The 144179-nt window shown below is 46.0% G+C and overlaps 2 protein-coding genes across 2 annotated transcripts; one reads left to right on the top strand and one right to left on the bottom strand.

Moving 5' to 3' along the window:
- Positions 1 to 7676: 7676 nt before the first annotated feature.
- Positions 7677 to 31387, top strand: Adnp2 (ADNP homeobox 2). Its single transcript, XM_038330980.1, has 4 exons — positions 7677 to 7817; positions 15673 to 15793; positions 20669 to 20758; positions 27987 to 31387. The coding sequence occupies exons 2-4, from the start codon at positions 15686 to 15688 to the stop codon at positions 31257 to 31259; spliced, it is 3471 nt and encodes a 1156-aa protein (XP_038186908.1). The 5' UTR covers positions 7677 to 7817; positions 15673 to 15685; the 3' UTR covers positions 31260 to 31387.
- A 9026-nt stretch (positions 31388 to 40413) lies between these two features.
- Pard6g (par-6 family cell polarity regulator gamma) lies at positions 40414 to 104428 on the bottom strand. The gene is made up of 3 exons (XM_038330981.2): positions 104200 to 104428; positions 76100 to 76322; positions 40414 to 43153 (listed from the first exon to the last, which is right to left on the bottom strand). Exons 1-3 carry the CDS (start codon positions 104269 to 104271, stop codon positions 42297 to 42299), a joined length of 1152 nt encoding a protein of 383 aa, XP_038186909.1. The 5' UTR covers positions 104272 to 104428; the 3' UTR covers positions 40414 to 42296.
- Between the last annotated feature and the right edge of the window lie 39751 nt (positions 104429 to 144179).

The following is a 144179-nucleotide window of genomic DNA, read 5'->3' as shown; positions in this document are numbered from 1 at the left end:
AACAAGGGAAAACTTATATACCCTCCCAGCACTCAGGCATTCTGATCTGTTGACAGTTGACATGCTCGTCTCTCATTGGCTAGGCTCGATCAAGGCCTCTGACAGCGCCTGTTGCTAGGCACTCAGGAAACACTGCTTAATTGCTCCTTATTGGCTAAGCACAGACTGGACCTTTGACAGCTCCAGGCAGACTCCAGGTTGCCTCCTTTTGGCCTGGTAGGCCTTAACTTCCTACACAAGACTGGGGGGATTGCCACAGTTGTGTGGTTATGTGGTTATAAGCTGTTGGAATTGGTTTGCTAGAGGAATGTGGAAGAGTCTGGAAATAGGGGCTGAAGAGTCTTAGGCAGAACTTTATGGGCTATTCTGGTGAGACTGTGGAAGACCAGAATGCCAAAAGAAATTCAGACGATGGAGGTTTCGAGGGAAAATGAGGATTCTGTTGGGAACTGAATGAAAGAACGTTTGTGTTACATTATGGAAATAATCTGGCTGTGTTGTGTGAAAGTCTTGAAAATTTCATTGAGGCCCAATCAACAAATAATGTACTAAGATGTTTGGTGGAGGAAATTTCAATATAATGTAGCATTGAGGATGTGACATGGTTACTACTCACTTCTCTTGGCCAGGTTTATAATGAACAAAATCAGCAAGTAGAGCATGAATATAAGAAAATGTGCACTTAGAGAGGAAAAAGTAATGAATAAGCCCGAAGCTACAGACATAGTGTATGTAGACAGTGCATCTGTAATTGTTAAAGCAATTATCCTATTAAAACAAAATTATGTGCTTGGCACTGGAACTCTAGGAAAGGTACCTTGAGGGCATAGAACCTGGCTCTGCTTCTTGCTTCATCTCTGGTGATTGGCATGCTCAGTTGTGAGCAAGACCCTGCCACCATGCCTTCCACCATGCTGGAATGTATTCTTTACAGATGCCCATCAAACTAACCATTGTTCAACTTAGTAGCTTCTTTCAGATGTTTTCATCACAGTAGTGAGAAAAGTACCCTGATGTGTTTATCTAATTATTCTTTGTCAATAAGTAATTGGAGTCAGATATCACACAAAACTATATTAATTACAATTCTATTTGGCCAATGGCTCAGGCATATTCCTAGCTGACTCTTACAACTTAAATTAATCCATTTCTATTAAGCTGTGTATCAGAGGCTGTGGCCTACCAGTAAGGTTCCAGGGTCTTTCTCCTTTGGCAGCTACATGGCATCTCCCTGACTCTACCTTCTTTCTTCCTGTATTCAGTTTAGTTTCCCTGCCTACCTATATTCTGCCCTTCCATAGGTCAAAGCAGCTTCTTTTTTAACCAATGGTAATAACACATATTCATAGCATATAGAGGGAAATCCCACATCATCTTTCCTTTTCTGTCTAAATAAGAAGGAAGGTTTTAACTTTAACATAGTAAAATTACATATAACAAAGTAGGTATCAAGCAAGAATTACAGTTACAATATTTCTTTGTGAGTCTAAAGTTTCACATCTAATTTTATCATTTATCATAACTAAGGAAAACTATAACTATCTGTCTTCAATTCCATCAAAGACCCCAGAAGGATATAATATTACTTAAGTAAACAGAAAGTGCATTGTAAGCAACTTCCAAAACTCTAGAATTGACAGAGACATTTTGCTGCCTGGACAGTAACCCAAATTCTTCTGTGATATTGGGGCATCTGTCTTCAGCCTTCAATCACAGTATCTGGCAGACTTTTCCATGAAGCAGGAAATTTCAAAGACTGTTTCACCTATATTGGCAGTTTGTCAATCAGTTTCTTCTGTGTTCTTCAGAATGTCTGACAGACTCTTTCATGTAGCAGGAACCCGAAGGACTGTCTCACCTTCTTTAGGCAAGTTCAGCAGTCATTTTTCCTGTGGGATCTGTATGTCCATTTTATGCAGCACAATATCAAGCAGTCCAGGCAAGAGCACATTCTTGCCCAAATGGCCAGCCTCATCATGTTGAAGGCAAATTCCATGCCACTGAGTTTCTTCAATGCTTATCAACCTCTCTGAAATAATTGGTGCTGCCAGAGCAGACATGTCTCACTGTTAAGAAAAGTCTAAGTTCTTAAAATCTTTTAAATGTCATAATCTGTAGGTCTTTGAAATATTTCAAGATTACTTATTCATCTGAATTATATCTCTATACATCTAGAAAATCGAACTAACATGACTATAAGTTTGATTATTATAGATGACTATTAATTTGTATTTTAACTACAGTATATTTTTAAATGTGATGCATAAACATAATACCTTAAACAAGAGTAGAAATATATATATATCTATAGTATAACAAAATTGACTTTAAATTTGTATCAATAGACTAAAGTCCATACCAATGTAAAGTATTCATTTCTATATCATGTCCCCTTATTATTAATTTATTTTAGAAATTGACTGTGACCATTAACTATTTATAATCAACCCCCTTTAAATTAAAACAACCACTTATAAACAATCATTTTGGGAATTTGGGCAAAGTTTTCTCCAAACTGCTTCCTATTATTTGTTAGGCAAAGTATTTTTTGGGTTCAAAGAGACCTTGCCTGGGGAGTTTTGTTCTACCAAACCACATCATCCTGGAAGGAATTCATAGATTTTCATCTTCTGTGGAAACAAAAGCAGAACCTCTTTTCCAAAGCAACATATCCTTAGACACAATTTTTTTTAAAAGACAGGGTTTCTCTGTAGCTTTGGTGCCTGTCCCAGAACTAGCTCTTTTAGACCAGGCTGGCTTCAAACTCCCAGAGATCCACCTGCCTCTGCCTCCCAAATGTTGGGATTAAAGGCATGCGCCCTCACTGCCTGGCTTTAGACACAAATTTTGAAGTCAAGATACCTTTAAAATATATATGTTGGTTTACTTTAGCAACCCCCAAATCAAATGTTTTTCAGCAGTTAACACATTAACAGTTAAATATCCAAAGAAAACACAATAATATACATAATCCATACTCTCTATGTATATTCCAACTTTTCATGGCTTATTCTTTTACTTTATTACTCTTTAATTTATTTTATTATCCTTATTCCTTTAATCTATAACTGTCTGTACTCTTTTATATTACTTTTACTATCTCTTTAAGGATTTTGTTTTATTTTTTAAAACTATTTCCTTTTATAACTGCCTATACCCATTTTCTTTTTATTCTTAAGCCTACACACATTGTTTTTTTTAATATACACTGTGACCCATTCAGAGGTTTATTTCTGTCTGAATCTGTCTTTATTGTGTATCTGTCGTCCTTTTTTGATCACTGTTGTAAACTGTTAAGTAGGCATGGCTAGGACCAGAGCAGCCGCTTTAGCTGTTGGTTCCATCCTGCTCGGCTTTCCAACATGGCAGAGATCCATTTACCACCAGCCCTGGGAGCCATGTTTACCACCCCAACTCTCAGAAGTCATTGGCCCATGCTACCACCAAGTAACTTTTAGCACCAACCCCACTCAAGTGCTCTATAACATTTCTTCTGAAAGAGCCGGAGCTGTTTGTGCTGTGCCCAGTGCAAACCAGGGAGCTGTCTCTTAAAGAAGCTGTGTCTCTGCTTGTGACCATCAACAAAGCCCATCATAAAAAAAAATGTAGCTACTAAGAAGCTGCAATTGACTCCCATTTTTGTGGGTCTAGAAGCCCCCTTTTTAAAGCTTTCTTATGTTTTATGTGGATGTATGTTGCTGAACGGTGGGTGCCATTATGTAAACAGAGACTGCTTTTTCATTTCCTGGTTACCCAGACTCGAATAATCACACAAGAACTATGATAATTACAACATTGTTTGGCCAATGGCTCAGGCATATTCTTAGGTAGCTCTTATATGTTAAATGAACCCATTTCTATTAATTTATGTACTGCCATGAGACTGTGGCTTACTGGTAATGTTCCCACTTCTTTCTCCTTTGGCAGCTACATGGCATCTCCCTGACTCCACCTTCTTTCTCCCTGCACTGAGTTTAGTTTTCCTGCCTACCTATATTCTACCATGCCATAGGCCAAAGCAGCTTCTTTATTAACCAATGGTAATAAGCCATTGCATAGCATACAGAGGGGACTCCCACATCATCTTCCCATCCCACTTTATCCTCCCGCTTCATGGATCACATTGTCTACCTTCCCTTTGGGGGACTGCCCCGAGCTTCTTCTTTTCCTCATTTTCTTTTCTTCCTTTTTCTAAAATTTAAGTAATTTACCAGTATTGTATTTACATCACTTTCTCCTTTCTTTTCCTCCTTCTAACTCTTCCTATGTCCTCCCACTTATGGTCTCTTTTTCTTTAATTATTATTGCTACAGGCACATATATAATGTATATAAAATGTATAACTACAACCTGCTGAGGCCATCCACTGTTGCTTGTATGTACATATTTTTAAGGCTGACCATTTGGTATTAGCTGACCAGTTATGAGGCTCATCCCTGGCAAAGAGAAATGCTTCCTCTTGCAGCAGTCATTACGGAGGGCTGGTGCCCTGTGACATTCCCCAGTCCACACTGGCATGTCAGTTGGTGCTGTCACTGTGCTGTTGTTTAGATGTCCATATTGCTGAGATCTCATGAGTGCAGATTTCCTGCCATGTATAAAATACTATCTTGAAGCAGAAGTCCTTGTCCCCCTGTAAGCAAGCCTGTAGGGCATTTTCTTAATTAGAGATTGATGTCAGAAGGCCTGGCGCATTGTGGGTAGTGCCATACCTGGCAAAGTGATCCTAAGCAAGTTAGCAAGTGGCACTTCTCCATTGCCTCTGCCCTAATTTCTGCCTCCAAGTCTTGCCCTGAACTCCCCCTGTTATGAACTTATAAGTTGTAAGGTAAAATAAACCCTTTCTTCTTCAAGTTGCTTTTGGTCATGGTGTTTTATCATAGCAACAAAGCCTTCACTAAGACACACTCCTACATGAGCATACTCAGGAATGTGGCTGCCCCTTCTTTTCTATATGACTAAGTTCAGCCTCCCCAAATGAAACCCCCATGCTGCCTTTGTTTGGGGAGGACAATGCTTTCATCATAGCGCCTGACCTCTCATTACCTGCTGCAGGTAATATGTTTTCCTCTCCTCTCTTAGTTCTAGGCTGTGCTGGTTTCGGCTTTCTACTCAAAAGATGCAAGCCATCAGTCTGTTACAAGATTATCCTATCTTAAAGGAAACTACAAGTTTGTTCCCATGAAGGAAGTTCTCATCTTTCTGCTGTACTCTAAATACTCAAGGCAGGTTTACTGAATTAACATTACCCGAGTTGACCACCAATTCACCTCAAAACATATCTGGCAGAAGCAATCTCAAGTGATGGTTTATAAATACATGCCCCAACCTTTCAGGAAGCTGAGTCGGGAGAACCATAAGTCAAAACCAGCCTGGGCTGTAAAGTCAGCCCTGAAAGGAGAGCGGTGCCCTGCCGATGGTGCTGTGGTGCTGTGGTGAGGGATTTTAGGAGTGCAATAGCCCTCCTCACTGCTCCTGAGAAGGATTCTCTCTCTCTCTCTCTCTCTCTCTCTCTCTCTCTCTCTCTCTCTCTCTCTCTCTCTCTCTCTCTCTCTCTCTCTCCACCCCCTTTTTTCCTCTCTCCCTCCTTCCCATTTTTTTTTTGAGAAAAGATTGGTCTTTTTTTTTTCTTTTTTTGGTTTTTCGAGACAGGGTTTCTCTGCAGCTTTTTTAGAGCCTGTCCTGGAACTAGCTCTTGTAGACCAGGTTGGCCTCGAACTCACAGAGATCCGCCTGCCTCTGCCTCCCGAGTGCTGGGATTAAAGGCATGCGCCACCACTGCCCGGCTAAAGATTGGTCTTGATTTGTAATCTCCTACCTTCTCAGTCTCTCTGGTACTGGGGATTATTGGTCTGCCCAATTATTCCTGATAAGGATTTGAAGTTGAAATAGTGAGGTTTGTAGTTGAGCTTAACAGGGGGAGAATATGCCAAGAAATGAGAGGTATGGATTTCCAGTATCTCATACACCACCTGGCACAGGAGATGGGCAGCGAATGAATACATACTGAGCGATGTAGAAAAACAGGCAGAGGCAGTGAACACTGGCATTCACCACAGAGGAAAGCGATGTTAACACTGGCATTTACCAGGGAGGAAAGTGTGGGAACACTGGCATTCACCACGGAGGAAAGCATGGGAACAGAGGCTGGGGAAGACTGAATAGAAGATAATTCCCATTGTGGTTCCAGATCAAGACAGGTCCAAGAAGGTGAGGACTAAAGTCTGTCCTTGGATTCAACAACTGGGAAATCACCAGTGACCAGAAAGTTTCTGCGGTATGGTGGTCCTGAGGAGGAGATGCCCGAGGTTGAGGAATCAAGAGAAGGCGAAGAGAAGGGTCAGTAACTTATTTTGAGAAATGAGATGAGCATTTGTGAGCATCTCAGTTTGCAGGAGGGTAGGCTAGGAGGCTGTAGCTAACCTTTCATGTCACACAGTTTCCCAAGGGAAATGGATAGCGACATCCTGCTTACTTGCTCCTGGAATTTCACAAGTTAAGTTATAACTTATGAACAATCAGGAGGGGCCAGCTCTACTTCAATTATGACTTGTCTTCATGTAGGAAATAAAGCAGATTATGGTTCAGTTTCATTAGTCTAACATTGGACACACTTAAAATTGATGTGATCACTTACTGAGTGCTTATTATTTCTAGTAACTGGACCAAACTGAACAGAAGGCAGCAGTAGAAAATGGCGCAACTGAAGCAGGAGGATAAAGGTTTCAGATATGGCAGAGTAAACATGGTGCACACTACCAGCCTGGGTAGAACCTAGTCTTGTGGTGATGGCAGTTGATGGAAACCCAAGTCTTCGTTGGGGATGAGGACACGAGTTGCTGGACTGGGAAATGTCGGGGACCCATAATGGGAGGGGATAGGAGGCAGGCTTGTTAAAAAGACTGCCAAGGTTTTAGAAAGTGTTTCTATTAGTCTTCAACAAAACTTTCTGCTGAGTCTCCTGCTACATCTACAGTGGACCAGAGGCTTGATCTCTCCATGGATGGAGACTCAGAAAACTTTGAAAACTGTTTCTCCATTTACTACCCAATTTAAAAAGTATTTTATTATGCAAATACATTCAATTAACCCTCTTCTTACACAATGTGGTATAGATGTAACTTTAACATGAAAATTCTCCAAAGGTGTGACACAAATTTTTCTTAAGAAGAATGATGAGTCAGGAGATCCTATACCGTTGGCTCACCAAGATATGTCAATCATAGGCACACCAGTCCAAGTTCCTAGAGTTTAAGTCCTATCCCCCAATGGCAAGACAGTATTCTCAGAGCTGGCTTCTGATTGGTTTGTAGGTATGGGCGGGGCCACCCACTTGGCTGCTACTGGCTCCACCCCATCCTATGCAAAAGAAGGCAGAGCTCTGATGAGACCATGTGATTGGTCACGTGGCCAATGGCGGACCCCGCCCTTCAATGACATCACCACCAACCCAAAGTCTCACGAGAGCTTGCCTAGAGGTGGGGAGCGCTGACAGGCAGCCCCCCTGGACCCTCTGGGTCTAGGGGAGGGGGCTGCACAGGCCCCACCCCCTCCAGAGCCCCGAGGCCCGCGGGGTCCAGGGACCTGGTGGGGCCCGTGGAAAGTGCCCAGGGGGTCCCCAGACACACTCTACCCCCATTGGCTGGCCTCGCCGGCATGCAAATGAGGCAACGTCACTTCCTGAGGCAGCTGAGCGCCATCTTCTCTTTCTGGCGCGCGGGAGGAGGGACGGGCGCGGGGCGGGGGTCCCGCCGCGTAGGCGGAGGACGCGGCGGTGTTACGACGGCGGCGGGACGCGGCGCTCCTGGCGCCCCGCGGTAGGTACGGCCAGCCGGGCCCGCGCCGTCCCCGGCCCTCCCCGCTGCCCATCCACCGTCCGCTCCCGGGTCCGCCCCGACGTCCCCACTGCTGTCCGCGGCGCTGTCCCCACCGTGGCCCGCCGCGCCGTCGCTCCCTCAGTGTCTTCGGAATCCCGGACATTTTAGTGCGCGGCTCGGGTCCCCTGCGCGCCCCGCTCGTCGGTCACGTGGGAGCGGGGCCGTTCTGGAGAGGGGGAGGGGAGAGGCGGGGGCAGGGGACGGGGAGGAAGCCGGAGAGGACCGGGCGGGGAACGGGGACCTGCGGAGTCCCGGCACCGGGGACAGAGGCCGGGGATGGATGGGAGGGGGGCGGGGCAGGGACGGGACGCCGGGCGTGGCGTGAGTGCAGGGGAGGGAAGGGAGAGTGTCAGGCAGGGCGCCCCTCTGCGGCCCTCGGGGATCCAGCTGAAGCCCGAGGATTGGCCGGTCGGCGAGGATAGCGGGATGCAGGGCAAGACCGTGGTCACATCTGAAGCACCGTCTTTTCTCCCAAAGCAGAGGCGGGCTTAACGCACTGCCGAGGGCAAATCGCTGTCTCTTCATCCATGATACTACCGCATTCGTGACTTTGATACGTAGATGCTGAATGTAAAATTTAACTTTGCATCTGCCATTTTAGAGTGATAGAGGTAGATTTTATTCGCACGATTGCTACAAAGGTTTGGCCTAAGAACATTTTAAAGAAAAAGAAAGTGCAGTGTAAAGCAGCGCATACTTTTTGTAAGTATGCTTGAGTTTGAACCAAAACTCGATTGAGTGTGGGGCTTAAATACAGATAACCTACGGTGTAGACCGATGGAACACTTTTGCCTGAAGGGTTTTTATCAGTTAGTTGGTTGCTTGGACCGGGCTTGTCTGATGTGGGAATGGGAGACAGCGTGTGTAAAAAGTTATGGAAAGTGCGACGTTCAGCTCTGGTTGGAAGTCATGCGTATGCATATTGACTATGGTGGTGGTGGCCACATACCAATGTTTTGGGTAGTTGGAGGCCCTACTTAGAAAATAGCCTTGACGCAGTGGTCCTTAGGCATAGATCTGCGCTTAGAAAGGATAGGCAGGAAATGAAGTCATTTCAGGCTATTTTGGGCATCTAGTTGAGAAATGAAAGGAAAGAGAGGTCTGGATCATTGACTTTAGGGGAGAACAGTTAAGGCAGTTTTTAGCTTGAAGTTGGCTTGGAATTTTGACTATGCCGTTTTAATTTGAAACAAAGTTTGCAAATGTACTGTTGCTGTGTTGGTGATTCCCTGTACTCGGAAGGTAAAGCTTAGCTTTTCCACACTGTACCCAGAGCCTTTGGCTGTTGCTGGCCTGCTATTTAGAGAAAGTGAATTGATGAAGGTCAGGTGACTAGAAAGGAGTTTCCCTGTGAGTTGAGCCAGACTTTCTGAATGATAATGTTTGGAATTTGCTGGAAGGAAGCCCTGTGTCCTAATCGTGGGGCATTTCACTTAGTTGTTAGTGTATATTACAGTAAACCAAATGACGGACTTACCAGGGTCGTCATGCTGACAGCTGCTCATGAAATAAATTCCTTGCAGGGCTTCACAGGTGGAGACAGCTGAAGCCCAGAGAGATGAAGTGATTGGCTAAGTTTACCCACCTATAAAGTGCTCGGGCTGATTTCCCCCAGGAGAAATCTCCAGAACCTGTGCTGGTGACCACTGCTGTGTTCCCACTCAAGATACATCATTTTGAAAATTGGATTTTATAGGAACTGAGCTGTTTTATGTCTTAAAAGGATTATCATATGACCATTCAAAAATATATTTTTAAATTGTGTGTGTTCCTGTGTGTTGGCATGTGCACATGAGTGTAGGTGCTTGTAGAGAGTAGAGGAGTGTCGGGTTCCCTGTAGATAGTGGTTGTGAGCCAACCAGCATGGGTGCTGGGACCCAAACTTGGGGTCTCTGCAAGAGTAGTACATGCACTTAGGCATTTAGCCATCTCTCCAGCCCCCTGAATATTTCTTTCTCACTGCCTAAACATGAGCTGAACGAGGACAGCCAAAATATAACTAAAGTGGATGGGGAAAGTGAGGCCTCTGCAGAAAGAAAGAACTACAGACTACTAAGGAATGCAGAGAGTGGGGGAAAGTCTTCCTCAGAGACAGCGCACTGATTGTCAATACCAAATGGTCAGTCCTGAAAACATACATAAAGTAACATTATACAGACCGAGCAAGGTGTATTTAGTAATATATATGCATATACATACATGTATGTAACAACAGTAAAAAATGCAAGGAGTGGAATATGGGAGGGTTTAGAGAGGGGGAAGAAAAGAGGGAAATAATGTAATTATAATACTAAAAAAATAAAAACTATCAAGTGCACATTTTTTCAGAATTATCTTTAAATGGGCATGAAAAAGCAATAAGAGGAAATGTCATGCAGGAGTTGGATATTTTGAGGTATTGCAGTTTCTGAGTCCCTGTGTACAGGTGGGTCAGGAAGCTCAGTTGGCTGATGAGCTAGCTACTCTTTCCAGTGGTGAAGAAGATATGTAGATGTGAAAACAGCACCATTTCTCCCTAGATAATCCAGTGGGCATACTGTATGGGATCTTGTATTTTAGGATGGGTAAATGTGTGGCTAGAAGTCATCTTCCCCTCCCCAGAGTGATTGTTTACAGTAGCCCAGGATGTTGGAATGGCTGCTTGCACATTGCAAAGCTCCTGTAATTGCCTGTTTCATTTCTTGTTTTCCTAAAGCAGATAGTTCTGACACAGGGAAACTCTTTTCTTTTAAAATAAAGTATTAGTGTGCTTAGTTTTCGGAAACCACAATAACAGTGAAGGAATTGGGCCAGGGGTGCACTTTTAATGGAGAATGAAAAGTTCTGTTCAAAATGAAAGGAAAAAGCCCCAACTGTTGGCCCCATTCCCAAGCCAGTGAGCAAGTATCCACAGAACCTGCTTAAAACTTGCTGGGTCACCTACAGCCTCATTCTGTGATCCTGTGCTGAGAGTCTCCTAGTCTCCAAATGCTGTCACTTCTGAAAGAATCCAGGACCTGGATCCCTGCTTGCCAAATCTGGAAAGAAAGAAGAGCACGTCTGCTGTGGGACTTGACACTGTTCTTTGCAAACTGTGAACTTAGCTTTCTTGTTTGAGATGAGTGGATGGGGCAGAACCCAGCCTTTGGAGAATGAAAAGCCCTAGAAGATAATAGTGGAACTTGAAAGGAAGTGGAAGCTCATTTGAGAGAGCAAGTGAACAATTGACCAAGGTGGTTTTTGTTGTTGTTGTTCTGCCTACTCTGGTTGATGTGGTCATTTTGGCCTTCCTAGTGGTGTTTTGAATTGCATTATTGATGTTCCTGATGGTGCTTTTGATAGTGTACTTTTGAAAGTGCATTTTATTTAGAAATTTTGTTTTTATTTCATGTATTTTAAATGTCCCGTTTTGCACTGCTAATAGTCCCTAAAGCTCTAAGACGGCCTTTGCTAGGTAAAAGATCTGACAAGAACCTGACTTTGAATTGGCTCACTCCAAACGGTCTTCCTTGTTAATCTCTAACAATTTCCTTCCTGTTGATCCTCTGCCCCCTCCCCTAGTTTGATTCCTTTGCCTTCAGTTTTAACTTGGTTGTTAAAGATTGGGGCATTCTTTCTTCTATGTCACTGGTATTTTTGATGTAATCTGTGTTGGACCCCAATCTGTATCCAGGCACAGCCCTTTTTTCTTTAAGGTAGAAGCCTCTGTGGTAATTTGCATCTGTATGTGGCTCTGACCCTTCTTAAGAATTGTAATTTTTTAAAAAGCATTTGTGATGTATATGACCTTCCTTCCTTGATGAAGTTCAGTTCCTTAGGGAAACACCTAGTAGGTGGTTGCTGCACAGTGAGGGGAGCTAGTGAAGGCGTTGTTCCCTGTTGTCCTGCTGAGCACAGGAGAGACATCCTGTCCTTAGATAGGGTTACAAAGGCTGTGAGGATTTGACCCAGGAACTGCTGTTGAGTTTGGGAGATGGTACCAAATTGCTTTTAAACAAGTAATTTATCACCCCATTATGATTATTAATTTTAAAAATAAGTTAGTAAAAAGTTGACTGTATTATATGGCCTTTCTTTAGTTGTGAGGCTAATAATGGAAATGTTTACTAATTTGACTAATAACTTTTTAAAGCTTTTATAGTTTATACTATACTATTAAAAATAATCTAAAAATTGTTTATTTGTGTGTGTGTGTGTTTTGCTTGCACAGTAGAGGTCAGAGGGCAACTTAGAGAAGTTCATTTTCTCTTTAATGTGTGGTTCCTGGATCTGTCTGGCTCGGCAGCAAGCACCTTTACTCACTGAGCCATTTTGCTGGCCCTAAAAATACTTTCTGAAATGGTTATAGATTTACAGAAGAGTCAGAAATACAATATAAAGAAGCGCTTCCTAGTCATTTGAGATGGAGTGGTCAAACAAGATAGATAATCATCCCCAAACTGTCCTACAAGCAGGAGCATTCTGTGTACTTGTAACAAAGCCATCCAAATCAAGAAAGCACTGTATTATACTTTTTAATCTCAGACTCCTGAAAATTTGTGAGCCACTCCAGTAAAGCCATTCGTAGAACATGATTCAGGTTGGAGTTGTGTTGTTATCTTTAGCCCCCTTCATTCTGGAATAGTTCCTTCGTTCATTCCTTTCATGAAACTAAAATCTTTTTAGCTTCAATAATTTTGTGTTTGTGTGTGTGTGTAGATTTATACAAGTCTGTGAGTGTGTGTGTGTGTGTGTGTGTAAGTTAGAGGACATTTTGCAGGAGCTGGTTCTCTTCTACAGAGATTGAACTCAGGTTGCCTTGTTTGGTGGCACGTACCTTACTGACCCTCATGGTTTTATATATAAAGGTCAAATAATTAGCTGCTTTATGTTTGAACAGTACACATCATATTTCAACCAAAAGGTAGCAACTGCAGCTTTACTCAAAGGTGCAGCCATTAAATGCAGAATGTGATGACATTTCTCAGGACTCTCTTTCTAAGCAGAATAAAGGAGCATACAAATGGTTGCTTCGGCCATATTGTGTGTCCTGTGCTACCCTCCCACAAGCCCAGGTTTCAACCTCCTCCCCAGTGCAAGCCAGCCATAGGCTTCTCTCACGCTCTTGAGTTTCTGGTGGCAATGGTAGACTTACCTCATGATTGATCCATCTTTCTCCCTGCTTTCTTCCCTCCTTCCCTTTTCTCTCCCTCCCTGCCTCCCTCCCTCCCTTTCAACTTTTATTAATTCTTTGTGGATTTCTCATATATTCTGATCCTACTTACCTCCTTGTCTCTACATCCACCCTCTGTCCTTGCAACCCCCTTCCCCAATCAAAACCAAGTTTAACAGAAAGAAACAAACACAGAAACAGAACAAAAACAGAAACAAGTGAAGAAGAGCAGAAGTATCATCTTGTGGAAGCTATAGTGTGGTCCATCAAGGCATACAGTTTACCCTTTAGTCCATTCATTTTATCTTGCAAATGTTTATTGCCAAAAGTCATCAATGTCATTGGTCTGGCTTGAGGCCTCTGGGGTCCATCTCTGATATCCTGTTGTCCTGTGTTGTGGTTGATCTGTAAAGTTTCATGTGCAGCTATCACCACAGTCTAATACTAGAACACATCCAGCTCCCTACAAGTCTGTGTGTTTGCTTATTGACCTCGACCAGCATCTACTGATCTGCCGTCACCTCTGGAGAGTTGTCCTTCTGGACATTTCCTGGAACTGGAGTCAGATGACAGAAGAACTCTTCCGTCCTACATGTTTTCACAGAGGATGATGTTTTTGCATCAATTCCCTTTTATTGTCAAGCAGCATTATTTTCTCTAGACACAGCTCAGTTGCTCCACTTGATGGACACGGAATTGTGTCATGTTCCCCAGATTAGCTGCTACTCTTACTTTCTTCCTCCAACCTCCACCATCATGGTCTTTCTTCATTTGTTTTTGGAGACAGGACCTCACTATATAGTCCAAGTTGGCCTTGAACCATGATCTTCTGATTTAGCATCCAGAGTGGTAGGATTGTATCTGTGCTGTGATGCCATGCTTATTAACAGACTTACTGGGAAGAGGTGTATGTCCCAGTCTTTAACATGTCTTTAGTTTATGTCAGTATGGATTTGACTTTATATTCTGTAGGGCTGCATTCTGTTATTACAGACCACCTCAAGAGCACTTTGTAAAGCAGAAATTTTATTTTCTTTTTCTGAGACGGTTTCTTCGTGTAGTCCTAGCTGTCCTGGAACTAGCTCTTGTAGACCAGGCTGGCCTCGAACTCACAGAAATCTGCCTGCCTCTACATCCCTAGTGCTGGGATTAAAGGTGTGCGCCACCACCGCCTGGTGAGCAGAACGTTTGAGCAGGTTCACTGGTCTGTGAAGTAGAAATGTGTATGGAATGGGGAGATAGCCTTTGCTGTGTCAGGAGAGTGAGAACCAGTGGTGCCTTGGTAGCTGGGACCAAAACTTTGCAGGGGTGCCTTCACTCTGTTGAAGGGTGTAGACCCCATGTGGTCTCTTGGGTTTGCGTGTACAAATGTGACCGATTCCACAAGTATTCTTAAGAGTGAAATGTGCTATTTTTACCATCTAGTCTTGGATTTCATTTGTATGACATTGTTTTGCCATACTTGATTGGTTTGGCCAATTGCTGGGATTAAAGGCATGCACCATCACTGCCCAGCTTTTCTTCGTTTTTTGAGGCAGAATTTTGTTTAGTTTAAATTACCCTCCAACTTGTGATTCTCCTGCCTCAACTTCCCAAGTTTTGTGGTTACAGGCATGCACAGATGATGTTTGGAAGTTGTCATTGTCCCTTCCACCACCCAAACAAAAACAAGCGCTCCTTTAACTATCACCTACCAATTCTCTCTGGCTGAAGGCAACTATTGTTATCTCAAGATAGGTCTATTCTGTCCTATTATGTATAAATGGAATCATAATTATGTACATATTTGATCCTTTGTGTCTGGCTTCTCAGCAGTATGTTTCCAAGGTATTTATTAGTCCTTTATGGTCTAAAATATGAGTGTACACAGCTGTCTTATGTTTTTCAAGACTGGGTTTCTCTGTAGCTTTGAAGCCTGTCCTGGAACTAGCTCTTGTAGACCAGGCTGGCCTCGAACTCATAGAGATCTGCCTGCCTCTGCCTTCTGAGTGCTGGGCTTAAAGGCGTGCACCACCACTGTCTGGCTGGAGTGTTCTTGAGTAATTCTTTGAATATCCTTGCCTAACTTTATTTAGATCCTTTGCTCATCTAGATTGATTTTTTTTTTAATTTTATGTGTGTGAGTGTTTTGTCCTCATGTATGTCTGAGCCCCACATGTGCAGAATAGACAGGTACCATGTCAGTTCAGAGAACTGAACTTGGGTCTGGGTCCTGTGCAAGAGTAATAAATACTCTTAACCACTGAACCATCTCAGCTCTTCTGAGTTTTTCATTCTGGATATATCATAAATGTACTATGAAAAATTCCCTTCATTTTAATGTGATTTTTTCCTTTTTTGATGGTGCCCCTGGAGATATTAATTTTGTTGAAGTCTGCCAAACATTTTTTCTTTTGTTGTGGGTGCTTTTTGGTGCTGTATGTGAGACTGTGCCAGATCTGAAGCTATCAAAATATATGCCTAAGTTTCTATAAGAGTCTGTAGTTTAGTTCGTGTTTCCGTGCTAGGGTTTTGATGCTGTAAGGAAGAGAACATCTGCCATTCTTTTGCATGGTGGCTATGTAGATTCCGTAGCACCACTGGCTGCAATCGGTCTGCTAGTGTTTACTAGCCCTGTGAAAATTGTATTTGTGTAATTACAGTTTTTTCTTTTTCTTTTTTAAGGAAACTATCAAAAATGTTTCAAATTCCTGTGCAGAATCTTGACAGCATCAGGAAGGTGCGGAAGAGGGTAAAAGGCATCTTGGTGGATATTGGACTTGACAGCTGCAAGGAGCTGCTGAAGGTGAGCGTACACAGTAACAGTGAGGTCAGCAGTGTCGGAGATGACAGGGCTGACCTTTGGAGGTGAGATCGGAGGACGGAAAATGGATTTTCTGATGCTTCAGATGCCTGCATGAAAGTATCCTAAGAACTAACCTGTCTTCCTAAGTGAGCTCTGTAAGCTCTTCAAACTGTCTTCATGTTGTGCTGATCTCCAACCATAAAACTATTTTCGATGCTACTTCATTACTGTAATTTTGTTACTGTTATGAATTGTAAATATGTAGGTGGCTTTAGGTGACCACCGTGAAAGTGCCATTCAACCCCAAAGGGGGTGGGACCCATGGGCTGAGAACGAACCCCTGGCTTTTGTATTTCACTTCGTTTGGAGGGTGTTTATTCTCTCCTGTCTGTTCTAGAGACTCCAGTTTTCAGATCTCTTTGGGTTTCTGCATTTCTCTCTTATTAAATCAAGATTCCCAGGCCAAGTTGGGTATGATGGCTCATGCCTGTAACCCTAACACTTGGACTTGGGAGACTGAGGCATGGGGATTGTTTGAGGTCAGCCCAGGCTACCTAGTGAGAGCCAGTCTATAAATACATTTCCCAGGCTTTTAAACTTCTGCAGCTTCAAACCTGTTCTCGATCCCATATAGTTTATTTTCATGCAGTGCGGTCATCATTAAAATGCGTTTCATTTCTTTCCTCTGTTCACGTTCTTGGTGGTCCTGGTATTTGATATCAGGACCTCTTCACACATGTTAGACAAGCACACTGCCAAAGAGCTACAGCCTCAACCCCGGAAGTTCATGGTTTCTTTTTGAAATAAAGATGTTTTACGAATTCTCTGTAACTCCTTATTTTACTTTTTATTTATTAAAAATTAAAACGATTAGCTGGGCAGAGGTGGTACACACCTTTAATCCCAGCACTTAAGAGGCAGAGGCAGGTGAATCTCTGAGTTTGAGGCTAGCATGGTCTACAGAATTCCAGGAAGCCAGGACTATACAGAGAAGCCATGTCTTGATAAACGAAAAAAACAAAAAAACAAAACAAAACAAACAACAACAACAAAAAACAAATCCAAACCAAAACAATCCTAAAACAAAAATTAAAAAGATCATATATATAACTATTTTGTCTGAATCTATATCTGCATCACTTCATGTCTGTACCTGAGGAGGCCAGGAAGATGGATTTAGACTGCTGTGAGCCACTGTGGGTGCTGGGAACTAAACTGGGTCTTTGGAAGAGCATCAGTGCTGTAAATCAAGGAGTCATTTCTCCAGCCCTGCTTTCTCTTTTAAAATCTGTTTTAATGAGTGCTGGGAATCGAACTTTGGCCCTTTGTAAGAGCAACACCTGATCTTAAATGCTGAGCCACCTTTTCTGCCCCTCTTTTTTTTGAATATTTAATTTTATTATATGTGTGTATTTTGCCTCTATATCTGTGTACCATTTGTGTGCCTAGTGTCCAAGGAGGCCAGAAGAGTGTGTCGGGTTTGCTGTACTGGAGCTACAGGCAGTTGTAAGCTGCTTTGTGTTGAGAACTGAACCAGGTCCTCTGGAAGAGCAGCAAATATTCTTAACCACTGAACCATCTCTTGCAGGCCCTCTCCTTCCACCTTTACCTGCAGAGCCATCTCTCTGGCACATACATTTGTGTTACCGATTATTGCTTGCACTCCTGGTTTGGGGTAATATTTTGCTGCTGTTTGGATAGCTGAAAGTTTTTCTTTTTCTTTTTTTGGTTTTTCGAGACAGGGTTTCTCTGCAGCTTTTTTAGAGCCTGTCCTGGAACTAGCTCTTGTAGACCAGGCTGGCCTCGAACTCACAGAGATCCGCCTGCCTCTGCCTCCCGAGTGCTGGGATTAAAGGCGTGCGCCACCACCGCCCGGCTGAAAGGTTTTGACTAGATACTGAACATGATGAGTTTTATAGTTGCTGGCTGGATTTTGTGGTCTCCTTTTGTGCTGGTTTTATGCCTACTTGACACAAGCTAGAGTAATTTGTAAGGAGGAAGCCTCAATTGAGGAAATGCCTCCATAAGATCCAACTGTAGGGCATTTTCTTAATTAGTGGTTGATGGGGCAGGCCCAGCCCATTGTGGGTGTTGCCATCCCTGGGCTAGTGGTCCTGGGTTCTATAAAGCAGGCTGAGCAAACCATGAGGCAGGGTATTAGCATCGGTGTAGGTGAAGGCAGTTGTATTAATTACCATTGGTCCGATTCAGCTAATTTCCTTCTTGATTATTGAAGGTAATATTTGATAAGTATTATAAATTGTAAATGTTATAAAATACAGCTAATTGTATAGAAAGTCAAATTTAAATGCCACATTGAGAGAGGTTGGCTTACAGTAAGTACTCTGTTCAGATTCTTGTTTCTGTGTGTATGGGGATTGTATACAGGGTTTATTCCCCATGTTTGTGCTGGCTCTTTGGTTACATTTGTCTTGTAATGAAGTATGTACTTTACTAACTGGTGCACATTCTGGATTTGGGAGTGTTGCTGATGACAGGCTCCTGTCATTTTCCTACCTAATAGCAGGCGTTCCTTAGTGACCACAGAGGTCCTTTATCCTTCTCAAGTAGCCAGTAGCCTTACAAAGTTCCCCAGTAACCTTTCCAGATGGTGAGTCATGACACTCTTTTCTTCGGTTTTTCTGAGCCCGACTCTGACTTTCCCATTTGTAGTACATTTCTTTTCGCTGTTTTGATTCCAAAAGATTACAGGTGGTTCTGTTGCTGGGTCCAGGGGTTCTGTGATGATGGTCTGTCCTTGAACATGTTTCATTCATGCCCTTCATGGGCCCTTGTTCTGGGTTCCATGGTTGACTCTGAGGGCAGTACATACCTTGTAGTTCTACCTGCTTTTTTTTACACACTTTAAAGCTTTTATGTAAATGAGCTATGTTGCCAAGGTAGAGTGTCTCTGCACACACTTTAGTGCATGCCAGAGGCAAAGAAAAAATAGGTTTTTACCTTCAATTTAGAGATAAAATGTTGTAGAATATTATTTTAAGATGTGTTACATTTGTTTATGTTCTGAAACATTTGTGTAACGATGTAAAATGTGTTAATTTTATGTTGCATTTGTTTAACTCTTTGAAGCTGTGATTCTTTGCCAGTCTTAAACACCTGGTGGTCTAATAAAGATCTGAACAGCCAGCAGGAAGGCAGGAGAAAGGATTGGCAGGACTAGCAGGCAGATAGTATAAATAGAAGGAGAAAATGAAGAGGAGGCCTAGGGGCCAGCCAGCCTCAAAGAGTGAAAGTAAGATATGCAGAAGTAAGAAAAGGAAAAAGCCCACAGGCAAAAGGTAGATGGGATAATTTAAAGTTAAGAAAAGCTGGCAAGAAATAAGCCAAGCGAAGGCCGCGCATTTATAAGTATAGTAAGCATCCGTGCATGATGATTTATTTGGGAGCTGGGTGGCGGATCCCCCCACCCTCCAAAAAAAAACCCAAAAGAGTGAAATGATAACAATGAAAGTGTTATGGGGTGTGAGCCTTAGGAAGGTGTGAAATGCTCTGGCGCATTTCCCTCAGCACCTGCTGTTGATTCTGTGAAACAGTTTCATTCTGAGCCCGCAGCATCCTGCACAGTTGTGCACTCCACTCGGGCCCTGCTCCTCATCCCTTCCTGGCCATGTTGGCTGCATGTCTTCCTGGTGTGCTCAGGCCAGGCTAACGGGATCTGAGCTTTCCGATTTATGCTCCTTTGTCCTGAAAGAGCTCACCATAGCACTTGTCACCAGTGGAACACAGTGCTTGCTTGTGAAAAGTTTTCCTTTACATGTCTTTTTGAACTGTGAAACTGAGCGTGGAATCTCTCTTATCCTGATTGGTCCCCAGAGTCTATCAGTGACTATCTGAGTCTGTAATTAGTGTTGGTGGAAGTTCTGTCTGCTTCTCATTTTTACCTTGTCAGTTGCAAATGGATGCATCCTGCTGTTTCCTTGGTATGCTGGATCTGGAGCCGTTCTTTGCCTGCCCAGGACTGGCTCTTTGCTGTCCCTCTTGTCAGACAGCTTCCACTTAGCTCACTGGCTCCAGACAGTAAGAGTAATGCTTCCTTTACACCACTTTTGAACCTTCTCGGTGGAGCAAGTACTTTTTTGGGGGTGAAAAAGAACTTTCAGTTCAGAGCACCAGCTCTCTTCTAGAGGACCCAGGTTCGATCCCCAGCATCCATAATGGCTTATAATCCTCTAGTTCCAGGGAACGACGTTTTCTTCTGGCCTCTGGGCACCAGGTGTGCATGTGGCACACAGATATGCAGGCAAAGCACCTAAAACACACATAAAATAAAATTAAAATTAAGGAAAAAAGAAAAATGACTTGGATCTGGCTAAAGGGTGTGCCATGTTCTGCAAGCAGAGTGCATCTGGAAAGCGCTGCTGGAGAAGATCTGTGAGCGCAGACCGTTGTCTATGTGTTCACATAACCTCATGAGCTTTAGACCTTGCTTACGTGTACAAAATATAGGTAACATTTTCTTTTGGGAGATCTCTGTTTATGTAATTGTAATGTGGATAATTTAAACCTCTTTTTTGACACTCACTTTAAATGTAAAAATTTGTTAATGACCATACTTCCATTTTTCTTCGCCAATAAGGATTTTTTAGGTTCCAGATTACTTGATTTTGGATTTACTTTTGGTAGGAGGGGATTATACTTAGGGCCTCAGACACATGAGGCAAATGCTCTACCAGGGAACCTTGCGATCTAACCTTTTAACGTTTTTATTTTTGCAGCAAGTTGTTGGCTTTGAACTTTGGGATCCTTCTGCTTCAGCCTCCTGAGTGGCTGATCTGGATTATAGGCGTGCACAGATATTTCTGTAACTCACAAATTGTCACATAATGTTTTTTTTTTCTTTTTTCTTTCCTTAAGGATCTTAAAGGCTTTGATCCAGGAGAGAAGTACTTTTATAATACATCATGGAGCGATGTCTCCCTTTGGGAACCTTCTGGAAAGAAAGCGGTATGTATTTTTGTAACTCGTTTTCACTAGGGGCAAGTGAACTAAGGCTGAGGTGTGCATTGCAGGACTGTGGTTTTCCATGTGCACAGTGTGGTGACATAGCTGAGCTTTGTGAATAGAACTGCTGGATAAGAACCCTTGATTTAGTAATTCAGAATAAATGCTGTAACATCAAGTGCCTACACATATAACTAAGGACATTCCAGTTAGTGGGAGACTGCATGTACAAAGGTGATTATTTGATATTATAATAGAACTGAAAGTACCTGTTATCTAGGTCACAGAGATGTATTGCATTTTTGTGGTAATATTAATCTTACAAGCCTGTGTAGCTGAGTATAGAAAAGTGTACTGCAAAGCCGGGCTATGGTGATGCACATCTTTAATCCCAGACATGGGAGGAAGAGGCAGGCAGATCTCTGTGAGGGCAAGGCCAGCCTGTCTACAGAGTTCCAGGACAGCCAGGACTGTTAATAGAGAGAAACCCTGTCTTGATGGCACCTGTGTGAACTGCTGAAGCTCCATGCTGCTGCCCCATAGGGACACTGGTATACAGCATCCTGCATCCTGCTTCTGTAGGATTGGATGCAGCTGAAAGGCAATGATGGCTCACTTCAGTTTCCAGCCTGACCAGGAGCCCCAGCAGCCCCAGCAGCATAGGAATATTTAGAAAATGAACCTCTTTCAATCAGTAGCAACTGCCTTGCAGCCAAGGCATTGACCAGAGATCTCACTGCAGTTACATTTGATGAAGATGTTGGCTTTTGTTGGAGTCTTCTGGTACACTGTTGGCTTAGAAGAGAAACATGGAAACGAAATTGTGATTGATACCCCATTATCTGAACAAGGAATTGCTGGTTTGGATGTGGAACTGGAATTGTAGTCACTGGTGTTACTGCTGTTGCTGCAATCTAGTTTGCAGATTATATTTTCTCTGCTTCTAAAGTACTGTTATAGCTCTAGGGGTCTTTGAGCTGTGGGGTTCTTGTCATCCAGACTCTTCTGTGTTGGCCATGGGGCTCTTTACATTCTAAGTTCTGAGGCTTATTTTTTGTTGATTGCTAGTAATTAATGCAAAGTCTAGAATCTTTTTCCAGGCTTAGCAATTTCTTTTGTTACACATAGAACATAGAAGTCTGTTTTTGCTTTATAAGCTAAAATACTATAAATTTACAGGGCAGCAGCAGGCCCAGGTTCTCGTAGAACTGGCCAAGATCTCAGCAGTGGACTTAGGTTGCAGAAAGAGGGCAATATGGTATTCTGAGGGGCGTGTGGGTTAGGACAATCTGGGAGGTGGCTTCTATGAAGTAAAACTGGGAGGGTTGTGTAAAATCACTTATCTGAGGATTTAGTTTTAAAATCTGATCCAGATGGGACTTCTGCTGATCAAACATGAGGCTCTCTTTTCATGGGAGATCCACAGTTCAGAGAATTGTATAGTCAAGGGTATGTGAATGTCACACTCTGTCTCCATATATCCTGGACAAACAGAAGCACTGTGGTGTCCTCCAGAAATAATCAGCTGTTGGCCACAGAAAACCAGGAAGATTTTGACTAGGTCAGGAAGTAGTTTTCTGAATATTTAAAAATTACTCCTTCAGACTTAATCTCTTCTCGAGAGCTGTGTTCTTGTTTTTAACCTTCATGTGTTTGTATCTGTGTGTGTGGGTACACATGTAATGTGGAGAAGGGGACAGCTTGAAGGAATCATCTCTTTTTGCTTTGACCCTGTGGAATCCTAGGAATGAACTTGAGCTGTCAGGCTTGGCAGCAAGTCTCTATCCACTGAGTCATCTTGCAGGCCTGAGGGTAGTCTTCATGAAATGACCCTCTCCAATACTGGCTGCAGAGCTAGCTGCAAGTTAATTATTATTGTAGTAATAGAAAAGGATTGATTTCCATTAAGTATTTTAAAGTAACTGATAAGTAGTATCTGGTTTGGACATTCCCATTGTGAATTGTTTGAGATCTGTAAAGACTGGTTGTGGTCACATTCCCTTAAAGAAAGACTTCTCTTATGGAGACAGATATCTGAATGAACTTTCATTGATAGCTAACCAAGTTAGTGCCTGGTTCAAAATGTTTGAGGACACGGGCTGGGGAGATGGCTATGAAAGCAAAAAGACCCAAGTTTGGATCCTTAGTACTGAAATAAAATCAAGGTATGGCTGTGTACAGGTTTGTAACGCTAGTACTGTGGAGGAACAAGAGCATCATTGACAGAGAATAACAGGACCTCCGGCAGCCTCCTGAGGCCATGTACACACACACACACACACACACACACACACACACAGAGTTTGCAGACACAGCTGTCTCGAGAGCAACAGTGCAGAATACAACTGCACACTTTTGTTTGGCAATGAGAATTCCGGGGCTTTCTGGTGTATCTAACTACTGGTACAGTAAGAAAGAAGGTACCATTTAGTTCCTTTTCTAGGATGCCGCCTTGAATTGCTGGGCCAGCAAATGCAGTAGTACTGTTGGAGAATGAATATGTTTTTTCTGATTGCAGCTTATTGACAATGTTTGCTGACATCCTTAATTTAATAGTCTTTATTCCAATTTTTCTATCTCCCTGTCCCCCCTCATCATGGAAATAATTTTTTTCTTTTTTCTTTTTTTTTTTTTGAGGGGGGGGGGTTTCTCTGTGTAATAACTATGGCTGTCCTGGAATTCACTGTGTAGACCAGGCTGGCCTTGAGCCTATGGAGAGAGAGCCTTCTGCCTCCTGAGTGCTGGGAGTAAAGGCAGGCAGTGTCTCTTTTTTAAAGATTTATTTTTGCCAGGTGGTGGTTATGCACACCTTTAGTCCTAGAACTTGGAAGGCAGAGGTAGGCAGGTCAGTTTGAGGTCAAGAGAGCTAGTTCCAGGACAGTGAAAGCTACACAGAAATATCTTCTCTTGAAAAACCAAAAAAAAAAAAAAAAAAGAAAAGAAAAAAATTGTCATAGTTCAAAAAACTTGCTCTTTAGTTATATAGACGAGATCCCTTGAGACTATTGTGTTTTATCTTGCACAGTCTAGCTTATGGCTTCCAGTATGCCTTCCTTTTTGTGGGGGAGGGGCACGTGACATTTTGAATCTCAGGCCCCACTGAAATTTCTCACTTAAACGTTTTTATATCCTCTTGTGTAATGTGCACTGTAGATAATTACAGGCGTAAGGTTTTTTAGATTTTGTGTTACATGTATGATATTGTTTTGCACTTCTCTCTACCATATGAGTCCTGGGGAACACAGGTGATCAAGCTTGACCATAAATATTTACTGAGTTATCTTGTTTGATCTGAATTGGAAGTTTTGAATTAGGAAGCATTGTTTACATTTCTGGCGCTGAATGGTTAATAGAGCTGGCTATAGAGAAGATAAACACCAGAACACAGACTGAAGGGGGATAATAAAAGTTAAGGTTTCTTTTGTCATGGAGTTTGTCTTTGTTGGTATATTTAAGGCCATTGCATAAATATTAATGACAGAGCCAGAAAGATGGTTCAGCGGCTGAAAGCACTTGTTCTTGTGAAGGACCCAGGTTTGATTCTTAGCACCTGCATGGTGGCTCACAGCTGTCTTTAAAATCCAGTTCCAGGGGATTCAATGCACCCTTTTGACCTCTGGGCACCAGATGTATTATACACAGTACACATACATGTACACATGAAATAAATCTAAAAAGTTAAGAAATGAATTTTAGTAATAACTTGAGCTAGTAGAGATTTTATGCATTAGACAGATGCTGTGCTCTAGGGAAAAGGAGTATGCACCATGTGTAATGATGGCCTGATGTCCCCATGTTGTCTCCTCCTTTACTTTCTGGGGAAACAGGATTTAGGAACAGATGGCTTGACAACAGGATATCATACAATCATGCGGCCAATATAGCTTATGCCGCACAGGGTTGAGAGATCAGAGGACAAATGAGGCTTTCTTAGGCTGTGAGAGCCATGCCCATTTGAGAGGTTTCAAAGGACAGACCTCAGTCTGTGGAGACTTGAGGCATGTACACATTTGATGTGGAGATGGCTCTATGCTTGGAGCCTCTCTGGCAGGCCTGAGTTGTGAAGTGCTTCCCAAGTTCTGATGTTTTGTGTGCTTTTTATCAGCTGTTTTGTCCTGCACATGTAGGATTTGTGGATTTACACCTTTTTTATGGTGTCTGTACCTGGCATTGCCAGGATATGGAGCAAACCCCCTTTCCTTCCCTGGGCGCCGTCCATTCACGACGCTGTCCAGTGGCCTCCTCGTTTTGTTCCCCTCTAGGAGCATGAGTGCAGTGGAGCAGTGCTGGCCTTTGCTTGACTTTCCATCGTGCTGGCGATGGAAGATGTGAGCTTCCTCACTGCTGACCTTAGAGTCAGAGACATTTTTTTTTTTTTTCGAGACAGTGTTTCCCTGTAGTTTCTAGAGCCTGTCCTGGAACTAGCTCTTGTAGACCAGGCTGGCCTCGAACTCAGAGATCCGCCTGCCTCTGCCTCCCGAGTGCTGGGATTAAAGGCGTGCGCCACCAACGCCCGGCTCAGAGACATTTTTTTTATTATTATTATAAACTGGGTGGTGGGTTATATATTAGCTCAGGCTTCTTATTAACTCTTATTCTACATTAACCTCAGAGACATTCTTTAGTAAACTTTTAAAATCTGTTGTCCTTTTAAGAAGCCAGGTTTATTTTTGCATTGAGATTTGAATATGTTCCTGTGTCTTGGGCATCTGACCTTTTTTTATCGGGTGTTTATAGGGATCGCTTAGCTTTTGACATGTCTGCTTTAGAACCGGAAGCTTTAGCAGAGTCTTCAAGGATTTGAAGAGTCTTGCTCCCATGGAGTCTATTCTGTTGTCCTTTCCTTTTGTTGATCATGCTTATGGGCGTTTCAGAAGCTCTGCAGTCTTTAAAGATTTATTCAGCATTGGTTCCCTTTGCTCCTTGCTTGACTGCAGGAGGTACACCATTTTGTTGAAACTACAACTTTTATTCCCTTAGTATTGCCTTCAGTTCTCAAGTAAGCTGAATTTCAGATATGTTAAATATGAAAAGAATGTTTCTTAGAGACATTGTAAGTTTTCCTCCTGTTTCCTTAAGTCTATAATCTGAGGTTGTGACTGTTGCCTGAGGTTATTGTAAGTCTTCACAAATCCCAGAGCCTAGTCTTACTGACAATTGAAAGTCGTTAGTTTTCTCTGGAACAGCAGGAGATTATGTGGGACTCTAGTCTCATAAAAACCCAGAGACCTAGAGCATATAAACCACACAACTCCTCCCCTTGTTCCAGAATGGAAGCAAACTAGATCCAGTGCGGAGGCCCACAGTCAACTGTGGCACCAGTGTAAAAGTGACAGCTCTCCTTACTGCAAGTTGTTTTTAATATCTACTCCATGCTCCCCATTCCTACTCCTCCCAGACTCTTCCACTGTGTCTCCTGTGCTGGCTTGTTTTATGTCAGCTTGACATAAGCTAGAGTTACCTGAAAGGAGAAAATGCCTTCATAAATTCTGGCTGTAAAGCATTTTCTTAATTAGTGATTGATGGGGGGAGGGTCCAGCCCATTGTGGGTGGTACCTTTCATGGGCTGGTAGTCCTGGGTTCTATAAGACTGAGCAAGCCATGATGAGCCTAGCATTGCCCAGTGGTCTCTGCATCAGTTCCTGCTCTGACTTCCCTCAGTGACAGACTGTTACCTGGAAGTGTAAGCTGAAATATACCCTTTCCTCTCCATCTTGCTTTTGGTCGTGGTGTTTTCATTGCAGTAGTTAAGCCTAACCAGGTTAAACTAAGTAACCTAACTTTGTGTCCTCTCTTTTTTTTTTTTTTTTTTTTTTTTTTGCGGGGAGGGAGTTGGTGGGTTTTATCTGTTTGTTATGTCATACTGAAGATTAACTGAGGGCTTTGTGCATGTTTAGCAGCCCTCCACTACTGACCTTTACCTCTAGCCTGCCCCCCTCCCTCCCTCCCTCCTTCCCTCCCTCTCTCTCTCTCTCTCTCTCTCTCTCTGTCTCTGTCTGTCTGTCTGTCTGTCTCTCCTCTCCCCCCCCCTCCATGTGTGTGTCAGTGTGTCATAGGCAGGGTTTTACCAAGTTGCCCAGGCTGGCATTGCACATTCTATCCTTTTGCTTTTTGAGAAGTTAAGAGTAGCAGGCCTGCCTTCCTAGTGCATCCATATAGCCCAGCTTAACTGTCTCGGGAATGGGAAATAAAGACAATTGAGAAGGTCTAACAAGTTAGAAACGAGGTCAATTTTAGTTGAATTTCAAGTTTTATAATTTGGAATTATAATTTTAAATAAATAAACCTAAGAGGAATGTGACGGGAAGGAGAAGGAAAATAACTATAGAAAGTTAACTGAGTATGTTTCCGTTATGTACCTGTTAAAGGACAGTGTAGAGTATAGGATGAGGTGCTGACGCTTGTGGTTTTAGCTGGCAGCTTAGACATCAGCAAATCAGGAGTTTTTGACTAGATCCAATATTTTTTTTTTTTTTTTTTTTTTTTTTTTTTTTTTTGTTTTTCGAGACAGGGTTTCTCTGAAGCTTTTTTAGAGCCTGTCCTGGAGCTAGCTCTTGTAGACCAGGCTGGCCTCGAACTCACAGAGATCCGCCTGCCTCTGCCTCCCGAGTGCTGGGATTAAAGGCGTGCACCACCACCGCCCGGCTAACTAGATCCAATATTTGTATAGTCTGTAAGTTAATATTAGTTGATAGTTTTCCAAATGTTTAAGAAAAAAGTATCACTGGGAAGTAGTGGGACATGCCTTTAGTCCCAGCATTCGAAGGCAGAGACAGGAGGATCTCTGAGTTTGAGGCCAGCCTGGTCTACATAATGAATTTCAGGACAGCCAGAGTTGTTAAACAGAGAAATTCTGTGTTGATAAACCAGAAACACAAACACAAACAAATAACCCCCCAAAACAAAAAGCAAAATAAAGCAAAAAAAAAAAAAATGCCAAAAAGAATGCTGTTTAGGATATGGAAATTATGTAATTGGAGCAAGTACATGTAAATGTAGTTTTGTTGGGGGCACAGCTCTGAATAGAAACTGCTTTTTACTCATGAGCCTTCTGGTAGTGGCAAAACTGAGGCCAGGGAGAGTGCTGCACCCATGGCTTCCCAGGCGGAAGCTCTGCTGGGAGAGCGTGCTGCTCCTTGGATTTAGGGTGTTAGCAAAGTGCACAGACGGGAGAGCGGGAAAGGGAAACCTGCACCTTTCCTCTGCCTAAGCCTTTCTTCTCTCTTGACAGAGATACCGAACAAAGCCGTACTGCTGTACTCTCTGTAGGTACTCAACAAAGGTGCTCGCCTCCCTAAAAAATCACCTGCATCGTTACCACGAAGACGAGGCTGAGCAGGAGCTGATGATCCCCTGCCCCAACTGCCCGTTTTCTTCTCAGCCCAGGGTGGTGGGCAAGCACTTTAGGATGTTTCATGCGCCTGCTCGGAAAGTCCAGAACTACACGGTGAACATTCTGGGTGAAGCGAAGACATTAAGGAGTGATGTGATAAGCTTCACATGTTTAAAATGTAACTTTTCCAACACCTTGTACTACAGTATGAAGAAGCATGTGCTGGTGGCCCATTTTCATTACTTAATTAACTCCTACTTTGGTTTGCGAACCGAGGAAACAGAGCAACCAAAAGCAAGTGACTCTGCTTCTGTGGATAAAATCCTGTCATTTGACAAATACTACTGTAAAAAATGCAACGCTATTGCCAGCAGTCAGGATGCCCTGATGTATCACATTTTGACATCAGATGTACACAGGGACTTGGAGAACAAGCTGCGGTCTGTGATTTCAGAACACATCAAGAGGACTGGGTTTCTGAAGCAAATGCATATTGCTCCAAAACCAGTGCCCCGCTTGGCCTTACCGCCAAATAGCAGTGCTCCGAGCATTGCAGCCCCTCCGTCTTGCTTCCACCTTTCTTTGCCACCGAACAATCAAAGCCCTGGCACTGTGCAGCCAGTGACTGTGGCCTCAGGCACTTCTGGAAGCCTTACACACTCCCCACCCACCACTGCCCAGTCTCATGTAGCTCTGGTCTCTAGCCCTTTGCCTGTTTGCCAGAATAGCCTCACCCTGAAACCATCAGCTCCCCCTCCTGTCTTTCTCTCTCACGGTGTTCCACTTAATCAGCCTGGGAGTACTTCTGTGCTGCCTCTGACTCAGCCAGCTGGGCCTGTGAATAAGTCTGTGGGAACAAGCATCCTTCCCATGAATCAAGCTGTGCGCCCTGGAGTTTTACCCCTCCCTCAGCCCATGGGGTCTCTAACCAGACCTGTGGGACCCATAAACAGACCTGTTGGGCCTGGTGTCAACTCAGGGGCTCTGCAGTCTGCTTCTCCAGGGGTGATTTCTGTAGGTCGGGCGGTTCCATCAGGAGTCCTTCCGGCCGGCCAGGTGGCCCCTGCTGGAGTGGCCCCTGGGCAGACAGCCACTGCTGGTGTCCTTCCCACTGGCCAGGTGGTCCAGTCATCAGTTCTCCCTGTCGGCCAGACAGCTCCGTCTCGAGTTCTCCCTCCCGGCAAGACAGTGCCCTTGAGGGTTCTCCCTGCAGGCCCAGTGGTATCACCCGGGCTGCTGTCATCAAACCAGACTGTCCCCTCAGCTGTTGTCCCTGTCAATCAGGGTGTAAGCTCTGGTGTTCTTCAGCTCAGTCAGCCAGTAACCCCAGGAGCCCTTCCTGTGGGCCCACCCGTGAGGCCTGGCGTCCTGCAGCTCAGTCCGTCTGTCAGCACTAGCATCTTGCCTGTGAGCCAGCCAGTGAGAGCGGGAACCTCACAAAACACTGCTTTCCTCACTTCAGGCTCTATTCTTAGACAGCTCATTCCGACTGGGAAGCAGGTGAATGGAATTCCCACCTATACACTGGCCCCAGTGTCAGTCACTCTGCCTATGTCCTCCGGTGGAGGCCTTGCAACTGTCGCACCACCACCCCAGGTGCCAGTGCAGTTCTTGCCCTCAAGCTCGGGCACACAGATGGCTAGCTCCCTGCCCAGCCTGCCCTCCCCACAGGTGCTAGTGAGCCCTGCCCCTAGTGTGTTTGTTCAGGCTACCTCGCCTGTTGCAGATACAAATCAGGCACTCAGACAGGCCAAGCAGTGGAAAACATGCCCGGTTTGCAATGAGCTTTTCCCTTCCAATGTCTACCAGGTTCACATGGAAGTGGCTCACAAGCAGAGTGAGTCTCAGCTCTGCCAGGTTTGCAATGAGCTCTTTCCTGCTAATGTCTACCAGGTGCACATGGAAATGGCTCACAAGCAGAGTGAGTCCAAGTCTGGTGAGAAACTTGAACCTGAAAAGCTTGCTGCATGCGCCCCGTTTCTGAAGTGGATGAGAGAGAAGACGGTGCGCTGCCTGTCCTGTAAGTGCCTGGTCTCGCAGGAGGAGCTGATGCACCATTTGCTCATGCACGGCTTGGGATGCCTGTTTTGTCCGTGCACTTTTCATGATGTCCGGGGCCTTGTGGAGCACAGCAGGACTAAGCACCTGGGCAAGAAGAGACTGTCTTTGGATTATAGTAACAGAGGTTTCCAGCTGGACCTGGATGCCAATGGGAACCTGCTGTTCCCCCATCTTGATTTCATCACCATATTGCCACGAGAAAAGCTTGGAGAGCGAGAGGTTTACCTGGCTATCCTTGCTGGAATACACTCCAAGTCACTGGTACCTGTGTATGTTAAGGTGAGGCCTCAGCCCGAGGTTTCACCAAAGTTGCCTAGCAAACAGAAGCTGACCTGCCCCTTTTGTTTTGGCACATTTGTGACTGCTGATGCCTATGAGCTCCACCTGAAGGAGAGGCACCATGTCATGCCCACAGTCCATACCATGCTCAGGTCTCCAGCCTTTAAGTGCATCCACTGCTGTGGGGTCTACACTGGAAATATGACCTTAGGAGCCATTGCTGTCCATTTGCTCCGTTGCAGAAGTGCTCCCAAGGACAGCAGCTCAGACCTGCAAGTCCAGCCAGGTTTTATTGAGAGCAGTGAACTGCTGTTGGTTAATGGGGAAGTGATCCCTGACTCCACCTTTGCTGTAAAGAGAAAGCTTCCAGAAGGGCACCTGGGGGCGGAAGACCAGAGGGATGGGGACAAGCCCCAGCTCACTCTAGACACGGATGCAGTCCCAGGTCCAGAGAGAGGGCTGAGTGTTGTGCCTTTGAAGAGACAGAAGAATGAGAGCAGGACAGAGGGGTCAGGGGCCAGTGATGACTCTCTGCAGGTGTTAGCATTGGATCCTACTAAGTATGGAAGCCGCTCCTATGAGGACAAAAAACAGTTTCTTAGAGATTATTTCCACAAGAGGCCGTATCCTAGTAGAAAAGAAGTAGAACTGTTGTCTTCACTTTTATGGGTGTGGAAAATCGACGTGGCTTCGTTTTTTGGGAAAAGAAGGTATATTTGCATGAAAGCAATAAAAACTCATAAGCCCTCTGTACTTCTAGGTTTTGATATGTCTGAACTAAAAAATGTCAAACATAGCCTGAACTTCGAGTGTGAATCACAGGATCTGTAGAAGACTAGGTCTGAAGTTTGGCTGACTTTGGATGCCTCCCCCCGACCAGCTTTATTCTCGGTGTCTGAGGCTCTTGAAGGTGTTCCAGGTGCTCAGAAAGCCCAAGAAGGAAGCACACCCTTCCGCAGAAGGACTGCTCCTGCAGTTTCCGCAGAAGGACTGCTCCTGCAGTTTCCGCAGAAGGACTGCTCCTGCAGTTTCCGCAGAAGGACTGCTCCTGCAGTTTCCGCAGAAGGACTGCTCCTGCAGTTTGGTTCGCAGTTGTTTCAGTTTCTCCCGGTCATGCATATGTAAATTAAATCTTTGGTATTCCGTGCACGCCTTGTTTTCCCAGGAGTGTCAGTGTCAACAGTAACAGCCTGGAATCTACAAATACTTTTTTTTTCATTTTAGGAAATTTCTGCTTGTTTGAGAATACTTGATTAATAGAAATAAAAGCATTACCCAGCCTCAATCTACAGACAGCAGCTAACGTCCATGTTGAGAGGAGTGAGTGCACTGGTGTTTGTGGTCCCTAAGGACATACTTTAAAGCATTAACTTCTGCTGATTCTGTGAATGCTGTTTGCTTACGAGTACAAATTGAACTACAACTTTTTAGGTTTTCCCTGGCAGGTATTTTTTTTAAATACCATAATTCATAAAAAACCAAATGTTTCCATTTATTAAACATATCCTGAGCCTGAGGTCTGGTGTGTAGTGAATCATCAAGTGTTGCTTTATAAATAAAGTTTCTGTAGGAACAGAAATGCTAGACGGTGCGAATTGTCCTTTGCTATGGCAAGTCATTGCTCCATTCAAAGGTAAGACGAGTCTTAGTGCCTTAGGATAACTGAAAACGCCGAGAGCGCATCCTTCCTAGGGACTGCTGCTTAGCTGCTAGGAAGGAGGGGCCATGGCACATGGGATTCCTGCTCTTGCATTTAGACACAACTTGGGGCGGAGTACAGGTTTCAGGCAGACCAGGAGCTCTGTCTTCAGTTAGAATAGCTCGGGGTAGAAGTGGTAGAGATGGAGAAACAGGCTTTCCTCTGGTCCAGGTGTTCAGATGGATGGGATGGTGGACTGATGAACTTCTACAGTCCTGTGGATGCCAAATTTTGTTTCTCACATGATACGAAATAATGTAAAGCACGAGAAGTAATGAGGACCAGCCAGCTCTGGTCAGAATCATCCCTCTGATGCCCAGCAAACAGGGATGATGGCCTCTGGGAAGCACTGCAGTGTTGCTATGTAGAGTTGTAAAAATAGAATACTTGCATGTAATTGCTCTATTGTGCGTTTCGAGGCAGTTGTCTGTGATTATTTGTGTACTCTGTTGTAAATTCAGAGCTTGTTGAACTTTATTTTTTTTATTATTTCCAGAGTGTCTATTTTTAATTAAAATGTTAAACCACTGAAAATAGAACGGTTTAATTTTTGTAACATTAAACATTTACTCTAAGGCAGGCAGGGTGATGCGTTTTTGTGGTCCAGCTACTCCAGCAGTGGGCATTTTCTGTCTGACTGCTGTGTTGCTGCCCTGCATGTGTCACCCGGTAAGCTCTACCTTATCCTTTCATGTAGGTGTTACTCTGCTGCTTTGTCTGATAGAGGCATGTAAGGCTCGTGTAAGCTACAGGGGTCCAGTCTGCCCAGGATTTGAGGTACTTTCCTGGGTTTGTGCTAAAACTAGAACATCAAATGGGACAAGTTTGTCATTCTTTTAAACTTGAGTTTACTTGCCCATGCTTGGACGTGATGCCACGCTGTCTCTAGGTTCCTGTATAGCTCTTTAGACATTAAGATGTGTAGAACATCTTGATGTGGGACATCTTTCTGGGGCTGTAAACCATCCGGAGATGGTTCTAGAATACTTCCTGTGTGCCAGGCATTAAATCTGGGTACCCATAGTTAATGAAGAACGAAAGGAAGGCCTGGTTAAGTTAGGTTAGCACGACAGAAAAGGCTTTGCTGTACATATGCCGCCAGTCATAACTCACAGTCCCAGCTGAACATTAAAGCGAAAGGTCCCACCAGTGGAATGCTGCTAGAAGGTCCCACTGTTCCAGTTCAAGTCCATTTTATCCTTTATTACTGGTCTTTGTACTTGCTGTTTTCCTGAGGACATCACTCTTGGCCCATGCTACTGAAGGACCAGTTACATCATGACCCTCCTTCAAGCCTCAGCTCCTCAGGTATGCAGACAGAAGCTCTGGCTTCTGGTCTACCTAACTCTCCATACCTGTCCTGATGATTATTTTTTGAGATGTTTTCTCTGTATCTTTGGCAGTGTTGGAACTCATTCTGTAGACCAGACTGGCCTCGAACTCACAGAGATCTGCCAGCCTCTGTTTCCTGAGTGCTGGGAGTAAAGGAGTGTGCCACCATGCCCAGCTAACTGTCCTGATTATTATTCAGTCTTTAATATTACCTATTTTAACTACAAGCTTAAACATCCCCAATATTAAAGGATCTAGTTTGAAATCTAGTTTGAAAGTGAATTCTCTCTCTCTCTCTCTCTCTCTCTCTCTCTCTCTCTCTCTCTCTCTCTCTCTCTCTCTCTCTCTCTCTCTCTCTCTCTCTCTCCTTTCTTGGCCTTGCTGAGTAGCCCAGGTTAGCCTTAAACTCATGGAGATCCTGGCCCTGCAACTTGACTGTTGGAATGTGACTTGTGCCACCTCAACAGCTTATAAAAGATTTTTAAAAGAAGGCTTTTTACCCTGAAGATAATTTTTACTCATTTTTAAAAGCGAAGTTCGTTTAGTTGTTATATGTGCTTTCAAATGACTGGAGTAAATGCATTTGTCATATGACCACATACATGACCAGAACAGATGGCCAGGCCTTTGAAGTGCACTTAGGAAACATTAGGTCAGCCACTGCTGATGTAAGGACATCCTTACATCAGCAGTGAGTTGAATAAATGAGACTGTGAAAGTAGATAATGTTGCTACTAAAACTTTAGCACAATTTCAGTTTGGGTGTAAAAAATGGACAGTTGACTTTGGGGTTCTGTTGTGTTACAAAGCTGGACATCTAGGGAGGTTCCTGTCTGTAAAGTCTTCAGTGAGTTCTAGAACAAGATTCTTTATGTATTTTTTAGAGCTGACCAACAACTTAAATAGAGGTTTTTCATTTTGTTTTTGTTTTTCTTCAAGATAGTTTCTCTGTGTAACGGCACTAGCTATCCTGGAACTTGCTCTGTAGACCAGGCTGGCCTCGAACTCACAGAGATCTGCCTGCCTCTGCCTCCCTTGTGTTTGGATTTAAAGGTGTGCACCACAGCCACCCAACGTTACTGGAGTTTTTACTAGATAGTCTAAGGCTCTTGTGGAGCATGGTCAGGCCAACTTGCATATCCTCATTTAAGGTATTCATATCTGCATATACTTAGTACACATAGTGTGTGTGTGTGTGTGTGTGTGTGTGTGTATATATATATATATATATATATCATAATTTAAAATTTTAGGTAAATGTATTCAATGATTCCTTGAAGCTTTACCAAACAATCTTGATGCTATTTGCATCTCCTCCCACCTTCTGTATTGACCTCTTCCCAGTTAAAGCCCCCTCCCCATTTTTCCATTCATATCACTGGTATCTTGCTGTTCTCTCAAGCACCCCCTCCCCCACCACAGTCCCTTTATGTTTTCCTGGTTTCTTCAGCTACTTCATTAATAGCTTACATCTGGAGACTTGGAGGTCAGAATTGCAGATGAGAGAGGACACATGGTGTTTGTCTTTCTGGGCTTGGGTCACCTTACTCAATATAATCTCTAGATCTATCCATTTACTATATTTTTAGAGTTTCCCTTTTTTTTTTAGCTATTCTTTAATAAATAACCAACAATTTGACTTATGTTAATACAATGAAAGCCACATTTAACAAATAACTTCTAGCCATGATTAAAGGCCTTTTTTTTTGTTAAATATTTATTTATTTATTATATATACAATACTCTGTCTGTGTGTATGTCTGCAGGCCAGAAGAGGGCACCAGACCTCATTACAGATGGTTGTGAGCCACCATGTGGTTGCTGGGAATTGAACTCAGGACCTTTGGAAGAGCAGGCAATGCTCTTAACCACTGAGCCATCTCTCCAGCCCCGAGTTTCACTTTTCTTAATGAATGAATAGTATTCCATTTGTATATGTTCCACATTCTCATTATCTAGTAATCTGTTGAAGAACAATTTAGCTTGTTTCCATTTTCTGGCTAGTGCCATTCGGGCAGCAATGAACGTACCAGAGCAAGTATCTGTGGAGTATGTTGAGTGCTTTGTTCATATGCTGAGAAGAGGTAGAACTGGGTCAGATGGTTGGCTTATGTTTAGGTTTTTGAGGATTCTCCATCCTGATTTGCAGAGAGGCTTCCAGTTTGCTCTTCTACCAGCAGTAAATGTGGCTTTCCTTCTCTCTACATCCTTTCCAGCGTTTGTTGGTTGTTACCTCAGCCACTGACTGGAGTGAGTTGTCAGAGTTGTTGTAGTTTGCATTTCTGCAATGCTAAGGATGGTGTGTGATGAAAGAAAGTCACCAAAGGGCGTGGCACTGTTAGGCGGTATGGCCTTGTTGGAGGAAGGGTGTCACCGTGGAGGTACTGCCCAGTGTATCAGACCACTTCCCGTTGCCTGTGAGTCAAGGTGTGGAAACTCTCAGCTCTTGTCTAGTACCCTATCTGCCTGAATGCTGCCTTGCTTCCTGTCAGAATAATGGACTAAACTTCTGAACTGTAAGCCACCACAGTTAAATGTTTTCCTTTATAAGCGTTAGCATGGTCATGGTGTGTTTTCACAGCAATAGAGGCCCTAACACAAATGGTCAACACAATTTGAGGTATTTGGTAGCCATTTTAATTTCTTCGTAATAAAACTCTATTCAGATTCATAGCCCATTTTTAATTGGGTCATTTGTTTTATTGACTTTTTTGAGTTCTTTGTATATTCTGGATTTTAATCATCTAGCAGAGGTATAGCTGTCAAAGTTAATTATTTCCTTTTTTCTACAGAAACCAACTTGTCAGTTGGTGATCTTAATTCCTGGACACAATAGAGTCCTATTCAAAAATCCTTTTCTACACCTGTAGGGTACCGCCTGTGTTTTCTTCTAGCAGTTTTAGCATTTCAGGCTTAAAATTGAAGTCTTTGATCCACTTGGAGTTAATTTTTGTGCAGGATGATAGATAGGGATCAAATTACATTCCTTTGCATGTGAACATCCGGTTTCCTCAGTACTATTTGTTGAAGATGTTGTCTTTTCTCCAGTGTATATTTTTGTTATTGCCAAATATATAGATGGCTGTAGTCACATGTACTCATGTTTGGGCCTTCTGTTTTATCCCATTGGTGTATATGTTTGTTTTTGTGCCATTACTATACTGTTTTTATTACTAAATAATATTAATATAAATAATATGCCTTCAAGTCTGGAATGGTAGTCACTACAGTATTACTGTTTTTTTTTTTCTTTTTCTCTCAGGATTGCTTACACTATTTAGGGGCTTTTCTGGTTCCATAAGTATTTTAGGATTCTTTTCCTATTTCTGTGAAGAATATTGTGTGTATGTATTTTGACTGGAATTGCACTGAACCTGTAAATCTAACAGACCACAAAACAAAACCTTACCAAGTTCAGAAAAAGAGAAATAATTCCATGCATCCTATGACTGTTGTGAAATAAAACTTAAAATTACTTAAGAACATCTCTAGTAAGTACATAAACTCATGGAGATTAAACAATTCGCTACTGAATGATGAATGGGTCAAAGAAGAAATCAAGAAAGAAATAAGAGAATCTCTAGTACTAAATGAAAATGGAAACACAGAACAAAAACCTTTAGGGCATATTCAAAGTAGATCTAAGAGGGAAAGTAGTAGCTAGGAGTGCCTAGGTTGAAAGGCCAGAAAGAGCACAAATAGCTTAATGTTGCAACTAAAATGGGGTGTGATGCTACATGTCTCTGATCCCAGCACTGGAGAGGAGAAGCAGGTGAGTCTGTTAGAGACCAGCTGTTCTACATAGAGTTTCAGGAGAGCCAGCCAGCCAGAATAGGTAAAAAGAACAAACTAAACTCAACTACATGGCAAGAAATGTAAGTCAAAGCAGAAATTAATGAAATGGAAGCAAAGAAAAAAATCTGGAATGCAAGAGCTGGTTCTGTGAGAAGATTGGCAGACTCTTGGCCCAACTAACCAAATGAAGACATGATCCAAATGGACTGAATCAGAAATAACAAGGAAACATTACAGCACCATCAAAGAAATTCAGAATATTGTAAGATCATACTTTTTAAAAAAGCCTCTACTCCATTACATTGGAAAATCTAAAGGAAATGAAAGAATTTCTTGATTCAAACTAAGAAAGTTAAGCCAGGAAAAGATCAAAAACCTAAACAGCTATAATGAGGAGATTGAAAGAGTAATAAAAAGCTTCTCCCCCTGTCTCCCAAAAGCTTAGGACTAGATAATTTGCAGCAGGATTCTTCTAGACTTTCAGAGATCTCTATCCAATTCTTATATCATTAAAAAGAAAGGCAAACAACACTCACAAACTCACTCTATAAAGCCAGGAATACTTTAATATCAAAACCAGGTAAAACATAACAAAAGAATAAGAACAACAGACTGATGTCCTCGATGAATACAGATGCAAAAATGCTCAATAAAATACTAGTATATGAAAACAGGCATATATCAAGATCGTCCACTGTGATCAAGTTGGTTTTATCCCCAAAATGCAGGGATAGTCCAACATACTTAAGTCAATAAATATAATAAATTATATAAATGGACTTCAAGATCAGAATTACACGATTATTTCAATAGATGAAGAAAAACCTTCAACAAAATCCAATAGTTTTATGATAAAAGACCTAGAAAGAGTAGGACTGGAGGGAATGTACCTCAAAGTAATAAAAGCTATATAAGACAAACTCACAACCAACATTATCCTAAATAAAGAAAATCTTGGAGCAGTCCCATTCAGGTCAGAAATAAGATAGCTGTCCACTATTCCCAGTCCTTTTCAAAACAGTGCTCAAAAAACTATGTGAGCAATAAGGCAAATGGATACAAATAGGAAAAGAAGTCATTATTTTGATTTGAAGATGTTTTGTTATACATAAGAGATCTTAAAATTTCTACCAGAATATTAGAAACGATTTCAGCAAAGTGGTAGGATACAAAATCAACTCAGAAAAATTAGTAGCCTTTCTGTACACCAACAACAAACACAGATCTTGGGCACTCCCATTTAAATAACCTTTAAACACAATAAAACATCTTGGATTAAAACTAACAAAAGAGGGGGGAAAAGAACTCTACAATGAAAATTTTAAATTTCTGAAGAGATTGAGAACGACTAAAAATTGGAAGATATCCCATGTTCATAGAAGAGTAGAATTAATAGTGTGAAAATTATCCTACCAAATAATTTTTTTTCCTTCGAGACAGGGTTTCTCTGTGTAGCTTTGGAGCCTGTCCTGGAACTCGCTCTATAGATCAGGCTAGTGTGGAACTCACAGAGATACATACCACTGTCTCTGCCTCCCGAGTGCTGGGATTAAAGGTGTGTGCCAATATCATCCAGTCCACCAAATAAATCTTAAAAAAGACACACTACTAGTGATATCTCTGAATGGAGATAATTTGTAAGTGGTCAGGATTATAATAATAATCTTCACAAAACAGGTAGGTACCAGTGATATAATGTCTGCCTGTTTTGATAACAAGTTGGAAACTGCAGGCATCAGATGCACATTACCAGCAACCCTTCGTTCCTCATCTGTGTAGATGCTCTAGGATTGTTTCTTGTAAAACCAAAAATGCTAAATAACCTCCTTAACTCCATTGGCTGGGAGATCACTCCCAGGCAGCATCTGTCTGTGCCCTGGGGTTGTGACATGGGTTCTGTGGTGGTTTGAATGAAAATGGCCCGTTACCTTCTCTGTTTGGATGCTTGGTCCCCAGTTAGTGGGACTGTTTGGGAAGGGCTAGGAGGTGTGGCCTTGTTGAAGTAGTGTCACTGGGAGTGAGCCTGAGATTTCAAAAGCCCATGGCAGTCTCTCTCTCTGTTTGCCATCTGGAGATCAGGATATAGTGCTCTCAGCTACTGTTCCAGTGCCATGCCTGTCTGCTTCCTCAAGCTGTCGGCAAGCTCCCAATTAAATGCTTTCTTTGCCTAGATTATGGTGTCTCTTCCCAGCAATAGAACAGTACCTTCAGATGCTTAGATCAGTATGTGGCCTTGGTTCCCACCCAAGCACCTGTCCTTCATACTGCACCAGGTGAATGGTTGTGAAACCCAACAGTTTCAGAGTGTCAGATTGTAAGGTCAGCCGTGCAGGGACTCGGGGTTTCTCAGCTCTGAACCCAAGAGGTTGTAGTCTGGGATCACAATGAAGGCAATCACTGAAACCAATGGCGCCATTCCTGCCAGGGCATACGTGTGCTCCCTTGGGGTTACTGGTGTGTGGGGCCAGCATAGTGCTTGAGACTTGAATGAACCATTATAGTTTTAATGTCAGAATGATAATGTTGGTGAAAACTCTACAAATGACATAAGGGAAGCTGTGTAACAACTTAAGAAATTCTGAATTACCTATCAGTCTGAGTGTGGGTCCATTTTCCTCTTTAAAATAGTAATAGCAGCACTTAGAAAATGTGCAAGGATTAAGTAAAAAAACGCTGGCACACGATAGATAGACTCTGAAAAATGCCAGTCAGTCCTTTCTGTGTGTCAGGTCATCTTGCCACTGACACCCAAACTCTCTCCCCTTATTCCAAACACAAAGTATATTTGGAGGTTTGAATGAGCATGGCCTCCATAGGCTCATATATTCGAATGTGTGGTCTCAGTTGGTGGGAAGGTTTGGGAAGGATTAGGAGGTGTGGCCTCCTAATATCAGTAGAGGTGGGCTTTCCAAAGCCTGCACTATTCCCGGTTAGCTCTCTGTCTGTCTTGTGCTTGTGAATCAGGTGTGAGTTCTCAACTGTGCTCCAGTGCCACGCCTGCCCGCCTGCCTGCCCGCTCCTTGCCATGAAGGTCATGAACTCACCCTCTGAAACTGTAAACAAGTCCCCAGTTAAATGGTTTTATAGTTTACTTTGGTCATGTCGTCTCTTTACAGCAACAGACAGTAACGGAGAGGTATATCAGTAACACACGTTAACTCAAAAGCAAAAAAGTTTTTATTTTTTGATATATAAAACCAAAAAAATTTAATATATAATGACATAGATTTTTTTTCGAAAGAAGAAATAAAATGTGGGAGTAGAGTTCCATTTAGATAAACACTCAGGCATCCACTAAACATGTAGTTCCTCATATGCAACAGCTCGCAAAGGTCAGGTAGAACCTCTTCTGTTGTTGTTTTTAGTTCCCTTGAATAAACTGGTTGACAACTGCCAAACAACTTAAGCATGGTGAGAAACAACTTTCCGTCTTGGTAGCAAACCCAGTGTACTCAACACAAGATACCAAGCAATAGCTTAGCTGAGAACAACTCTTGTAGTAACTGACCGTCAGTGTTTTGGTTCTGTAATACTTGTAGTAACACACATTGCAAACTACTGCAGCAACACATGAGACACCTTTTGCACAGAGACTCAGGGGGCATCTTACCCTTGTGCTCAGCAACAAATGGTGGATGATCCTCAGCACACGACTGAGAAACAGACACGGACTGAGGAGACAATTCTTCAGCAAAAGCTACTTCTGCCCAAGAAACAGTTCTCCAAGGGAAAAGAATTAAGTTCTTCATTTAAATTCCAGACAAAGCACAACACTGGGATGCAGTTTCCTTCTGCCGTTCATGAAGTCAGGGCAGTTCTGCCTCTGACCAGCAGGTGGAGCTCCCAACCTGGAAGGCTGGGAAAACACTTTAAAACCAGTATTTACATGAAAGATTCACTTGGTCAGTTTGTTCTCAGTTAATAAACGCGCCATTCTCCCCCCGACACTGTATCCAAACAGAAAACACAATTCATATAAAATTTAATTGGGTCAGGCAATAATAAGCCTCTAAGAAGGTCTAAAAAAGAGTATCTGTCAAAACTATTAAGATTCATGTGATTCGTTCTCATTAAAGAAGAGCGTTCCTGCCCCTGACCACTATTCTAGGAGCGCGCACTTGCTCCAGTCTCCTCTTATAAAAACAGGCAGCTGTTTTCAAAGCAAAGCTAACACATACATCCACCCCACCGCTGTGGGGCATTGGGGGTGTGATATTTGTCCCTCAATTCTGCTGAAGACACCTTAAACCTGCGCTGGTCAGTCAACCCAAAGAAAACACTGCTGTAAACATTGGCTTTTACTCCCACGTGGCCTCGCTGGGCCTCACTGTCCAGCCAACAGAGTGGCCGGCTTCTTAAACTCCCTGTCAGAGGCGGACGGCAGTGGCAGCCGACCTGAGGCTGGGGCAGATCTGCAGATGCAGCCACTGTAACCCCAGGGGCTCCAGGGTATAGGTCAGTGGGCCTTCTGAGCTGGCTGTAAACAATGTGAAAACAGGTTCTTCCTGTAAGGAGAGCCATCCTTAGACAGTTCCCATTTTTCTGTCACAGCCACACTGGGTCAGCAGAGCACTCAAGCATCACAAGAGAATTTCACATGAACTAGTTAAAAACATGAATTTTGCTATTTTAAAAAAGTATCTATAGGGCTTCATTTTAAAAACCAGTATTTTAAAAAATACTCTCTGTACTTTAGTATTCTGTTTCACTCTGCAAAGGTTCTGGCCACGCACTGAGCTCAGAATATGTGCAGGTGTGTGTATTTTTAAGTTCCATGGAAAAATCCTATAAAAATAGACAGTTTTCTTGTCCAAAAGCTTAAATAATAAGAATAGGACTTAGGAATGATGATGAAAAAAAGAAAGAAAAAGTATGCAATTATTTTTCTTATTTTAAAATTGACATAAAAATGTAAAGTATTTCCCTTTGGAGTCACTATACATCTAAGAGTGCTACACGCTACTCGGCACTCGCCACCCATGGGTCTTGCTGCCACACAGTCTGTATGGGACTGAGCTCAGCCTGGCCAAGTGGCTCAAGTCTTAGAGAGTGATGGCTGGCCCGTGCTCCTCCACACCTCCTTGAGGGAGGACCAGGCTGTGTCGCGGGTCTGGTTTCAGGGAGCTGAGAAATCTGTGGATACTGCCGTTGCTCTCCCGCCCAGAGCTATGCAGGACCATGTCCCTGTGCAGCCTGTGGGCAAGGCTGGTACCATTGGCCCTCGAGAGGCTGCCCGGAGGGACGGCCTGTGTCTTGGGAATGTGCTGAGGTTCCAGAGCCCCCTCAATGACGATGTCGGCTTCCTCGTCGCTCTCCATTTCTTCAGGGTGGAAATTCTGCTGGACATGGGGGGCCGGCAGACTGTGCTGACTGGTGGTGCTGTCTGTGGACTGGGCAGAGCTACCGGATGTGCGGCTGCTGCGGACCACATTGTTCCTTTGGTTGGCAGGCTTGACAGTGACAATGAGGTTGTGGCTGTTGGCAATCATCATGTCTGTGACTTGATCCAATGTCTTTCCAGCTACCTCAATCCCATTCACCTCCAAGACTTCGTCATTCACAGCCAGTAGCCCAGTGCTCTCTGCAAGGCCCCCAGGCACCATCCGGGAAATGAAGATACCGGGGACTTTCTCTAGCCCGTGGGGGGTCACACGCACGCTGGTCCCATCCCGAATGTAGAAGCCCAGCGGCTTTTCGCAGCCATGCCTGTAGAGCCTCACTCGGCGATGCGTCTCAGGGAGGATGTCCACATCAATGATGGACGACACTGGGCGGAAGTCATGTGGCATGCTGATGTTGAGGTGTGTCCGCCGGCGCAGGCCCTCATCCCTCAGGGTCACCAGCACCTTTTTCTTCCTCGATAGAGTACCTGTTCCGAAGGTGTAGTGGTCTGCCTCTTCTGAAACAGTTCAGAGAAAGGAGAGTGAGCAGTGTCTCCCATGCGGGCAGAAAAGAGCATGAGTATTGCAGAATCGGGAGCCCGTGTCCACTGTCCTCATGCAGCCCAGGTCTTTCTGCTACCTGCCTTGCAACAGCCTCCCCGAGTCTGAATCCCGGAAGTACTCTCTCTGCGACTTGACGTGCAGAAACACTGGGTGACTGGGAATTACCCTCCCTTCCCAGTGTTTACCTCCCAACTGGTCCCAGCTCATAAAACCGAAGTACTTAGAGGGTAAGAGGTGGGAAGAAGAGCCCGCAATGAAGAGAATTAGCAGAAGAAAGAAGGGTTAAACATCTGGAAGGCTGGCAAAATCAAAAACGGGTCAACCCACAGCAGGGCCTTGGCTGCAAGAAACTTCTGCAAAGGAGGGTTAAACCACAGCAGGGCCTGGGTGCAGGAAACACCCGCAGATATACGGTTGGACTGGGGGGCTTAAAAATATCCACCAAGTCTACAGATGATCCCTGTTGTTTCACCTTCCAGCTGCTGGGGCAGAGAACACAGTCTGTCTTAGGTTAGTCCCTCTGTTCTCTGTGAGCGCCCTGGTGCCAGCAGCACGCAGGCCCTGGCAGAAGGCATTTCCTAGGGAATTGTTTTTGACTGTTTTGGATCAGTGGCTGATGAAGTGTGACAGCACCTTTCACCAGCAGGGTGACAGACCACTGTGAGTTAAAACACGTTTGCATGAATTAACTGGCCTGGGATATGCTGAGGGAGTAGACTGCTCTAAAGCACAGTTTTTAAAAGATGAAAGGCCCTAGCTCGGTGTTTGGGAATGCTGAAGAGAACATCTGCTCAGGTTAGAAAAACACAGCCCATTTATTTTTCTATTAAGACTTTTATATTTGACACGTGAGGCCATACAAGAAAGCACATTGGGACTCAGATCAAAGGCCTCTGCAGTCCCCATGGCTCGCCTTCCTGGATACACAAGTGTCCGTTTTATACACTGCTCCTGTGGAGTCTGTGCCTCATGGTGGCCCCCTCTGCATGGACTTGGGATGGTGTGGTGCCTGTCTTTGCCAATAAAAACCTGGCTAGGAAACTGTTTCTCTTCCCAACTCCCCCCGTCTTCAAAGCCTGACCATTTCTCAGACCCATGCCCTTACAGCAAGACACGGAGAGGTGGCGCGCTCATGCCCGTGCCCCAGCAGTCTTTCCAATACTGGCTTTCTCGCTGGCGTGTCTGTAAAAGACAGAAGATTGACGGAACAAAAGGAACCAGGCCACAGGCAGGGAAGACTGGATAAGAGGAAAGAAAAGGAGACCAGGGTAGGAACAGCCTGGAAGTTCGCAAAACGGACCCAACACCTAGGCAAACTTCTTGTCATTCATCCTGGAAGAAGACTAGTGGGGAAGTCTGGAAACGACGTGGAGAGGCAACCTGAATCCAGGAGGGCCAGTGCCAAAGAGGACAACATCTAGGTTACAAAGCCCCACTGCAGCCGAGACCCTTCTCGGGCAGAGATCCTCATCTGGTAGTGTCACCTGGTAGTGTGCGGAAGGCTGTGTGCAAGAGGAAGCACCGGCCTACTCAGGTCAGGGCTGGAAGAAAAGCTCCCGCTACGGTTACATAGCAGTTGGTAAGAATGGTGACACCTTCATGGCTAAGCGTCAAGAACTGCCATTACTACCTGTAGAAGGTACTGCCTGAAGCCAGAAGCAAGGCTAGCCCTGGAGTCAACATGTGGGCTCACTGTGAGCCTGCTGCTCCAGGGAGAGCCTCACAGAGTCACTGAGCCAGAGCTTGGAGCAGGTTTCTGGAAGCTGTCAAGCAATGGTTTGCGGTGTGTGACTCAACTCCTTCCCGCAGCTGAGCTCCTCCGCACAGGACACTCCAGAAGCTTATCACTGGCACCCCACAAGCACCAGCATCTGTGTTGTGAAGAGCCCCGGACACCACACAGAGGCAGCATCAAGCAGCAGAAGATATGGAAATCCAGGAAGGCGAGCGAGACCTGAGACCTGGAGAAAGAGGTGTGAACGTGCTGCACAGTGCGGGGTGAGCGGAGGGCTGTGGACTTGCAAATTTCTCCAGACCTGAAGCCGGTCCTCAGCCCCAGAGCTTCACGGCGCCAGGTATTGCTCTAACACATGGGACATGAACCTATGCTCCAAATTTCTCACCAAGAACCTAATTAAATGGATGCATTTTATCTGTCTCTTTAAAAGTTATCTGCTTGAAGGTGGGACTTTTGCCTCTCCTGTAAAGTGGGGCCTGGGGCACTAAGACATTGTGCCTCTTATGTTAGAGACCCTGAAATTAAAAGCAGTAAGACTCAACAAACCAGGTTCCCTGACTTTTGGCTTCTAAGGTGTTGGGTAGAACCTAGTGTCCAGCCCTTGCATCTCTGGCCCTGTTCCTGTCTGTATTTCTAGCTCCCACGTTCATTTAACTATGAACCAGACAGCTTCATTAGCTCTAAAGGTTCTGACAAGGCAGCTGTTTGTTCCCTTTAGAACCTACCACACTGACCAACAGAGCGTTCTCACTTTTCGGCATAAGATGCTGCTCCACAGACACAGAGGGAATTATGGGGCTGTGCTCTGCTGCAAGTACCCTGCCGCGGTTCCCAGGATGGTGATGTCATGTGTGAGATGCATGTGCTGGATGCATACGAAGGGCTGGGGATGGCACAGCTCTGAACGTAGCATGCAATGAGGTTAGGCACAGCCAGAGGGTTATCAGGGCAGCAAGCCTGGAGCTGGTGCTCCTGGCATCGGCAGAGTGGGCAGAACCTGGGTGGAGCCCCATGAAAGGGCAGAATGACGTACTACTGTATCTGATATTCAGGAGCCCGTGGAAGAGGCTCCCCCAAGTGCAGCAGGTGCCACTAGTGCTCCCTGGCTTTTCCACACCAGCTTCCTTCAGGCTGGTTCTGGAAACAAGTCCCACCGTGGATGGGGGCTTTTCTTCTCAGATGTTCTCATGCTGCCTGTGGGGGATGTGACGACAGAGGATGTGTGGCCCCTGCAGAATGGTCAGGGCTCACGGGGCAGGGCCTGCGCTCTCCCTCTGTAGTGTGCTGTCCTGGCTGACTATGCTCGTACATCAGCTAAGCAGCTCCAGAGTGCTAGCCCAGGTCTAGGACCAATGCAGTGAAGGGGGCTACGCTCTAGGTTATAGCTCCATGTTACAGTTATATCTGAGAACCATGAGCTGGAATGTTGGAGGCCATGCCTACCACTGGCAAAAGGCTGTGTGAGGAAAGGGCATGCTGGCTTCTGGACAAGAAGCAAGCGAGTGAAGTGTTCTGGGGACGCAGACAGACGCTTCAGGAGGTGAAGCAGTGTGTATGTGAGTCTGGCCTTTCTGAACTCCCGGGGAAATGGTCCACTCTCGACATACCCTGGACTGTCTTCCCAGCAGCCGTGTGCGGAACACACAATCCCTGTCTGCTCCAGGACATCAGTGAAGGAGGGAGGTGAGCTGCAGCCACAATCTGGCATGCAGGGTTTTCAGACAGCAATGGGTTTCTATCTCTTTTTAATATAAACCACCACACATGGACTTTATTTGTAAAAAATCCCAAACTCTCTAAAAATAAAAATGTTCTAAAGAATGCCCCATTCCTAAAATTCCAACCTTGGTTTCTGAAATAAATACCTTTTAAAAGAGCAAGACTGTCATAGCTTCTTCACCAAGCAATATGCTAAACCTTCTATTTTGTACAAACAAAAGAATTTCAACTTTTTGAGCTGAATATATCTTGTTTTCCCTCATATTTTCTTTCTTTCTTTTTTTTTTAAACTTGTCTCAAGATGTCCTCAATAAAAGGGCATGGATGGAAAAGGAAGTTTGACCCTGGAAAACCTGGTGGACCTACGTCCTCAAGAAGCTTTTAAAGACAGATTTTTCTTACAGACAACTCCTTATACATGTCTTTGGCATGGTTAAACTCCCTAATGTTGAGCCAAGCCTTTTCTTGGTGAGGAGGAACCTGCCTCTTTCAGGACTCTGGGGCCGTGCTCCTGGACAGCGCCCGTTTACTGGACTTCGCAAAGGGCAAGAGCAGGAAGATGGCCCTCCTCGTGTTGGTCTCCTCCAGGGAATGCAGTTGTTTGCTTCTGGGTATGGGCAAGCCTACAGCTGGGCGTCGAGCTGGTCCTGCTGAGCCCTCGTAAAGACCCCCTTTAATTATCCACTCGTCATGCTGGATGAGGATCAGAATGGGCGTCAAAGTCTACTTCAGACTACTGCTGTGTATCATGGCCCTAGACAGAAAACCCAAGAGAGGGTGACTCACTGATGCCACGTCTAACAATGGATGGTGGTGAGGTCCCAGCTCTGGCAATGAGCCACCCACAACCTGCACCGTGAAACCCAATTGGGCAGCCTGTGGCAGCTTGGCAGCCCCAGGCAGCGTTCTTCTCTGTATGCAGCTGCCGAGGATTACACTGCCTCTTGGCTCCTAAGGAGACTCACCTGACTGCTTCAGCGTCCACTGCCCTGGGACTCCTGGCTGCACCAGACAGATACGTCTGGAATCGCCAATCATCCTGGTCTAGGCCCTGGGGCACCTGCATGTTTGCACAGGCTGTTTCTAAGCAGCGGGGGAGCTTCAGGCCAGGGCGCAGGCTCTGGAGCCCCTGCACTGGTCTCGCCACGGGTGAAGCAGGACCATCTGCTCCATGACCTCTGCCCCCAGCATCATGAGGTGATGGACTTCTGGGATGTTTTCCAATGCTGCCTCGCTGTGAACAGTTGTATCCCTGGAATTTCCATTCCCAGAGAAAGCAGAGACATAAGAAAACAGTGGCTCACCATCCATGAGGAGCAACAGGCGGGTCAGGAAGGTACGCGGTGATCTCTCCACTCATCCTGGGGACCTTCCCCCTGAACAGTGGATGACATCAGTGCTGCCCTTTGTTTATTCTGCTAAGTCTCCCAGAGGGCGGCAGCCTGAACATGTGCCTGCATGTCCCCTAGACTGGGAATACAACAATCCACACTGAAGAACAAGCAAGGAAGGGGCTTTGTGTTCCCTGCTATGAACACCAAGCCCAGCTATTTATTTGTTCAAGACACTCCTGCAGGTGGAGCAGAGCCATAGCTACGGCACGGCCTGGCATGAGGAGCATCTGGGAGCAGCCTGGTGGCCACGCGCTGGCACAGCACACACCTGCCTCACTGTCACTTCAGCCACAAGGCACCAAGGAGCAGATGTGGGGACATCTTGGGGAAGGCCTCACCTGTCCTGCCGCATGCTCCCAGCCACGCTCCTGGGCCCAGCAGGTGTTCAGAACAGCCCTGGCTTAGAAGGGTTGGTATCTTTCCACAACTGCCTGTCCTAACGACAGTTGTTTTAGATGACATAACTAATTTTATCTATGTTAAAAACTTTTGAGACAGGGTCTCAACCGTGTAGCACTGGCTGGCCTTGAACTCACAGAGATTTACCCATCTCTGCCTCTAAGTGCTAAGGTTAGAGGTGTGTGCCACCAAGCATGCTCACCACACTTTTCTAAGCGATGCACCCACAGGGTCACATGGCCTACTCCCTCAAAATCTGGGATAAAGCACTGATCTAGGTTGGTGTTTCTGTGTGAGTGGCTCACACAGTATGATGCTTTTTCATTAATGCTTAGCTTGGGGATACTGTTCAGTGAATATCCCATGCTGAAATACTTTAATGGCTAGATAAGATCCCAGTGTATGGGATTTCCTGAATTCTTTAACTCAGCCCGCTGTCAGACATTTAGTTAAATTTCAGCGTCATCTGACAGTGACGATGACGCAGGTGGCTTGAACTGTGCATGTCACTGTATGTACCCTGAGGGTGAGTCTTGAAGGTAAGTCCCTGTCACAAGCCCCTCTGGGAACAGTAGACAATAAAATACCTTAGCTACTCGAAGTTATGCTGGGCCCTGTATGTCCTGATTCAACCACAGAAACAAATTCAAGAAAATGCCATCAATGCCAGCATTTCTCTGTAATAATGGCTCAACCTGGTGTGTGCTTGTAGCATGGCAAGTGGCCTCAATACGGCAGCGGCCGTGGCCATCCCTGCGCATGAGCAAGAGGCTGCTGGCTGGACAGGGGATGCTTCTGAAAAGTGGAAAGAAGGGAAGGAGACGTAAAGAACATGCTTTTTGCTCTCTTAAGATATTAGAATGATGGACCGTTCGCAAGACTTGAGTTGCTTGGCCAGCATGCCCACACAAGTGCATCCCCCAGCCTCAACTTGTCTGTGGGCAGCCCAAGACCAGACAGCGTCTTTCCCCACATAACTCAAATGTAGACATACGGGAAACATCTTGAAGAGCCACACCACTGCACACAAAACAAGCTGGAGCAAGATCCCATTTCTAACAACAAAAGACACATCGGTATCTTTAAAGCCTGTCAGAGAAGTTGAAAAGCCATGCATTAAAAAGGAACCCCAGATATTCTCTGGCAGGTCTGTCTCCCACAGCTTTGTCTTGAAGGCTTAAGACTTATTCCCTTCCTCTGCTTTCCCCTCAGCATCTAGCCTCTAGGGCACCCCGTGATACCAGTGCAGAAAAGCGCATCACGGAATTCCCTTGTGTGAGCAGCTCGAACACCAGCCGTGGGGAAGGGCTCGTGAGCATACGAGCACACAGACCCTGCGATCCCAGAGCCACATGCAGCGTCATGCTCAGGCCAAGGGATGTTTGCATCTGTGCTCTCCTGCATGAAGGAGAAACAGTGGCACTGTTGTGGGTTTCTACTACCTTTACTATGACAGACAGCCACCTCAGCACTGCCGGACTCTGCCGTCAAGCTCAGGGCTTCTGGGAAGAATGAGGGCCACAAGTCTAACATGTCGTATGAGCCCTCTACTGCTGTGGCCGCCTTTTCAGGGCTATTTCTAGTCAGACAGCAAGGTTCTGAAGGGGCAGCCTGTCGAGTACACTGCTGTCTACCCGTCGTCCGAGCCACTGATAGGCTGAGACAGAGGATGGAGAATTTGAGGCCAGCACGAGCTACACAGAGGAACCCTGTCTTTAAAATGAAAACAGAACAGCCCAGACGTAAAGGGGCTCACAGCCAGAGCAGAATAGGAGGTGATGGTGGCTCCCAGCACTTTCTGGCAGAATGCTGGTGACGGAGGGAGCTGAAAACGCTGGCCCAGCTGACCCTTAGCTGCCTGCTCATCCTGAGAACTGCTCATTTGAGGAGCCTGTTTCTCTAGGAGTCTGTCATGCTGATTAGGCCTTGAGCTGCTGGGCTTCCCTGAAGCTGGCTGGTACCCAGCACTTCTGGCACCTTCTATCTCCCACACACTTTGTGGGAAAGGCCGGCACGGTGAACATCTCTATTCTTTATAGAAAGTTTCTATGATCAAAATCGAGAAGGGTCAGAAGAGCATCCATGGGTTGGTGAGGCACTTGACCCTTGACCTGCTGCCTGGGTACTAGCTCCCATTTGCTGTCTGTCCATTTGGTTTAGCTTTATTGGCTGACTGACTGATTGATTTAGAACCACTTTTAGAGTATACAATTCAGTGATTGCTAGTAAGCGGAACCATAGCCACTACCCAATCACAGGATGTTTCTATTACCACACAAGCCTGTGCTACTAACGTCCTCGCCTTCCTGCCCTGATAACCTCTTGACCTCTCAGTGGTTCTTTTCGGGTTTCACCTGCTTGGGGCATTTTGTATGAACACAACCGGGCAACACAGTTCTTTGTGTCTGGCTTCTTTTGTGCCATGTAGTGTTCCCACTTCCCAGTGTTTCCTTAAGTTTCTACCATGTTGTACACGGTAATCTCCTTTCATGGCTGAATTCTGTTCCCTTTCTGCAGATGCCTGACATTCGTGTATTCATTCAGCCAACCCTATTGGTTATTTCTACTGTTGTCTAGTGTGACCAGTGCTGCTGCAACCACCTGTGCCTACAAGCTTTACAGTTATTGGCAATCGCGGTGTGTGTGTGTGTGTGTGTGTGTGTGTGTGTGTGGTGATGGGGACCAAACCCAGGGTCTACCTTGCACATTAAACATGTACTCTGCCTCTGAGCTGTAGGTTAATGTGTTAAGGACCTGGCCGACTGTTCCCCACAGTGCCTGTAACATTTTCATTCTGCAAATGGAGGGAGGGTTTGTGGTTGCCTCCCTATCTTCTTGATAGTATTGGGTTTTGTCCGCTTGCTGATGCCATGGTGGGTGTGGAGTGGTTCCGATTTGCATTTCCTTGTGGCCAGGGATGCTGAACACCTGTTAGGAGCTTGTGGCAGTTGTGTTTGTTCTCCGGTCAGATACCTATTCAGACCTTTTGTTCGCTTCCCATTGTTCTTTCTTTTTCATCACTGGCCTGGACATTCTTTATATATCTTAGATACAAGTCCCTTAGAAGGTAGAGAATTTGCATATATTTTCTTCCATTTTCTAAGATGTCTTTTCACTTTCTCAATAGTGTCCTTTGGGATAAACCAGAGGTAAAACCATAGTTTAACATTTTGATGTTCAATTTATATTTCTTTTGCTTGTATCGCATGTGTATGTTGTATGGTTTTGTGTGTGTGTGTGTGTGTGTGTGTGTGTGTGTGTTCTATTAAAGAAATAACCTCCAGTGAACTAGCATTCTTCTTTCTGCTCCCTGCCTGGGGATAAAACATGACTGACCACCTGCTGCCGCCATGCCTTTCCTCAAACCAAATGGGCCCAAATTAAATCCTCCCTAAAAAAACAAGAATCATCTCCAGATCCGAAGCTATGTCCTCATACGTCGCTAAGCACCAAACACAGTAAACGTGGCCCTGGTTTATGAAAGCGGATCTGCAAGCATCACTCCTTGCTTCTCCCCACCTTAGAGAACTGGCTCCGCCCTGCCAAAGGCCAAGAGAAGTAGCACGATGTAAAAATGAATGGATCAGTTTTAGAGACCAAGTGCTACCATGAAGAGCCACCAGTGCCTCCAGTGTCACACGGACATATGGCACATCAGGAATGGTGTGGCCTTGGGCCACTGAAGAACATCTACCAGGCAGGCAGAAAGACAGAAATCTGTGGAACTGCTGGGAAAGGGAGTAGGTTATGGCTTGCACCGAGACAACCTGTTTGGAACAGGCCACAGCCATAGGGAAGGGCAGTTATAACCCAAAGATGTCGACTTGCAGAAAGGGGAAGAAAGCAAAAACTTGTGACTCCCTCCACCCCCCAAATAAGTTTCATCAAACAGTTCTTTCTTGAAAGTTGCACAGTAAAAAGAAAACCAAATGCCAACAACGCTTTTGTGGCTGATGGGAAACGGAGGCTGGCGGCTGCAGTGTGCCTGCAGGACCAAGCCTCTCTGGCTCTCCCGTGGGCTGAGGCAATGGCAAACAGACTAGATAAAGTACCAAAACAGGAAAGGCCGAGCTATCCTACCCCTTATCGACAGTCTGGCACTAACCTTTTCCATGACAGGCTTCGGAGCTGGGCTCTACCCTTACAACTCATTTAGCCTTTAGTGCTTCTGCAGAGCCCATGGCTGGCTGGGCTTCAGCATATGGACTGGAGGCACACAGGGGAGCCAAGAGCACACGTGTACTTGTAACTGCTCTTCTACATTTTGCCTTCATGGCTCTCTTGAGTGCAGAGCTCACTCTGTACTGCTTCAGGGACGTACGACTGCCTTGCTCCTCAGTCTCTGGGTGGGAACTGGGTGCCCGACAAACATCCCTGTCACGGTGGCTGTAGAGAACATCCACCATCCCCCAGTCCATCTGTGCCTCTGGGTGACTTCATGAAAGCAGGATTGCTGCGTGCTAACTGATCTGGGCTGTGGGTCTCCCACAGCTGTTCGGTGTGGAGCATCTCTCAACCCACCAATCCCAATTGGGCATCAGCCATAGCATCGTGGGCATGAATACCCTGATGTCATCTGGTCAAAGGTCAGCAGGTCTAAGAGATCCTTTCGAAGGGGAGACGCTTACTCAGTGGCTCTACACTGAGGGTCTGCGGTTAGAAACCACAGACCCACAGTTTGGAAGAGGAAAGAGACCCAGAGTCAATGGGATGGACAGACGGCACTTCACAGACAGGGCATACCAATAAAAGAGAGGCAGGCCCAAGAGGATAGCATAGCCATTAAAGGACAGGGGTCAGGAACCGGAAGCCACCTCCTCTGTTCAGAGCACGTGAATACTGTTTGTCATTCAGGCTTTCCCTGAAGGAGATGCTTGGTGTTTTGTTTAAACTGAGAACACAGTTGTACTTGGCCATCGTAACTCTCAAGTGAGCAACGACCTATTATGTACCCTTCCTATTCTTTTTAAAACCAAAATTGAAAAGCTCTAGATATCCAGGCAAGCACCTGACCATGACTCTTGTCCCACCTGGTCTTGGCCTCCGTGGGGAGCACAGGGGCAGCTAACTTGGCCAAAAGTAAGTGCACAGGGATATCTGTAGGGTTGGAAAGAGTACATCCCAGGTGGGCTCCCCAAGGGGCTTCTCCCACTGCCTACTTAGGCTCTTGTTCTCAAATTGACAAGCCAAGAAGGATTACTGAAGGAGGTGGGGCCTCACCTGGGGACCTCACCCAGCTGTGCTGGGCCGACATGAGGACAGACTATGGGTCATAAGCAAAATGTTATTCACTTACATAACCCTTCACTAACCCTAGGGCACACCCATATCAACATGTGTAGGCACACACAGGATAAGCAGCTGTTCATAGGGAAAAGTGATTTTTGTTTGTTCAGTTTGACTGGACAGTTACGATTTGTCTAAAAAAAAACACACAAAAAAATCAACCAATGGCAAGTGAGTCCTGTCATTCTTGGAGACAGGGCCTCTCTGCTCCGTGGCAATTTGGTTTGGGTTTGCAAACCTGGTGCCTTTTGCCTAAATTTAATGGCCGCCTCACGTGACGCTGATCATGTGCTCATGTGTCATTGCTACTGAGGGGAGCCCCCCAACTCCTGGCTGCTCTTGCTCGGTGCTTGCTTCCTTTGCTGTACAGGAGTTGCTGGAGGACAACAACATGGGTTCCTCTGAAGAAAGGAAAAACTCCCCACCGCGTTCTGTCCTTCAGAATGCAAGGAAGGCGTGAGAGGTGTGTCTAGGGGAGCTGCAGCTGCAGTCCCAGACACACACACACACACACATACACACACACACACACACACACACACACACACACACACACACCACACTACCCTAGTCCATTCTGACTGTTGTCTTAGCGGGGCAGTTTGTCTCCTATAGCCCCGGGCCTCCCTAGAGATTGTCTGATGAGTCAGCACCTGGCCTGTGGTCCTCACAGGGTTGGGAGGGTGGAGCCTCCCAGAGAGAGGCAGCCCTGTCCCTCAGGCCAATGCAAACCTCTGAGTGTCTTCCCACGTGATTGACACATCAGGAGAACACTGCGGTTGGTCAGCAGGGCTGGGGGTGGAGACAGTGTCACCACCTGACAGGTGAGGAGAGGTTGGATGAAGGCATACTGGGAGTGGGAAGGAAGTAGCTTGGGGTCCACTTCAGTATCCTCAAATGTTTCTACTCCTTTGCTTGGCTGGAGGGCCACTGCTCACTATTCCCAGGTAGGAGAGAGGGTATTAGACAAAGCTACCCGAGAAGCAGCATTCTATGAAGTTAGTGCAAAGATGTATGTCAGGGGCCAGAGGATGAGGAGAAACCGCAAGGATGAGGGAGAGCTGGTCACAAAGCTCCATGGTAACTTGCTCTTTCTAAATCCTTTAGGAGGGCCAGGTGCAGAGCACAGCCAGGCTCGGGTGGCACCCTTAAAGGAAGGGCCTGAGGCAGCTATGACCAGTAGGGGCACTATTGGCACCCACCTGGAGAGGCCAGGAGTACAGATAGGCTACTTATAAGCACAAACAAAAAAGGTTTTTAAAAACCTTTGCTAGTTAATGCTTGATAGCAGAGAGCCATCTAACTAGAATACCACGGAGAGGGAGAGCCGTGGCTCACACCCACACCTCCAGCGAGGTTCTTCAAATGCCTGAGACCTTATAGGTTTAGTCTGTGTGACAGGAAATAGCTGAGCATTAGCTGAGCAGGTAGGAAGGGAAGGCAGACAGCCCAGAGGCTCAATCCTCAGCCAGGATTCTGCTGGGGACACTGTTCACACAGGGCTCCATCAGAGCGGACTCTTCCTACCCACGTGCTCCAGTGGCCAAACTCCTCCTGTTCCCTCCTGCCGGAAGGCCTGAAGGCCCTGGGAGTCACGCCTGAAGGCCCTGGGAGTCACGCAGGCTGGAAGAGCTGCCCACAGACCTGCATTTCTGCTGGGCCCACTCCATGCTGCCTCACAGCCCCCCTGCAGCTCCCTGTGAGGTGCAAAACCAACGTTGCAACAACCGGGCTCCAAGGCCTGAGAGGGCTGAGCACGTCTCCCTGGCCCCTCACCGCACAGAACCACCTGCCTTTGCCCCATGTCCCTGTCTGTGATAAGCACTTAACCTGCCTGCTAGTTCTCAGGGGCCCCTTCCTTGTTCACTGACAATAGTCTCAATCCATAGGTAAAGGGAGTGGCAGGTACCCGAATCCTGGAATCATATTTGGAAGTGGGTGACTCTTAAAAGCAAAAGTTTTTTTTTTTTTTTTTTTCTTTTTTTAAGTCTTTGCTAGTTAATGCCCGAGGAGCCAACCTTCCCATGTTCTGACATGGGCTGAACACCAAAGTCACTGCTGACAAGAGCTGAAGATGTACACTAAAAGTCTCTTCATGTCTTAGGGGAGGGTTACACGAAACAGCCTTCTCTGCTACATAGGACGCTAATTCAACACTTGATTTTCTAGAGGTCATAGGCGTTGAGAAGAGCCCCTCACTGCAGTTCCCAGGAAGCACATTCACAGGGCCTCCAGACTTCTGACTGACTGAAGACAGACAACCTAGTCTTTGAACCAATGTTTCTGCAGGCCTTTTTAGTGGATACTTCTGTTTTATTTTTCAGTTCTGGGCACAGGGCTCCCATCTGACCGAAGCTGCAGATGCTTTAAAAAGCTGTGAGCAACAGCCCAGCTGGTCAGAAACCATTCCCTCATTCCCTCAGCCTTCCTCCTCAACCCCACTGCCCACAGGGAAGGAGCTGGCTGGGGTCTCACACCGGGCCTGTTGGCAGGCCGTCTGTTCTCCACCACAGTATACCTGAGCCCCGAACCTGCTTTTGAAGGAGAATTAAAGGGGAAGGAGGGGCTCAGCAGAGTGAGAGATGGTGAAGCACAAGAGTCAGGGTTGCAAATGAATGAGCACGGGTCAGGGAACAGCACATGGGCTGGCGGAGCAGGAGCTGTGTCTGTCTTTCCAGCTGCTCTGAAAGGGAACATCAGTGCCTGGAGCCAGACAGTGCCCACTGGCAAGGGAGGGAGGGAATGGTGCACACAAGTCCCAGCTCAGTGGAACCCGCAGCCGCATCCTCCCTCAGGGCCAAGCAGGCTGGGAGTTGCTTTGTCTTTTGTCAGGGTCACTGCAGGGGAGAGGCTGTCATTGCTCCTGCAGAGGCTCCTTTGGTTGCAGCGTTCACTGCCTTCCAGACCACAATCCTCTAAATTCAGCAAAACCAGTCACAAGGATCCCTCTGTTTCAGTGGCTGTAACAGTTCTATAAAATTTTAATTAGTAAGGAAGGGAAAATAAAGTAAGTGACACCTGCAAGGTCAGCTGAAAAGTCTTCCAGTTAGCTAGTAAACGCGGACACCCAAAGAGCAGGCACATATGGCCAAGTGTGTGTGCCTGTGTGGATGCCGCTGAAGCCAGGACTTCAGTGTCCACGTGTGGATGCCTCTGAAGCCAGGACTTCAGTGTCCACGTGTGGATGCTGCTGAGGCCAGGACCTCAGTGTCCATGTGTGGATGCCGCTGAAGCCAGGACTTCAGTGTCCATGCGTGGTTGTGGGGCAGCACTTAAAAGTTTCTAACTTGTGTTTCATGTGACTTCCTTTATAAATATACTAGGGATCAAGTGACGTCATTTTCCTCGCCCTTTCCTGTTCTCTAAACAAAATGAAGTCAGTCTATCTGAGGGAATTCCTCCTGACATGGATGAGGGATGCCAGGCCTCTAGCAAGAGATGGGCATTCCCGGAACCCATGAGGTCAGGAACAGCATGAGAGCATCTCTCCTTACTCTTCTAGCCGTAGCAAGTGAGGCAAGAAAAGGAAAGAAAGCGGACCCAGGTGAGCAGTACAACTCTCTCTGGGGATGGGGTTGCTGGGTTACACTGGGACCAGTCATCACGAAGCTCTCCTGAGCGCACAAGGCCACGCGAACATTTGTCATGAATGCTCACAGTCACAACAGCTGAAAGGTGTGCACAGACCAACTGCCTGCCGACTGAAAAGGACGAGCAAAGCAGACAGTGCTGCACACACACAATGATGGCTGGCATTCCATCACAAGAAATAATGAGACACCATGGTGCTCTAACATGGACATGCTAAGTCAAAGACTTAGCATGGACTGTTGGGTTTTGTTTATGCAGATCGTCCACAACGGGAAACCTATGTCTGAAGGTAGATTGGTGGTTTTCAGGACATGCAAAGTATTAGGGTGACTGCTAATGGGACAGTCCTTTTGGGGGGAAGGTGATGAAACTGTTCTAAGTGTTACCATGGCAGTGGCTGTATGGCTTTGAGGAGGCACTGACAACCGACCACGGGGATGCTCTGGACAGGCCAATGGCATGGTGTATAGGAACTGTCCTCACAGCTCCTGCATGCTGTGTTCTGACCTGCTGCAATGTCAGGGAGTCCAAGCTTTGCTTTTAGTTCACACTCCTCCCTTTAAATACTAACAACATAAACCACTCTTCTACCTGGGGCATAGGTGCACACATGCCCCTTATCCTAGAATAACCTGCCTCTCAGCTTTAAGCAGGTCCTGCCTGTTATCTCCCAAGATAAGGGAGTTACGCCAATGGCTTGAGGGCTGGCCGCAGCTGCAGTGAGTCTGTGAGTTCTAGCCAAACTGACAATGGCTGAACCTTCCTGCCCAGGGTTCTTTATTCTGTCAACTCTCAATCGCTTCTATTTTGGTTACAATGCCTTTTAGCAATTTGAGACTGCTGGGCCCAGCTGTACACAGTGAGGCACAGTTACGAGGGTCAACCCCAGGCCCTTGCCTGCCTGTTCACTCAGAGCACACGATAAAGAGAAACAGAAGTGGCTGCTAACCATTCAAGGTGTGCACAGAGGGGTTTGCTTCTCTGCTGCTCTCAGGGATCTGCTAACACTGTTTCATTACCAGTGCTGATCACACCCCCGTCAGACAATGGTCAGACAACCACCTCCTTTTTGTACAAGATGAATTAGATACACTAAGGCAACATAGGAAGAGTTGGAATTCAAAAATATACTCATCATGGAAGAGATCATTTCTTCACTAACTCTGAACCAACATTTTAGTAAAGTCCTGCTACCTTGGGAATCTCTCAAGGGGGGGTTGAGTCATGGGGCCCCAAGGGTGGTGTCCACTCACCCCGCTGCCTACAAGACTCCCCACCTCAGGGTCCTGCACATGGCCCCCTCTCTCCCACGTCGGAGATGACTGTGACCACGACACTGCCACAGAGGCTCTTAGCCCCCAGTCAGCATTATGTTTAGAACTAACCAGGTGACGGACCACAGAGGGCCTCAGGCTAATGGGGTGAATTCTGACAGCTAGAAAGCTAAACCCAGATGTCTGCTAGGCACGATTCCTCAGACCATTTCTCAGGCTGTCTGTCTGGAAGTGGAAGCTAGACAGATGCCAAGAATACAGGTTGGATCAGCCCTGCACACAGGCATCTGTGTGCAAAGTTCACACCTGCCCTCAGCTTCCTGCTCCAAGTGTGAGGTTCACACGCGCATGCATTCTTTCTAGCACATTATTAGAAGGGTTGAGTTTGTAGCTCACCAGGGCACTGCACAGTGGGGCATTTTCCAGCTAAACGCTCAATGTTGCACGCTCACTAGTGAGAAATGGGGGAGGCTGTGCAAGGTGAACCCACGAGCTCCAGGTGGGGCCTTGCTCTTAAAAGATTCACTCTCAACAGGCAACTGGATCCTCAGAAAATAACAGATTTTAATATATTGTAAAGTGATCAAAATCATTTTAGTGAAAACACATAGGCCTCCTCTATTGGCTTCCTTTTCCAGACTTGGAGTCAAAATGACTTGAATGTCATAGCACCCTGAGGCACAGTTATTCTAGGTATATAACCAAACATCCCAGGGTACATACAGAGACAAGCACGTGTCTTGTCTCTGTATGTCCTCACAATTTGCATGTACACACAATTTGCATGTACACACAAACATTTACATACGTGTGTAAATAGGCGCATATATATTCTTTTTTTTTCCTTTTTTTCTTTTTTTGGTTTTTCGAGACAGGGTTTCTCTGCAGCTTTTTTTTTTTTTTTAGAGCCTGTCCTGGAACTAGCTCTTGTAGAACAGGCTGGCCTCGAACTCACAGAGATCCGCCTGCCTCTGCCTCCCGAGTGCTGGGATTAAAGGCGTGAGCCACCACCGCCCGGCGCGCATATATATTCTTGCAGTAGACATGTATGAACCCACATCCTTGCATACTTGGTGCATGCATGCAAACTAACTCTTGTTACTACTCTTAGCCCTGTCGCCAGGCAAGTGCTGAGAGGGTCCTGGCTATCTCTAGCTTCTATTCCTCCTACTATTTAAAAAGTAACACAGAGGGCTAGAGAGATGGCTCAGTGGTTAAGAGCAATGACTACTCTTCCAAAGGACCTGGGTTCAATTCCCAGCACCCACATGGTAGCTTACAACTATCTGAAGATCCAGTTGCAGGGGATCTGACACCTTCACACCAATGCACATTAAATAAACCATAAAATATATATTTTTTAAAAAAGTAACACACAACAGGGAGGAGTGATGGCTCATGACTCCACTCAGAAAGTGGAGGCAGGAGGATGGCTAAGTGGAGGCTAGCTTGCACTGCACAGTGAGAGCCTGTCTCAGAACAACAGAAACAACACATTAAAACGTACTCTTGATCCTGAGCCTCCTCAACCAGCATCTTTGCCTTTCCTGGTTGTGCTGTTGGTTTCGTGACAGTGTGACACAACCTATCGTCACCTGGGAAGCTCAGCTGAGAAAACGCCTCCACCAGTCTGGCTTACAGGCAAGTCCGGGGGATACCTTCTTGATGAATGGCTGATGTGGGAGGGCCCAGCCTACTGTGGGCAGTGCCACTCCTGGGCGAGTGGTCCTGGGTTGAATAAACAAGCAGCTAAGCGAGCCAGTAAACAGTGTTTCTCCACAGACTCTGCTTCAGTTCCTGCCTCCAGGCTCATGCTGAGGTCCTGCCCCGACTTCCCTTCATGATGGACTGTGACAGGGATGGGGAAGCACAAAACCCTTGACCTCCAAGTTGCTTTTGGTCATGGTCTTTATCACGGTAACAGAAAACAAAGGAAAACATTGGTGCAATTTAAGACATCAAAGAGACTTCTATACAGAATTTCTCTATTGTCTTTAAGGCCAGTGGGCTTCTCCCTGGATACATAAGATGGGCCACTCCAAGCTGTATGTGGCCCTCCAGGGCCTACATCCTGTTCCTGCTCTAGTAAGGTGATGGCAGTGCCATCAGGCTCTTTCTTCTGAGGTCCAGTGTGTGAGACAAAAGGCTTTAATGGCTTTTAGACATTTGCTTCAAAACGGGGGGGGGGGAACTTAGCTTTTCATAATAGACAGCGTGAGAGTACTACATGCTGAGGATTGAAATCCACAGGTAGCGAGTGTGAGCAAGACATACAAATTACTTCAAAGCAGCCTCGAGACAGCCCTCCACCCGGGCAGACTGACTGGTCAGTTACCCACCAATTCTGGTGTCATGGAGCGATGGAAGGCAGCAGAGGTTACCCCAGCCCCTTCCAGCGTGGTGCACAGGACCAGACATGCCTACACCCAGCTTCTTGGTGCCTGGAAAATGGTTCCTGTACCCATGCACCTACCGTGTGAATGCGGCCTTCTCCCTGTCCTCAGTTCAGTCCAGGGTGACAGTCGCTGACATTCAAGAGACTCCAGAGAGACTGGGTTGGTGTGGGAGGTCCTTCCGTCTATGTGTTGCTTTTATTGGCTAATGAATAAAGGAACAGCTTTGGACCTATAGCAGAGCTATAGGGAAACAGAGCTAGGTGGGGAAAACTAAATGGAATGCTGGGAGGAAGAAGGCAGAGTCAGAGAGAGGCCATGGTGCCAGACGCTGGGAATTTTACCCAGTAAGCCACAGCCACATGGTATATATACAGATTACTAAAAATGGGTTAAGTTAATATAAGAGTTAGCCAATAAGAAGCTGAAGCTAATGGGTCAAGCAGTGATTTAAATAATATGGTTTCTGTGTGGTTATTTCAGATCTAAGCTAGCAGGGCAGCTGGGAACCAACAAGCGCCAGCTCCCCCAACACCGAGTGAATCCTCCCAGACCTGAAGCTAACAACCGAGGAAACTGAGGCACAAGGCAGCTGAACTGACCTGTTCAGGGCTTCATGGCTATTGAGTCCTGAAGTGGGACTTGCAGTTCATCGCCAGGCTTCATGCCTGCTGGGGCCTTTGTGGTTCTGAGGGTGCGAGTCTCGGAAACTCACGCTTTAGTGCTGCTCCAGACGGTAAGCTTAACTAAAACCACACAGCCGCAAGGTTCCTCCCGGTCTCCAGTGCAGTCTCATACAGTGTCCTATCAGATGACAGGCCTCTTGTGCCCCGGCCCTGCTGCTTGACACCCAAGGGTCCTTACCAAGTACTCAGGTCTGCATAATGCACCCACGTGGGTGTCTGGGGAGCAGGGATTTGGAATCCAGACTTTGTGCTTCTTCCAACCAGAGCTCTCCCCCTTCATCTTCTTTTGTAACTGAGAAGTTGGCAGAAGCAGTTTTCGCAGAGATAGGTAACTCCTCATGCCAAATGCCCCATCCCAAACTCCTGTCCTGGGCTTTGAGCTACATCAGCCCATCTGCTAATCCGCCTTTTCCATGCACAGGCAGCAGAGGGACCCTCAGCCTCTTCTGACTCTACTTTGCCCAACTATGGTTACACCCCCACTGCTCCTTGAATGTTCCCCAATTAGGAAAAAATAACAAAACAAAACATGGGTCTCTCATTTCTTGTAGAGATCCAAGTCAGAGGCAGGCAGGGCCCTGTCTGCTGGGCACATCACAGCAGGTAATAGCCCCAGGAGGGTCAAAATAGAATATACCCTTGCTATCTGGATTGGTAGGTTCACCATGGCCCCTGCAACTTCAGGTGAGAACAGGAAATGCAGGAGAAATAGCGCCCTGGCTAGGACATGGCTGCTGGGGACCACCTGGCCCTGGCCTGCTCAGTGGGTTGCCTGACCTCACACTCCCAGGCTGTGGGCAGAAGACCGTCTCCAGGACATCCATTGTCTCCACCCCAGGGCTGGCCCCGCAGCTCGGCTGTGATTCAGTCTGTATTTATGAGATACTGCAGTGGTTACCACAGAGCACAACCATAATCGAAAAAACTCAAAATAACCATTGGCAGAAAAGCCCATATTTAAGGCAAACCTCTTTCGGTAATTCTCAGAGCTTTTGTGAAGTCACCAGTCCAGACAGATCACAGAAGTCCCACAAAGGAATGAGGAGTGCCACCAAGGTCTCAGAGGACAGACCACCAGGCCCTGCCCATCCTCAGCTGTGGGCTTGGATCTCCTCTGATAAGGTGACAGAAAGACAAACACACCAGCAGACCGTCCAGGCCCTGCTACAAGGGAACAGCAGCAGACTGTCCAGGCCCTGCTACACAGGGGACACCAGCAGATGTCCAGGCCCTGCTACACAGGGGACACCAGCAGACCGTCCAGGCCCTGCTACACAGGGGACACCAGCAGACTGTCCATGGTTCTTTATGAAGTCAGCAGGATGTGCTGGAGGAGAGAATGCCCCTTTTCTTTCTCTCCTTCAAGAGAGTTGCTCACTTTGAAGGCCTTCAAATTAGTCCCCCAATGCCACATCAGAAGCTCACTATGGGGGCATTCCAGCCACTCCTGACTCTTCAGCTTTCAAGGTGGAACTTGTAACCCCTCACTGCTGGCTCATAGATACCCCTATCCCGTGAGAGACAAGTATGTCTTCTCAAGGGCCCTTCACCCCCAGGCTCCTCTCTCATCTCTCATAGACCAGGCCTCTCCTAGGATAAAGACAGTAAAGGAAACCTCAGTGGCTGAAAACTCAGAAATCCTGCTGACAAAAGCATCTGGAACTTGCTAGATTGTGATATCATGTAGTTATAGTGCATGATTTGTCTACCAACTTCACTTGTTTAAGTCATACAATTCTGTGGCTTTCGGCAATTCAGAGTTGCACAGTTACCACCGCAGTATAATTCCAGAGTGTTTTCATCACCCCCAAAAGAAACCCAGAACTAAGGGTACCCCTCCCTGTCCAGGCTGGGAGTTTTTCTGGTTGATGGGCTGTCTCAGTGTTTACTCAAGTAAGAGCCAGTGTGGATGTGGACCCAGGCTCCTCCTCCTGTTATCAGGGTAGTGTACCCTTGGGTTTCCCACTTAATATCGTAAAGACTCCGGGTTTTCATGTTTGAGTAAGCTGTCTTCCTGCTCTTCAAGGACATCTTTGGTATAAGATGACAATTCAGATCCAAATGTACAAATCCATGGGGAGAAGGTTCCTAAGAGGCAGTCTCCAGGGATGGACGGAGCTCTATGTCTGTCTCTTGTGCAGACTGTCACTAAAGGGCGTTGTACAACCCATGGACAATCGTTCCAGTAAAATTCTAGCCACCAGGCCTCATTTGCACGGGTCTGGTGCCCTACAGTTTCTAAGTCCAGCACGGAGAGGATGTGGAGGGAATGGAGACCTCGGAGGCAGGCTCAGCACCATCCTGGCTCATCACCTGAGGCTGTGTGGCTCCGGGAAGCCTCATGCCTTCCCTGGGACTCAGTTCTGTCCTTTGTAAAAGGAACAATTCCACCTCTTAGGAAGACTGTAGTGGGGAAACTGTACTCAGCAGAATGAAGGTGGGCGCTGGCATTGTGAGGAGAGTGTTGGCAGCCCGCAGGGAAGGGCTCATGCCACCTCTGAGGCAAGGAGCCTTGGTACTCTCCTAGACCCTGGCTGTACAACAAAACTCATCCATGTATGAAAGGCAGAGCTCATTACCATCCCCTACTACCTTGTGCCTAAAACAAGGGTCAGTGAATGCATCCCATGTCCATGAGGTAGGACTTCCGAAACACCTAAGGGCCTCCCACGTGTCCTGAGGATTTTACCCCTCCTGTCTTATGCTGCAAAATACCTGCACAGTATGGGGGGTGAGAATGGGCGTGAAGCATTGCCTGTATAGACACCAACGAAGCAGAGTAAAGCACGTGTGGTTTTAATATGCGACATGCCTCGCTTCAGGAAAGGTCTGGGATAGTTTATTCCAAGGGTTTCTTCTGCAACCCAAAGGATCCACAGGAGTAACAACAGCTCTATGAACGCCTCCCTAAGAAGTGTATGGAAGCTGCTGGTCACATGACTCTGGCTGGGGCCTGTCAAAGGAAAGAGCGCCTCTTGGAGGATCCAGAAATCAGTGCAGGCAAAGCCTCCTTCTATGCCACTGGCCTGGATGACAGAAGAGCTCTCTTGCCCAGTGCCAGTGCTGCGCACACCCCTGCAGTACTGGACTAGGGACTAATGGTGTGGGAGGTCCTTTTGTCTATGTGTTGCTTTTATTGGTTAATGAATAAAGAAGCTGGTTGGCCTGATAGGGTGGAACAGAGTTAGGAGGGGAGAACTAAACTGAATGCTGGGAGGAAGAAGGCAGAGACAGAGAGACATCATGGAGCCACTGCTGGAGATAGATGTGCTGAAACTTTGCTGGTAGGCCATGACCTCATGGTGATACACAGATTAATACAAATGGGTTAAATTAAGATATAAGAGTTAGCCAATAAGAAGCTAGAACTAATGGGCCAAGCAGTGATTTAATTAATACAGTTTCTGTGTGATTATTTCGGTTCTGGGTGGCCTGGGTGAACAAGCAGCTTCCTCCTCCAACAAACTAAGACCCCTGTCCATGCCATGCCTCTTTCCTTGCATTGGCATAGCTATCTATGGTGGCCTGGCTGAGCACTGTAGACCTGAGCTTCCTTTCCAGGGTGGTGCTTCTGTCTGTTTTCCCTCCCTTCGAGCTTCACTGACAGGAAACCTTTGTCCAGTCGAGAGGAGATGAGAACAAACCTCTACTTCAAACACCCAGTTCCATTCTACGGTTCATGGACAGCAGCCTCCATGAGTTCCTGAGGTGATGAGAACGTGACTTCTGCCACAGCGTGAGAATGCTGGGAGCTCAGGCACAAGAGTCGTAGTGGTTCTTTGGTCTGGGCTCAAGTAATATGCTTAAAAAAGCATTTAGACTTTGGTCGAGGAGAAAGCCAAGTCTACAAATGCCAGTGTACAGCAGAACACATCTGCACAGCCTCACTAGGTCTCGGCTTCCTCCTGGAAACAAGAAAGCTGGCTTGGATAACCCTCAACCTCTTGGAAATCTCAGTTTCATGATTCTGACTAGCAGGAGGCTCAGTGCTATGCAAAGTCTTAAGCAAGCATAGGTGTGCATAGGAACAGACACTAGACATGAAGGGTTGAAGAGCCGCTTGCTGTGGAAGCTCACACCAGGAAGACTCGCTTCAAGTTTAGGTTTGTTTTCCAGCCTGTACGTCCCAGCCGTCTAAGCCTTGAGTCTGAACGCTGTCATCTGTGTCTAAATGCGCGCCAGTGGTTATCCTGAACACCAGAAACATGCGCCTTCACATCTTTTTATGCAAAGTAAGTGTAACCACACGAATGTTTCCATTTGATCCTGAAGGGATCATTAACAATCCCGACAGCTGCGGATTTGGCTCAGCGGTGGGTGGAGTGCTCCCTTGCATGCACAAGTGAAGTTCTATCCCTAGGCCTGGGGAAAAAATCCTGGCAGATGTAGAGGTCACAACACTTGATGTCTTTTACAGAGGGGCCACGTAACACCAGGGGATCCTCTATCCATTCCCACAGCTGAGGGTAGTCTCTGAGCCCGCCCTCCCCACCCAGATCACCTGGCAGGGCCCCAGCTCCAGCTACCTGAACCCACAAGCCTGTACACAGGAGCCATCCTGAGCACTTGACCTGTGATCTGGCTGCGGTCTTCCCACACTCCCATCTGGGAGGGAGGAGAATGATGTCGAGGGATAGGTTCTATAGATCATTCTGGAGCAGGAATGACAGGGCTGTCAGCTCCGGGCCCTGCTCCTAGCAAACTGAGTGTGGAAAACTGGAATCTCCAGCACTCATTTCCTAACAGAGAGGATGTTTTTCCGGTTCAGAAAGGCCCAGGGAGATGATGGGTACACTGTGTGTCCTGTGTACTCACTGACGCGAGCTGGGAAGCACCCTCCTGTACACTGTGTACACTGTGAACCCTGATCAAGTCACAGAGGCGTGGGCTCCGCAGTTCCTATGCTTTTCCCACAGTGTCTGGGCACAGGCGCTGGGGATGAGATACAGTGGGTAAGGTGGTCACAGTCAGTGGGCAAGGGCTCGGGGTCTTTGAGTGACATTTTGGCATGAGACAATTATTTCTCAAGTGATTTGCGTTTTGGAAAAATGTAACTCCTTGCCTTTGATCTAGACTATCAGACGAGGCCGCAGACAGGTAGCAATTATAAAAGGGCTCCACTGACTCTTTATAGGAATCCGCACCTTGAGGTAGCAAAGACTGAAACATTCTGAGGCGAGTGGTGGTATGCTTACTTAACAATGTGGACAAGCTGAATGCCACTGAAACACGTATTTGATAAATTTAAAATATGTATTTTATAAAAGGCAAATCAATATGTGCTAGTATTACTACTACCCTTCATAATTTCATAAAGCCTACCTTCAGCCCGTCCTCATGTAGATCCCCACAGCCAGCTCCACGTGGCTGAAATGAGTCTGCACACAGCCAGGGTAGGCACTCCCCGGATCACGGCTGCACAAAACAGCGCTGGAGTAAACAGTCCTGAGTTTAATGGGGGTCCTCGCCCCAACCCTCTGCATGTGTCTGTTAGCAGCAATAGCAGGCTGGAGTGTGAGCAGGGCGCACAGGTGGTGACCCCTGTGCTGAGCCACTTTCCCACAGAGGAGGTGCGACCTTCAGAGATAAGGGCAAAACAGGAAGAGAAAAGTGCCGTGCAAGAGGAAATCCAACTCTCCCTTACGTTTCTGGAAAAAAAGAGTTCATAGTGGAAATTTTTATATCTCTGGACTCTAAACCAGACTCTGGGCTGTGAACCAGATGCAAACCATGTCTACAGTGAACTTAATATAATGCATAGAAATAATGTCACCGTATGCTTTCAGGTGACAGTTTAGAGTCCCCGATGTGCTAAGTCAGGGAGAAGTTGGGCCACAGGCTATGTCCCATGGTTTCTGGAGCTGAGAGCTGGGGTGAACCCAGACTACATAAAGCCTCACATAGGGAACGAGGTCTGAGGGCTCCTGAAGTCAGAATTCATACACAGGAGGATGCGCTGGGAGTGACACGGATGGGGGAGAAACTCAGAGGAGGAACTGTGAGGTCCTGCGGAGATCCAGAATGGCACTGTAATTGGAATGTGCTCGGTGACTTCTCTTGGGGGAGGCCACCAAGGCCGTGGTAATACTATAGGGATTATAGTATAGTATACTATAGGGAATCAGCTGTGTGACAGCAGGACACAGAAGTGACAGTCAGACCAGTCCAGCTTAGCTGGGGTCCAGAACTATCCTGGGGACCTAGAGGAGCAAAGCCAGGCAGAGCGTGCGAGTTGTCCACACGCTGGAAAACAGGCTGGACTCCAGCAAGTGGCGCAAAGCAAGCCGATACCTGGGTGCTTCAAGCCCAGCATCAGAAGGGGGAAAGGTACTGCTCAGGTGGTTAAAGCAGGGATCTGGAAAACCTGGTCTGAGGCGGCGTTGCCCTGCTTCCCATGGCTTCCTATGATCTCCGTCTTCTCTACTGAGTCCTGAAAGGAGAGGCTGCAGGATAGGCTGTGCATGGGCCTGGCTGTGCCTCCCCAGACTTGGCTCCATGGCTATCACCTGACCGAGGTTATCTTTGACTTCATTAGCCCTTTGAGTAGAGTGGGATTCAATATGGGGACAGTGTCCATCTCTTCCCAAAGGCACAGACTGTGGCGCCAGTACTAACCCAATTCTCCCCAGTAGTTTTGGCACTGGATTCAGAATTACCATGTACTTGGTATGTACATGGCCCAACAGTCAGACACAGGAGCTTTTCCCCGGGGGGTCCTAACCCATGCACCAGCTCCTTAGTGAGCGCCTACTGTTTGGAGGCCTTAGTGAGCGCCTACTGTTTGGAGGCACTCATGGAGACTGCAGCTCCCAGCATTCCTACCATGTCTTCCCAGTGCACACTTCTGCTGCCACCTTGAAGCTGACCTTCACCGTATTCCCCTCCTTGACATTCTACATGACTTCGTGCCTGTCCCAGCTGCCTCTGTTCTCATTCCATAGTCCAGTCTCCAGTGAGTCTCCACTGCCTCCTCACACAGCCTCTGAGCTGGTCCGATGCTGTAGCCTTTTTTCCCATCGCTCCTACCCAGCATGCCCTGCTCATCCAGAGGACAAAGTGCACTCCTGGGGCAGCAGGACACTTAAGGGCAGAAGCCTCGACCTAGTATCCCTAGGAGGCAGTAGAGTTTCAAGCACACAGCAGGCACCTAATAAGAGAGGAAGCCCTGTAGCTGAGTATCTACCTGGTCCACTCCTCCAAGTTCTGGGTATTAGTTCTGCCCACTTGTCATGCACTCCCACATGGAGGTGGGGTAACCACGAGGGGAAAGAAGGGCCAGCTCTGTGTGGTGATAATGACGGCCTACACACTGGGATTCTTGTGGAGGGCTCTAGATTTTGTGGGATAAAGTTTGAGCTGGCTGACCTAGCAGCCATCCAGGCCAAAGGGGACAAAATAAGACTTTGACTTCTGAGCGATCATGTTTCCAAAACCTCTTTGCTGAAGCAAATGACCCCAGGCAACACCTGTGGTCAGTGACCCAGCTGGGACCGAGAAATTTCAGTTACCCTGCTGAGGGTGGAGGGAGGTATGCCGAATCTTCACTTGTTCCAGCTAACACAAGAAGTTTCTGCCAAACCTCACCAACTGGAGTTCATGCCCTGACCTTCTGGATGTGAGTAGGGTTCATGGCAGGTCTACCCTGTGGTTACCTCTGGAGATCCACCGCAAACCTCCGGACAGCACAGTCTGCATGCCACGTCGGGAGGTACCCCACCAGCATCCAGGCCTGCTCCCGCCTCTGCTGGCCTCTCATGAGGCCTCACTCAAGCATCCACTCTGCAAGTGGGCCCCGGATATGCATGACAATATGCCTCATTTTCTCCCCAACCCCCACAGTTACCGGAATCACACCGCTCAGTTTTCATCTAGTGCACAGCCCCCACCAGCAGAGTCGATGTCATACTTGATCCGCTCACCGCAGCACCCAGGAGAGGCCACCAAGCTTTGGGGGAAATGGACAAACATTCCAGTTTGCACATCTAGATAGTTCCACCATCAGACAAGACCCCTTTTGGGAGTGTTCCAGTCCCTGAGCGGTATCTGCGTGGTGCAGGCAGGGTACAGGTTTACCCAGCAGTCACTGTAGCTGGCTGAAGAATTCCTCACCTCTAAAACAGCTGGTAGCACACATGACAAGACCCTTACTTACTCTTAGATTATCTAGTACATTATTTTTAGTCAACGAATATTTATTTCAAAGACATTTTGTCTGAAAACCAATCACTCTGGTTCCAGGTTATCAAAGTCTAAATTTATATATAAACCTATGTACTATCACCCAGTGAGCGACTCTGATGTCACAGAGAAGAAACAAGATGACAGTTTTAAGCCTTCTAATACATTGGTCAAAGTGACAGTAACTTAATTACCCCATCATGTGAACTGCTCACATGAGATGTACCCACACTGCCAGATAACATGTGACAAAAAGTCAGCCTCTACACAAAGGTGAGGTCGACAGGAACATCAATAAACAGCAGCTGCCAGCGGAGGCGGGATCCGAGGGTTGGGAGAAGCCCAGGGATGGCCACCATGTGTGTTGTTCCAGTCGTTCTGGCAGGCGGGCTGGCCTTTGTCATTGTGTCCAAGAAGAGAAATTTAAAGGCCACAAGTGTCCACAGGACACGGCCATGTTCAAAGATGCTTCCTACTGAGGGTAGGAACACTGGCCTTGCACACCTTTGCTCAAAACCTACCTTCTAATCTGGCAAGAATATTTTTATTTATCTATCCCAAGGGAGAACTGACAGCTCAGTAAGACTGCTCAGCACAGCTTAAAACGAAGAGAAGCTGGGAAGTCAGCTACAGAAGGTACTGGTGGCGCTTATGTTCAGCATGACAGGGTGATGCTTATCCACACAGAGCTGCAGAAGGACAGAAGGACATTGCCAGGTCAAGACAGTCTCCATGGCGTGACCACACCGACCTGTGTATGTGACACCGTAACTAAGGTCTGGAAATGCTAAATAAGGTTTGCCAAATGCTAAATGTTGTCTTGGGGCAGGGGATTATTTCCTTGTCGCCTGAATTTCTTTACACAAATATGTCACAAACAGTGAAGTCTTAAAAAACATTTCATAAAGCATTTCTCAATCAGGTCTATTTATAACACATGACACTTAGAAAGCAAGAACCCAAATTACAAACACTAGGCTCACTGTGTAAAAGCAGCTATGACAAGAAGGGGAAAAGCATCAGCTCTTCGGGTGTGAAACCTCAGCACCTGCACATCAGGTCCCTGCTGGGGGCCCGCAAGAGAATATGCTAATCACAGACAAGCTGGATGAGAGGGACACAGGCAGACAGCAAGCCAAGGCTTAGGGGTGGCTCTGAGTGGGTTCCCAGAGAGCTACGTTCCTCTGGGTGGTAGGTACCTCTGGTGTGTGGCTTTCTACCAGCTGCCTCAGCACATTCTCCCCACGCCTACTCTGAGACAGGGCAGCGGGCCTGTTGTTTTCTCCACATTCCCACGCCGTTGTAGTCAGAGGCCCCTTTGGCCTTTTTAAAAAGCAAAAGAAAACAAAACAAAAACAAAGAAAAAGATAGAGAAAGGAAATTTCCCAAACGCAAGAACTTCTGGGAATCCGTGGCAGGACCGAAGCTCACATGCTGCGTGGAGGTGCGAGCCAGCTCCATGCCCGTCCCTGCAAACCAGGGACATAATGATAGAATGGGGTTGATGCAGCAAAATTAGTACCTAGTACTCGTATCTAGTCCCTTAGAACAGTACTAGGCAGCTTCAGAGGAAAGAGTAACTTGGGGAGTTCCGACCGCCCACTGATGTTTCCTTCTAAGTAACCCTCCTACCAAGAGCCAATACACAGGAATCCAAGAAAAACAGTGAGCCGAGTTCTTGAGCCTGACACTGTAAAACTCTGTCAGGGTCTGTAACCAAAGTCACAACTGTTCTACTTACTTTGAAGAACATTACTTACTATTTTTCCATGGCAACTCAATTAAATGAAATACAAGCAAATACAACCTCACACAATTTCTGAGAAGTCTAAGCATTTGCAAATGTGTTTTGCTTCTTCTAAAAACTCCAAATGTCCAGAATAGCTAAGAGCCACACTCGCAGGTACAACACGTATGTTATGTTTATTTTAGGAACCCTCACCCCACCACTGCCCTAGCCCACCTTGCCCTGGGCAGGGCCTGGAGGTAGACAAGATCATGGGAAAGGCAGGCAAGTAGAAAAATGAGTCACTGGGATTCACCGGGGCTGCAACTGGGGCACGCAAACTCAGGCATCCCGAGCCCTTTGTTCTGGGCCTGCTGTACTCCTTACTCACATCGAAGAGCAGACTGGAAGCTGCTGTTTAGCAAAGAGAAAGGCCCAGGATTTTTAAGAGTTGCCCTGGAAAGATGACTGGCAGATGCCAACAAATGTAAAGGAAAGAAGTCGAAGCTGGTAGGACTGAACCCTGCCTGCCACCCACTCTTCCCAAGCCTCCACGGACAGACAGGCTATACAGCAGCCTTCGTAAACATCCCCAGACCAGGACCCAGAAGGACAAGAGGCAGGTTGTCCCTGGCTGATTGTCTGGGCCCCAAATGCAGCCTTTTCTGTAAGTGGGGACCTCAGACCTGCATGTAGCATAAGCCCTGCCATAAGAGTGCTTGAGAACACTTTATCAGAAGAATATCAAACATTCCACCTGGACGAGGCTCACACTTGGGACCCAGACCACAGCATAGTACAGCTGATACTGGGGCATGACATATACCTGAAGCTTGGCTCATACCCAGGCACAGTTTGTATCTGGGCATGGGCCACAGCTGGGTTCAGCAGACATTGGGGTATGGCTCATACCTGGGCCTGGCTCATACCTGAGAGTTAGAAGAAACACCCAGGAAGTTTCTGAATATCAGGGAAAGAGATGATTTTTAAAAACTTTCAAACAGGGGGCTGGAGAGATGGCTCAGAGGTTAAGAGCACTGACTGCTCTTCCAGAGGTCCTGAGTTCAATTCCCAGCAACCACATGGTGGCTCACAACCATCTATAATGAGATCTGGTGCCCTTTTCTGGCAAGCAAGTATACAGGGAAGAAATGTTGTATACGTAATAAATAAATAAATCTTTAAAAAAAACTTGTGTATTAGTCAGGCGATGGTGGCACAAGCCTTTAATCCCAGCACTCGGGAGGCAGAGGCAGGCGGATCTCTGTGAGTTCGAGACCAGCCTGGTCTACAGAGCTAGTTCCAGGACAGGCTCCAAAGCCACAGAGAAACCCTGTCTCGAAAAACAAACAAAAAAATAATAAAAAATAAAATAAAAACTTTCAAACAAATGTGTTAATTAAAAACTCAAAATATTCTGGACAGAATGGCCCACGTTTATAATCTAGAGTTTCTGATGTCCCCATGACATTATCCCTTGAGTGGAGGAGAACTCAAAGTAGTCACACATAGTAAGGATGGCTGAATTCTGGAAGTAAAGGCTGGAGAAAAACCTGAGATCATGCTGTGTCTGGGACTGCGTGCAAGTCTCTGTGTGCACATGGACCCACACGCTTGGGTTCTGCTGGGAATTTTAGCTCAAAGGGATGCTCATCTGTCATTGTATGTCCTTGTGTGGCTTGAGGGAAGAAATTATTGTAAGAGGCAGATTAAATGGTTTAAGCATAGTTGAGGGTTTATATCAGCATGTATGAAGAATGCTTACTTTTCATTGGTAATTAGAGTTTCTTCTTGAAAAATCTGTGTCAGTCAGGGCTGGGAAGTTGGTTCCCATTTAGCAATATGTACTGCCCTTGTAGAGGATTTGATTCCCAGACCCATCAGGCTGCTCACAATCACCTGTAACTCCAACTCCAGGGGACCTGATACTTTCTTCAGGCCTCCATGGGCACTGCACTCCTATGAACCAACCACAAGTGCGCGCGCACGCGCGCGCGCGCGCGCACACACACACACACACACACACACACAAAAGTCAGTGTCAATATGGGAAGCTACCTGGGACTCACAGGATTCACTGGCCTTTCCAGACCATGGAAAGACAGCGGGCATGACTGTTGATCTCTGGTGGCCTCAGGACTCCAACCACAGGGACACTGGATCTTCATGGCTATGAACCAGCAAGTCTATCCTGCAGACAAAGGTGTCCAGCTGTCCACAGATGCACAGATGCCTAGACTCTTTCCCAAGCACAGTTACTCCAGTCAGAACCCCATGAGGGTGAAGAGAAGGTTCTGAGCTATCCAGAGGTATGAAGAGGGGCCAGGATGGTGCACACGGGCCCATCCAAGAGTTCGTAGATATGAGAAGTTAATACAAATCCAGGAACTTTCCCAGCTCAGAAAGGACGGTGGATCGTGAGAAGGAGCTGAGATTTATACTATGAAAAGGCCAGCTTTGAAATGCCTGCCACCAGCTACTCAGGGCAGAGGAAGAATAAGAAGGAAAAACACACAATACTGAAAGGGTGCCATGCCTCAGCCTACGCACTGAAGGAGGGAAAGCCGCCTGAAGTGTGGGGAGGCTGATGCAGTCCCCTGCAACATGCAGACCTGCGATGCCAGTCCTACGCCGGGTACAGCAGCTCCAGGCTGAGGGGCATACCTCACCCAAGCCAGCCTCTGCTGGGACTTCACAGGCCCCGTGCCACAGCCAGGAAGGATAAAAACATTATCTTCCTTTATGATGGGTAACAAGACCTGTGTGTGTGGATGCCAACTCCCCAGAGCCTTCACCCCTTTACCTGCCCCTTGGGAGTGAGGCCATGATCTGGGGTCACGGTGGCACAGCCAAGAACCAGCCCAGGGGCCTCGTGGTCTGGTGGAGACGAATCACGAGCCACTCTAAGAACCTGTAACAGGTAACAGCCAGAGAAAAGAAGAGGCCAGGCAGGCAGAGGAAAACGTGAGCTAATTAGAGCAGACTGGGCTGGCCTTCTGAGAAGGCAGAGTGCCCAAAGATGGATTTACCAGCGGGGTGATGGGCAGAGTTCCAGGACGGGGTAGTGGGATGCAGGTGTACTTCAGGACCAGCTGTGGCTACCACAGATGACAGAGAAGGGACAAGGGGGGATGCTGCAGGCTACAAGGAGCTACAGGGAGCATGAGAGTCCTGGATTCCCAATCATCAGCAACACGCAGGTTCTACAGTAACACAGATGCCAACGTGTTCTGACTTTGTGCCAGAGAACTGGACTAAAGTGAGGGCAGGGGTCTCCTGCTGTTCCCCATCAGCACAGGAAGAGTAAAAATCTCAATATTTATGGGCCACCCTCGGTTGGCACGCCACTTGTTCTCAGTAACTTGACCAGTAGTGTCACCGCCACTCCTGTTCTGCAGACAGTGACACAGAAGCCTGGCTAAGAATATGAGGCCCACAGCCAGCCAGCTTCACACCGTGGCTCTTCCCTTTCCTCACTCAGCAGCACACTACAGCTCTGGTTCTTTCCGCAAAGCTCAGAAACGGTGGTGGAGCCCACGAGAAGGATTTGACCTCATATGACAGACATGCTCACACGGGAAAAAAGCCGGCTTTGGAAATGCCAGGCTGCTACCCGGGGAAGAGGAAGAAGGAACCATAAATGATACCCAAAGGATGCTGGGAAAAGACACCTAAGGTGCCGCTCTTAGCAGCAGGCATGGTTTGCGGCTGCACTACATGGCTCCTCAGTCTGGGGCATGCTGGACACAGTGGTCCACTCCAGGAAAGAAAGGCGCCCTTCTCCCAGTCAGTGCTTGCAATGTTCAAAGTAGGTCTGCCCCAGGAAGAAGGGTAATAATTAATAAACTGATTACAAAAATGTCCTTTTTCTACTTCTAAGCTTCCCCTGCAGTGGGCTCTTTCCTTTAACGTCATATTCTTAAGTGACAAGGCCCAGATGTGAGAAAATGAACCCCGCAATGCACTCTGGGAGGCAAGCAGGGTGAGTGCACAGCTGCTCCGCCCATCACCACCCTGCCCATGTCAATAACTTATTTCAGCGCACAGTAGTGTCGGTTACAACAACACTAGGGTTTTAGAGGTTAGAGGTAACCGAAGTTACAATTTAAAGCTAATGTTTCCCCTAGTCTTACAGAGACATGAAAATACAAAGCATGGTCCTCAAGTTTAATTCCTAAGATGCTGACAAATGCCTTTGCTACTGAATTCACTTGCTCCTAGTTAAAATGCTAAAAATATCAGCATTATTTATTCTTCATAAAAGACCGAAAGCATTTGTATTATTTTTCTTACATCTATAAAAGGCAGAGGTCAATACTATTTAAGGTGGAAAAGGAAGTTTAGCTGCTTTTAAGACCTTTAAACAAATTAGTATCGATCTAAAAAGTAATCTTGAAGTCCGCTAACTAGAGGCCAGAAACGGAATCTTAGCGTCCGACACCAGCGGAGAGAGTTAAAGCTCTATTTCCTTCTTAAGCGGCTGCAGGGTGAGCAGAGCGCTGCAGCTTCCTCATACCTCGCTTCTGGATGAAGACCCTAAGCAAGGGGTTCGCACTTGAGACCGCCTTGCAGAAGTTGTCGTCATTGTTGATGGGCAGCAGGTCCCCGTGCACGTCAGCATAGCCGATGGTCACGTCCGTGTGAGGGATGTGGTGTGTGTGCACGACCAGCTGGTAGAAATCTTCAAACTTCCCGGGCTTATGGCGGTCCAAGGAGAACCTTCGGAATTCGGCCCCAAACTACAAGGCAAGAGAGGCAGTAAGTGAATCGCAGGAAGAGTCCCGAGAAGAAGGCTCCGTGTCATGGGACAATGTGGTCACTAGCTCCCCAGAAGGTCACAAGCAGCCCCATGCTACGGTCTTGTGACTGAGCAAGTCAAATTTTGTTTAAAATACATAAAGTATATTTTTAATTTTGATTTAAAGTAGCAGGTTTTCAGATAGCCTTCTTTTAAAGGCTTTGATTTCGATTAGTCCTCTCCAAGTTTCCTCCCCCTCCCTGCCTAACCCTTTCCACTCACAGAATCGACTTTCAAATTACCCATGCTCTACCACCGTCCTTCCTTCAAGCCTCCCCACCCACAATGGCCTCTTACTAGTTTCCCGGTTTCTACGGTAACTCCAAGTAAACACAACCCATTGGAGATCTGAAGGTAGGATCCACACACAAGGGACCACATGAAGATGCTATGTAAACTGCTGGGGAAAGGCCTCCACAGTGACTCTCAGGAACTACGACGCCTGCCCGGTAAAACATGACTGCTTGTGCAAAGATGGCACTACTGTTAGGGCTAACCAACTGCTTTCTGATTGGGTTGAATGCCCACACCACGGGAGGGAATCCATGCTGGGCACTGACACCTGGTTGAAAACCCATGACAGGAAACAAAGGGCCATACGGGGAACTGAGCACTGCTGCTTAGCCAAACTGACAATGCAAATGCACTGAACTGCCCGCTAAATGCTTATGTTTACACCCACAAATACTACCGCAAGCCTTAACCAGAGAAGGTTCCTCCTAGTGAACAGTGGTGGATGAAGAGGCTCATGACTGTAGAAGGCACTAAGGATAAGTGACCTGCGAGTGAGTTTACACCAACCACCCTCTAAAGCTCAGAGAGCATTGTGGAGGAGGGGACAGAAGGGGCGAAAGAGCTGGAAGGCAGATAGAGGGGCTGTGACACGCGGTTTCTGGGCAAGACACAGCCATGCAGTCATGAACTCATAGTGGCTGCAGATGCCTGCCCCGGATCTGGACAGGAATGGTCCCTCTAACAGTCAAAGATGAAGGAGGAGCTCAGGGGGCCTTACCCCTTGCTCCTGATAAATTCAGACAGAGGGGAGTCATAGCCTTCAGTTGTACACCCAATGGTGATACCACCAGGCTTCAGTGGACAGCTCTAATCCAATGTTCACACTGATGGCCCTGGTTTAAACTAAATGGGTCACAAGACAAACCTGAAAGTTATCAATCTCTGAATGGGGCTGTCAGGGAGGAGGAGGCTCAAAAGGCATGAGAGAGAGAAGAGAGGTGTGGGTGAAGGAATAATCAGAATGCATTATATACATGTATGAAATCGTAGAAACAACAAAAACTATTTTTTAAAAGTTAAAAAGGAAAAAAGAAAGAATGGGAAGAAGAAAGAACCGGCGTCCTTTCAAAAGAGCATCAACCCTCCACCTCTGGACAGTCGCTAGCAAAGCCACAAACACAAAGACCAGGGCCAACTTCTTTTCTGCAGACCCTGGCCCTGACCTAGGTGCCCACAGAGCTGCACACAGAACTTATGCTCACCTCCAGGGGAGCCCAGCCCACAGTATATGGGTCACCTCTTAAAGGCTACAAGGAAATCACCAGGGTCAGTCTGGCTTGAGGGTCTTGGCTCAGAATTGTCTTCAGTATAATCAAGAGGTAAATGAATGGGCTCTAATGTACACAAAGCTGAAATGTTCGGTGTTACACATGAATAGCCACTAAATCATCTGGGCATCATACTGGGCAAATCATCTCAAGACACTGAGGTTTGTGTCAAAAATCTACATTGCCCTCAGATTTGGGAATGTAGCCCAGAAAATCGTGTTTTTTTGATAAGTTCTCAGAAGTAACAAATGCTAGTGTCTGGGGCTTATATACAGAGGACCAGTAGCCTAAGGGAATCAACTTCCAGAGCTCTGTATGAAGACTGACCTGTCTGGGAAGCACTTGCTGTCCCCACATCTTGCAGGCCACCCAAAGCAAAGCCAGTCTCTTAAGTACCTACGCTGCCCAGGATACCCAACAAAGGAACAATTCAGAATGTTGACTTGGGAAAAGCTACATTCAGTGACTAGTCAGAAGTCTACTGTCTCCTCCCCCACACACAGTAAGGGGAGAAGTATGGCCTTCCCACACACTCAGAAGGGGAGGAGGATGGCCCCAGACTTACTGTTTGGCTAGTTACATTTATGAACGGCTGGTGTCCTGGAAAGAGCAGAGGAAAGGGCTCTCTACTGTCCCCACCAGTGTCAGAGGTACAGATTAAACATCTCCAGGCTCCCATTACTCAGACAAACATGTCATCTCTTCTTAGCACTTTACAAAGGGTACCCCAGCAACAGGAGGCCTGGGTACAGCATGCTGGTCTTCACCCATGGGGGTGGAAAAACTCTAAGATACAGTCTGAAAGAGATAAAGCCTACAACCCATGTTCTGTATGGTTTCTCCCTGATTTAGTTACCCAATCAAATCACAGCATATTTATTTGGGCAGTCGTCACGTTTCCCATCTGTGCGGCTGCCTTCTGGTAAGTCTATGAGCACGCCCCTTTCTTCCCAATGAAGACATCAGGGACTGTAACAATGAGTAATGCAGCCCAGGAGCGGCTCTCTCACGTCCAGTCCTTGTCTGGGTGTCCTCAGCAGGATGCATGACTGTACACTCACCTGAGGAACACCCTTCTCTGTGCTCAGCACTCCTCACCGCGGAGTCAGCACCCAGAGTATGTGTGGATAGAGCTCACACACTAAATTCTCAAGTTCTCCCACAGTGTTTCCAGCTCACTTCCACTTGGCAAGGAATCTACAGGCAGCTCACAGTGTTTTTCATGATTTTTAAACAATATTCCTAAAATGCGTAGCTTCCTATAGTAATTTGGAAAGACAAAAGAATACAGATTTCTCTTGAGGTGAAAAAAGCCTGGTTTGTATCTGACTGTGTGACTGGTTTGCCACTCAATCAGACAGCCTGCCTGAGTTGAATGCTGGTGAAAAAGGAGAACATTGATATGCTATAACTAACTTGCCTACTGACCAGCAAGGCTGCTTCGGGAGGAGTGTAAGTGTGTGCCTGCCTGTGTGCTTATCACCACGCCCAGCTGAACTTCTCAATCTAGTCAGTGAAATCTGAATGGGAGGGTTTGATATCTCCAGTAGACATTTTAAAATAGAATAAACAATCTTTTTTAATGATCAGAAAATTTACATACTTCCTTGTCTCTTTGATTTCTTTTATCTGTTACTATCTGATGAGATTCTTTTCTTCTATTATTCTCTCCTACTATTTTATGCTTGATTATCTGTCCTGTTTCTATGCAATAAGAAGTTAAGATAAGTCAAAGTTGAAATATTTTCATATGGCTATAATGTGTGAGAATTACTCCTAAATTGGTGTTCAATGGTATTCTTAGTTTTTAGTTTGCAAAGTGGGAAGAGCTCCAAGATAGGAACACTGGGACACACTTGTAATCCCAGCACTCAGGAGGCTGAGGTGGGAAAATTTTAAGTCCATGAGTTCAAGACCAGCTTAGGCAACACACACACGCGTGCACGCGCACACACACACACCCCTCACATAAACCATTGTGGGGGGGGGGATATAGGCATATTTTAGATGCACTGTAATTATCACCCCCGCTTGTATAAATGACTAAATGAAGCAGCCATGATGCCATACTCTGTCTCGCCAGGCTGAGGCAGGAAAATCAAGAATTGAGTCCCTAGTGGGCTACACAGCAAGACCCCCTCTGAAGAACAAACACACAACGTGGCAAATATCAGGAGAGTGGCTGCCAATAAGGTGCTGTGCTCAGGTGTGCAATCATACACATGTGCATGCGGCAACTGCTTCAAAAAGCAGAGAGCACGGAGGGGGAAGTGTGGGGAGTCTGGCTGGAGGAGTGGGAGTGAAGATAGCCTGTTATGTATGTTTAATGAGGGCCAGAGTTCTGATAGTCATGTGAAAAGGTGATGTAATAAATTCATCTTATCTAAAAATTAATAATTTTTATTTTCCACTTAACTTCAGGCAAGTTAGTTTACAGCGTATCAAAGCTCCCCCTTCCCACCAACACCCAACACAGGCAGTGGGTCACCCCCCTCCCCCAGAGGAATTAATCCTAGACATGGGAAGACATGCACTGGGGAAGGTCACCTGTCCAGAAGCAGACTTATCAAAGAAAGGACAACTAGTTGGAGTCGTCCCCCGGCAGCCACAGGTCATCTGTGTCTTGAGCCATCAACACCTGATGGCTGGGGCCTCTTCCCATTTGTGCAAACCCACACGCTCACTGTGGCCTTGAACTCACAGAGATCCTCCTGCCTCTGCCTCAAGTGCTGAGATCAAAGATGTGTGTCACCACCACCTAACCTTTTAAAGCTCAAAAAGAAATTAATCTCAATATAAAATTCTTAGACCAGTAAGCAAAAGTACATTATCCTCAGCTGGGCATGGTGGCTCATGCCTTTGATCCTAGTACACAGGAGACTGAGGCAGAAGGATCACCACAAGTTCCAGGACACTCTGTGCTATACAATAAGACCCTGTCTTAAAAAAAGGGGGGGTATTTACCTAAAAGTGAAATTCATTTTGATTCCCTTTAACATACAGTCTACAAAAACAACAATAGATTTATGATCACAGTTAGAAAAAAGATATATATTAGTTGAGATGATATATGTATATTACACATACATAATATATCATCTCAACCAATAGTCATCTGTCTTTTATGTCTCCCATCTTATCTGTCCTCCCTTCCCCCATTTCTTAAAATGGAGAGATTCCAGTTCCGTGAGAGATTGTCTCAAGTTGATAAGCCAGAGAGTGATAAAGAAAGACAGTCTCCAGCCCCAGTCTCCAGATGTGTGTGTGTTCCCCCTCAGCCATGAGTACAGACTAACATACCACACATATACAGAGAGAAAAAATTACAAGAGAGATTCAAACACACATAGAGATTAATGAAAATATATCATACCAAAACATATAAACTCTAGCTAAAGCCACACACAGGGAAATATATGGGTATAAAATCCTAAAAGGAAACTCATTAAACTAGAAACTAAAAAAAGTACAAACCTAATCCAAACAAGCAGAAAGGACTGGAGATTAGAAAAAAAAAAATAGGGAAAGAAACAAAGCAAAAGGCTGAGTCTTTGAAAAGACTAACAAAATCAGCACATCTTTAGGAAGGGAGAAAAAAGAAACAAATTCAAATCTTTCAAACCACAAACGAAAGGGAGGCTATGGTTAGGAAGGAGGGGCTGAGTATCCCCATAGCAATGGCCACTGTGATAAGGAGCCTGGATCCCTGAAAGTGATATCTGATTCTGGGGCATGGCTCAGGAAACATGGAGATGAGCCTGGCCATTTCATAAGAGCAGAAAGCCAGGAAGCAAAACAAACCCCACAAACATGGAGCATGCTGAAGGAGACAGGAACCAACCGGGAAATGTGCCAGTGGCCAAAGCTGGAACAATCTGAGCAACAAAATAAAATAGCACAAAATAAACATCCACGAGTCCACACAGATACAAACAAACGCCAGAATAAATAACCGGGCAGACACAGCTTCCATGCAGAAGAATACTAAACAATTTATCTGGATGCATCACCCTCCAGGAAGGGCAGCACGGTCTCCACCTTTTAGAGACAGGCTATGCATAAGACTGTGCTCCCAGAGTAGTGTGGAAGGGAGAAGAGGGACTCCACAGTGGGGGTGTCTCGACACACTTCTCTGCTAGGGGATCATTGACAAGGGCAAGTCACTGTGGCCAGCGTGGATGCTTGGCATGACAGATCGAAGTGGTACTTTGCCACTGTGGTTTTCTCTTTCAGAGTCACGATCCCAGTCTACTGATGAAAAGCACAACACACAACAAATGGCCACCAAGGGAGCAGTCCTCAAAAACAAAATGGTCACCACAGACAAGGGTAATCAAAAGGACCGCAAGGAGACACCACGACTAAGTGGGATGGGCTTTCCTGGATGAGGTCTTGGAACACTAGGCTAGAAAGAACACTCGGGAAAAGCTAAATCTGAATAAAACATAGGGCTCAGTTAACTATGATGTATCAGCACTGGCTCCTTCATTACAAAAATGTACCATGGTAACATTCGATGTCCCAAATTGAGAAAACAAGCAAGGTGCATATGAGAATCTTCTGTATTCTCACTGCAATTTTTCTGTAAAATTAAAAATGTCCTAAAATGATTTAAAACATTTTATATTAGTCTACAAGTTACAGGTCTCGTTGTGGCGTTTTCCTCTCAATGTTGTTTTGGTTAATCCTATCATGCTCTTCACACCCATGTCCCCTCCCCCTTACTAGCATCCTTCCATTCCGAGTGCCCCCTTCTCATTTTCATGCTATATGTGTTCTGTTACTCCCCCTACATCCCTTCTTACACCTCACCCCCATTTTGTTCCATGCTTCCTTTTCTAAGGCTGGAACTTACGGATGGAACTAAAATATTATATTAAGTAACTCTGGCTCCAAAGGAAAAATCCCACATCTTTTCTCTCATTTCCAGATCTTAGCTTCTCATTTTTATATGTGTATAATCATGTGGGTGTGAATGTAGGCACAGTTCATCAATCTAAAATAAAATTTTAAGAAAAGATTATATGCGAATCCCATGAGGGACCATATGCTGACTACTGGATACCCTATGGTATAGACAGATTCCAAGGATGATACAAACTATAAGGACTTATTTAAAAATAAAAACTCCAAGGAACTTATAACTAGGGTATTGAACTAATTCCAAAAATGCCCATTGAGATGATTCCATGCCTTCACTCATGAATTCTACCAAACATTCACAAAATTTATAGCAACCTCTCACAAACTCTACAAAACTGTTCGAGGGAACACATCTCACCTTACCCCATAAGGCCAATTTTGTCCTGATACCAACACCAAAAAAGGCATAGAATAAAGCTACAGATCAAAATCAAGCAAGACAGGGACAAAAATCCATTTAAAACGCCAGCAATCTATAATCATTAACATATAAAAGAAACTACAAAACCAGAGCCAGCAAAGTGAACTACAGGCATGCAAAGTAGCATTCACATCTGAAACTAAGTTGTTGTAATAAACAACATTAAAGGCCAAAAGCAACACAATCATCACAACATGAAGAATGAGTAAAATCAGACTCAAAACTAGGACAACCCAGCTAATACTGTGCTCAATGGCTTAAGGCAGATTAGTTTGCCCCAGATCAAGAAGAAATCAAGAATGTTCATTTTCACATCTGAGAACTGGCAAGTAAGCCGAGAAGAAGGATGCTCTAACACTTCCGTTCTACAAAACTGTTCGAGGGAACACATCTCACCTTACCCCATAAGGCCAATTTTGTCCTGATACCAACACCAAAAAAGGCATAGAATAAAGCTACAGATCAAAATCAAGCAAGACAGGGACAAAAATCCATTTAAAACGCCAGCAATCTATAATCATTAACATATAAAAGAAACTACAAAACCAGAGCCAGCAAAGTGAACTACAGGCATGCAAAGTAGCATTCACATCTGAAACTAAGTTGTTGTAATAAACAACATTAAAGGCCAAAAGCAACACAATCATCACAACATGAAGAATGAGTAAAATCAGACTCAAAACTAGGACAACCCAGCTAATACTGTGCTCAATGGCTTAAGGCAGATTAGTTTGCCCCAGATCAAGAAGAAATCAAGAATGTTCATTTTCACATCTGAGAACTGGCAAGTAAGCCGAGAAGAAGGATGCTCTAACACTTCCGTTCTAAAATTCCCTAGAGCTGATGAATGAGTTCGGTACAGGTTAAGGACACAGTATCACTATACAAAACAAAATTTATTTTTATACCATAGCAATACATAATCAGCCTGGAAATAAAGTTAAAAAATTTTACAAATAAAATATCGAAGGGATACAATATCTAGAAATAAAGTAAACAAAAGATGGGGGAACTACAGAATATTGTTGAAAAGTTAAAGAAGATACAAATGGGTGAAAGCATTCCACATTCACAGACTACAGAACTTGATGTCCGTAAATGCTCTGGTCTACAGATTCAAAGCAGCTCCTATCAAAATCACTGCCTGTGGGATGGTAACTGCCAAGTTGGAAAAGTATTTGGAAAGGTGAAAGACACAAAATATCCAAAAAGAATCAGTCTTGAAAAGAAGAGCAGGAGGACTCACACTCCCTAATTGCAAAATTCTTGCTGTTGTACTGATACACTGTGACAATGAATCGTGTGGACTGTACTGGATTGAGAAGTACCTAAAGCAGCTTCTGGGTGCTCTGGGTGTGTACAGAGACACATAACTGGGGGGAGGGGGGAGCCGCCTCGTGTGAGTGGTGCCATCCTATGAGCTGGGGCTCACACGTAGAACAGGCATGTCTCTGCTCTGGCCACCATGATGTGAACTGCTCTGCCCTGCCACGTCCTCTGTATCCATGATGAACTGAAGAGGTGAAGAAGTAAATTCTCCCTTCCATTAGCTGCTCATACATGTATTTTGTCACAACGGCCCAAAGTCTGACTAGTACATATATGATCTAGGCAAATCCATGATATAAATCACCTGACTTGTGACCAATGGATTTCTGTTAGGAACGTCGAGACAATCCTATGCAAGGAGAAATAATCTTTTCAACAGCTAGTGTTGGAACAACTGAATGTCCACGTGAGAACACTGGAGCTGCCCTCCTAGTTTACACTGCACACAAAAACCGATTCAGACTGCATTGTCGATTGGATCGCACGATAACTACGTATTTTAAAAACTCTTAGAATACACAGGATTAAATTTTTATTACTTGGGCTAGGCAATTATTACTTAGATATGACACCCATGACATAAACAACAAAAGAAAAAATAGACCAAGTGGATTTCATTAAAATTGAGAATGTCTGTGTGTCAACAGATACTATCAAGAAAGTGGAAAGGTTATCTACAGAACGGGAAAAATATGTGCAAATCAGACACCTGATTAGGAAGTTGTATCAAGATTATATAAAGAACTTTAGAATCTCAACAGCAGGCTGCCAGGCGAGGTGGCACATGCACTCGGTGGGGCAGAGCATGGCAGACAGACCTCTGTGACTTTGAAGCCAGCCTGGTCTACATAGAGAGCTCCAGGCAAGGGCTACATCAAGACCCCATCTCAAACAAAACAAGACAACATAACTCAACAACAGAAAGACGATTCACCCCAGCAAAAGATGGTCAACAGACTGGAATAGGAGCTTCTTCAAAGAAGATCTACAGATGGCCAATTAACACATGACCAGATGGTGTTCAGCATTGCTAGTCGCCGGGGAAATATGAATCAAAAGCACGGGGCATCTATCGCAAACCCAAGAGTCCTCTGGAGTGCACGCTACTGTCCTTTTGTCAACACCCTCTTAACGGCCGCACTTACTGTCACTTTATTAATGAGCTCCAACCTTGAAAAAGACTATACTGAGTCACACCTACGGGTTACATGGGTGTCCTCCAAAGGTCTACACAGACTTGCAAGGAGGTGGAGCCTGGTGAGAGATCCTTCACTGGGGGCATCCCCTTAGGAGAGACTGTAGGACCCCAGATGTTTATTTTTGCCTTTCTGGCTCACGAGGTAAGTGGTTTACTCCGCCATATGCCTCACTACAGGCTCAGAACACGATTTGGATCAGAACTTCCAGAATAAGAAGCCAAAATAACCCTTTCTCTTCATAAGTGGTTTGCCTTAGATGGTTTATGGTAGTAATGGAATCTAACAAGTTACCATTTCGATGACTACAGCACTAAAAGGGTAAAGCATACCAGTACGAACGTGGGGGAATATGAAGCCTCGCGCATTTTTGCTAGGATTTCAATGGTCGGCAAACAGCCTGGCAGTTCTGTAAAGGGGTAAACAGAGCTGCTCCTTGAATGACCATTTCCTCCTAGGTCTATACTCAAAGAGACGAGTACATACGCCCGTGCAAAAAACTGTAAATGAATTGTTTACAACAGCACTGTTTTGAATATGAAAACAACACAAGAGTTGCATCAAGTGACTGACAGGGCATACAGCGTAGAATATATGCTCTGGAGGATCCTAAATGTTATCCTAAGATGGGAAAAAAGACACGGGAGGTCACTTATTGCATATTCTGCTTGCACATTATAACCAGAATAGGCAAATCAGTAGAGACAGAAAGTGTAATAAGGAAATGATCCTACAGGCTGAAGGGAAGAAAGAACCAAGAGTGGTGTTAGTGGGTACAGTCACGGGGGTTCTGCCAGGGTGAAGTCAATGTTCTAAAATTGGATAGTGGTAATGACTGTACAACTTTAGGACTATTAAAAACCACTGAATTTTTACAATTTATAGGTGTGAACTTCATATTAATTACAGTGTCTACAGCTGTTATTTAAAAGAGCTCACCTTAAAGATTATGTTTGTAAGACAGCCTATTGGGGAAGGCTCATTGGAGGCTGTGATTAGAAACGTGGAACTCTGCAGGGAGGCACTGGGCAGGTGCTACACAAGGAGGCTCTGGTTCTGTTCAGGAAACGGGAAGCCCCATTAAGACTGGGGTCGAGCACTCGTCAGCGCACAATTAGGAGAACACATACAGTTAGGAGATCAGGGAAGGCCGGGCCCTGTGACTTCTGGGCCTTGGGAAGGAGGTATGGCTGTGAGGCCTGGGCCAGCAGAGCTGGCAAGGCCAGCTTTTCCAGTCTGAATGGGTCCTAGGGTGTTGAATAGAAAGGAGGTCGGAGGACAGGTGCTGGGAACAGGGTGGAACTTGCCTTTTCCCTCACACCGTCTCCACCCTGACCCCGAACTGCACAAGTTCCTCTGCTCTTCTCTACTTAGACTAATGTGCAGAATGGAGTCCTGGAGTCACAGGGCTCTGGTCTTTACATCTGTTTTCACTACCTAACATATATCCCGGGGGCAACTCAGCATCATCGACACCGCAATTCCGGACTTTCCCGGTTTAAGACATTATTGTGATTTTATTTGCTACTTCAAGAGATATGTAAACTTACATCCCATGTAGAGACACATTTAATTCAGAGCACGGGTAGTTCTAGAAAGAGTCATGTACATATAGGTGTCTTAGGGTCAGCAGGGCTGGATCCGAGTCTGCTCAGCTGTCTTTATGGCCTGAATTAAACTGTAAATTGCTCACTTCTCAGAAGGCTACCTTGCAAGCCCTTCCACCTACGGCTCAGAGAACATGAGAGACTGGGCCCAAGGCCACAAAGTGATTGATTCCAGGCTGACTGGAAAAGGGATCCTTAATTCTTGACTCTTATTTTTGCTCTTTCTCAAGCATAAACTGTGGTCACTGGTAGCCAACAGCCCATGCATTTCTCTTATTACAGAAAACATAGGTTTAGAAAACAATCTAAAAATAGCCCCTTAAGGAAGGTTCAGGAGTTGAAGGTTTGGCTGCCCAATTGGTGGGATTGGGATATAACCAATCACGGTGCCTGCTTAAGGGAAACAGACCGTCAGGAGCACCCTCTGTAGGGTTTATCTTGTCCTGCTGTTCCCTCTTTCTGTGGCTCTGTTTTCCAGCTGCCACAAAGTGAGCAAATCTGCCCTGTCCCATCCTTCTGCCGTGACACTCTGCCTTGCCACAGGTCCAGGGCTAGCCAAGCATGGACTGAATCCTCTCAAACCAGGAGCCAAAATAAATGGCTTCTTCTTGAAAAAAAAAAAAGTTGTTTTTCAAGTATTTTAACACCGTGATATAAAGCAGCTAAGACAGACTTCATATCAAATTCATGTGGATACTATTTTCACTGAAAAACATCTTGCTGAGGGGGCTGGAGAGATGGCTCACAGCCTAAGAGCATGTACTGTTCTTCCAGAGGACCTGAGTTCATCTGGCAGCCTGTAACCATCTGTAACTCCAGGGGGACCCAATGCCGCTGGCCTCTGCAGACACCTGTACGGACATGCACACGTTTAAAAAAAATAATAATAAACAAAAACAAAACCAAAGAGAAAAAAAAAAACCAGTTCTTGCTGAACCAAGTGCACCTTTGGCTGGATATGAGAACTGGCAACAGCGCTGTCCTCGCATACTGATGTCTCTCGATAGATGGAGGCGGCTTGGGTCTGAACCACTGGGTCCTGAAGAATCCCAGGAGGAAGATCTTCTACCAAGTCTGCCATTTGGTTGTCCTGTTCTGAATATCTGTTCAGGGATAGGACACATACACAGCCCCTCTGCTTTTTGGCTATCACAGGGAGATGTTTCCTCTCCTTTAGAGAGGCACACAACGAAAATTCAAGCAGTGGAAGGACTCTTGCTTGGTCCCCTGCTCTCTGCCGGAATCTGGATTGTCTAGGAGATCACCTCCCTTTTCAAGTTGGTTTTCACAAAAAGGCAGAATAAAAGTAAAAAAGGCACAAATTTCTGACTGGCTTTCTGTCACCTTTTGTCATTCATTTACTCAAAATGTTTGGCGTTTGAAAAATGTTCTTTCCCTTTCTGCGCTCGTTAAGTCCCTGCTTGTCTCTGAGCTGGCCAGAGAAGTGGACCACACATGTGACAAACACAGGAATTTTGGGCAAACCAGTTTTATTCAAGATACCTCCTGAAGGACATTCTAATGTCTGCTGCACCCAGGCATGTCCTGGAAGTCACGTGACTCATGTGCCTGGGCTGAGGCTGTCCCGCTGGCTCTCAAGGGTCCCACAGAGGTGTATAACCTGATGTATCACCAGCCATACAGAAATGCCCAGCGGGTACGGCCAAAATGTCTCTCCCAGGTGTGTCTAACAAGCATGCTTCTTTAAAATGAAGATCACAAAGTTTGTGGTTTGCATTTCTTTATGGTTTAAGTAGGGATACAACCATATAATTCTAAACTCAAAAGGGATTCAGGATTCCCTGCTTGTATGTCCTCTTCCCCCAAAAACCATGATTTCAGCTTCAATGTGGTTGTCAAAAGATTTTATGCAAGGAAGGATAAACACATGAACTTTACGTCCTCCCTTTCTTCTCCTTCCCTTCAACAGGGTCTTGCCATGCAGCCCTGGCTGATTTTGAATTTGTGATCTTCTTGCCCCCACCTCTGGAATCCTGGCCTTAAGGCAGGTGCGGTCTCACCAAGGCTTCTTTTCTAAACGCTAGTAGCAAACTACCAGCCCTCAAGGCTCTACTCCACACTCTTCTCACTCAATTGCTCTACTGTGAAAATGCTTCTTTGCCTGGTGTTCCCACAGGACAGGGCATCATCTCCGCCACACCGACTGGTGAAGGCTTGGTAAAGTCCAGGTATCAGTGAACAGTCTACACCAGCCAGAATTGGCTCAGGAACCAGTTCACCTCCCAAACCCAAACAGGCACAAATGTTAAAAATGTAATCTCCATTAGAAAGTAGCAGGAGCTCCCCCAACTCAACAGCGATGAGAAGCATAGAGCATATGCACATCAGTTTAATGAATCAAGTCTGCTAAGGAGCTTGAAGCCAAAGAGTCTAAGCCTGGAAGCTGCCACTGGCCCAGGACGTCACACAGCAAGACGGGAAGAGAAGGTCGTGAAACAGGCCCACGTTTCTCACACGCAGTGGGTTCCGCTAGCTCTGCCGGGTGCACATATATTCCCAAATCCTCTACCCTTCTGAAGCCACATGCCAGCCAAAATGCTGACAGAAAAAGGAGGCAACATTTCAAAGAGTAACTGTAAATTCAAGAATAATGGGAAACAGAGCCAACTGACTACAGCTGTGTCTCTGAGCCGCCTGGAGGTACCGGGTACTTACCTGAAAAAAAAAAAAAGCCTTTGTTTCCAAAAATTACCCAAGAAGGAAACGGAGTGAATCACTGTGGCATTCTCATGTGCTTTTGGCTAACCTGAGTGGTGGCCCCAGGATACCCTGAACTGTGGGCTGTATCATACGCATGCTGTAGGTAGGACTCTCCTGGGAACCCCGAGGCTTCCTTCCACCACAGCCCGTCCTCCTGACTAGACATGAGGAAGAGAGCACCTGAGGACACTTCATCAGAGGGCAGAGCGGGAACCACCGAGCCATCGGGGCTGAGGGAGGGCCAGGGCCCTGTCACAGGATGTCCTTTGGTGGACACACCTTTCTTTATTTGAACCCCTTCAAACTTTAAGCAGGAGCTTATTCACTGGACTTGTTTCTTTTCGTGTTATGCTTCAGGGTCCTAAAGGAAAAATATGGTCTCCATTTTAACCACTACGGGACTCAGTAGACAGTAGCAGTCAAAAACATTTACCGACTGAGCAATCAAGGAAGGATGCATGGCATAGCCCTACTTTGATTCACCCAGTGAATATTCTCAGGGTACCTTTGTGCCCAGATGCCATCCCACACACTTAGAACATGAAAGGACCCATAGAGGAAATGACAGCCCTCAGGAAACCCTACAGAAGGTGGGCAGCATGAAGAAGAAAATAGCCAATTCTGTGTGAGTCAGGAGCCAGTAAGGATCATGGGAAAAATAGAAGTGGGGGAACTCTACGATCCTGGAGGCCACAAATGGTGGCTACAGTGTCCTTCAGCCCCCTAAAGCTGCTTCTGCAGGGGATGGCTCGGGCTTCTAGTCCTTCAGAGCTGCTTCTCTAGGAAGGAACCCATACTCCCCAACCCGTGGCCTGCTCTTCAGCCCTGATTTTCCAGTAGCCTCGGCTTTGGCCTCGGCACACTGTACCTGTGAACCATGGCTCCACCTATGTCTCCACCTGGGACAGAGTGTTGCTCACAATGTCCACATTGCCCAAGATATCTGAAGTGCTACCTGCTTGTAGACGCCCTCTCTGGGTCCCTGTAGCCTGAAGTGCTGCTTTCTCTACAAACCCTCCCACCTCAGACCTCTGAGAGTCCTAGATAGGTCCTCTCTGACTGAAATTATTCTCCTTGTATCTGTTCCCAGCATGGAGCAGGAGGGACATCAACCTAGCTGGAATGGCTCTTGGTGACCTGTATCCCCAACAAAGCACCAGAGGAACTAGATGGCAGGTGTGGGGTAGTCGAGGAGGACGCTACAGCAGGCAAGTGTTGGGGTGCGTATCTGTGACACAGGCCTGGCAGGAAAGGGCCTCTTTCCTCTCCAGCATTCAGTACCCAGAACCTAAACTCTATCTAGATCCAACCTCCTAGATTCAAGGACTTCGAGCAGCCCAGAGAGGACCTCCCAGTTGACCAGGACCTCTCAGAGGCACAGAGAAATTGAGAGAGGGGAGAGGGCCTGGAGGGGCCACCTAGTTAAGATTCTTCCACCAACTCTGGACCCCGGGGGAAGCACCAGGCCTTGGGGAGACACTTGCCGTCAGACTCCATCCAACTCTAGAGGGACCATGTGGTTCTCACTCTGATCCCAGCCAAGGCCAGAGCAGAGGCCTGACTCACTATCGTGAACTATAAGGTTTACTGTGAATGAAAAGCTCCCCCATCTTTATAAACAAGAAAAACCCCATAAACTAAACAAAATCTGTCCTACAACACTGGAAGCTGTTCTTGCCCCAACCCTACAAGGCCTGGCCCTGCAAGGACCCACCCTGTAGGGCCGAGCTATGCAAGGCCCTCCCTGCTCTACAACCATCTTTCCTTCAGGCCAGTCTTGGCGAGACCCACCCTCGTAGGCCCCGCCTGGCACAGGTACTCTCCTATGGGCTCTGCAAACAAGGACAATCTCATGTAACCAGGAGCATCTCAAAATCCCCACAAATAACTCATCAAAACATTTATAGCAATAAAAAATGGAACCAGTAGATGAACCAACTTACAATAGACCAAAGCAGCCATATCCACAGACAGAAATGCCAGATGAAACCAAACGAAAGGGATATTTTAAAAGGGTTTAAGAATTCAGGGACATCGTTACAATATGTGAGAAAAAGAGAACTCTGTGCTGAATAGACCCTGTGACTCTGATTAGGTAAAAGGTAATTTTGACACAAAACAACAAAGGATTAAAGCCTGGCCTAAGTGGTCTAAGTATCTGAGAGAAATCCAGCAGACCAGGGAAGCTGGCCCGCTGGTCCCAGGCATGGTTTTAGGATGCACTGACTCCTGCTCCTGGGGGCCATGCTGAGCAAGCAGCATCAGCACCCAGGCCCATGGGAACAATGCGGCCTTAGAAGAGTCAAAACTAAGGCACGTTTTCCTTTTCCATCCTTTATTTTTGAGACAGGATGTCACATATCCCAGGCTGGTCTTGGATTTGCTATGTAGCCAACAATGACCTTGAGTATTTAATCCTCCTGCCTCCACTTCCCAATACTGGGACTGTAGGCCTGTACCACCATGCCTGGTTCCGGTGGTGCTGAGAGTCAAACCCAAACTGTGCATGCCCTGCAACCGCTGTGTCACCTCAGCTGATCTTTCAATCCTGACAATCAGGGCAGTCAACAGCCAGCCACAGTTAGAGTCCATGTCCCAGTGTTTGTTCATTCAAGGAAATTTCATATAATGCCTACTACGTCTGGCCCTGGGCTGGGGTGAGTCTGGTGCTGAGCATACCTGCCTTCATGTGGCTGAAGTTTGCTGACCAGCAGGATGTCAATCAGCAATCACACGTGCACCACATAATTACACACCGAGAAGCGCCAGGGAAGTGACTGGGAACCCAGGCCTTCATTTAAACTGGGTGTGTAAAGCAAGTAAACCATCAGGTAAGGAGACCGGGGAACGGGCAGTGCGGGCCAGACACAGGGGACCCTGCCCTGCACTAGATGCTGTAGGGAAAGGACAGGAAGACAGCCATCAGCACAGGCTGAGGCCCTCCGGAGGTCTCTGGTGTCCCTACTGTTTATGGAGATGGGTCCCAGTATCACAACAACCTCTCTCCAGAGGACGGAGTCAGGCGGGGCCAGTGATGGCTCAGAGACTTGCCTTGGACTGTTAGAGACATGGGTGGAACAGGATTTGTTAAGGAGAAAGAACCCAGATCATATATCCCAACTGAAGAGGGATGGGATGGGTGGATGGATAGACAGACAGACAGACAGACACTAGGGAGATAATAGATGATGTTCTGGAAGACATACTGGGACGTACCTTAAAATTGGGCCATATGTCTGTGAGTCAGGCAGGGTGGTGCTTGGTCCTTTCCTGTATCCTGCCCTCCCTCTGCCATCCAGGGCGATGATGGCACAACTGTCACACCTGCATTACTGCCTGGACCAGCACCACAGGGTGCACGAGACTGCCCAGGGTGACTTCGGGGCCAAGAACCCTCACTGGCTTGGGCTCCATCTGGGAGGTTATGCACCTCCGAGGGAAGGGCCTGCACCCTGGTCCACACAGGTACTCTCTGCTGGGGCTAATGCAGGCAGAATGGGACCAGAGGCCAGACACTAACAAGCCTGACAGAGACGACGAAGTCACTGCCAGGCAGCCTCTGCGTACTCCTCAATCCTCAGAGCAAGCCTACTCAGAGAGGTATTGCTGCCCCATTTTACAGGCCAGAAGAGCAAGAGCTACAGCAGCGGTCCCCAACCTGTGGGTCACAGGGGTCGCGTATCAGATATTTACATTATGATTCATAACAGTAGCAGAATCACAGTTATGAAATAGCAACAAATAATTCTATGGTTGGGGGTCATTACAACATGAAGACCTGTACTACAGGGTCTCAGCATTAGGAAGGCTGAGAACCACTCAGCTAGAGGGATTCGCGGACCTGCTCAGTCACAAGGCTAGTAATGAAGGAGCTGAGACCAAATTACAGGAGAGGTTGAGATAATTCTAATGGGACAGTCAGAGACAAGGAAGAGTAGAGGAGGGAGATCCGAAGCAATGGACAGGCATGGGCACGAGGGGCTTGCGAGAAAGTAGACTGCTTAGGACCTGGACAAACACAGCCTCTAGGTAGGTGGAGTGTGAATGTCTCCACCTCCAAGGGACTTTCCTGACCTGTAAACCCACAGTGAGAACCCTGGCTATTGGGGGAAACAGTCTGACCTGTGCTTGAGAAATGTGGAAGAGTCAGGCAGTTTGCAGGCTGGGAGCTGCACAAGCGATGCGGGCTGGCCCTGGTGACTCATGACACAGGTTCAGACAATAGAATCAAGTTGGAAAGCACCAGACTCAAGAGCACAGCAGCTCCTGGTTCTGTTCCCTGCACTGGCTTCCTAACCCTGGGCAGTCTCCTGCCTGACTCCTTGGTAAGCAGGAATGGAGCGCTGCTCTTGAGAGGCTCGGTGAGAATCTGAGGAGAAGGCTCGTTCTGTGCTCACAGTGTGGGAGGAGAGCAAGGCTCCTGGAGCGGCGTAAACTCTGCAGGCCTCAGAAGGCCTACAACATCTCAAGGCTCTCACGGGCTGTCACTCAGCCTGCCTCATGAACCAACCTGCAGACTTTGGCAGCATTTAGGACAAAGCATTTGGGGATGCTCTCCATCCGCTTAGCTGCATCTCCTAACTTCTGAGGGGGAGTCTGGCTTATTAGGCCCATCCCTTCCATGACTCTAAAATGGTTATTCTTCAGGGCTATCTTTCAAAAGCAAATAACTTTTTTTTTTGATAATACCATGAGAGACCAGATTTTGAAGCTTTGGGTAGGTGCTGGCCTTTCCACCCAGCTACGTCATTCAATGGGCCTCTGCTAAGTCAGGGTCTAGAGGGCCCTGTCATAGTCCCAGTAATACTGCTGCAGAGAGCCTGCTGTGGTACCGCTAAAGGAAATGGGTGAGCTCCAGGTCTGTGCTCCTTGCATCCGCCAGGCACACTGCACACAGGGCTGAAGCGCCCATGCTGTGCTAACAGACAGGATCAAAGGTTCAGGCTGCTGAGGAGAGGGGACCTCACAGGATACAGGAGGCCATTTAGGAAGCAGCCCAGCCCTGAACACATGTCCGGGAGGCAGCAGGGAGGGAGGTGGGTGGATACTGACCTCAGCAGGCAGGTGTTGTGTGTTTCCCAGGAAGTGGAATCATGGGCCATGGAACTGGATGGTTCAGGATGCTGTTGCAACTCAAATTCTGGGCTTGAACACACATGGCTTAATGGTTTTGTCATGAGTTCATGTCCTTGCTGAGCCTCGGGGTCCTCATTGCCACAGTGGAAAAAGAGTAGTCTGTAAGGTGTTTTAAGTATCACCAGAACCCTGTATGCCAAGTGCCCAGAATGAGGCCTGGCAAGATGGTACCCAAGGCTATAACCACCAGATTTATTCAAACTGGAGCAGCTGACACATACCTAGACTTTGCACATGTCTGTGTCTACGTGACAGCTTCTCCCACAGACTTGATCGTGTTCCTTGAGCAGACTGAGATATCCACTAAGCACTGGGTATTAATCTTGGACCAGGCTGTTACTTCTGCCTTGGCTGAGAAAGGCACCTCTAAGTCCTTTGCAGCTCCATCTCTCCCATGACCAACAGGGTCACAACCCTAGGGAACAGTGGTAGGTCAGGCAACTGCCTGCTCAGACTCAGTAGGGTTACCTTCCAGCAAATACTCCCATCTCCAACAAAAGAAGGACATGTGTATCATTTTTAGATCAAAGTGAGCATATGAGGTGATTCCATACAGGATCCAACACTCAGTATCAGAAACCATGTCGTCTCCCTCCTTTCTCGTCTCTGTCAGTCATGGTGCTGACCAGCCGATGGTGTCATGAGCAGGTGCACCTCCTCTTCCTTGCAAGGGACCGGCCATGCTGCAGGCAGATAGATTTATTTGTCCCATAGCAACACCCTGCTATTTCAGAACACGGAGTGAGGCCACACTGGCCATCTGGGGGTGGGGACAGCTAGCGGCTTAGGCCCTTGAGCCATGGAGAACAGGATATTAATATTACTTTCATTTCTGACTTCGTCTACAACAGCTGACCACCTAAAAACAATAGCACACGTGGCCCTCAAATTTCTCTTTCAGAATAGCCTTCCAGAGGGTCTTTCTATAGCATCACACGTTCCCCTCAAAAAGCCACCTGAGGGGAGGTTTCTGGGCTTGGGCACCTCTGTCTCATCTATTCTGTCTGAGAAGCAGAGGCAGAGAGGGAGAGCTGAGATTATGGAATGCCAAATCTAGTTTTGACAAGCATAGTAATAGGACAAATTGAAACAAAACAAATATGTATTTACTCAGCAGCCAGGCCTCTGAGAGGAGCAAAGGCATCCCATGGTGCGCTGATGTACTCACAAGACATGGGACCTCATCATTCTCAAGAGTGTATGGATGATGTGCAGGAGACCCAGGCTCACCCCTGTAGTTAGGGCGGAGCGCAAGCGCTAAGCTGCTACAGTCTTCGTCCCACATACGCTGCTTCCTTTTTCAAAGGGTGATGGTCCATTCAATCTTCCCTATACATGAGGAATCAATACCTCAGAGATGACCTATGACCTGCCCTATGTGGCCCAGGCTAATTCTCATTCATCCCATGCCACATTCAGCCACAGCACCCAGCCAGCCACAGGGGTCTCTGAATGACCCTACTGCTGCAAACTAATGGGAGGCCAAGACATCCAGGGGCAGAAGCGACCATTCGGCCACAGTGAGGCTCAACAGGAGCCTCTTGGCTCACACAGCAGCGCGCATCCAAAACTCTGTAGAAAATACGAACTTTTCTTGATTTATTTTGACTAGTCCACAAACACCTAGTTCAGTTCCCCGGAACTTCGGAACTGTGGTGTGTCAGACAAACACCCGAAAAGTGTAAAATCAGTGTAGCACTCACAGCACCACCATTTTATACGTCTGGGGCAGTGGGGGGTGGGGTGGCAGGGGGCTAGCCCTAACCCATGTCACACTGCGTGGCACTGGTGGCCACTGGTTTGTTGGAAGGTCAGGGTGGCAGATAAGCCACAAACTCGATGCAGGTGGTCCACACGGGAGGATCTGCACTCAGGGTGAGATGCTGTGCAGTGGGGGCTTTCACACGTTATAGATTACATAAAGCAAGCTTTCCCCCCTCAGCCTAGGACATCACTATAGCCCACCCTACCAGTAGCACAGATGCTGACTTTGGGGTGGGGGTGGGACCTAACCTAACTTTCAGAGCCAACGGCCTAGTAAAAAAAAAAAATCAGAAGGAAGTAGCCACAAGTGACTGCCAGCACACCACTGCAGGAAGAAGCAAGGCTCCTGTCATTCCCAAGGGGTGGACCTGGCATACTGGGTGGATCTGTTATGGGCAAGTATGTCAGGCTGAATTGGAGACCCAGTTCTACACAAATGGAAACCTGAAGGTATCAACAGCAAGAAAAGCAAAATGAATTTTTAATTTCCCAAGTTTCTCTGCTTTGCTTAGCGTCTCTTCTGTCCATCATACCAGCACCATCTTCCCAGGCACGGGAGGGCTGCTTCTGGCAGAAGGTTCGCTCTCTAGAAGGTAGATTTTCTAAAGTAGTCTCACTAGCCATTTCTGAAGCCATAGCTGTAAGGAAAACCCCTTTGCTTCACATCTGAATGGGCGAGCATCGACTGGATGTGTACAATATGCGGAACTTCACAGGCTATGCCTGAATTACAACGGAACTGGAATTTGCCAGTCACTTTCTGGGCTGGTCTTCTAAAATGCTCACACCTTGATGTGCATGTGACGTGAAGAGGAAAGAACTCCAGAGGAGAAGACTAGAGCCCAGCATCCCATGAGTGCCGAACTCAGGAGCTGGTGCAGAGAGCCCCCACTGATGTGAAGAACAGATGAGGCCATTCCCGGAGGCCAGGCATGGTGACAAGACAGCTGGGCTGCTGACCCTGGCTTCACATAAATGTGAGGTTGGGGACTGGTGACACTCTAAATAGGTGACATTCTAATAGGATGAAGGACGCCCCTTCCCCACATGCCACCTCACCCAAATCTGCCCTTAGCCGCTAATCATGGACATGGTGTCTGCTCTCTTGCCTTTGTACCCCAACATGGTCTCCATACCTGACACAAAGCAGCTGCCCGGTAAAGGAGCAAACCCCCTTCCAAACAAATGGATTGGGTGGCGGCAGGATCAGCATTTTATAGCTAGCTACTGCATAGAGGTTTCCCTTGAGGACGTGAACCTTCTTCCACAGTGCAAGGGAAAGAAAACATCTTAAGATCAAAAGGCTCCCATTCCCAGCTGCTTCCATGAACTCTAGACCTGGAGACCAGGGGCCTCTGGTCCCATGTGGGAAATTAGAACACTGTGCCAGTACCCAGAGAGCTGTGCTAAATGGGGACCCTGGAATGTGGTGTCTGCATCCTGGTCTGGATTTCATGACTTGACAATCCCTAAGAAGAGCCAGGAGCCTTCTCCACTAGTGGTCGTAAGCTGTAACGGCATTGATTGGGTTTCAGAGCCTCTGTTAGACCCTAGGCAGGGCAAAGAAGCTCTCGGGTTCAAGGTCCCCTTGGGCATAGTGAGACTGATAGGAGACCCCCCATTTTATGCATCATGATGGGGACTAATGAATTATTTCTTGCAACTTCAATGTATTTGGAACCATGTTTGGCACATATTTCACATGTGTTGGATATGTTAGATAAATGCCTTGGAATGGGTCCTTTGCACAGAGAGCAGTACCTCATGTGTACCATGGATTTTATCCCCAGTGTGTCCAGTACAGCCTTAGAGCAGGGCTTAGAAGTGTGCTGGGAAGAAGTTGAGGGGCTACAGAGGCATTTAACACTGTCACCCTGGGTCCCAGATATATGCCCCAAAGAAGTGGGGAGCCAGTAAGCATGCGGCTTTGTCATATAAGCATTCAGCTGGACAGATCTGTCTGTGTGTTCTGTTATCACTTCATGCTCCCTTAATGTTGCCCATAAAGTACCAGGAGACCCTTTTAAGTAAGGATGCACCTCCTCTATGCCAATCTAGACACACTTCATGGATGCTAGAGCTTCTAAGACCCTGGAAGGTTCCATCTCCCAATTTCTGACCCCCTTCCCTTCTCTAAACTCGGAAGAACCCCAGCTTGGTATCTGGACTGTCTCAGGTCCCGGGCAATGACATCACTCCTTAGGAAGATAAAGTAGCCCCCGGCCACACACCCAGAAGAGGTGGGAAACCTGGGCACAGTGACACCATCCATGCTCCCTAAACTAACATCCCACTTGGGTCCCTGTCAAGAGCTTCTTCTGAATGCAACTTCTCAATCCAAGTCCCAGGACCTGTTGAAACACATACGTGCAAATACAACAAACCAGAATCTCAAAAGGGTGTAGCTGACATACAGGTGAGTCAAACCGTGTCCAGGCAGTTCTCAACTGGCCCACAGGAGGCAAGTCCTCAGCCATCCAACACGGAGGCCTGGCCCAGGTTCCATCCCACCTGCTGTCTCACGCCAGATGGAAGGGTGGGTCCCTGCAGGGCCATGGCAGCCAACACGCTCAGCCAGAGATAAGATCTCGGGGCTCAGAGGAGACATGCTGACAGAAAACACTGTGCGCCCAGCTGTCCACAGCAGAACGTAGCCAGCCAGTACATGACCATCCAGCCCATCAAGGCGCTACTCACACACACGCCCTCCCAGGGGCCCAGGTTAAAATCTGAGCTAGGCTTATACTAGGGAAAGGACACCAGCTCCACTCAGAACCTCAGGATCAGTCTCACCGGCTCTGGTGGGACGCTCTACAGATAAGCAGCTCCCAAAAGTCAACACAAAGAAAATGGGAAGAAGAGACCGGGTAAAACCAGGTGGCTAAAACAGGACTGACATAGAGCGCACCAGCGGATGTGAGTTTCCAGCTCACTGATAGCTCAAGAAATATGCAAATTGAAACAATAGGGTACTACCTCACTTACACAATCAAGAAGGGAGGAGAGAGTGCTCAGAGCTTGAAGGAGGGAGAAAGAAAGGAATGGGGGAGGAGAATGAATTGATGTCAAACAGCATATATAAAACAGCTGAACATTTACTTTTAAAAAGTTATCGCCTGTGCATGGTGTGTGTGTGTGTGTGTGTGTGTGTGAGAGAGAGAGAGAGAGAGAGAGAGAGAGAGTGCGTGTAGTGTGTGTGCCATGGTGTGTGTGTGGCTCTCTGTTTCTGCCTTTACGTGGATCCTGAGGATTGAACTCGGGAGGTCAGTCTTGCTCAGCAAGTGCCTTCAGTACTGGGCTATCTCATCTACCTAAACATTTACTAATTATGTATTCAAAGCTGTAAAAATAAACTCATCTTTCTCTCAAGTAGTTCTGACTACGCAGAGTTTTGTTCTAATTTAGTACATCCAACAACTTTCATTTGCCTGATATTATATATTCTATATAAGCTTTATAGAAATATTTTAATATGGTTCATAGCACAGTTCAGTATGGGAAAAACAGGCAGATGCTCAGACAAGATATTGGTTAAATTAATTATAGTTTAGACATGAGATGTAATAATACCATGTAGTCATTTTTTTAAAAAAAGTCTTCTAAAAACAATAATGACACGAAGAAACATTTATAACACATTGGAAGTAGACTGCATAACATGTCTTTGTGATCCTGATACTAGAAGCCGTAATATGATGTGTGCATGCACGTGCCATCAGAAGGCCAGGAGGTAACGTTTAAGAGAAGTTCGTTAGCGGACAGAATCGCCAGCGGCATTCATTCCTCTCCCAGCTTCAACTCTCTTTAGGGAGGAACGCACAAGACAGAAACCTTCAGTCCCAAGCAGAATACAAAGCGGGCATCATGATCGAGGCCTTAAACGAGTAGAGAAGCGTCAGAGTGAGCCTAGTTTGGTGTGGGAAGGAACCTTTAGAATGGTTCTGCAGAAGGGGGACAGTCTAGCACAGGCTCTCGGGTGGGGAAACCACAGACTCTTACTTAGGGGCACAGGACGAACCGGGTGTGAACTGACACCGTACAGTGTAGAAAAGAACCTGGAAGAGTAGGCATTTAATCCTGGAGTTGAGACGCTACTGGGGTGAGAGGGCCTGTTAGTCCTTTCAGGCTTCTCAAGCGGATGATACCAAGGAGACAAAGGCTTCACTGAGGACATGGTGATGAAAACTGTATCCTCTGACCCCCCACTCCCACCCCGACGGCAGTGGCCTCCTTGCAAGTCTTCACAGCAGCCTAGGCGTTCACCCTTCTTCCTTCAGTCTGAAACACCCTTTCCTAGGCATCTTCAGCCTCTCCCTCTGGCTGCAGTCTCCTGAGAGGACCGGTAAAAGTCAAAGTGGAGAGAGAAGGGCAGGCAGAAGCAGGAAGTCGGAAGTGCACAGGCTCGGGAGAGGAAGAGATGAGGCGCTAGAATAAAAGTTTTAGAGACGCGTAAGGGGACAGAAAATAGGGGACAACAACCAGGCCCATAACCTGTGCCCTCTGCATACAGGGCTGGCCAGCCCAAGAACCGGCCAGCTGAGGCAGATGGCAGAGGGTCACAGTTTTGGGAGGATGTGTGGCAATTTTCAGGCCAGGCATCTGATAGCACTACAAGGCCTTGACCTGTGGTGCTGGATGCTTATGACTGTGGGTGGTGCTGTGGTTTCCAACATGCCCCTCACGGTCCCTGCTTTGTTTCATCTAGGCTGGTGAGCCGCGCGGATGTAACACCCATGCTCCAGAAGAAATGACTGAGACAGGGAAACCAAATGACTTGCCCCAAACCCCCAAAAGGTAGAGAGGTGGCAAAACTTGGGTGCACTCAGCTCCCCGGGGGCCTGCCATTTCACCAAGCAGAGCCATGGCACCGCAGATCTACATTCGAGTTGCGTGAAGTCCGTGCTGACATGAGGTCGTGCCTCCAGCATGGTGACAAAAGTCCTTCACTGCAGACAGATGCCACAATAACATATCAGCTACAAAGTGGGAGAAGCGTGGGGGAGTATGGAAGGAAGAGCCACATGGGACATTCTGGACAAGCAATGAGTATGCCGAATTGTGGGGTGGGGAGTGTGCAATGCCATCCCAGGGCTGTCTAGATCAGCGTGGGCCCTCCAAACTCTCCCAAGTTCAAACAGGGCGGCGTCTGAGCTTGAAGCCACAGGGGCATGGAGCAGCATTTCTACCACGCAGAGCTGGAGGAGGCGGCTGGGCTAACATTCCAGGAAATAAAGGCAGGTGGCCTCTCCTCCCCTAACAGCCTGCATGGACCACAGCCCAGAACTGCAGGATAAGGCCTGGTAGGGCATTTCCTCCAGATCTGTCCCACGGCCTCCTTTGGAGTTGGACAGTGTGCTGTGCCACGCACAGCTGCTGAGGGCAGTATCAGAACTGAGTGCTTAGCACTAATCAGTTCACACTCACTGGTCAGGAAGAATCCTGTCATGGGTGGCTCTGAACCTTCACTGTGCTGGCGGGTACACAAGTGCACATGCCTGTATGCACATACAAGTGAGCACACAAAACCCTGGCAAGATCCCTTCTACTTACACAAGAGGTCAACATCACAGTAGGCTAGGCAAAGTGACCTTAGGTTTCGGTATTCTCTCTCTGGCATCCGCTTGTGAATGTATGACCATTTCCAAAAAATTTAAGGAAATGAAGTGGCTGCCATATTGCAGTGCTGAAGAAATGGGCAATCGTTTCAACCTCCCACTGAACTGGGGGCCCTAACTTCCCAGCTCTATGAATTTGGGAGTTTGGGAACACTCCTGGGCAATAGAAGGGATGGGGTGTGGGGCAAGGGTCATGGAAGTAGCATTTGGAAACAGGGTAGGGTCTCATTATAAGTAAGAGTCCCCAAATGAGGAAAGCCTGCAATTCATTACAATGGGTCTGCGAGGATGCCCCATGCCCTGCTGGTGTTGTTGAGGGACTGCCCCTTCCCCGCGCCTCTACTGATACCCTGAAAACCTTACACTAAAGGACTCCTTGGGGTTGATCAGTAGTTTAATGAGGCACCACCTCCCTGGAGACCAGGCGAATGGATCACAGGCCATAGGCCCATAAGAAGCATTGGCTGAAAACTCACCCTTGGTGACCTGGACCATTTCAGCAGCTCCGCCTTCTTCACAGAGAACCACAGCAACTAGGCTACTATCTCCTAGTCAGCAAAAGGCTCAAGGGACTTCTCCCACCCGACCCGGAGCAACAGCAGCTCCTTCTCCATCCCGCAGGGTCCACGCTGCAGACCCTCTCAGACTCAAGCGTCTGCAGTGAAGGAGCCGCCCCCGCAGAGGGGAGAAGCGCCAGATCCTATCAGCCAATTATCCAGACACAGGGCAACCCGCAAGTTCGGGCACGCTCTGCCTAGGCACTAGCAGCGGGAGGGGCCGGGGCGCGCCCAGGGGGTCTGAGTCTGTGCTGAGGTCGCGCCTCAGAGGATTGCAGTCTGGTCTGGGGGTTCGTCCTGATGGGAATTTCTGAGTCCCGGTACCCTAGGGAACTGGGGGAATCTAAGCCGGGGGAGCGTCTGGTAAAGGTATCTGGGTAGGAAGAGTGCTCAGGGCTTGGTCGAGGAAGATTGGACCTGGGCCAGGTGTATGATCAAGGGGTCTCGGCCTGGGGGTAGAGGGCGCCTGGGGCTCCGGGTCTGGTACCCAGCGCCAAACTGGGGGCTGGGCCAGGGCCCTGATTTGGGAGCCGATCGCCAGTCTGCTCCTCACAGTCAAACAGGCGGTGCAGCCAGGGCCCCCCTCCTGATTCTGGCCCCCAAAGACCCCTCCACGACCCGAAACCCAGCAGCCCCAGCTCCTAGATCGCCCCGGAAACACAGCCCTCCCCTCCAACGTGTGGCGCGCCCGGGTCATCTCTAGTTCGTGGAACAAAAGAGCAGCTCTCGTGGAGCGGGTTCAGAGCCTGCACTGACTGTCCCATGGCCCTCGGCCGCCGGGCTTTGTGTTCGCACAGGGAGCAGGGAGGACCGCCGGGGTCCCGGAGCACATCCCACGGACCCTGCGCAGAGGCATGCAGCGCCCAAGCTCCAAAGTTGTCGACGCCGGTCGCCTCCCACACCTCTCCAGTTTCCCTCTGCGGGGTGCCCCATTCATTTGCCAGGGGAACGGGTGCAGACCGCCACGGTGGGCCTCGGGCACTTTACCTTGCTCTTGACTTCCACTGCGCTGCAGTCGTAGAAGCGTAGGGTCTGAGACTTGTGAAAACTCCGGTTCATGATTTCGGTCCCACTCAGCCTCGCCTTCGCCCTCGCCGCTCAGGGGCCACAGAGAGAGTCTCGGCGGAGACGCCCCCGGCCGTCTGCCCGGGCCCGGCGCCGGGCCCGCGCTCGCTAGGGCGCCCGGCTGCACGGTGTGAGGCGGGCCGGAGCTGGGCTGGCCGCGCGCCTCGGGGACTCCAGGGGCCGCGCGCGGGAGGAGCTATGGGATGCCTCCCCCGAGTCCCGCCCCCAGCGCCCCGCCTCCGAAGCCCCGCCCCAGGGCCCCGCCTCCTATCAGGACCCTCCCACGCCACGCCCCCACCTGGTGCCCTTCCAAAGGAAGCTCTAGGCCATCCACTGGGCTCGCGGTTTTGCCTTCCCCACAGCGGTCGGCCCCGGAAAGGGATTTTTGGTTGATTCCTTATAAGCACGCCAATGAGAAGCACCCCAGGCCTGATCCGATTGGGCTCCACCTGCCTGCCTTAGTTGCCAGGTTTGTGAGTGTCCCGCCCTTGAGTGGTGAAGTCCCGCACAGGCAGGACGAGAGGCGGCAGGATAGTAAACCAGTCCCAAATTGTGATGGAGTTAACGTTAAATCTAGTATGTGGTGCTGACAACGAGAACTAAAACTGTTTCTGAGGAGCAGCGGGGGTTTTTCTATGGCAGTTGGTAGGAAATAGGATAGGTTTGGAGGGAGACTTCCACCGTGGAAGACTTCTTAATAGAGAGCACTTGGAAAGAGGGGAGAAGAAGCCCAAGACGCAACCTGTTCCCTAAAGAGATTGTAAAGAAGTTAGGACAAGACACACAGACTTTAAAACCTACCTTCTCTGTGAGTTGGAGGCCAGCCTGGTCTACAAGAGCTAGTTCCAGGACAGGATCCAAAGCTACAGAGAAACCCTGACTCGAAAAATAAACAACAAACAAACAAACAAACAAACAAAAATACCTTAAAATGTCTCACGAATTTTTGTAATTTGCAAGTTAAAGAATGAAAACTTTACTATAAAGTCACCACACGGAAGTGGAAAATATAAGTTACCCACGGCGGGGGCCACTCAGCAGTCACCTCTACTAACCTTTGGGCATATGTTATTTCTGTTTACTTTTTGGTTAACAGAATATTTTATTGTAGTTATTATAATATACTTTATAGAATTGTCACCACTTTGCAACATGTTTGTGTCTCTGCCTGGGCTACAACGGACGTTTTCATCAGTTGTTCTTAGAAAATGTTCTTAAAGATGCTTATGCGAATAAAGATATAACTTATACTGGTTCTATCTCATTGGCTATGTCTGCATTTGTACATGTTAATATAATACGTGCTGATTGGCTATGTCTGCATTTGTACATGTTAATATAATACGTGCTGATTGGCTATGTCTGCATTTGTACATGTTAATATAATACGTGCTGATTGGCTATGTCTGCATTTGTACATGTTAATATAATACATGCTGAGTTCCAGGTTTCACTTATTTCTGAGGCTCTAAAAGTATTGCCTCCTAAAATGGAATTTTTAGGCTGTAGAATACATGTACCTCTAAATTTTTAAATAACAAATTGCCAAACTGTATTCCTCAAAATGTAAGTTTTATTTAATTTTGCTGTGTATTTATTGTTATAGGCCTGTCGTCATAGTGGTTTAGGGTTAAAATTCTTCGCTTGGAACAAACTTCAGATTGTTCAGAAGGGCAGTTACATAGAACCCCGGACAGACACATGTGAGGCAAGCCAGCAAAGCACCATGAGATACACACGGGGCACCGTGGACACTGGGAGGTGCACACTGGATACTGTGGACACCGGGAGGTGTACACTGGACACTGAGAGATGCACTGTGGACACCAGGAGATGCAACATTGGACACCGGGAGATGCACCCTGGACACTGTGGACACTAGGAGAAGCACTGTGGACATCGGAAGATGTACACTGGACACTGGAAGATGTACACTGGATGCCATGGACACCAAGAGATGCACACTGGACACCGGAAGATATACACTGGACACCATGGACTCCAGGAGATGAACACTGGACACCAGGAGATGCACACTGGGCACTATGGACACCGGGAGATGCACACTAGACATCGGGAGATGCACACTGGACACCGGGAGGTGTACACTGGATACCATGGACACTGGGAGATGCATACTGGAAAATAAGAGGGACGACGTGCTGGCTTCTCTCTTCCTTCTTCTTTCCCAACCCGCCCCCTCTCAGAGTCCTTTCTTTTCCCTTCTATTGTTCCCTCTTTATCTCCTTTACAGACCTTCAAATAACCTCAGCCAGCCTCAAAGTTGCTACGTAACTGAAGATGACCTTAAACTTCTCATCCTCCTGCCTCCTCCTCCACAGTGCTGGAATTACATACAGGTATGTGTACTTCCACACCCAGTTTCATGCAGAGCTAGGTATGGGACCCAGGAGTTAGTTCATGATAGCTTTATTTGAAGGGAAGAAGCCTAACAGTACAGTCCTTCGGGCTTGTGCAAAGTGACAGTTCTGCTGCCCACTATTCCCTCCGAGTGGACTGTCCTGTGGGGAGGAGAGACTCAGGAGCACCATGAGGACTGAGTGCCCTGCCCTGATGGATACTCCTGTTTGTCAGCTTGACTCCATCCGGAATCAACTAAAGCACAAGCCTCCAGGCACTCCTGTGAGGGATATTATAAATGGTGAAGTCATTCCTACATCTTAAATACTTTTTTAAAAAAAATATTGACTCTTGTTCAGATTACCTGAAGCAGAAAGACCCACCCTAACTGTGGACCGCAGCTTCTGGTGGAAGCTCAGCTAAAGGACAAGGAAAAAGCAAACTGTGCATTGCCTGCTTGCTCTCACTCTCGTGGGCGTGCCCATCTGTCCTGTTGCTGTGCATGCTTTGCCAATTCTAGAGCCACCTTCTTTGGGCTTCCAACATAGACTGAAGACCAGCAGCTCTCTAGGGATCCTCAGGCCTTTGAAAGAGAGTAGAGATAGACAGACCTAATTTTCCTCAAGGCAAGGCTTCAAAGAATCCGTCTAAACTGGTAACCCTAACTGAGTGTGATGGCTGTGCCTTGTAGTCCCAGCTACCCAGGGCCAATCTAGGAGGAATGCGAGTTCAAAGCCACTCTGAGCAATCTAGTGAGACTGTCTCAAAAACAACCAACAACTTACCCACCCCCCTGTAAATGAATATAGATCCTAAATATAGCCACTAGGTCAGTGGTTCTCAACCTGTGGGTGACGACCCTTAGGGGGTTTGAACTATCCTTTCCCAGGGTCATCTGGGGCCATCAGAAAACACAGATGTTTGCATTATGATTCATAACAGTAGCAAAATTACAGTTACGTAGTAGCAACTAAAATTATGTTGTGGTTGTGGTTTACCAATGATGGAGGAGGGTCATCTGTATATCTGTTGTTTCATTGGTTAATTAATAAAGAAAACTGCTTGGCCTGATAGGTCAGAACATAGGTTGGTGGAGTAGACAGAACAGAATTGTGGGACAAAGAAATCAGAGTCAGGCAGATGCTTCAGGCGGTCGCCATAGGCAATTGCCATGCCTCTCCTCTCTGAGTTGGACGCAGGTTAAGATCTTTCCTGGTGCCGGGCGGTGGTGGCGCACGCCTTTAATCCCAGCACTCAGGAGGCAGAGGCAGGCGGATCTCTGTGAGTTTGAGGCCAGCCTGGTCTACAAGTGCTAGGTCCAGGACAGGCTCTAAAAAAGCTGCAGAGAAACCCTGTCTTGAAAAACCAAAAAAAAAAAAAAGATCTCTCCTGGTAAGCCACCACCTCGTGGTCCTACACAGATTACTAAATATGGGTTAGTCAAGATGTGAGAATTAGCCAATAAGAGGTTGAAACTAATGGGCCAAGCAGTGTTTAAATGAATACAGTTTCCATGTAATTATTTTGGGTAAAGCTAGCTGGCAGCCTGTGAGCCGGGTGGCGGGACGCAGCCCTGCTGCTCCATCTACATACCACAACATGAGGAACTGTATTAAAGGGTCACAGCACTAAGAAGGTTGAGAACCCTTGCTTTAGGTTGTCAGTCCTTGAAAGGGAACAAAGCACAGATCTTCAAAATCTCAAATTTCTAGATAAGTGGCAGCTGAGAGCCTTTTATCAGAAAGAAAGGAGATTGGCACTGGCGTCCTTGACTGCTTTTTCAGCTTTTAAAATAATAAAACACCCCTAAAGGAGCACTCTCTAGGATGCTAAAGAAGAAGCAGTATTGAGATTTACTAGATCATCCAGGCGGTGGAGCTCACGCTGCCGTCTGCACCCAAGACGTCGCACCAGCCAGAGTAGCCTGGATAGGAGATAAGTAAGCCCCTCACACCCCTGGAGCAGCCCACCAGAGAGCTCAGGGGTGGTGATGCCTGGTGGTTCTTAAGCAAATCACCTTGCCCTCCCCTCCCCTACCCCATGGGAAACGTGGCAGCATCTAGAAGCATCCACTGTGAGGAAGGCCGGGTGTGCTACTGAGTTTTGAGGCCGGTGATGCTAAGAGGGGCAGCTCCTACTATAAAAAAGGGATATAACCCAGCCCAACGTCCGCTGTGCCAAGGGCTACTGTTTCCCACCTTCCTCTCCCCGCCACTCATTCTTCATCTTCACCACAGGTCTCTGTAGGAACTCTTCACATTTTGAAGTGCGGAGACCTGTGCTGTCCTTGTTTCTGCTCTCTGGGTCTGGTGATGAAGACCGGGAGAAGTTAGCCTGCTGTGAAACCAATCAAAATAAATATCAAGCCCTGCTCTGCGCTGGGCTCCCCAGCACTTCAAAGAAAAGCAAACGACCCAAGTCCCGTCTGGGTACAAAAGATGAAACGCTGAAAATCTCATCATGGAACCTTTCCTTTCAAAGTGTACTCTGGTGTAAAAGCTCGTAAGAAAATGTGTTGAAATAATAAAATTATATATGCGAAGCATTCCCCGAGTGGGTCAAAGTCCGTTTCCTCTTAAGGCAGAGGACCCGGAGTGAGTGTTCCATTCAGACTCCTGCTGTGGCTCATCAGGCATCAGTGTGTGTAGGAGGGACTCTGGAGGTCACAGTTCAGAGGACACTGGACACCCTGGGTGCTCTGAGGACAAGGCCTGAGATCAGTTAAGACCCTGGGGGTGGCGGATGGCACCTGGGTGAATGCCAAGTATGCCCTGCCCACAGTTTTGTCCAGAGCCCATTTCAGTGTTATTGCAGGGAAAATGTCAAATGGGAGTGGCCTGGACCAGTGGGTGCTGCGAAGCCGCCCGTTGTCTCTCCTCATCCGGTCACTGTCCCTCCTCTGGCTGTTCTCTGAGCTCATCTCCTGCCTCAAGTGTTTCCTGTCCCCCACCCTGGTCTTGATTGTCTATTTTATATTCCTCTTTGTCTGTTGTATTTCTGTGTATTTTCCTTTTTACTTTATAGATTAAAGTTTTCAAAGAGATAATCCCTTACTTCTTTCTTTTCTCAAAAAGAAAGCACCAGGGACGGCGGCGGCGTTTTGGAGACCTGCTCCCCACCCCCTGCTGCCTTTGCTTTATCTCCAGTGTTTTCCTGGCATCTCTAATGTCCTATCAGAACTTCTGTCTCTCTGTATTCATTTCCTATATCTGTTGTGCTTCAATAGACTGATGTCCTCAGGATGGCCCAATGGACTGGCCAATAACTAAACAGGTTCTGGGCCCTGTAGACCAGCAGGCTCGGGATTCTCTGGTACCACGAATGGTCCTCAGTGAAGTACAGGAGGTGACAAAGGGGATCTTGGCTAATAACTAAACAGGTTCTGGGCCCTGTAGACCAGCAGGCTCAGGATTCTCTGGTACCATGAATGGTCCTCAGTGAAGTACAGGCGACAAAGGGTATCTAGGACTTGGGGGTCCTTCCTGATGGAGGGTCTTCTGTGCAAGTGGGTACCATCTGATCTCACCTCCTAACAGGTAATGTGGCCTAAGCACCAGAGTAAGTGGTTGATTTCCAGTGGAGATTCATTTTTTTTTCAGCCATTAACAAGTTCTAACAGAGGTTGTATAATGTTAAAGGCCAAAGAAGATGCAGCAGGGTTGCCCCCAAAGAAGTAGTTCGGCACACACCTACAGATCCCAGCTTTGAGGGCCGTCAGCAGAAGGAGGCGGTGGAGAGAAGCAGTGGAGACTGACACAGAGGGGTAGATTTCTCTCCAGCTCCTGCTGCAGGCCCCGGGGGTGAGAAGACAGCCTTTCGAAACCACTAGAGAATGCATCTAGGTGCACACCCCAGATCTCTGATCTTTCCCCCCAAACGTGAAGGATGTGTAGGGTGGATGTATTTTAAGCATTATTATTGGTTAATAGCCACAGTTCTACTAATCACTCAGGGTCTATTGTCATCACCAAGCAAAAAAAAGGGAGGTGCTTTTATGTTCAGGTTGTTGAGATATGATTTCCCAGGAAAATGTTCTCTAAGGTATGGTTTTAAATGCTCCAAAGGCATTCCATGATGCTTGAATTGTGTGCCGCTGCATGCCAGGCAGGGTGTATGTTCCTCAGGTAATATAAAAGGTAACTATTAGAGTGGAAATAAGCAAGGTTCATGGTGAGGCTTGCTCTCGCTTTGATCCTCATCTAAAGGTGCACAAGTGCCCAGGTTTTGCTCTCTACCTGCTCCCCGAGGATGTCTCTGCCTTTATGGCGAAGATGATGTGGCCTCTGCGCAAGATCTACAGCGAGGACCCAGTAGCAGCTCCTTCTGCAGACAGCGCTCTCCGCCACAAAAGAATAAATTCCGCACATTCCAGAGCCATGTGGAAATTGTTGTTCACATCTGTTCACATGCTCCAAAGTGGCTCTGCTGGAAGCCCCTGAACCACTGAATGCCCCCCACCTCAGCCTGGAGCTTACTAACTGGTCCTTGGGAGGCTGTGAGCATGAGTAAAAAGTGAAGGGCAGGGAGGGTCAGCCTGCTTGCTGCGGCTTTGCACTAAATTTTGAAGCAAGTGTTCAAAACACAAACAAAAGTACCTAGGGCATGAAATGAAGTCCTCATGCCAAGGATCACACTAGTCATGGATCAGAATCTCAAGTGTGTGTGCGTGTGTGAGTGTGTGTGTGTGTGTGTGTGTGTGTGTGTGTAGGGAGGGGTGGTGGTGATTCATGAAGCCTTATTCTGCTGAGTTGTCATATCCCGCTGAGTGTGGTATCCTGGCACAGAGACGTGGCCTGTTCAGTGGTGGAGATTCTGTCTAGTACTACAGTCATCCCCAGGCACTCCTGGGAGGTTTGAACTCCTTGCAGGCTTTATAGGAGGAAAAGATGGGGTGCTTGCTTCCTTGTCTACTTCAACACAGCTTTGGGGTGGATCAGCGTTTGGCACTCTCCAAGACAATGTTTCATTTGTCAGATTTTGCCATGGTGCTGTCTGCTGGTTACACAAACACCATGGAATCCTCCATCCCCTCTGGCTGTGGGCTGAATAATAACCCTGTAGCCAGGCATGCAGAGTTCATTCGTTCTAGTACCAACATGTAAGCTCTTCACTTTCAGATTGGGTGAAATCTCTGGAAGTTACCAAATCACTTGGCTGTATGTCTAATATCCCTCACCCAGAAGATATGAACAAGAAAATTTATGAAGCCATTTCTGTTTCTTTGTGTAGCCCCAGCTGTTCTGGAACTACCTGAGTAGAAGAGGCAGGCTTTGAACTCAGGGATCCATCTGCCTGCTTCTGTCTCCCTTACCCCAACCCTAACCCTGAGTGCCAACACTGAAGGTGTGTGCCATTCTTAATCCAAGGGAAGAGAACTAATAACTAGCTTGCAATCCAGTCCTCCAGTCAGGAGACCCTTCTGTTCTCAGTATACATGCATCAGAATCTATGTACACAGAATCCATTTGCTTATCTGCCAAGCCACTGGGCAGTGCTGGGGATATCGGTCTAGCATGAAGTAAAACAGACATAGGGGATGGACATAATGTGACAGGCATTGTGACAGGGGACAAGGAAAGGCAAGAGAAGCACAGCAAAGCCAACAGGACAATGAGGAGTTGGTCTTAAACATCCCACTGTGAACCCTGATGTCCAGTCCTGGGATAAATTGAGAAACTCTCCACACCCCAACACATTTTCCTGATATGATTTCTGTCTCTTGGTTCCCTTACCAATCTCCACATTTTGCATCCTCTTCTGGTGTCTTTGAATTATTTAACTCCAGAGAGTAAATGCAAAATCAAGGGTTAAGAAAGGCCCAGAAACTCGGTCTCCTGTCTTTTCTGCTTATACATATGTAACAGATCCTACGTTATCTTCTTAGGTAATCTTTCTGGACACTCATCAGCTGAGGCTGCTAATAGGTGATGACCTCAATATTTCTGCCCGCATTGCTCTTTCCTAATAGGTCGTTAATGTTGGCATGCCACCTTGGACTCTCTCCACATGGAGGCCGGCCTCTCACCTGCCCCATCTGGACACAAGTTCCTCCAGCATGCATTAGACCCATGCTTCTCTGTGGTCTGCAGAACCCACTGCTGTCTGTTCCCCTGGAAGCTGTGTCATCTTCTCAGTGCTGCTGGTGCCTTCCTACTGCTACTCTGAAAAGCTCTGCTGATTCAGGCAGCCTCTGGGAGCTCATGGTTCCTTTCCCCTGCCAATCTACTCTTCTTCCTACATGTTCAAGCAGCTTTCTTCCAGGCTCTCCACCTTATTTCCACTCTACAGAGAAATAAGGTTTTCTTCAGCCAAGACATGAAGGAACCACCTCTCCCTAACATGACTTGCATAGTTTCTACTTAAACTTTTAAGTACCTGAGTTTAGAAGTGATTTTGGAAAATGAAAATCCTTTTTATTTTAATTTTTATTTATTCTTTGAAAACTTCATACAAGTATACAATGTGTCTCGATCATATCCTTCTTACTGCCCAACTCCCTGAGGACCCAATATCCCATCTCCTACCAACTTCAGGCCTTATTTATTAATTTTTAGTGACAATTATATGAAAGGCTAAATTCCACTCATAATTTTTTATGTTATAATTAATGTTGCTCACTATTGAAAAATAAAAAGTACCGTAAACAAAAAGAGACATTAGAAACCACTCATCCTTTAGAAACTTGGAGCCAACAGAATCATTGTTCTGATGTGTCTGATGTGTTTCAAACACACACATACATGCATGCATGCACACATGCAAAGCAACCTACTGGGTCTATTTATTGCTGCTCACACATGCATGTGTTCTGGGCTGAGCACATGGGAATCAGGCAACCAATGTGGAAGCTCATCCCTAGGAAAAAAAAACATTTCTCCTACTTTCAGCCACCATTGACCACCTGTAGTTCTTCATCAAGGTGCAGGACTTTGTTGGATTGACCCCATCCAAACTGGTTTGTCGACTGATATTGAGATTGTATTTATTTTATTCAGGCAAACTATTGCCGAGAGTTCCTACGTTTTTTTTTTCCCTTGGCATGCCTGGGTACAGTGTCTAGCAGCGGGCACTCTGGCTCTTACAATCTTTCCACCTCCACCTTTGTGATGTTCCCTGAATCTTACTGTAGAAATTGCATTACAGATGTATCAGTTGGTGTTGGGTACCATATGGACACTTGTTATCTATATTTTGAACAGTTGTGAATCTCTGTATTCCTCTCTATCTGTTGCAAAAGAATGCTTCTTTGATGACAGGTGAGAGCTATACTTATCTGTGGGTATAAATAAATACAAGTATTATATTGTACTAGTTTAGAAAATATGTCAGCACTGGGTTCTCCTTTGGTTTATAACTTCTCCAGCCATTGGTAGTTAGCTAGATTTATAGCATCAGACATGAATTACCTTCTTTTGAGTGAGATCTAAGTCCAATTAGACAGTCATTGATTATCCCGAATATAAAAGTGCATTTTTTAGGGTCAGAAAAATCTAAGATCATGCTTCTGGTAGACCTGGTGTCTGGTGAGAGCAAACACTGATTGGATGGCACCTTCTAGTTGTGTCCTTGTGGTAGAATGAGCAAGCAGGCTCTCAACATTCCTTATAAGGGCTTCTTCTCATCCAAGTCAGCTCCAAGTGACTTATGCCCATGCTGTTCGCCCACTACTTGCAATGAGTTAAGGTTAGAGTTGGGGTTAGGAGCTAGGTGTTAGGGTTTGGGATTGGGGTTATGTGTCATGGATCAGTGAGTGAATCAAAGGTCAGGAATCAACATTTAAGGGTCAGGGTTTGGGGTTGAGTTTAAGATTAGGATTAAAGCCGGGCGGTGGTGGTGCACGCCTTTAATCCCAGCACTCGGGAGGCAGAGGCAGGCGGATCTCTGTGAGTTCGAGATCAGCCTGGTCTACAAGAGCTAGCTCCAGGATAAGCTCTAAAGCTGCAGAGAAACCCTGTCTCGAAAAACCAAAACCAAAAAAAAAAAAAAAAAAAAAAAAGATTAGGATTAAAGTTTGTTAGAGTTCAATTAGGGTTAGGGTTGTGTGGTAGTTTGAACATAATTGGCTGCCATAAGCTCATAGGAAAAGGTATTATTAGGAGGTGTGGCCTTGTTGCAGTAGATTGGAGGAAGTGTGTCATTGTGGAGATGGATTTTGAGGTCTCATATGCTCAAGCCACTCCCAGTGTCTCAGATCATTTCTTGTTGCCTGCAGATCAAGATGTAGGTCCTTCGCCACTTTCGGGTCCTTCTCCAGCACCATGTCTGCCTGTGTGCCCCCTGCCGTGATGATAATGGATTAAATCTCTGAAACTGTAAGCCACCCAATTAAATGTTTTTCTTTATGAGAATTGTTGTGGTCAAGGTGTTCTTCACAGCAATAGAAATCCAAAACAGAAGTTGGTACGAGGGACTAGGGTACTGCTGTTATAGGGCTGACTATGCTTTTGTTTGGAGGAATTTGAATTTGGTACTTTGGGTTAGGAAAGCAGTGGAATTTTTTAAACACTACTTAATGGGCATACTAGTAGGAACATCTAATGGATCAATGCCTCTGGGGAAAATGGCTTCCCAGGAGTCTGAGAGCCAGAGAAAACACATTGTCCAGAAATTCTGAGCAGCAACTCAGTGTGCAAGAATAGTGAGAGCTTCAGTGGGGGGAGGGGCAAAGTCATGTTTAATGTTGGAAATTAACAAATGTATTTTTGTCTAGATTATAATAGCAATTTTTAAAAGTCAACAAGAAAATGAAACAAAACAAAACAATGTGCAGATGCAAAAAGGGAGACAGGGATTTCACAAAAGAGGAAATCCAAACGCCTACCAACTACAAAGGAATACCCAGCTTCATTAATAACTACACGGCAACAGTAAGAGGTAGTTTTGAACATTGTTTATTTTACAGTGCAGGGGTTGTATCCAGGCCTTTGTGTGTGCTAGGTCACCACTCTACCGCTGCACCATTTCTCCAGCCCCCAATACGTTATTTTTAAAAGTTAAAAGTTCTAGAAAATTATATAATCACATCGTTCTCCCCTTTCCTTCCAACCTTTCCTATGTCCCCTCCTCCCTCTACTCTCTTCCAGTTTCATTGCTTCTTATTCTTTAATTATTATTCTTTGTCTCTCTCTCTCACACACATACACACACAGAGACAGACACACAAGCACACAAATAAATATATAAATCCAACCTGCTAAGTCTGTTTAGTGCTGCTTTTATGTATATATTTTTTCAGGACTGACCATTTGTGGTCACTCTATTAGAATGCTAATCTCTGGAGAAGATGAGTCGTCCCCCCCCCCCTCCAGCAGTCATTAGTTGCCTGTAGCTTTTCATCTAGGGGTGGGGTCCTGTGTGACTCCCCCATCCACACTGGAATGCCAACCGGTGTTGTCATTTCAGGCCTTGTTCAAGTAGCCATATTGTTGAGATTTCATGAGTCTAGTTTTCCTGTCATGTAGTGATATTTCATTTGTATTTTTAATAAATAAAGCTTGCTTGAAGATCAGAGAGTAAAACAGTCCCACTGGTCAGCCACACAGGCCAGGCAGTGGTGACACACACCTTTAATCCCAGAAGCCACAGTAGTTAGCCATAGAGGCCGAGCAGTAGTGGTGCGTACCTTTAATCCCAGTCCTAGAGGGGAATATAAGGTGGGAGGAGACAGGTCTCAGCTCAGTCTCATTCTGAGGCTTTGTGGAGGCAAGATCGCCATTTCAGTCTGAGGTAGAGGTCAGAGCCAGTGGCTGGCCGTTTTGCTTTTCTGAGCTTCAGGTTGAACCTCAGTATGTCTCTGGGTTTTTATTATTCATGCTACACTGTCATATCTAGAAGACTCAATCATGCAGCAACTTCCTGGTTATCTTGTTCTTACAAACGTCCTGCCTCTTCTTCAGTGATGTTTAAGGGTTGTGCTGTAGATATATCAATGGGGCCTAGGCATCACACGGCTGGTTATTCTCCACATTTTGACTAGCTGTGTCTTTATCATATGGTCCATTTGTTGCAAAAAGAAGTCCCTTTGATAAGGGGTGAGAGTTTCCCTTATTTGTGGGTATAAGGAAGGATAAGGTTTAGAATGTAGTTAGGAGTTAGGCTGATTTAAGAAACTAGCATTAGTAGATTCTCCTTTGAGATCAATGACCTCACTAACTACTGACTAGGTTTCCGTGATAGCTGATCATGGGTTTCAATCTGGACAGAACTAATTTCAACTAGATTGAAGATTTTCATATAATAAGAATCAGAGTGACAGCACACACCTGCAATCCCAGCATTCATGAGGCCGAGGCAGGAGTACAGTGAACCCAAGTCCAGCCTGAGATCAGAATCCAGATTCTGTCTCAAATATATAAACAGAACAGAAAAAAATCAAAACAAATTAATATGCATTTCTCCAAAGAACCCCAGAGACTATCAGGCTAAGAAAGCACTTTGACTTCTACAGAGCTACTAGTGTGACCGTAGCTATGAATGAAATGAACACACAGGTCTACTAAAACCTTAGCTGACAAACAGAGCACTATAAAGGGCACCTCGATTAATATAAACTGTGCTTAATTAGTAGAAATTAGTTTATAACCTCGAGAGATAGGAGGAGTAAAAACATTGGCTGTTAGAACAAAACAAACAGGCATGACTGGTTGTGTCTCTGGCACTGCTGTAGTCTGACCGTCCTTCAGTTCTGCTGCCCAAGCTAGATTAGATTCCTAAAAACAAGACCGTTCATGAGAGAGTTTTATACTTTATTTATAGTGTTGTGAAAGCGCCATTTATTGATTTCCATAAGTCTGAAGTAGATATCACCAGCTTACACCCATCACTCTTGCCTTCTGAATGGGTCTCTAGCTAGCTTATTTGTCTAAAACTTTCAGGACTGTCTGGGCTAAATTTACCTCGAATTAAAACTGTATATGCAAACTCTTAAAAACAAATTAGAGGCTGGCGAGATGGCTCAGCAGGTGAAAGTGCTTGCTGCTTGAGCCTGAGGACCTGAGCTCAATTCCTAGAACTCATGGAAAGGTGGAAGGAGAGAAATGATTCTCCAAAGATTTCTTCCGGTTTACACATACATTATATGGCATATGCCTTCTCACATTAACACACACATTGTACACACACACACACACACACACAGACAGACACACTCAAAAACACATATATCCACACACAATAATAATATTAAAAAAATAAACTAGTCTCTAAGCCACCACTGTGTGCCCATAGACCAACTGGCATACTTTCTTGTAATTGTTACAATTACAGCATTGTTCTGTATAGCTGAAACCAAGTTCAGGCAGTAAGCAGACTGAGGACCACCCATAGCAAAACATAGCGACTCAATTCTTTTTTCTTTATGATCCCGCTGAAATCAGGAACAAGGCAAGGCTGTCCACTCTCTCCATATCTATTCAATATAGTACTTGGAATTCTAGTTAGAGCAATAAGACAACAAAAGGACATCAAGAGGATACAAATTAGAAATTTGTATTTGCTATGATATTATAGTTTATATAAGTAACCCCAAAAACTTTATCAGGGAACTCCTACTGCTGGTAAACACCTTCATTAATGTACCAGGATACAATATTAACTAAAAAAATCAGTAGCCCCTTTTTACACAGATGATAAATGGGCTGAGAAAGAAATCAAAGAAACATCTCCCTTCACAATAGCCACATATAATATAAAATATCTTGGGGTATCTTTAACTAAACAAATGAAAACACCTATATGACAAGAATTTTAAATCTTTAAAGAAAGAAATTGAAGAAGACACCAGAAAATGGAAAGATTTCCCATGCTCTTAGGTAGGTAGAATTAACAGAGTAAAAATGGCAATCTTACCAAAAGAAATCTATAGATTCAATACAATGTCCATCAAAATCCCAGCAAAATTCTTCACAGACTTCAAAAGAAACTTCATATGAAAAAACAAAGAAACCCAGGATAGCCAAAACAATCCTACACAATAAAGGAATTTCTGGAGGTATCAAAATCCCCGACTTTAAACTTTACTATAGAGCTACAGTAATGAAAACAGCTTGGCATTGGCATAAAAACAGGCAGGAGGACCAATGGAATTGAATTAAAGACCCAGATATGAACCCACACACCTACGAACACCTGATTTTTGACAAAAAAGCTAATAATATAAAATGGAAAAAAGAAAGCATATTCAACAAATGTGCTGGAATAACTGGATATCAACATGTAGAAAAATGCAAATAGATTCATCTCTATTGTCATACACAAAACTCAAGTCCAAATGGATCAAATACCTCAACATAAAAGCAACCACACTGAACCTCATAGAAGAGAAAGTGGGAAGTACACTTGAATGCATTGGCACAGGAGATCACTTCCTAAATAAATGCAGCTCAATTCTTAATGGGGGATATGGGGCCTGAACCAGCCAAGGCTTCCAGTGGAGGGACTGGGACACCAACCCAGCCACAAAACCTTTGCCCTACAATTTGTCCTGCTTGCAAGGTGTGCTGGGGTAAAGGTGGTGCAGAATTTGTGGGAGTGGCCACAAATGATTGGTCTAACTTGAAACCCATGGCATGAGAATAAGCCCATGCCTGACACTGTCAGGGGGTGCCGGAAACCAGAGGCTGGAGAGCCCAGAGACCTAGGATAGAACCAAACACAACTGGCAAGAAGAAAAGAAAACAGTCAACGAAATAGTTCCTATTGATGTTGTGCTATACTCATGGACTGGGCCTTAGCATAGTCATCATTCAGTTGGAACCTCTGGCTTGCCCCTGCAGGATCCAGAAAGCCCCACTCCTCTCTCTCTCTCTCTCTCTCTCTCTCTCTCTCTCTCTCTCTCTCTCTCTCTCTCTCTCTCTCTCTCTCTCTCTCTCTCTCTCCCACCCACTCAGAAAGTCTCTGAACAAAGAAAAGGGGTCAAAAAGCCCAGTTCTGCATTCCTGGCTACTATTGCTACTTGCTCCCCTGTTGCTGCCAGCCCAAGTCCCCACTGAAGCATTCAGCTTTTGACTTTATTTGGGCACAACCCCAATTTGTGGTGGACACATCATCACCCCTCATTTACAAGCTATATAATCTCTCTGCTTTAGTTTGGGCGTGCAGCTTCTCCAGCTTTGAGCTCTGGGACTGAAGAAGCCGATTATCAGGGGACAGAAAACCCCTTAGTCATCATCAGAGAGGCTACATCCAGCAACTGATCTTCTGTACCCCAAGTGGCTTGAGTAGCCCACCCTCTCTGGCTTTGCCATCCTCAGCACACACAGCTTATCTTGTAGGCTCAGGCTGGCTTCCTGTCACACCTACATTCCTGGCATCTCCAGTATGCTGGGGTCTCCACTGCAACTGAGGCTGTGACCTGCTGGCTTCTCTTCTGCATCTCCATCCCTGCCATGTGGTGCCAAACCTTACCTGTTCTCGACCCTTTCAATAGTGCCACTGTCATGCTTCCAAAATCAGTGTCAAGTGGAAGACTCTTATGCTGGGGACCGCAGACCCTCAGACCCTAAATTTTCTGTGAGTGCTTGCCTGCTGGGCATAAACAGCTTGTTTTCCTGTGCTTGTAGCAGCTCTGAGCACGAGACCCTCATGAGTTACTGATGGCAGAGGAGTGGTTTCTGGTGGGCTTGCAGCTGAAAAATCCCCGAGAGATAGGGCATGGCCATTAGTCAAGGAGAGCCCTATATAAGCTGCCCTAGAACACAATAAAAGGGGGCATTTTTGTTTCAAGGATGACTCCCCCCATCTCTCTCTCTGTGTGTTTCAATATCCAGCCCCTTGTCTGACTTGCAAACTGTCCTGTGGTGTACAGGTGGGCTGGTATACTCTTACACATTACCAAGTTTGGCTGCCAGCTTCAGGTATAGCCTTGCCTCTCCTGCCATATCCCTGACCACAGCTTCTGTGTACTGACCCTGAGGAAACACGCTCTAGAAGATTTCCCTTCAATGATGCTAGTCTTGTTAATTACAGCATCTGTTGTACCAGGAATGTGAAGGCTTCACGTCCACATAGTCTTGATTCAGATATATCACAAACAACCCTGAATAGAATTTTTAGTTCCCTCTGAAACTTTACAAGCCAGGCCTCCTTCACGTGCACTTCTTCCAATATTACCTTCCAAGTTTCCACAAGAGCTCATTCTGTTTCCAGCACTCAACAGTTTTCCCAGCTCAAAGCTCCCAAACCCTCCCATAACTCTCCCCCAAAACAACATGGTCAGGTCTATATCAGAAAGACACCACTCTGGTCCTAATTCCTACCCTAATTGCTTCCCTGCTCCTGTAATAAACTATAGGCCAAAACTGGCTTAGGGATAAAGGGCTTGTTTCAACCTCTACTTCCACACCGATCACCCATCACCGAGGAGAAACAAGTCAGGAAATCAAGGCAGGAACCCCGAGGTAGGAACGCGGAGGCAGGGACTGAGGCAACAGTCAGGAAGGAATGCTGGCTTGCTTCCTCTAGCTTGCTCAGTTATTTCTCTTATATAGACCCGGCTCATCTGCCCAGAGACAGCACTGCCCATCGCTGTGTGGATCTCCCCACATCAATCACTACTCAGGAAAACGCCCCACAGCTATGCCAACAGACCACTCTGATTGAGGTGATTCATCAGCTGAGGTTCCCTCTCCCCAGGTGACTGAAGTTTGTGTCAAGTTGACTCAAGCTAACCAGCATAATTCTCCAGTTAACAAAATCATTAACTACCTGGTACTGGACTTTTCTCTGGGGTGAAAATATTTTTACTTTCAAATATCTATTTTTATTGATACTTAATTTAGTTAGAGAAACAAATAATAGAGATATGCTTATTAAAGTTACACTTAGAATTTAGCACTTATGATTAGAAGTTTATATAAGTATAAAAACATAACATATGTACTAGCAGCAGATATATTCATGTATTTATACTAGAAGCATATTTACATATATAGTGTTTGTACTAGAAGTATCCATACACACAAACTGTATATGTACTGTAAATATATACAAGCCACTAAGAAGGGAAGAGAGAGATCAAGCCATTAGTAATGGAGAAAGAGGCAATCAGGGAAGGCCTTTGAGAAAATACTGCCTGAGCTCTATTTAGGAAACATGCTCTGGGACCCAAAGTAGAAGGGTTCCTCCACAGGTTCATCATTTCCAAAGACCCAGGCACAAATTCTAAGAGAACCAGCATGGGGAAGGGTACAACAGAAGACTAAGTCTCTCAAACGCTAGCGCTAGCATTCTGTAACCCTGATAATTTGCTCAGACTCATATATTAATGCCTTGTTTTCTTGGTGTTCTAATGAGGCCTTAATAGGATCATGGTTGTCAAAGTTGGAGCATAGCATTTCTGTGCTCACAAATTGGAATTCAATGTCAGTCTGGCCCAGTTCCCATGTTGGCATTATGGGTAAGCTGGTTATAAAGTTGACTTTCTACAAAATTCCATTGCCACACTGTTATGAAATGGCCCAAGATTGGACCTTGGAGAGCCAAGGGGACATGTGGTGGGTGAGAGACAGACACACGGTGCAGAGAGAGCTTACCATGCAGACAGAGTTTACATGGAGTGTTTTATTAAAGGAAAGGAAGGGAATAGAGGAAAGGAAGGGAGAGAGGGGAGAGAGGAAGGGAGCTCAGAGCAGCCTCATGGTGGGGAGGAGAGAGAGAGAGAGAGAGAGAGAGAGAGAGAGAGAGAGAGAGAGAGAGCGAGAGAGAGAGAGAGAGAGAGAGAGAGAGAGAGAGAGAGAGAGAGAGAGAGAGAGGAGGAGAGATGCAGAGAGATGCAGAGAGCGACAGCAGAAAAGGAAGTAGGTGGAGTTCTGCCTTTTAAAGGGACAGGATCTGGTGAGGCCATTAGTCAGGTTTCCCAGGGGGTGGGGCCAGATGTGCCTGGATGCTAACACAGGTCTCTGTAGTGCTCTTTGCCATGATCCCAGTGAGGAGGCGATGATTCTATACTTGAGTAAATAATGTTTTGACCTGCTTTCTAGATGGTGCAGATACACGACGTGCACCAGCCTGCCTGGTTATTAGAGCACGGAACAGGTAATAAGACGCGAAGATGCAAAGATAACCTCACACGAACCGTTTATCTCCTGATGCTCATGCTTTTGTGTTGGCTCCTCCTAAAATGAGAAGTTGGTCCCTGGATCCTTTAACCTAGAGTATACAGTAGAAAAGAATAGTCCTTACAAAGCTCGGTAGCCTCGGCGGTCTCGATCACGTGACCCTTGTATTACACTACAGTGAGCCCAGCTAAGCTTCTTGAGAGTCATGGTGAGAAGTAAGACATAGAGGTTGTGGGGAGACATGCCTTGAGACTTCATGTGGTAACACTGGCACAGCCAACCCAGCCTCTCCCATCTGAGCCTGGTCGTCTCTCATGTCTCCAGAGCACCGAGCTTCCAGGGAAACTGCCTGGATTTTCCTACCACAGCTACCGGGTGACGAGGAGGAAACACTGGAGTACTTCAGCACCCTGACAGGCAGACAAGCAGGGAAAGAGGCCATCATCAAGCGGGACGCCATACTTCCGGCTTCTTAACTTCACCCAAGACAAAGACTTGGACTTCACTTCTCTCCAGGTGGGCCCCTTCCAGCTGACCTGCCTGGTCCATCCTAGGCAGGCTCTGGATACGAGCTGGGACTCAATCAGCTCACTCTTCTACGTCTAGGCTGAGCAATCCAAAAGGAGGGAGAACTTATCCCAGGCCTCTAAAATGATTAAAAATCCAGCATTCCAGGGGGAAATGGACTTATAGTTCCAAATCTCCTCCCCACTTGCGGGCAGTCTGTCTGTCTCATTATGAGTGTGTGTGTGTGTGTGTGTGTGTGTGTGTGTGTACACACGTGTGCGCGTTCTGTGCTTTTGAGAAAACTTGTTCTCTTGCCGTGACTGCAATCTTTCTACTGCCTTCTTGCTCTTTGATCAGCAGAGAAGCCCAAGCCAAGAGGACCCCTAGGGTAGTGGCACTCTTGGGGGCATGTCCTCCAGGATTTCCTCCGAGGATCACTGGCCCATTAAGATCGGTGTACACCAAATCAAGCCGTGAAAGGGCAGGGAGAAAGTCGTCACTGACTGACCAGGGCTTCTCCTTTAATCTAAAATTGGAAAATTCTCCTTGCCAAGATGAGTGTGGCAGAACTCCCTGGCTGGCAATTTCATTTCGCCCTTTTCTCTGATAGGGAGGATCCCTTTGGAAGATTTTAGCTGTATTGCTTTGTATCACAGACAAAGAGATTTTTTCCCCCAGATAGTTTTGGCCAAATTGCCATGCTGGCAACCATCTCTTGGAATGAAGTCGAAGACCTCTTATCTGACTCCAGGGAGACTCCACGAACTTTGCTCCTGATTCAAATCTTCACCTCTATCCTGCTAATTATAGTCTTCTCTAACTAGCAGCAGGAGTCTGTCAGTATCTTATCGTCCCTCTGTCTGTGTTTATCTCCCTTCAGTAAATCAGAACGGGGCCATTAGCAAAGCAGTTAAAATACACAAGAGGTATTTAAGCAGATTAAGTTGTTTGGTAGTGCCAATGCCATGTGCTACCCCTACTAGAGGCTGGTGAATAGACATTAACTACCTCCCCCTACTGGCCTGAATTTGGCACGACTCGTAAAGAATGCTGGGCAACGCCTTGTGGGACCTTAGGGGCTGATCCGGAGAAAATCATCTGAAGGGGAGCCTCTGTGTGTCCTCTACTGGATTTCACAACAAGGAAGATTCTTCCGGGGGGGAAAAAAACCGAGCACGTGTCTTTATTGCCTGTGGCAGAAGTGGGCAACTTTCTTTAGCGCTACATGGACAGATAGCATTAGCTTGGAAGCAGTTGGGAGCATTAGTTTCTCTTTGTTCCTGTATTCTGCTTCCCCTCCCCCCTGTAACTTCTTGTGACCCCCATGAGAAACTGGGCATGGAAGCAGGGAGGTTCATGGTTAGATAAGTTTCTCCCCCTTTTGTTTCTCCGTGGACATCACACACCTTCTCTATTTCCTTTGGCCAGCTGGGAACTTTCAGAACTGGCCTGGGGGGCCGTTGCCTTATTTTTGGTTAATTATATGTTATTGTTTTAGATGCACCTGGCCCCCTCCCCCAGTTCCCATCCTGCACGAGGCAGGAGATCACTTTGGTATATATCACCCCTCAAAAGGACGTTAAGCAGTTCTACAACCTCCTGGAAAAAAAGAAAACTCTCTTGGATGACAGACTCTTCTCATGTTGGTTTGATCATTTATGGGTCAAGTTAGGAGAGAACCGATGTGTTTTCAGGAGTTGAGGTGTCAGGAATCTCTAGAGTACATGGAAAAACAACAGGGACCAGGACCACAGGCATGGGCACATTGGAATTGTTCCCACTCTGGGACCTGGTCCAAGGGGCTATGAAGGGGGTCATGGCAATTGCCCCATCACAGGTCGGAGTTGCATCTATGGACTTAGGGCTGAGGGACTGAGGAAGGACAGGCGACCCCTCTGCTGTTGTCTACCATTTTGTTTTTCATTTTACAGATGCGGACAGAGGCCTCCAAGATTCCTCCAGGCTCTCTTCTGGCTTGCCTACTGGGCAGCTGGAGCAAGTTGAACTGCCAAGTGGTTAGGAAGAAAGCCTTCCTTCTTTTCTTCTATACATCTCAACTACCCTCAGTGTATGGGTTTGTGACCCCAGGGGGTCAAACCACCCTTTCACAGAGGTCATCTAAACCATCAGAAAACACTGATATTTACACTATGACTCATACCAGTAGCAAAATTACAGTTATGAAGTAGCATCAGAAATAATTTTATAGTTGGGGTCAGCACAACATGAGCAACTGTAGTAAAGGGTCGCAGATCAGGAAGGTTGAGAATCACTGGTCTAGAGGATGATGAAAATGGCCCTTGGAAGAGACTTTCAACTATAATGCCACCTTCAAATTATACTTCTTTTGTTGGAGAGAAGTCCTCCAAAATCCCCTCTATCCAACTTTTCTGTTACCTGTGAGATTGTTTAGAGCTTGCCAAAGAGTGCAGAATGGACCCCCAGACATTAACTGCTGTATTCTCCAACTCAGAAAAGAAGGACATGAAAGGGGACAAAGACTCTCACAGAGGAAAATCCTGAGAGTAAATGAAATGCCTCCAGGATCCTATCCTGACCTCTGGAGAACCAAGGTTCAAGGATAAAGCATATATTTGCTCCCCTTTCCTTTTAAGAAGATGTCAGGAGGAGAAAACAGAGTCATAAATGTCCACACTTCCTTTTCCCTAGCAGAAGTGAATAACATTGGAAGATAAACTGGGAAGTCACACTGAGGACCTAGAGCAGTGATTCTCAATCTTCCTTATGCTCCTTCAATACAGTTCCTCATGTTGGGGGGACCTCCAACCATAAATTTATTTTTGTTGCTACTTTGTAACTGTAATTTTGCTACTGTTATGAATCATAATGTAAATATCTGGTTTTCCATTGGTCTTAGGCAACCCCTGTGAAAGGGTAGTTTGACCCCAAAGGGGTCAAGACCCACAGGTTGAGAACAGATGATCTAGATCAACACGTTCAATCATTTGAACAACCAGCTAGCCAGACACATGAATTAACTTGGAGAGAAGTAATTCTATTATCAGAACAAAAACCCCTTTAACAAAGAGGAGAGTACTGAATCACACTATCTGAGGGTAAATGACGTCCCCACTTCTCAGAGAGCAAAGACTTCTCCACGAGGATGAGACCAAACCCTCCCAAAATTCCACTGGAACCCAAACAATGGAAATGAAAATGTAAAGAGAATCTCTTTTCCTGACATTATGGTCTCAGCAAGGCTAAAGCAAAACTCTTTACACACTCCCAGTTATCCCACATACTCCAGAAAGAGAAAGAGGAGCTCATACTTTTCCTCAAATGAATGCAAGAGGCCATGAGGTGATACACTGGCCTAGGACCAGGACCACAGGGGCAGGTACTTCTGAAAGACAAACTCCTAACCCTATCAGATCCTGACATTCTCAAGGCTGATCCAGACAAAACACTGGATGATTCTGTCCTTGCTGAATTGCTCCTTTTATAACCAGGACTGGGAAAAATAAATGAAAAAGGACAAGTATAATGAATAATTAATGGACACAGAGGGCCAACCTGATAAAGATTTTTCTCCAAGGAGTATGGCCTAGGTTTAGGAGCTGATTGCTCTGTGGATGGGACTTCCTCCCATTCACATAATTTCAATTGGATTGCCCTCAGAAACCAGTTCCTTGGCCGGGCGGTGGTGGCGCCTTTAATCCCAGCACTCGGGAGGCAGAGGCAGGCAGATCTCTGAGTTCGAGGCCAGCCTGGTCTACAAGAGCTAGTTCCAGGAAAGGCTCTAGAAACTACAGGGAAACCCTGTCTCGAAAACAAACAAACAAACAAACAAACAAACAAACAAAAAAAGAAACCAGTTCCTTTCTTGGGACCCTGTATATGTTCAAGCAAAACCATTAGAAGAATTGGTGACTCCAGAACCAATCAGGTCGCAGGTCATCATCCTCTCCGCAATTATAAGTCCTGGACCTCCTATATTGGCCCCCATTATGCCCGTCAATCTAGAGCATCCCTGGGCAATTTTGACTGTAGAGGGTTATCTTGACTAGGGTTTGTATTGCTGTGAAGAGACACCATGATTATAGGCACTCTTATAAAGAAAAACATTTAATTGGGGGCTGATTTACAGTTTCAGAGGTTTAGTTCGTTATCATCATGGTATGAAGCAAGGCAGCATGAGGAGAACATGGTGTTGGAGAAGTAGCTGAGACCTCTATACCTTAATACAGGAAGTGAGATGTTCTATAGTGGGTGTAGCTTGAGCATAGGAGACCTCAAGGGCCACTCCCACAGTAACACAATTCCTCCAAGGTCACACCCACTCCAACAAGGCCACATTTCCTAATAGTGCTGCTCCCTATGGGACAAACATTCAAACACATGAGTCTATGGGGGCCATACGTATTTAAGCCACCACAAGGACTATAAGGTGACATTTATGATTGATTTGAGGACATGGTTTCTGGCATTGTTTACTCCCTCTGATCTCAGATCCCCCAAAACATAGCCATTCAGGGGATTTTGGGCAGCCCTTAAAATGTTACTTTACTCACTTTTAAAATGTCACTTGCTTGTTCCTGGAAGAACTTCCATTATTATTATTATTATTATTATTATTATTATTATTATTATTATTATTATTATTATTTAAATAGTTCCCAGACCCCTCTGTTGAGAAAAGACCTCTTATCAAAGCTCAAAGTCAAAATGCTTCTCCCTTTGGGCAGCACTATTGCTTTCTCTAATAAATAGCAATGTCAAGGCCTCAATATGGACACATGGCAACATGATAGGGAGGCTTAAAACAGCTAGTCCTGTGGTCATACATCTTAAAGAACCTATTCATTTCCCACATCAAAAACAATACCCTCTTAGGGCTAAGTCAGTCATGGACTAGTTCCCCATAATTCAAGGACTGAAGAAAACAAGAATTATCGATTGACTGTTCTAGTCCATACAACAGTTCCTGGTGTTGGCAATGGTCCCAACAAATGAAGATTAGTCTAAGACCTCAGTCTCATGATCAATAGCATGTTGATCCCACTCCACCCAGCAATCCCTAATCTGTATACTCTCTCCACTCAGATTCCTGCAATACTATCTTAAAGATGCTTCTTTTGTATTCTGCCCCACCTAAACACACGGTTGCTTTTTAAGACCCCCTCCTGTAGTAGCGTAGACAAGTCACCTGGACTGTCCTCCCACCATGGTTTAGAGACACTTCCATTTATGTGAAAGAGCTCTTCCTCAAGATTTGATGGCATGGACTCTCACCCAGTGATCATCCCTATTCAATATGGAGGTGATGTCCTGTGTGGACCAACAGAAAAAATTATTTCCCAAGGAGGTACAGAATTCCTCCTTAGTTTCTTGGTTGGCAGGGACTGCAGGGTGTCTTAGTAAAAAATCCAAATATGCAAAACCAAAGCTATCTACTTGGGCCTTGTCTTTTCATATTAACCAGAGCTTTAGGGCTGGAAGAGTCCTATTCATCTTGACCTTCTAGTTCCCCTCTAAACCCTTCAACAGATGAGGGCATGTCTGGGAGTTGCGGGTTGTTGTGTAATTGTGTTTCTGATTAGACAGTTTGCTACACCTATGTGTCAAGTGCTTAAGGAGCTTCAGGCTCGGTAACTCACCAAGGCTAAGAGGACTCGAGTCCAAACAAGTCTTTCCAAAGCTTAAAAGGTGGTGAGCCTCCTGCCTTGGGCCTACCCACCCCGTCTAAGTTCCACATGTATGTCTATAACTGAAAAATAGGTCAGTGAGTAATGATACAATCCACAGGTGTTTTCTTATAGCCTGTAGGACACCTAAGGAAGGAATTAGGCTAGGTAGAGAAGAGATGGCTTGGATGTTGCTGCTGCTGGGCTGATCCCCGAGGCTCAAAAGTTTATGCTTGGGCGCCCTCTCATGGTTCACACACTCCATGGCATAGAGGACATCCTAAATTCAAAGAAAAATCTGTGGTTGACTGATGTCAGGACCTGAATCCAGTTATCTATCAGAGAAAGGGAAGGAAGGCTCCCCACCCCTCTGGAGAGGTCTTCATGAAAAGCTACACATCCCATCCTGATTGCTCAGATCAGCCCTCAGAAAACCCTGTTCTGCTTCTTTGTATGGATGGAGATTCTCTCCAAAAGAAGACATCTGATATGTGGGTTACGCAAGAGTCACCAACTCTGATGTTTTTGCCTCAGGACCAATACCTGAAAACCTCAGTGACTGGCTAGCAGAGCTGATGCTTCCCACTTAAGCCCCTGGAATTGTTCCAAGAAACAAGAACCAGTGTCTATATAGACCTTTTCTATACACCCCCCAACCCTATCCTCCATGCAATATGACCATAGGGAAGGAAAGGACCACCTACTGTAGCTTGGACTCCACAAAGCACTTCCAAGATATCCTGAGGCTACCATATGTAGTTGTTTTGCTCACTCAAATGCCTGGGATCTACTGTCCTGGACACCAGAGGGAATGACTCAGTAGCAAAGGGAAGAAACGGTAGTTAACTTTGAAGCCAAGAGGGCTTCCCTGGAGTGCACAAGTGCCTCATCTTCTGAAGGAATCTTTGCTGCCTCTCAAGAGACCAAACGTTCTTTAGAGGAAATGGCCTTTGCCTCTAAGATCAGACAGGACCGACCCCCTGAGGACAGTGGCTAACGACTAATGGCCAACTGTCATTACCAAAGGCCCTACATTGGAAAGTCTTAAACTTCTCCTATCAGATGTATTACTTGGATTCCCTGGAAGAAAGATGTGCACAGGGAAGAGTTGATAAGAAACTGTCCAATCAGCATTACAGGGATATGTTAGAAAATCACCCCCTTTAATAGGCATCTTTAGTCTCCAGAGACTCAGAGGCAGGTCACTCACCCTGGACTAGCAGCTGAATCTGACTCACATGCCCAAAGGATGTAGTCCCAAAAACCTCCTAGTTTGGGTAGACACCTATACAGGATGGATAGCAATTTTTCTGGGGAAACAGAAGCCCCAGAAGTGACCAGGGTTTCTCTATGAAATAATTTCTCCTGGAAGGCTGGAAAAGCCGATGGTGTTAATGACAAAACTTAAAGAAACAGATTCAAGAAACCTGGTCTCTGTAGGTTAGGCTATTGCCTCAGCTCTGCTCAGACACAAAGTCTCATGGTCTCATGATTTTAGAGGTCCATATGACTGACTTTCTCCACAGGACTTTGTACTGGACTTTGAAATGGTCAGATTTGTGACCCACATCACCCAGTTGGCAAAATTTCAGCAGATTTATGTCAGGGCTTCAGACAGGACTTACCAGGGAAGAGCAAAAGGGACTTCCTACTTTCTGTCCCAGGAATTAGTGCCAGTCAAGGCACCAGATCCCAGTAAAAGCCTTGCCATTCCAGAAGATGAGACACGTTGTCATGGCACACACAGATGTGAACCCCTTCCACCTTGCCTGGAAGTCAGAGTGTTTGAGTTTATTTTGCTCTCTCAAAGCTGTTAACAGCAGGTGTGGTTACAAACAAGAGACACTGGCCTAGGGTGTGGTTAGTATTCTGAATGTTGAAGTAGATCTACTTCACCTGGACCAAAGGGCAGAGAATTCAAATCTATTCCTTGTGCCATCCAATGAAGTCTGTTGCCTCCCCCTCCCCTTTTGGAGTGAATTATGTGAGTGAGTGGAAAATAAACGAAGGGAATTAAGTATTCACTGACTGTCCCTCCTGATACTGCCCTGTGTTTCTGTCTCTTATTTCTCCTATGTCTCTGCTTCTTTTTCCTAATAACTCTAATCCTCATGCACCTACTCTGGAATGTACGAGTTTTGTCAAAGCTAGTTTTCGACAGCATGTGATTTCACCATGTGTGTCAACCCTGATGCTTTGAAGTTATAGCAGCCGCCTCCCCCCCTCCCCAAACTGCCAAAGCCAGCTCTCCCTGTGAGGACCTCAGGTGACTTTTCAAACACACCAGCCTTCTACAAACCCAAATAAGATGGCTTGGCTGAGCCATCCTGTTGTTGCGTTGCAGTTTTTAGACCCCCGTCATGGTTATGGCTCTATTTACCAAGTGTGCAATGGTGTGCTCACTGGTGTGATTCCCCTCAATAAGAACCTTCCCTGTCATTCTGAAAGAACCTTTTATCATCCAATCCCTCTTCACAATAACCGCCTCAGAATTCTGATTTCATTGAGCCAACCTACAGGGAAGCAATTGATGGAAACGATGCTCATTGTAACATCATTGATCCCAGTGCTACTGGGGATGTAACCCAATATAAACCTAATATAACCCTAATGAGAGGCACAGATATGTTTTCAGGACTACTCCTCGCTCTTTAGCTCACGCATGGGTGTCTAGACCTTTACAAAGAAGAATCCTTTTCAGGAATACTATCTTGGCCTTGACACTAACAAGACCACTTTATTCAATCCTTTCCGGGGTAGTTCCCATTTTAAAGACCGAAATTGTTACTGTCAATGCAATGAATGTCCCAGTCAGAGGTGGCTAACTTGTTGTAACCTGTAAAGAACCTGATCAGTTATGTAAGATTCAGGCAGTGTAGAGGTCTGTCCTAAGAGTTCTCTGCCCTACACCTGCGGGACACTTTTGGAGCTCCTGAGTAAACAACCCCAATTGCTAGGAGATACTTGGGAGATTCCAGGTCTCCCAAAACCAGTTTAACCTAGTGACTAGAGGGGCCCATAGGCCCTCTAGAACCAACCTTACCTTGTGGGCTGGACAAATCTTGGAACCATTCTGGAACACCTGAATGTTTGCTTACTTGGAATGGTTCCTATGATTCTCACCCTTTGGTGGGGTATTTCCTGATTCTGGACCTATCACTTCATCCATCACTGCTCTCAAGCCCCAGCCTTCTAACAAACCAATTTCTTCTAGTGGATGTCCAAACTTAGCCTAAAGAAACCACAGACTGTGAGTCCCAACAATTGTGGCCCCTCCTCACCATAGAAGAGACCTACCTTGGGGGAATTAGTATGGGCCTACAGATTATAGGACTCAGAATGGGTAACTGTGGAGGAAATACAGTCACTAGAAAAGGTGTCTCCATCTAGCATAGGAGATAAGGTTGGCTTCTTATTCTAAGAGCGAGGGAGGGGCTCAATATCCTGACTGATGGAAACTCGAAATTAAATGAATGGATAGGGCCCAGAGAGGGTATCTTCCAAGGATAAGCCTCTATATAACCCGGAAAGGAGCAGGTATCCAGGCTCAACAAGGTATGCTCAGCGTCTTAATTCAAATAGGATCTAAACTGGCCCACCTTCCTAAAAGCTGAAGCAAGATTTTCACCACCATGATGCATCTCATCTCTGGAAAATGGCCTTACATAACTGCAATAAGACACCCCTATGTCCTGATCACCAATGTTCTATGACTGGATATGGCAATCATTAAACTCATAGGGTGTCTTAGTTAGGGTTTCTATTGTTATGAAGAGACACCATGACCAGGGCAACTCTTCTAAAGAAAACAATTAATTAAGGTGGTGGCTCAAGGCCACATCCACTCCAACAAAGCCACACCTCCTGATAGTGGCACTCCCTATGAGATTATGGGGGCCAGTTACGTTCAGATTACCACACTGGGTTAGGAAAAAATATTCAGTGTACCTATCTTGTGTCCATGGGACATTGCTGGCTGATCATACAGAACATAAGCCCAGTGGGATTGCAATTCCCTCCTAAACTGTCAATTAGAAATGATATCTGTCTCTACCGTAAAACGAATGGGGCTCAGATTTTACACAGACCTTGGTGTCCCACCAAAAATTATGTTTGGCATGTGGGAAGTGGCATCTATTATTATGTCTTATGATACTGTTGCTCTCACTGACTCATCATGAGAGGTTTCTCAACATTCCCTCTCCTCTGAAAGACTCTGGTGCACAGTTCAAGCAATTAGTCAATTACACTTCACCCTATTAAATAGGACTTACACCAACCATATTGTTGAAGAACTCTCCTTTTTAACCTTATCTCTTTATGTTCCTGTAAGGTTGTGACCGAAGAGATCCATCAGACCAATTGATGAGCGACTCTTCCAGACCATGGCAAACTAATGGCCTTATTCACAATGCACAAGTTGCAGTGGACTATGGTGGCAAAGACATCATTGACCTCATTGATTCTTGTAACAAACATGAAAAGGGTTCTTTGGGTGGTTTTATTGTTTGTTCTCTTACTCTAATAAAGGAAAAACTGCTCCAAGTGTTTCTTTTCCTCATACTGTGTTTTAGCAGTAGAAACAGATCACAACAGTAGTTATAACCTCACTCTTTCCATGTTACAGGTGCTATCTCACCAGTGTGGTATACACCAAGGGGACATGATGTCAGATGGCTGTCCTTCACTCTGGAGCTCTGTCACCTACCAAGTTGGCTTCTTATATAACCGTCCTCTGAGGCACTGTGACTGCTCTCTGTCTCCATGACGCTCATCTTGTCAGCAGGAAACAGCCAGAGGCACTGCTGTGATAGTCCCTAAATAGCACTTAAAGTGACCTGGGTGTGGTGTGTGCGGGAAAATGGAGGAGTCAGATAACACTTGAAGTTGTTGGGGTAGAAATAAGAAGCCATAAATAAACCACATAATGGCATGACATTTCTAAAATTTCTAAGTGTGTTCCAATCTCTCCTGTTACTTAAATTCATACACCTATATGTATGTGTGTGTTAGTGTGTATATATATATATATACAATATATATACTATATATAATATGTATATTATATATATAGGACATCTAAATATATGTGAAAATAAATGTGTGTAAAATCACACCCCTAGTGTTAGTGACATTGAGTTTACTTTTGTTTTCTTTCTCATTGTAGTAATTGGAAACTTCACCTTGTCAGTTACTTGAGTTGACACCCCCCCCCATGCTGTACTCATTCTTCTTAGTCTGTTATACCTCACCTAGCCATCTGCAAATACTGTGGACTTTATCAAACAATTTTCAACTTTATTGAATTGATTCTAGGCGTCTTAGCTCTCATTTTTATAATTACCCCTCCTCACTCTCCATCCCTCTCAGTGGTGAATGAGAATCCTTTAGAATATGTTAGTTAACACCCATAGTTTCCCCTAAGATTCTGAGGTCTTCTGAACTCAACTCTGTCAATCCAAAATCTGTCCTCTTTAACTCAGTTCCTACATAATCTCACATGTAACATGTCCCTGACTTCACCTGCTGCTTTGCTGACCTTCATCCTTTTTATCTGTCACGTGGTCCCTTCTTTTCTTTATCCCTCTCTGCTCTAGCTATTGGTTTTTAATTCTGCTATTAGCAAGGCCTGGAAGACTCTTTGTTCCTGATGTAAACATTCCATGTTCCATCCAGCCTTAGATTCTCTAAGAAAAGAGAAACCCCTCTGGCCATCATATAGAAAAATAGCTACCCACTGTTCTGTTGGAAGCTGTGAACCTCCAGATCCTGAATTTCTTGTAAACAACGTGTTATGCTTGCAGCTGCTCTGAGCACGAGACCCTCAGGAGTTCTTAATGGCAGGGGAGTGGTTTCTGGTGGGTTTGGCTGGGGCATGGCTATCAGTTAAGGATCCCTATATAAGCTGCCCCTGGACACAATAAAGGGGGCATTCTTGTTTCAAGGATGACCAGTGTCTCTGTCTGTGTGTCTTTGTGTGTTTAAATCTCCAGGTCCTTTCCCGGTTTGCGAATGGTCTGGTAGTGCAGGCGCCTCAATACATAAGTAGTGCCATACTGTCACGCAGTACAGTGAGGATGTTTAACTTTTCTGATCTTCAGGCAAGTTTTATTTATTAAAATACAAGTGAACTGCCACTGTACTACACTTAAAAGAATACAAAGAAAGCATACTATCTGGCTTAGTTTGTTTTCTACTGCAGTGATGAAATACCATGACCAAAAGTAACTTGGGAAGGACAGGGTTTATTTCATCTTGCAGCTTTTTAGTCCATCATCCAGGGAAGATAGGGTAGGGACTCAGGCAGGGCAGGAACCCAGAGACAGGAATGGATGCAGAGGCCATGGGGGAATACTGCCTTGCTTCTTATAGCTTGCTCAGCCTTCCATCTTATTCCGCCCAGGACTACCTGCACAGCGGTGGTGCCACTCCAAGTGAGCTGAGCCTTCCTGTATCAACCATCAGTCAGGAAAATGTACCACAGGCTTGCTCACAGAGCAGTCTGGTGGGCATTTTCTCAACTGAGCTTCCCTCTTCCCAAAATGACTCCAGCTTGTGCCGAGTTGGCGTAAAATTAGCCAGCACAGTACCAGCTGGCAGTGAAAGAGGAGACAATAGCCCAAGTCATATAATTATATTTGAATCTTGCTTCTAAATGGGGTATAAATGATATGCAGAACAGCCAACCTTAAAACTGGTGAATAGAGTCAGTAAATGCAATCATGAAACTTGCTTTGTTCAGAAAGACTCAGGCTGAACTTTTAAGACACAAAGCACTAAATTTTATGTGTGGCGAGTCCCTGCTGGCTTTAAGCATCATAGAGCGTAAGCAAAGCAAGTCTGGAGTTAGGAAAACCTTACTGTGTCCTGTTTGTGAACCACTTTTACATTGGGCTTTTTGCCAAAGCCATGAATTTGACTTAAAAATGGTTTCATTATTAAACCCATTACTTTGGAGCTTTGGCAAAATTAGGGAGTTTCTGTGGAATCCGACTGTCTAGGCCACCGTTGGAAAAGTGAGTTGGAGATACTAAACAGATCATCCCAGGAATACGCATCCTGTTTATGTACTTGGTTTCAGTTACTCGTGGGTCACAGAGGAAGAAGGTCATTTGGACTCTCAAAGTCCAAACCAATGACCTTCTTCCTCTGTGCAAAGCTATGAACCCAACCCCATGGGACATTCAGAAGGAGGTCTTCTGTGGTCTCTGTCTCCAACAAACAGAAAGATTACCATTTTGTTTTGTCAGTGGGGTTATAGTTGTGTTTATTTATTTTTCCCTTATTAAAATTTCCATGAAGGATATGAATTATTTTGCAATATGAAGAAACGAGAGTTATTTTTGAAAATGAGAAATCTTGAAATCATTTGGCCTTCCTTCAAAAAATTATTAATCAGGAAATGCATCCCTCAGTCCCTATAACTGTATTGCTATTGTGATGGTGTGGTTTAAGAATCCCTGAACATATTAAGGAATGAAAACTTAGTTAGAACCTTAGTTGCAACATAGACACTCCTTTTTGCAAACAGACCCCTCCCCCGATTCACACACAACAAGTCAGAACACTAGCAGCTGTTCTCACAGACAGAGTCTGTGTTCTGAGGAGATTGCTTGATGTAAGCTGAAAATCCTGCCACCCTTGTGCTGCACACTCCTTCCTCAAATATTCCTATTGTCTGTTGAAGTCTATGACCTCAGTTTCTAAGCTTCCTCCCCCAAAGGCAAGACCTTGAGAGTTTGGGCCATATAAAGGGAGAAGTGTTTCGGGAGAGTTAATAATACCCATTAAAAACTTCTGCCTACAATGACTTTGTTTCTATAGGTTTCATGTCTCTTTCATCATTATTTGCCAAAATAATGAAGAATTTTCTTTATAATGCTAAAGGGACTGTCAGCAAGGATATTTATCACATCAAGTCAGTGAACTAATTTTAGCAACGGAAATAAAATTTAAGCAGGAAAAATAGTGGACTATTTTCATAACCAAAGAAATAAGTAGCAAGTGATAGTGCCCAAGCCTAGCACACGCAAGGCTCTGGGTCCCACACAGGAACCTGAAGAAAAGGAGAATAATGGGTAAAATGGGGGAGAAACACAGGATCCGAAGGACAGACACCTTCTGTGTAACAGAAAAAATACTTTTATTGATTCTGGCAACAATATAAAAATCATAGAGGTAGAGAAGACCTTGTTTACTACACAGTAATCTAGATGCTCAACTTAAAGACCAGAAACAAGCATTCAAACCAAAATAAACTGACAGCTATTTGAGAATTTTCTTTCTTCTCTAAGTAAACAGTAAGAAATAATTTTTACTCAGTGGGAGACAAGTCCTCAGGAGAACGTGATGACTACCAATATAAGAGCATCAGCCCATGTAGAAGAACATCCAATCTCTTGGTTTTGTTATAATTAATGTTCTAACTATGCCACCGTGGTCCAGCTAGGCTACTCCTTGGATATATGCCCAAGAGACTAATTCAGCATACTGCACAGACATTTCTCCTGTGGGATAACCCTTCTGTATGCTGTGAATATATGTTGCTCTCATTGGCTGCTAATAAAAGCCGCTTTGGCCTATAAAAAGGCAGAATATAACTAGGTGGGAAAACCAAACTGAATACAGGGAGAAAGAAGGGTGTCCCTCCAAAGAGACTGGGCTCCAAAAAGTCAGTTCAAGCTCTAGGGATAAATCCTGGTTGCACTGCCAGCGGTCCCACAGGCTGCCCCAGTCACACAACTGTCCCCCACTTTCAGAAGGCCTAGTTTGGTTCTATGCAGGTTCCCCTGCTGTCAATCTGGAGTCAGTGAGCTCCTACTAGCTTATATCAGCTATTTCTGTGAGTATCCCCATCATGGTCTTGACCTCTTTGCTCTTATTATTGCTCCTCCCTCTCTTCAACTGGACTCTGGGAACTTGGCCCAGTGCTAGCTGTGCATCTCTGCATTTGCTTCCATCAGTTACTGGAAGAAGGTTTTATGATGACAATTAAGGTAATAATCAATCTGATTATGGGAAAGGCCAGTTCAGGCACCTCCTCACTATTGCTTAGGGTCTTAGCTGGGGTCATCGTTGTGGATTTCTGGGAATTTCCCTAGTTCTAGGTTTCTTGCTAGTTCCATAATGGCTACCACATTCAAGAAATCTGTTTCCTTGCTCTCCCTCACTGTCCTTTCCCCATCTCGGCCATCCCATTCCTTCATGTTCTCTTTCCCCCTTTCCTTCTTTCCTACTCTTCTCCCTCTGCCCTCCCACGTCAATGCTCCCAGTTTTCTCAGGATATCTTGTCTATTTCCCCTTCCCAGAGAGATGTATATCTCTCTTAGGGTTTTCCTGGGTTATGGACTATAGGCTTGTTATCCTTTGTTATACATCTAATATCCACTTATGAGTGATTACATACCATAGCAAACAAAATTTTAGAAAAAAATTAAAGAAAATAAACAATTGCAAAGAACCGAGTAGTTGGGAAGTGAGCCTGAAGGAATAAACAATGTAGAGGTTGAGACAGCTGAGCTAAGAAAGATGTGTTGAGTGTTTCTGCAGTAGAATTTTGAGCAAGGCAGTTTGCCTTTCTAATTTCCCCATGTGGAATGAAATAATGGGGGTACTTACCTCATATTCTCACTGGGAAAGAATCAGTATAACATTTTGGCCTGGAGAGAAGGATAAACACACACAAGAGGTTACAGGGAATAAACAAACAATGGCAGAATGTTGAATTAAAAATCTCTAAGAGAGCGTCACAGAACAACAAAATGGCAGGGATTAATACTCATGACCCCTAAAGAACTCTTTTTAAAAAAATTTTTTTTGTTGATTTGGTTGAGCTATACATTTTCTCTGTTCCCCTCCTCCTTCCCCTTTTACCTTCTCCCATAGTCCCCACACTCTCAATTTACTCAGGAGATCTTGTCTTTTTCTACTTCCTATGTAGATTAGATCCATGTATGTCTCTCTTAGCATCCTCTTTGTTGCCTAGGTTCTCTAGGATTGTGAATTGTAAGCTAGTTTTCTTTGCTTTATGTTTAAAAGCCACTTATGAGTGAGTACATATGATATTTGTCTTTCTGGATGACCCCAAAATAACTCTGAATATTAACTGTCTTAGTTCCTTGGTAAAGAGACAGAAACTATGAGATTGGATCAGCAAATGGGTGTTAACCTTTTATTTCCTCCAGGAAACATGCCTCACCATCAATAGCAGGCACCGTCTTGGGTAAAAGGATAAAGAAAGGTATTCCAGAGCAAATGAGACTAAGAAAAAAAAGAGGCATAGTCATTCTAATATCTGATAAAATATCTAATAAAATACATTTCAAATCCAAAACTAGCCAGAAGAAATAAGGGAAATAAGGAATACTCCTTAAGGGAACAATCCACCACGAGTATATTACAATTCTATGCAGCACCCTTAACCATGGAGCCATCTCTCCAGTTCTACTGGTTTCTTTTCTTTTTAAATAAAATTTGGTAGAATTTTTTCTCTTAGTAATTTTAGTAGCATATCAAGTATTTTAACTTCAGAAAGGCAAACACACACACACACACACACACACACACAGGCACACACAAAAGTCTACAGTATGGCTGTGAAGGGTTAAGGGTTACAGCAGAGATCTAGAGGTTTCAGAGCTCCTGCAAAGCAGGGAAGCTGACAGAACACAGAGGCTATACTGACAAGATAATGTCCTCAATCTAGCTGCAGAATCTCAGATGATACAGCTCTGCCTGCTGCTGGTCTTAACCAGGCGGTAGCATCAGAGGTGAGTGCCTGGAGCGAGGTAAAGCAAAGGGCAGGATCTGACCCACACAAGTGAGTGTGTGTGTTTGGAATACACAGCATTTCCAGCCTGGTAAACAGGATGAGCAGACAGTCCAGTTGGGTCGTGTTTACAGTGGGGTGAAGCTGAGTGTCAGGGAAGAGTTTTCTGCTGGCCTGTTTCTTGCGTTCAGATGATAGGTAGATGAGAGCCATTGCCACCACAGTGCTGGGCATCCACCTCTTAATGCAGTCCAGGTGAAGCAATGACACTCTTTCCTTGCGCTGAAGAATCTGAAGAAGTCTTGGGCTTTCCTGATATGATCTGAGTACTTCCACGTGACCCTCATTTCTACTTCCAGGAATAAGTAGTTAGTAATCTGTGGTAAAAAATCATCCTAGATGCTCAGAATGGAGTCAAAAGCTGCTTATGACACAGGGTCTCTCAGGGAAAGGAACATTCTGAACATCTGCTGTTTTGCACAGCCTGGAGTAACTGAGGGCAGCACACAGCCTGGTCTCAGCGACCCCAAGGCATCAGCGTGAATAATGCTCTCCATACAGCCCCCAGCTTGCATTCAGGCTTATTACTCACGTTATATAAGAATAGCATAAAGAGATTCACTGATGAGGAGTGGTAGTCTGTATTTGGAAAACTAAATGATACATTTATCAGGACAGTTTATTCTAATGCAGATATTAAGAGCATAACATAATTAAAGTAGGTAGCCATTGGTAAAAAGGAAACATAGTGGACAGACTCTTGTTTAACTATGTATTATTAAGCTAATATCTGCCTATTTGTGTTAAATGCAGAGGGATACTTAATAGGAAAACAAACTTATCTCTTGGTTTGTTACTTGCTGTGGAATGTTCCTTTGCACTGTGTGAAGATGTGTCACTGTGACTGGTTTAATAAAGAGCTGAATGGCCAATAGCTAGGCAGGAGGTTCAGGTGGGACTTCTGGAGGCAGAGAGCTCGGGGAAGAAAAAGGGAGAAATCAGCAACTGGACGCGGAAGGAACAGACCAGCAGGAGGAAAGGAGAAATCTATGAGTCACATGGCAACATGTAGGTGAGTAGAAACGATCAGTTTACGTTTTAAGAGCTAGTGGAACAAACTTAAGCTATAGACCGAGCTTTCAAAGTTAATAATAAGTCTCCAAGTAATTTTTTTGTGAGCTGGCAGCCCAAAGAAAATTCCATCTACAGTTACTTTTTGTTAAATATCCAACAATAACTAAAGATACCTGTCTCTCATATATGTTTACAGTCAGCTAGATAATGGAGTTCTTTCGCCATACAAACCCATTTCTTAATTAAGGTACTCTTCAGGAAAACCTGTGTGAGTTTACATGCGTGTTTCTTTGCCTGGAAAGTACAATTGCCTTTAGTTGTTGGCCAATGAATCAAAGTAATTAAAATGTCATTGGCTTACATGAAGCTCAGATGGGTGCCCAGCCAGTCAGACATCATCAAGGAGTAGAATCCCTGTGTTGGCCTCTTCTGATGGAACCAACCGGCACTCTGAGAACTACAAGCATGATTTGACTCCAGAAGTGAAAATGTGATTCCACATACTGACATGTTCACAGTTGTTCTGTCTAATAATAATAATAATAATAATAATAATAATAATAATAATAATAATAATGATGTGTTCTTAGAACTAATTTATGTTTAGATTTTATGATAAAATCAGGTGATAGTGTTTGTGTGCTTCTGATGACCTTAGAGTTAGGTAGGACCCACAAACTGGTATCTCAGGGCTGACTTCCAGGCAGGTTGTATAAGCTTGCATACTACACTGTTTTACTAAGTGTTTTTTGAAAACTTTGACTAATTTTCAATTCTTTGTATCCCTGTAGCCCACACTTTTGGCTTCTGTAAGATAAAAATGGCGCCATTGACTCTGCTGTTTACACACTTAGGCTGCAGGACCTGAGTAGCAGCTGCGCCATTTGGTAGAAGAGGTATTCTCTGGTCTGCCCCTCCCTCTTCATGCCTCCAGGGCTGCAGTCACCGAGAGTCGCCACCCATGCCGGGGTGTGCTCCCTGGTGATGCAGCTGCTTTTGAACCACCCCTGCTCCTTGTGAACAACCCCTGCCCCTTACTGCTGTTAGTAACCCCAATAAAAACGCATCAGTTCACCGAGTTGGACACGTGGGGCAGCGATCACTTTGGTCTGCTTTGAGCTCTTTCTAGGGTGAGCAGGCATGTGTGCTGTCATTCCCTAGGAAAAGTCTGTCACACAAAATTTGTTGCCAGAACAGGTAGCCAACAGAACCAAAGGTGAAGTGGGAAGATAGCAAGCTATGGGTACCAAATCTTGCAAATGAACCTGAGAAGCCTAAGAATGGAGGGAGCATCCACAGCAGAAATTCCAGCGCAGCCATCTTTTCCCATATAATGTATTTTAGTGTGCCTGGTTGCTAGACTTGCAGTGAGTAGTGAAACACACAATGCTGGGCCAGCAGGCTTCGAGAGGATGGGGGGGAGTGTCCCAGGATGGCAATCTCCATCAATGTGTTATGGGGTGGTGACTGTAATGGGAAAAAGACCCAACCCAGCAGAGAATTTATCTAGGCACATAGAAAGTGGAGGAGACACTATTATGATAACCAGGACCCTAGCTAGTGTTTAACAGGGTTCAGGCTTGATTCAAACTTTCCCACAGTTTGTACAGAGTGGGTTATAAGATTGTAAACTTACACGCACTTTTATCTATAAATGGGCTTTAAGTTCCTGCCCCCAACGAACATCTTCTGAGCAATTAAGTGAGTTCACAGAAGCAGAGAAAACCTGCAGGTCTTGGTTATCTTCAAGTTACATTTTTCTGTAATTAAGAGGCAGAGAAAAGCAGCCCCAGCTATCTTAAAACAAATAAGACTTGCTCTCTAAGCAGCTGGTGACAAGGCCATATCTTCAAGGCACTGTGACAAACATCTGCTTCTTCTGATAAGAGGAAGGAGCATTTAATGAGAAAATGGCCCAACTGAGCAAGCTGCAAAAGGAAAACTTCAGCAAACTTAGATTCTAACTAAATCAGAACTATAAATATATTCCTTTCCTTTCTATATTATCAGTTATTGTGGTACCTATATTAAAGTCATTCTTGAGTAATATCAAGGCATAGTTTCCAAGCTTACTTTCTTACTTGTATATAACAATATTTCTTAGTAGCCTTATTATTATGTCCCTTCAAATTATATTTAGTCAATATTGTCGTTTGTTAATATTTCCTATCCTTCTCATGGTGTGTGTGGCTTACTGTGTGAGTACAGAGATGCCCTAGGAACAGTTCAAAGTTTAGAGAAAAGTTTGTGGTCTTTGAGAGTAGCACACAGAAGCTGAAATTGTTGGCAAACAGTGGCAGAAATTTCCTAGCCACTGCTGTGTGGAGCAAGAAATTCATCTGAGGCAGAGATGGAGACCAAGCAAGAGCTTGTCTGTAAGGGAACATTACAATGAAGGGCAATGCAGCAACATCTTCCATGTTGATTTCTGAATAGCAAGTGAATTAGATAAATAAGAGGATCAAGTAGAGGAGCTGGATTGCCAAAAGATAAAAAGGGAGTACAACTTAGATCCCTGCTGAGAAGCCCTTCCTGGTGTGGTGGACTGAGAGAAAATGGCCCCCATAGACTCATATTGGAGGTGTGGCCTTATTGGAAGAAGAGTGTCACCTTTTGTTCATGTCCTGAAGCTCATGAGCCATCCTGGAGCAAATATTTCAATGTGCAGGGTGTATTCCAATTTGGAAGAACATGCCACACAATGATAGTTAACCAGGATTAAGTAAATACTTGACAATGTTCATATTTTGCCACTGAGAAATACATGGCAATATTACAAGATATGGTGCTGTCTTCACCCCATGCTTCTGTCTTACACCCCATGGTGCTGTCTTCACCCCATGGTGCTGTCTTACATCTCGGGGTGCTGTCTTCACCCCATGGTGCTGTCTTACATCTCGGGGTGCTGTCTTCACCCCATGGTGCTGTCTTCACCCCATGGTACTGTCTTCACCTCATGGTGCTGTCTTCACCCCATGGTGCTGTCTTCACCCCGTGCTTCTGTGTTACGCCCCATGGTACTGTCTTCACCATGGGGTGAAGACAGCACCATGGGGTGTAAGATAGTTGCCACTGAATACACAGAATGCGGTGTGGGCAGTGTGAGGTATTGCAGAACACTGCTTCCAGAGAAGGAGCCTCTGCTATGTAGAACGTCAGGATTATGGGACATTGAACTGGTGCAGTGATCGTAGGTCCTCCCAGGCTGACTTCTTTTATGCTGTAGTTGCCTCTGCAGGCCTGGATGTGCTTACTTTTCAAAATGGTCTGCTTAGTAATGCAAGTAGCCAGCTTGTAAATAGTATGGGGAGTGAACCCCTCACTGAGCTAAGCAGCCTGTATAATGAACCCTTTAAAAACTTGAGTGACATAGGAGGCTTACCCTTTCCTGGATGGAGGCCAAGAGGAGGGCATTGGGGGATGGGAGATGGGCTCTGGGGAGAGAGATGGGGTGGGGGAGGCTGTGACCAAATGTAAACTAAATAGATGAAT

The sequence above is a fragment of the Arvicola amphibius genome, chromosome 5 (assembly GCF_903992535.2).
Source record: "Arvicola amphibius chromosome 5, mArvAmp1.2, whole genome shotgun sequence".
Classification (NCBI taxonomy): domain Eukaryota; kingdom Metazoa; phylum Chordata; class Mammalia; order Rodentia; family Cricetidae; genus Arvicola; species Arvicola amphibius.
The sequence above is the reverse complement of the archived record's forward strand: the minus strand, read 5'-3'. Positions and strand labels throughout refer to the sequence as shown.

Bases quoted from the DNA above. Each gene is read 5' to 3' on its own strand.
- Adnp2 (XM_038330980.1), top strand. From the start codon at position 15,686: ATGTTTCAAATTCCTGTGCAGAATCTTGACAGCATCAGGAAGGTGCGG. The intron at 15,794-20,668 runs GTGAGCGTACAC...TCTTTCCTTAAG, and splicing joins GCTGCAAGGAGCTGCTGAAG to GATCTTAAAGGCTTTGATCC. The intron at 20,759-27,986 runs GTATGTATTTTT...CTCTCTTGACAG, and splicing joins AACCTTCTGGAAAGAAAGCG to AGATACCGAACAAAGCCGTA.
- Pard6g (XM_038330981.2), bottom strand. From the start codon at position 104,271: ATGAACCGGAGTTTTCACAAGTCTCAGACCCTACGCTTCTACGACTGC. The intron at 76,323-104,199 runs GTAAAGTGCCCG...CTTGCCTTGTAG, and splicing joins CAGTGGAAGTCAAGAGCAAG to TTTGGGGCCGAATTCCGAAG. The intron at 43,154-76,099 runs GTATGAGGAAGC...GAACTGTTTCAG, and splicing joins GGTCTTCATCCAGAAGCGAG to AAGAGGCAGACCACTACACC.